Genomic DNA, 144,179 nt, shown 5'->3' on the forward strand with positions numbered 1-144,179 from the left:
TTGGCTTGTATGACCTTATTATACAAGGTCACATGACAAACTAGTTTATGTTATTGTTGTGAGGGTTTTGTGTTTAGTGTTATGGAAATATTGTTTCCAGAAAATATTCAGCATTTTTCTTATGTTGCAGAAGGTGTCAGAGCTCAGCCATCTACCAACATCTCCCCAGCGATCGTATAACTTGACGTCACCTGCCTCTTCAAATGACCTGTGTGAAAGGCCACCCAAGGAACTTAGAGAGTCTGAGCATTCTCACTGTAAATCTGAATCATCACTAGCAGAAGAGTGCGAGGTCCCTCCCCATTCTTCTGACACTTCTCATTCTGATCACATCTTACTTTACAATATCACTGGTATGGCTAATATTTTACTGGATTACATAGGTTATTTGTTTCCTGAGTATCCATGTTGATAAATCATAAAAGCTATGCTGGATAAAATTATGCTGATATACAGGAAGATAATGAGAAAAAGAATAACTATGTTCTTTGTGCTTTTTTTCTGTTTTGATTTTACGCAAAGGACAATCATTGTGTACCATTTTACCTTTACTTATGTAGGATTCATCTTCAGCTTACACACATATGCATTTTACAGCACTCTTGACATTAAACAGGGATTAATGGACACATACAAGGCAGTTTTATTCAATCAGCACAACTCTTGCCCTCCTGAATTTTCAAGCCCTGGTTCCCCAAAGCTTCCTTCATAGCATCCTTCCATCTCTTCCTTGGTCTTCCCCTGTCCCATACTTCCACAACTTGAAACAATGATCCTCTTTGTCAGTATCTCTTCACGTATCCATATGTCCAAACTACTTCAGCACATCCTGATCAACCCTCTTAGCTAGAACTTGCACTCTTACCTCACCTCTTTCTGATTACCATTTCTTATTTACTCGACTTACCTCATGCCTCCTATTAACTTCAAGCATATCATTTCTACCACATCCACTCTCTTTCTTTTGCATTCAAGCTTTAAAACCTCTGCATAAACCTCCCACATCACCCAATCCATGCAAATTATCCATGGTGACATTGTCCATCCTTAAGGAAAACCCACCTTTACTGGGAATGACTCATCCTCTCACTTTCCCATTTGCACAAAAGACTTATTTTCACAAAGGAACTTTTGTATTTAGTAACTTTTCATTTACAGCACTTCATATATACTTATCACCTTCTTTTATGCATCTTTGTCATTCTTGTCATATGCTTTCTTCAGATCCATGAATCACTTATATGTTACTCTTTAACTCCTAGTATTTCATTCCTACATTTTTGAAAACAAACAGCCTCTACCTCTCCTGAAACCATATTACCCCACCCAGTCAGTTGTTCTATGAAAGATGACACCACCCTTTCAATCTTTACTCTTTCATTCATCATGCAAGGTATACTCTTGACATTTTATACCTAAATCACTTTTATCTTGTGCCGTAATAAGGTAGGAACCCCCATTTTTTTCCCCCGCAATTCTTACATTCCAACTTCTCACTCTTTTCTTGAAAGTTAATCTCATTACTCTGGAATCTTTCCTTATCCTCTCAACTGTCAAGTTCTTCAACTACCACAAAACTTGGAGCATTTATGTTGAAAATGTATATGTAATATCCCTGAAAATTGGTACTGATGAAGGAAGGATTATTAAAGAACATTTGCATCAATTAATTAATTAGTATGAGACTTGGGATAATGAGAGCATCTGAGGAACATTACAAAGAAGAGCTGAAATTCAGTTAAGGGATTATGAGAGATTTGAATATATTGTAAATGTTATGAAGAAAATTGTATTTAACCAGCTACTCTGCTTGTGGCATTGTCAGGTGTGACAGGAGCTGGTGTTGTAAGGAAAGGATGTTGATGTATAAACAAGAATTTCTAAATTTGAGAAGTTTTTCATCATTAACAAAACTCACTGCTTGGTAAAATGTACAATAATGCAATAATGCTTCCTTTTTTTTTGCATGATTTGCCTTAGTCTGAATTATATGAATTTTTGGAACTTTGGAAATATATTTTACATTTATTTGATGCCCTTGAAATTTGGTAATTTTAATCTGCTTTTGGTTTTATAACTATAGAAATGCTTTTGCAAGCTTACATGGAAAAGAACTGGTAAGTACTATATCTTAAGCTTGTACAGTGGAGTCGCAATAATTCACACAATTCAAATTTGCATTTACAGATTCATGGGTACCTATATTATACTTTTTTTTTTTATTTTATGGTCAAGCTTTCATGATTTGTGGCTGAGCACTATGTGAATCTATAGGTCAGGGTGCTTCATGGGCAAGTTCTCACTTCTGCCTTGAGAGGACTGTCACAGCATCCTCAGCCCAGGATTTACATTTGGTACTTTCCATTATCAAATTCATGGAAATTTGTCCAAGAAAATTCATAATGAAAATCATGATTTGATGACGATGTATTGTAAGGGCTTAGATATCATAGAAAAAAAATGTTTGGGAAATTCTCTGATGAAATGTATGATAATTCATTGGAAGGGAAGGTGAAGGACAAAATGACCAGTGATTCTGTGTGAGCTGATTTATTTTCACCAGTCATATTGTTAAAGTTGAACGATAATTTGTTTTTCCTCTAATGTTTTTATTTACTGTATTTAATGATGAATTATGTATGATGTAATTGTTTATCAAAGTAGTTTTAGAGCAGTTTATGCATATTTGTTTTGTTCTGGAACCAAACTGATTACTTCCGTTTAATTATGAAACTAGAATTTGCGATTTGATAATTTATGGAGGATTCTGGTACCTAGCTTGAGAATTATGGTGACTCTTCTGTACTATATAAGCATGGAGAGCTATGATTACTTTGATACAGTACATGTAAATATATTGTACTGTCTTCCCCAATTAGACTCTCACCTCAAGAGCAGCGACGTCACTGTAGCTAATTGTAGTGGCAGTGGTTTTGGCAAGAGTAGTCTCAATAGTAGTGGTGGTGGAAGCAGTAGTAACCATCATCGCCTGGTAGTAGCCGAGGTTCACCGCTTTGGGTATCGGCCACTATGTGCAGGTTCTCCTCATGATTTAGCATCATGTCCTGCTGCTACTGCTGCATCAGCCCCATATGAGACTTACCAGGTGAGACATTTTGAGCTTCATCTTTAGTATGGCAAACAAGATCAGCACTGTGCTTACTGCAGAATATTTTGATGAACAACTGTATTGTAGTAAGTTGTTAGTAGCACAAGATGCAAACTGATTGTAACTAACCCCAATCATGTATATATTTGCTAAATAGCATGAGCTTTATGCCCTTATCCCTTCCCTGGAATTCTCTCTCTCTGACTGAGAGTGATCACCATCAGACTGATGTCTGTTTTCTGAGAATAACAACATACTTCTCAGCTGCCATAGTTGGACAATGAAGTCATTGTGGAGTGAAGGTTGTTGATTAGTTAGGGAACAGACCCAGGCTAAGCCTTGTTGTTACTGCCTAGCAGGTGCTTAACTAAAGGTGAGATGCATATACTTGGCCAGGAAGACAGGGTTTTCATGGTTTCTAACCCCTGGAGATTTAATTTCTCATGTATGGTTCTCAGGACACTGCTCCGGAAAGGTGTTTTCATGCTTCAAAACTTGCATTTTGGTCATGGTGAATTGCTTTAAGCTAATGTATTAAGTTTGGTCATGCATTTCAAAACTTTAACTTAGGATATTACAGCACTGCCTATTTGATACTCCTCAGCTATTTTGAAAATGACATATAATTTTTTTCATCTTTTTCAGTCTCACAAGTATGCTCTGGGCAAATCCACAGAATTTTTCAACAGGTGTGATGCTTTAAAGACACTGAATCAAGCATCCTCTGCTCTAGCTCTCACAGAAACATTAATAGGTGAGCTGGTCTCTGAGAGTCTGACATCTACATAACTTTATAATGTAAAGTGAAGTACCTTACATTTTCTCTCTTTCTTGCAGTTATTTGTTTTAGGCACCATTGTCACGTTTCTCAGAGGGATTCTTTATTGCAAGAATAAGTAAGCTGTCACCATCATCATTGTACATTGCCATGTTAAGGCTGAATTGAAAAGTAGGATAATTTGTACAAAAATCATTGTTCTTATCTATTGCCTGCTATTCTGCCATCATTACCATATGTAGGTGATGCTGTTTAACCTGCCATGATAAGTGTTGTATAGGTTGTCATAGGTTGTTTCCTCCAATATTGTCGTATTTCGTTTCACATTTCTTCTTTTCCCTCATTTTGTTAAATGTGTAGTGTGTTAAGATCATTCTTACATGTAACTTTGCCATGATTGTTGTCATCTGTCCATTATTTTGTCCTCTGTCTATCCATCGTCAGCAGTCACACTTTACCCTGCAACTTAACCATAGGCATAGCTTGAAAAGTTTGTCATTTATGGAACTCTATACACTTGTTTCCCAGAATCTAAGTTTTTAATGGCAAAGAACCTCCAGCTCCATTGGATTTTGTTCATAACTTGAAACATCAAACTTGAAATTCTATATGCTTGCTTCCCAGCATCTGAAGACTTGAATAGCATAACACCCATTTGAAAAGTCTACCCTTAAATTTTATGCACTTGTTTCCCAGCATCTAAAGAGCTGAAAGGCATAAAATATCTAACTTTCATTAGGATTTTACCAGAATTAAACCCATTTATATATAGGTTTAATCCGCAACTTAACCTGGCTCATACATTAAGAAAATTCCACTTTTGGCCATAGAATGTTTAGTACAGAATTTTTGGTATTTTCTATGTAATATTTTCACTCTTATATCAGTATGCTGCAATGCAGGTCACACACATGTTCTTGGGAACACCCTTCATTTTTTTCATTTTAACTATTTCATCTTTAAATGTATGCTAACATTCACTCTGAGCTCCATAACCATGATCAGTGTACTGTTTATGACCATTTATATTATTTTTCCATTGAACATCTGTCAGACTTTATACAAATACCTTTGAGTTTGACAAATTGGCCTACTGAAAACAGTGATTTATATCTGGCTATCCATCCCCAAACTCCATTTCCATTTACAACAGGTGGATGGGATGTGTATGAAACCTGACATTTGGTGGCCTGTTGTACTTGCTGCTTGATACTGTTTGGTGTACTTCAGATTGTTGCTAATGACAACTCTCAGGTCCTTTTCTTCATTTGCTTTAGTTGGTTTACAAGGAGTTTGTAGTCATAACATGTATTCTTTACTCCAAAGTGCATGACTACACTTTCTTCATTAAACTTCATTTGCCACCTATCTGACCTCTCTGCTGGTAAGTTAAGATTTCTTTGAATCATTTCGCAGTCCCGCCTGTTTACAGCTCTACCTCTTAGATTAATATCATCAGCAAATTTAAAGATCTTAGATATGAGACAGAGTTCTAGTTCATTAATGTACAATATGAAAATAAGTGGGCCTGGGACCGACCCATGTGGCACACCACTTGTTATGTCAAGCCAGTCTCAGGCCTCGCTGTTTAATACTACACACTGCTTTCTTCTGGTAAGCCAATTTCTGATCCACATACAGAGTTCTTCACCAATTCCGTTTGCTTTGAGTTTATGTAAAAATCTCTTGTGAGATACTTTATGGAAAACCTTTTGGAAGTCTATATATACAACATCAGATGGAACTTTTTGTCCCAATTCTGATAAATAATATAAGAAAATTCGTTCAGATTTGTCTGACAGGCTCTTCTATTGCAGAAACCTTGTTGGTTGTCCGATATGATTTTATGTTCTAGAAACATGACAATTTTGTCTCATATTTTTTTTTTCCATTGTTTTACCTAACGCTGACAAAAGGCTAATTGGTCGGTAATTCAAGACACACTTTTTGTCTCCTTTTTATGTATATAGGAGTAACATTTGCTAGCTTCCAGTCAGTTGGCACCTGACCATCCAATTGAGATTTGTGGAATATTTTTGTTATGGGGTATATCAGCTGTCTCCTGGCCTCTTTTAAAAATCTAAGAGCTAAGTTATCTAGGCCATTGGATTTTATAGGATTTAATTGGTCCGGGCATTTAAGTACTTCAGAGCTCTTTATTTCTCTAATGTTAACTCTTCTTCATCAGATCCTTAAAACATTGGTTGTTTATCTTGTCAATTTTACAACCGACATGAATGAGCTTTAAACTGAAAAGAGCAATAGATAGACATAGTTGGTAGGAACATTAGGCAGGAACATTGGGTAAAAACATTAGATAGAAATAGATGGTAGGAATGTTAGGTGGGAGCACTTGGTTTAAGTAGTAGGTTCTGATATTAAGCAGGAACTTTAGGTAGACACATTTGGTAGAAGTAGTTGGTAGGAACATGAGGTAAGAGCCTCTGGAAACACTGTGCTAGAGTTGCTCTCTGCCAGTGGCCTGTTAAAGGTGAGGCACCAAAGGCTAAGAAGTGGCACTGAAGTTCACTAGTTATGGAGACGCTTTTTTTGTGGCCACCCTCTTGAGGGAGTTCCCAGAGGGAACAGGCATCAGAGATATAGATAGATAGTTAGAAAAAGAAGGCAGTTTTCATGCTTTTATGTGATTTCAGTTTTTCTTATGTAGAATATGTGATGTCTATCTATCTGTGTATCTGTATCTCTAAAGCCTGTTCCCTTCTGGAGCTCCCTCAAGGGGGTGGCCTCGGCAATAGAGATTCCATAACCAGTGAAATCCAGTGCCACTTTTCATCCATTATTGCCTCACCCTTAACAGGCCACTGGCAGAATTCAAGTCTAGTGCAGTGTTTGCAGAGGCTCCTATTGATTGTTTCTACTGTCTACTTTTACCTAATGCTGCTGCCTAATTTTCCTGTCCACTACTTTTACCCAATTTTTTTTACTGAATGTTCCAGCCAACTACTTCTATCTGGTGTTCCTACCATTTGCCAAAAGGCAGGGCTATCACATACCACTCACCACAGGAAAATCAAGTAATGAAAAATGAGCTGTGTGAGTTAAGTGTTGTCAAATGGCATGCATGACAAGGAGAGATTGTTTGTGGCCAGAGTACCAGTATTCCATGTGTGGGTGAGGCAGAAAGCAAAGAGCTACCTGGAATGTGTGGTCTTTGGAAAGCATTATGAGATATTTCCCCTGATTATTTCAAGTATAGAAGCATTTCATTATGTCATATATTGATTTTATAACAAAAAGGGTTTTAAATAAAAGAAATTGCATTGTCAGTATTTCTTTTATTGGCATTTTTTTCATGGATATCAATTTGCTTGAGAATCTCGGTGTAAGGACTATTTTTTGTATTGAATCTGAGTCTGGGGTTGAGGGACTTTAAGATCCGCAAGTATGTGATTAATAGCTACTCTTTTCCAAGCTTCTGCGATAATTCTGTTCATATTATTTGGGTATAAGTCGGGTTGGGGAAGCATTATGAGATATTTTCTGTGATTGCTTTTAGTATAGAAGCATTTCATTACTTCATATTTCAATTTTAAACCAAAATGGTTTTAGGTAAAAACATATCCCTGAACTATTACCTTCATATTTAGGTATTTATGTGTTGAAAATTGATTTGCTTGAATACTTAAGTATAAAGACTATTTTTTCTGGTGAATTCGAGTATGGGGATGAAATTTGCGTTTGGAGACATTAAGACCAGTGAATATGTAATTAACAGTTACTCTTTTTGGGAGATTCTGCTATTATTCTTTTTGTATTTATCTGGAATATGCATAGTAAACAGCGATTAAGTATAATGAATGAATGATAAATCTAGAATGAGTAGTCTTTGGAAAGCATTATGAGATATTTCCTTGTATTTTAACTTTCTGAAAGGGGAAACAGAAGAAGGAGGCACGCGGGGAGTGCTCATATATATATATATATATTTTCTTTTCTTTCTTTCAAACTATTCGCCATTTCCCGCATTAGCAAGGTAGCGTTAAGAACAGAGGACTGGGCCTCTGAGGGAATATCCTCACCTGGCCCCCTTCTCTGTTCCTTCTTTTGGAAAAAAAAAAAAAAAAAAAAAAAAAAAAAAAAAAAAGAGAGGGGAGGATTTCCAGCCCCCCGCTCCCATATATATATATATATATATATATATATATGTCACTTACCCTTACATTTCTTACATGATCAAACCACCTCACACCAATATTGTCCTCAAGCATTTCATGTCCAACACACCCACCCTCCTCCATACAATCTTATCTGTAGCCCATGCCCTGCAACCATTTTACAATGTTGGAACTAATATTCCTTCAGACATACCCATTTTTGCTCTCCAAGATAGCGTTCTTTCTTTCCACACATTCTTCATTGCTCCCAAAACCTTCGCCCCCTCCCTGATCCTGTGACTCACTTCCCCAGTTTCATCTGTTGGTAAGTCCACTCCCAGATATCTGCAACACTTCACATCCTCCAGTTTTTTTCCTTTCAAACTTACATACCAATTAACTTGTCCCTCAACCCTATTGAACCTAATGAATAACCTTGCTGTTATTCACATTTACTCTCGATTTTCTCCTATCACACACTTCTCCAAGCTCAGTCACCAACCTCTGCAGTTTCTCACATGAATCAGCCACAAGAGCTGTATCATTAGTGAACAAGAACTAACTCACTTCCCAGGCCCTCCCATCCCCGACAGACTGCATACTCACTTCTCTCTCCAAAACTCTTGCATTTACCTCCCAAAGCACCCCATCCATAAACAAATTATACAACCATGGGGACATCACACACCCCTTCCGCAGACTGATATTCACTGAGAACCAGTCACTCTCCTCTATTCCTACTCATACATATGCCTTACATCCATTGTAAATACTTTTCACTGCTTCTAGCAACTTATCTCCCACACCATGTACTCTTAAAACCTTCCATAAAGCGTCTCTATCACCCACACCATATACTCTTAAAACCTTCCACAAAGCATCTCTATCAACCCTATCATATGCCTTCTCCAGATCCATAAATGTTACATACAAATTATCTTTTTTCTAAGGATTTCTTACATTCTTTAGAGCAAACACCCGATCCACATCCTCTGCCATTTCTGTAACCACACTGCTCTTCCCCAGTCTGATGCTCTGTAATTGCCTTACCCTCTCAATCAATACTCTCCCATATAATTTCCTAGGAATACTCAACAAACTTATGCCTCTTACACACACACACACACACACACACACACACACACACACACATACACACATATATATTTATAAATGAATAAATAATTCATTTCATATACTCAATCACTGTCTCCCATGTTTGTGAGGTAGCGCAAGGAAACAGACGAAAGAATGGTCCAACTGACCCACATACACATGTATGTACATAAACGCCCACACACGCACTTATATACATACCTGTACATTTCAACGTATACATACATATGTACATATTCCTACTTGCTGCCTTCATTCATTCCCTTGCCACCCCACCATACATGAAATAGCACACACACGCACACACAACCTGTGCGCACACACGAGGCAGCGGTAGGAAAAGACTATATATATATATATATATATATATATATATATATATATATATATATATATATATATATATATATATATATATATTTTTTTTTTAATTTTTCCAAAAGAAGGAACAGAGAAGGGGGTCAGGTGAGGATATTCCCTCTAAGACCCAGTTCTCTGTTCTTAACGCTACCTCGCTAATGCGGGAAATGGCAAATAGTATGAAAAAAAATATATATATATATATATATATATATATATATATATATATATATATATATATATATATATATATATATATATATTTATATATATAGAGTTGATAGAGATGCTCTGTGGAAGGTATTAAGAATATATGGTGTGGGAGGAAAGTTGTTAGAAGCAGTGAAAAGTTTTTATCGAGGATGTAAGGCATGTGTACGTGTAGGAAGAGAGGAAAGTGATTGGTTCTCAGTGAATGTAGGTTTGCGGCAGGGGTGTGTGATGTCTCCATGGTTGTTTAATTTGTTTATGGATGGGGTTGTTAGGGAGGTGAATGGAAGAGTTTTGGAAAGAGGGGCAAGTATGAAGTCTGTTGGGGATGAGAGAGCTTGGGAAGTGAGTCAGTTGTTGTTCGCTGATGATACAGCGCTGGTGGCTGATTCATGTGAGAAACTGCAGAAGCTGGTGACTGAGTTTGGAAAAGTGTGTGGAAGAAGAAAGTTAAGAGTAAATGTGAATAAGAGCAAGGTTATTAGGTACAGTAGGGTTGAGGGTCAAGTCAATTGGGAGGTGAGTTTGAATGGAGAAAAACTGGAGGAAGTGAAGTGTTTTAGATATCTGGGAGTGGATCTGGCAGCGGATGGAACCATGGAAGCGGAAGTGGATCATAGGGTGGGGGAGGGGGCGAAAATCCTGGGAGCCTTGAAGAATGTGTGGAAGTCGAGAACATTATCTCGGAAAGCAAAAATGGGTATGTTTGAAGGAATAGTGGTTCCAACAATGTTGTATGGTTGCGAGGCGTGGGCTATGGATAGAGTTGTGCGCAGGAGGATGGATGTGCTGGAAATGAGATGTTTGAGGACAGTGTGTGGTGTGAGGTGGTTTGATCGAGTGAGTAACGTAAGGGTAAGAGAGATGTGTGGAAATAAAAAGAGCGTGGTTGAGAGAGCAGAAGAGGGTGTTTTGAAGTGGTTTGGGCACATGGAGAGGATGAGTGAGGAAAGATTGACCAAGAGGATATATGTGTCGGAGGTGGAGGGAACGAGGAGAAGAGGGATACCAAATTGGAGGTGGAAAGATGGAGTGAAAAAGATTTTGTGTGATCGGGGCCTGAACATGCAGGAGGGTGAAAGGAGGGCAAGGAATAGAGTGAATTGGAGCGATGTGGTATACCAGGGTTGACGTGCTGTCAGTGGATTGAATCAAGGCATGTGAAGTGTCTGGGGTAAACCATGGAATGCTGTGTAGGTATGTATATTTGCGTGTGTGGACGTATGTATATACATGTGTATGGGGGGGGGTTGGGCCATTTCTTTCGTCTGTTTCCTTGCGCTACCTCGCAAACGCGGGAGACAGCGACAAAGTATAAAAAAAAAATATTTATTTTTTTATTTATTATACTTTGTCGCAGTCTCCCGCGTTTGCGAGGTAGCGCAAGGAAACAGACGAAAGAAATGGCCCAACCCCCCCCCATACACATGTATATACATACGTCCACACACGCAAATATACATACCTACACAGCATTCCATGGTTTACCCCAGACACTTCACATGCCTTGATTCAATCCACTGACAGCACGTCAACCCTGGTATACCACATCGCTCCAATTCACTCTATTCCTTGCCCTCCTTTCACCCTCCTGCATGTTCAGGCCCCGATCACACAAAATCTTTTTCACTCCATCTTTCCACCTCCAATTTGGTATCCCTCTTCTCCTCGTTCCCTCCACCTCCGACACATATATCCTCTTGGTCAATCTTTCCTCACTCATTCTCTCCATGTGCCCAAACCACTTCAAAACACCCTCTTCTGCTCTCTCAACCACGCTCTTTTTATTTCCACACATCTCTCTTACCCTTACGTTACTCACTCGATCAAACCACCTCACACCACACATTGTCCTCAAACATCTCATTTCCAGCACATCCATCCTCCTGCGCACAACTCTATCCATAGCCCACGCCTCGCAACCATACAACATTGTTGGAACCACTATTCCTTCAAACATACCCATTTTTGCTTTCCGAGATAATGTTCTCGACTTCCACACATTCTTCAAGGCCCCCAGAATTTTTGCCCCCTCCCCCACCCTATGATCCACTTCCGATTCCATGGTTCCATCCGCTGCCAGATCCACTCCCAGATATCTAAAACACTTCACTTTCTCCAGTTTTTCTCCATTCAAACTCACCTCCCAATTGACTTGACCCTCAACCCTACTGTACCTAATAACCTTGCTCTTATTCACATTTACTCTTAACTTTCTTCTCTCACACACTTTACCAAACTCAGTCACCAGCTTCTGCAGTTTCTCACATGAATCAGCCACCAGCGCTGTATCATCAGCGAACAACAACTGACTCACTTCCCAAGCTCTCTCATCCCCAACAGACTTCATACTTGCCCCTCTTTCCAAAACTCTTGCATTCACCTCCCTAACAACCCCATCCATAAACAAATTAAACAACCATGGAGACATCACACACCCCTGCCGCAAACCTACATTCACTGAGAACCAATCACTTTCCTCTCTTCCTACCCGTACACATGCCTTACATCCTCGATGAAAACTTTTCACTGCTTCTAACAACTTTCCTCCCACACCATATATTCTTAATACCTTCCACAGAGCATCTCTATCAACTCTATCATATGCCTTCTCCAGATCCATAAATGCTACATACAAATCCATTTGCTTTTCTAAGTATTTCTCACATACATTCTTCAAAGCAAACACCTGATCCACACATCCTCTACCACTTCTGAAACCACACTGCTCTTCCCCAATCTGATGCTCTGTACATGCCTTCACCCTCTCAATCAATACCCTCCCATATAATTTACCAGGAATACTCAACAAACTTATACCTCTGTAATTTGGGCACTCACTCTTATCCCCTTTGCCTTTGTACAATGGCACTATGCACGCATTCCGCCAATCCTCAGGTACCTCACCATGAGTCGTACATACATTAAATAACCTTACCAACCAGTCAACAATACAGTCACCCCCTTTTTTAATAAATTCCACTGCAATACCATCCAAACCTGCTGCCTTGCCGGCTTTCATCTTCCGCAAAGCTTTCACTACCTCTTCTCTGTTTACCAAATCATTTTCCCTAACCCTCTCACTTTGCACACCACCTCGACCAAAACACCCTATATCTGCCACTCTGTCATCAAACACATTCAAACCTTCAAAATACTCACTCCATCTCCTTCTCACATCACCACTACTTGTTATCACCTCCCCATTTGCGCCCTTCACTGAAGTTCCCATTTGCTCCCTTGTCTTACGCACTTTATTTACCTCCTTCCAGAACATCTTTTTATTCTCCCTAAAATTTAATGATACTCTCTCACCCCAACTCTCATTTGCCCTCTTTTTCACCTCTTGCACCTTTCTCTTGACCTCCTGTCTCTTTCTTTTATACATCTCCCACTCAATTGCATTTTTTCCCTGCAAAAATCGTCCAAATGCCTCTCTCTTCTCTTTCACTAATAATCTTATTTCTTCATCCCACCACTCACTACCCTTTCTAATGTAGGTTTGCGGCAGGGGTGTGTGATGTCTCCATGGTTGTTTAATTTGTTTATGGATGGGGTTGTTAGGGAGGTGAATGCAAGAGTTTTGGAAAGAGGGGCAAGTATGAAGTCTGTTGGGGATGAGAGAGCTTGGGAAGTGAGTCAGTTGTTGTTCGCTGATGATACAGTGCTGGTGGCTGATTCATGTGAGAAACTGCAGAAGCTGGTGACTGAGTTTGGTAAAGTGTGTGAAAGAAGAAAGTTAAGAGTAAATGTGAATAAGAGCAAGGTTATTAGGTACAGTAGGGTTGAGGGTCAAGTCAATTGGGAGGTAAGTTTGAATGGAGAAAAACTGGAGGAAGTAAAGTGTTTTAGATATCTGGGAGTGGATCTGGCAGCAGATGGAACCATGGAAGCGGAAGTGAATCATGGGGTGGGGGAGGGGGCGAAAATCCTGGGAGCCTTGAAGAATGTGTGGAAATCGAGAACATTATCTCGGAAAGCAAAAATGGGTATGTTTGAAGGAATAGTGGTTCCAACACTGTTTTATGGTTGCGAGGCGTGGGCTATGGATAGAGTTGTGTGCAGAGGATGGATGTGCTGGAAATGAGATGTTTGAGGACAATATGAGGTGTGAGGTGGTTTGATCGAGTAAGTAATGTAAGGGTAAGAGAGATGTGTGGAAATAAAAAGAGTGTGGTTGAGAGAGCAGAAGAGGGTGTTTTGAAATGGTTTGGGCACATGGAGAGAATGAGTGAGGAAAGATTGACCAAGAGGATATATGTGTCGGAGATGGAGGGAACGAGGAGAAGTGGGAGATCAATTTGGAGGTGGAAAGATGGAGTGAAAAAGATTTTGAGTGATTGGGGCCTGAACATGCAGGAGGGTGAAAGGCGGGCAAGGAATAGAGTGAATTGGATCGATGTGGTATACCGGGGTCGACATGCTGTCAGTGGATTGAATCAGGGCATGTGAAGCGTCTGGGGTAAACCATGGAAAGTTGTGTGGGGCCTGGATGTGGAAAGGGAGCTGTAGTTTCGGGCATTATTGCATGACAGCTAGAGACTGAGTGTGAACCAATGGGGCCTTTGTTGTCTTTTCCTAGCGCTACCTCGCACACATGAGGTGGGAGGGGTATGTTATTCCATGTGTGGCGAGGTGGCGATGGGAATGAATAAAGGCAGACAGTGTGAATTGTGTGCATGTGTATATATGTATATGTCTGTGTGTGTCTATATATATTTGTACATTGAGATGTATGGGTATGTATATTTGTGTGTAGGGACGTGTATGTATATACTTTCCGTGTTTCATTTTACCCATGGGCTCATAGGAATATCTTGATCACGCGCAAAATTGTGATCCTTTCCATACATGTGTATCTGGGTGGGTTGGGCCATTCTTTCATCTGTTTCCTTGTGCTACCTCGCTAACGCGGGAGACAGCAACAAAACAAAATAAAAAAAAGATATTTTTTATTATACTTTGTCGCTGTCTCCCACATTAGTGAGGTAGCACAAGAAAACAGATGTAAGAATGGCCCAACCCACCCACATACACATGTATATACATAAATGCCCACACACGCACATATACATACCTATACATTTCAACGTATACATACACAGACATATTCACATATACACATGTACATATTCATACATGCTGCCTTCATCCAATCCCCAATGCCACCCTGGCACATGAAATGGCACCCCCACCCTTCGCATGTGCATGAGGTAGCACTACAAAAAGACAACAAAGGCCACATTTGTTCACACTCAGTCTCTAGCTGTCATGTGTGATGTACCAAAATCACTGCTCCCTTTCCACATCCAGGCCCCACAAAACTTTCCCCAAAATATGTTATATTTTATTATACTCAATCGCCGTCTCCTGCCTTAGCGAGGAAGCACAAGGAAACCTGAGGAGTGGCCCAACCCACCCACATACACATATATATACATAAATGCCCACACACACACACATATACATACATATACATTTCACTGTATACATACATATACATACACAGACATATACATATATATTTTTTTTTTTTTTTTTTTTTTTTTATACTTTGTCGCTGTCTCCCGCGTTTGCGAGGTAGCGCAAGGAAACAGACGAAAGAAATGGCCCCCCCCCCATACACATGTACATACACACGTCCACACACGCAAATATACATACCTACACAGCTTTCCATGGTTTACCCCAGACGCTTCACATGCCTTGCTTCAATCCACTGACAGCACGTCAACCCCTGTATACCACATGACTCCAATTCACTCTATTTCTTGCCCTCCTTTCACCCTCCTGCATGTTCAGGCCCCGATCACACAAAATCTTTTTCACTCCATCTTTCCACCTCCAATTTGGTCTCCCTCTTCTCCTTGTTCCCTCCACCTCCGACACATATATCCTCTTGGTCAATCTCTCCTCACTCATTCTCTCCATGTGCCCAAACCATTTCAAAACACCCTCTTCTGCTCTCTCAACCACGCTCTTTTTATTTCCACACATCTCTCTTACCCTTACGTTACTTACTCGATCAAACCACCTCACACCACACATTGTCCTCAAACATCTCATTTCCATAGCCCACGCCTCGCAACCATACAGCATTGTTGGAACCACTATTCCCTCAAACATACCCATTTTTGCTTTCCGAGATAATGTTCTCGACTTCCACACATTTTTCAAGGCTCCCAAAATTTTCGCCCCCTCCCCCACCCTATGATCCACTTCCGCTTCCATGGTTCCATCCGCTGACAGATCCACTCCCAGATATCTAAAACACTTCACTTCCTCCAGTTTTTCTCCATTCAAACTCACCTCCCAATTGACTTGACCCTCACCCCTACTGTACCTAATAACCTTGCTCTTATTCACATTTACTCTCAACTTTCTTCTTCCACACACTTTACCAAACTCAGTCACCAGCTTCTGCAGTTTCTCACATGAATCAGCCACCAGCGCTGTATCATCAGCGAACAACAATTGACTCACTTCCCAAGCTCTCTCATACATATATACACATATATACACATATATACAGCATGTATATATCCATACTTGCTGCCTTCATCCATTCCTGTCGCCACCCTGCCTCACAGGAAATGACATTGCTACCCCTGCTTGTAACAGTGATTTTAGATTAAAAAGCAGCTGAACAGCACCCAACCAATATGCTTCTTTAGTCAAACCAACAAGCAGAAGACCAGCAAACTGTCACAACATCAAAACTGAGTCTCAAAAAATATACTCTATGGCCTTTTTTGTCACAGATGATAGCACAGAAGGAGACAAACATGCTGTTTCATGTATGGTGGGGTGGTGACAGGAATGGATGAAGGCAGCAAGTATGGATATGTGCATGTTTATATACGTATATGTCTGTGTATGTATTTGTATGTATACGTTGAGATGTATAGGCATGCATATGTGCGTGTGTGGGCGTTTATGTATATACATGTGTATGTGGGTGGGTTGGGCCATTATTTCTTCTGTTTCCTTGCTCTACCTGGCTGATGTAGAAGAGGGCGATTAAGTATAATGAATGAATTAATATGTTTATAAATATTTATTTTTGATTATGGTGGATATTTACATATTCAGCTTAAGTAAGTTTATTGTATGACTACTTATCCTTATATATAATGAATAGTTATTTATTTTTATATTCTATATATGATTACCCCAGGAGCAACTTCTATGAAAGAGTCATGGTGTTACCCAAGACCTTTTAATGGCACCTGCATCCCAAGGCTCTGCTGCTTCTAGTTGCAGGGAAATATTGACTTCTTTGGAGTGAGGAGTTCTTTGATGAGACTGTACTTTGAAAGATACTGCCTTGCCAAAGGTGACTTTTCACTCGTCGTATAACCTTGAGCTAGTGGAGTCTGGTAACACCAATATAATGAATATGAATAGTTGTATATGCCTTATTATTTGGTTGCAGGAATGTGATAATGTTAGAAATTTGCAATTAAGTGGTTGAGAAGATAAGCTGTTGTTATTACACATTTTCAGCATCTCCCACACAGTTTTTAAAGACTAAACCAGATGTCAATTGTGTTTTCTCACTCTCTTGTAGGTCCACTGAGGATTTCTCCTGTGCCACAAGAAGTCTTAAATGAGGTTGTCTGTAATATGGAGAATAAAACCAAGGTTCCAGTCTCTGTTAACAATGGGACTTCTGAAGACTTTGATAGTCTGACCACAGGAGAAGAAGTGGACACAAGATGTTCCAGTTTCACCATAAGCCCAACCAGCATGGGTTCTGTAAAGAATCCATTATGTACAGTGACTTTTGATGTTAGAGATAAGAATCAAGGTTCTGGGAGAGTGGTAGGTTCTTTGCCATCCATCTTGCATCCAGGAGTTCATCATCTTACATCAAAGGCTGCCTGTACTATATCCAGTAGCAGTGAGAAAATGAACAATGCCCAGGCTGTTAGCAAGTCAGTTAAGGATTTAAGTCTGAACACTGAAGGTATGGTAAAGCAGGAATGTATGAAAACTGTACCAGAGATAAACAAGACTGTCTCGCCACTCAGTAGAGAAGTTGGAGGTAAGAGTCGGGTCATTACAGTTCCAGTAGGTATGAGTGACCATGGCCCAGTTGAAGTGTACAGGGAAGTGCACCAGTACCCAGCCAGTTCTATCACAACTGTTGTCGAAAAATGTTCATACATTGGTCAGATGCAGCCAAATGCACGACCACCTGCAGGAGCATCAAAGTGCAGGAAAAATACACATAAACTAAAGAAACAAGAAAGTAATCATTTGGGCTCCAAATCTTCTATAGCTAGTGCATCATCCACATGTACTTCTGTGGCAAGTGGTAGCACACTTGTATCCCGGAGTAGTTCAGAACTTACACCTATGACTCAAAGTCAGGCCTCTTCATCCAAGACAAGTCTCAATGACACACGCAGTGACTCGGCAGGACCTATATCTAAACCTGTACTATCAGCAGCAATTATGCAGATGCGCCAAGCTCTTGAATCAGTATCAAATGCCTCTGATAACCATTCTGACAAATCAAGTGGTGGCATTGAAGTAGCATCCAATTTCTCTGATACCTCTTCAAATTTATCCACACTCTCTGATCTTAGTGGATATGAAGATGAATATATCAAAATCAAACGCCTAGTGTCAGATGCAGTCATTCCTCCAGAGGATTATAAGAAAATTATCAGCAAAATGAATAATAAACCTCTGTCAAAACCAGTGCCTTCGTTTGATCATGAAAAAGTGATACGTGATCTCCAAGCACAAAAAGAAGATTTGGAAATCCAACTTCATCGATTGTCTATTCAGGTACAGAATGCAGTAAGGGAAAAGGAGCTTTACCAACAGCAGCTGGAATTGATGCAAACTAAAGTTACAGAAACCAATCAGAAACAGTATTTTGAGGTTTTGAAACAAAGAGCTAACTTAGAAGGGCAGTTAGAAATGCTTAAACAAGAGCTAGAAAATACAGTTTATGAGAAAAATCAATTACAGTCAAAATTCACTGACTTTGTGAAAGAATTTGAAGAAAGCAAAAGTTCAGCTGTTTCAGCTAAGGAAGCAGAGTCACAGATAAAAGCAAGATTGTCTAAATATGAGGAAACAAACAAAGAGCTTGAGGAGAAAATAAAAGAGACTGAAGAGAAATTTGAAAGAATTAGTAAAGATTATGAGAAAGCACAAAGAGAGATCAAAGATATTATAGGAAAGAATGAATACTTAGAATTATCATTAGCAGAACTGCGAGATTCTGAAACTCAGCTAATGGAAGAAGTAAAGGGCCTTAGATCACACACATCACAGTTGCAAACTGAATGTCATACTAGGTTTGAGGCACAGGCTGAGGCAGAATCAGCAGCAAACAAAGCTTCCTCTGAACTACAGACTTTGCAGACCTCAAGTGTATGGTACCAAGAGCAATTACAAATAGCCCAAGCTGCTAGATCAAGCTTGCAGCAAGAGCTGTTAGAATCACGATCAGTTCAAGCTAGAGTTACATCAGAGAAGGAAGCATTAGAGACTAAAGTACAAACATTGATCCATGAGGCTGAAGATGGGCAAGCCAGAGCAGTTAGAGAAAAAGCATCATTAGTTGCTCACTTAGAGGCCCTACAAGCAGACATGGCTGAGCGTGAAGCAGTACTGTCTCAGTTAGAACGTGATCGGGGCAGTGAAACCAAGTTAATGGAGGACAGAAGACAGAGATTAGAACAGGATCGACACCGCATACATAAGCTTCGTCTTGAACTTTCCGATACAGAAAGGCAACTAGATTTTTATAGGGATGATGTTAAGCATAAGTGTGCTTTGTTAGCAAAGTATGAAAATGAGCTTAAAGACCTGAAAACATTAGTGGCTGTGAATCAGGAAGTTCTTAGAGAGAGAGACATTCGAATCCAGAATCTTGAACAGACTATAGAAGAAATTAGATTGTCTGTAAAGGGCCACCAGGAAGAAAGAAAAGTAAAAGACTCAGTGATTAACTCACTGAAGGAAGAAAAACTCAAGCTTGAAGTATCTCTTGCTGCAGCAAATAGTGAGAAGAAAGAAGTAGATGATGCCATTATGAAGGTAAGAGAGGATATGACTAAACTCTCTTCAAATTTTTACAGAATGAAGCATGATTTAGCTGCAAAAGATCGCCAGATTGAAGTGCTCATGAGAGAAGCAAAGGACGACATGCAGATAAAATTGTCCTTAGAAAAGAAGGTTGAGGCATTAGAAAAGAGGGCAAGAGAAGATGATGAGAAAAAAGAACTTATTCAAGAGGTTGAAAGGCTCCAGTTATCCCTCAGAAAAGTCAGTGCAGCTAAGGAGAAATTTGAAGAGGAACTAACTGAGATAAGGAGAACATCAAAAACATTAGAGATTGAGAAAAAAGGGTTAAATGAAGCTGTACACTTAAGAGAAGAACAGATCCAAAATATGCAGTGCAGTCTTGAAAGCTATCGTGAAGCAATATTAAAAAAGGATGAGGAAATTTACGTTGCCCATGAACAGACCTCAACAGTGGAAAAGACCTACATGGAGTTGAGAAGAAACTGGGAGACACTAAAAGAGGAGAATTTAGCTCTGAGGCATGATGCTGAGGCATATACAGAACATGAGAAAGTCCAAAAGAGAGAGAAGTCAGATCTGAAGGACAGCATACAGAAAGAACGCAAACTGAAGCAAAATCTTGAGAGGAAGATTGATTGCTTGGTACAGACGCATGAAGAAGATAAATTAAGGATTTTGAAAGAAAAGGAAAACTTAAATGAACTAGTTAATGAGCTTACCCAAAAACTCCAAGGACTCAAGGATGAAAAGACAAAAACTCATGAAGATAAGGTTTGCTCAGAGAAAAAGTACAGTGAATTATGCAAAGAGATTCAAGTTGTAAAAGAGGAAAGAGACAAACTAGAAAGCAGGGTTAAAGAAGCTGTTGCAGAGGTTGACAATTACAAAACTGACCTCAGCAGTAAGTGCGAAGTTGTTAAGTCATTAGAAGTCAAAGTTAGCTGTTTTTCTAGAGAAAATTGTGATATGAAAGAGAAGCTAACAGCATTGCATAATGAGAAAGAAAAACAAGTGATGGAGCTGGAAGCCTTATTAAAGGTTAGGACTGATGAAATGACAAAACTTCAGAAAAAGCATAATGACACTGAGTCTTTACTGACGGAACTGACACAAGAGAAGAATATGCTTTCAAGTCACATTAATACTCTTCTTGCTGAGAATAGTCACTTAAAGAAGACAGCAATTTCCCATGAAGCTCTAGTGAAAGAAAGTAAAACCCTATGTGAAACTAGTAATACAAATACAAAGAAATCAGCCAAGAACACTGAAAGTTTACACAAGGAAATTGGTGTTTTACATAAAAAATTATCTGAGTATGAAAATAAGATGAAAGAGGCAGTTAAACAGAAAGAAAACATCCAGTCAACAATTCGAAATACCAAGAAGGAAAATATGTTAATGAGGGCAAAACTTAAAGAATTAGATGTACTGAAAAAAAGGTGTAAAGAGTTTGAATCAGGTAAAGATTCTAAAGAGCTTGAGTCTTTCAAAATCAAATTTAAAGAGCTTGAGTCAAAGCTGGATGCTAAACATAATGAATTGTCATCACTTACTGTGTCTTTGAATGAGAAAACAAGTCATATCCAGATATTGAAAGAAAGAGAACAAGAACTTTGTGCTCAGGCTAGAGCTTTACATGCAGATAAAAGGGAGATGCAGGAGAAAGTATTAAGTCTTGAGGGAATTCACCAGAGGGTACATCAGGAAATCTCAGATTATCAGCAACAACTTAAGATTGCTGAGAATGAGAGAGATGAGTGGATGGCCAAGTATGAAAGCCTTAGAGATTTTATTCCAGAGCGAGACACAAGCACTCAGCCAGCGGTACAGTTAGAACCATCCAGTCACCAATCATTCTCTAATGGTGAAGAATCTGCAGTAGTGTCAGGTACAAGTGACAGCACAGGAAGCTTAGGAGGAAAGTCTGTGAATAGTCTCTGCTATCTGAATGAGGATACCCAAACGTCAGTGACAAATGGTACTCAGTTTGACAAGACAATGGCAGATTTGCAGGCACAAGTGAGCCTAACCTCAGAAGCTTTGCAAAGTAAGGAACAGCAAATTCATGATCTCCAAGAGAAGTTAAGATCTCTCATGCAGGAAAGGACAGAAATTGGAACTAATCCCAAGGCATCAGAGTCATGTCCATGTGAAGAGGTTGTTGATTCCATGCATAGGATACAAATTGATGGACATCTAGAAAGAAGAGAGCAGCTCAAGATACCTTCCAGTATATGTCATGATTGTAAGATGCAAAAAGAAATGCATCCTAGGGGAGATCACTCTGAAATTCAGTCACTGTTAGATAAGATCAAAAGATTAGAGTCTGATTTTAATGGGAAGGAGGTTGAATTACAGGAAACCCAAATGAGAATGACAGTTGCAGCGAACGAATTTCGTGAGAAGCAGCGAAGGTACGAATCAAACGTCCGACTGCTGACTAGAAAATTAAAGGAACATATGAAGGGACGTAAGTCAGCAGAAAAAGAAATGCAAGCACAGGCTGAGGATCATCAGCGATTGTTGAATGAAGAACAGCAGAGGTATGCTGTGCTAAGATGCAGGTGAGAATAGCATTGGTTCTTTTCTGTATGAATGTTGTATGTTGTCTGATGGAGATTAAGGCTTTAGGAGAGTATTTCCATTGGCTTTAATGCCAAGAATACCAGAGTTTCATCAAGTGGACTTTGTCTCCCTTAAACACCTTTCTGTTGAAAAGAAGCTGAAATTGCCTTTCTATTTATATTTCAAATTGTATGTTTGCACCATAATGGCTATCAGACATTTGTGGCATCTTTCTGTAATTTATTGCTGATTAATGTAATTGATGGGGATTTGCATATGTTAATTAACACTTTGAAAGGGATAATGCATATTACAAGGTAATTCACACAATACAGAAAACACTTTATACTGCACTGTATAGTAAGAGAAAATCTACTTACAAGTTTTGTATCTGTCATTTTGTACCCTGGCTTGTTAGCTATCTATCAGTTAATACCTCAGAAGCCATCTCCCTCTTCAGAGTATGATGGTTTGCATAGAATTTCTCAATACACCTTGATGCTAGTGCAGGTATTCTTCATTTCTTTAGATTCCTGTTGTGAGTCAGTCCATGCTCATGCACTCCTTGGTCTTTTTTTCCATCTTTTACATGATTTTTTGTCTTAATTTTTTGTCTTTTTACCTCAATAATAGATTTGTTTGAGAATATGTGTAGGTAATATTTTTCATGGTGAATAACATTGTGAGGTCAAACCATTTTTTAGGACTAATAAATACCGAAATTAATCTCTGAAATAATTATGCTATTATACATATTGTGATAATTTGCACTTTATCATTCGCTATCTGTCGTCTCTAGAAAACATTAAAGAAAATGATAGGATATTTTGGTAAGAATCATTATATTATGCTATATTCCAGTTTTAGAACAAAATAATTTTGGCTTAAAGAGTAATACCTGTAATTTTAGTTGTTTAAAAAAAGAACTTCAGAACCTTATACGTTACATGCTGAATAAGATTCGAAGGTCAAAATATTGTGTTAGGAATGTTATATCTTGAAGTCGAACTTTGAACTATTACATTTATCATAATCTGCTTCATGTTATTTGCCTTTTGTCAGGCCAAGGAAGCATTATAGAAAATTTTGGGTAAGGAAACCTTTTATTAAGTAATATTCCTGTTTTAACAAAAATTTGTGCTTGAAAAATATTATGATGTGTAACCTGCAGCTTGTCATTTTTCATCCAAAACACACACACACACACACACACACACACACACACACACACACACACACACACACTTTCATGGTGTATTTGTTAGCATTACTGATCACGAGTCTGCACATGGTTCAAATCATTGGTGTTCATCCTCCCTGTAGGACTGGTTTATACATGGATACCTGGCTTAGGCTGGGATGTGTTTGCTTTATACATTTTTTTTTTTTTATACTTTGTCGCTGTCTCCCGCGTTTGCGAGGTAGCGCAAGGAAACAGACGAAAGAAATGGCCCAACCCCCCCCCATACACATGTATATACATACGTCCACACACGCAAATATACATACCTACACAGCTTTCCATGGTTTACCCCAGACGCTTCACATGCCCTGCTTCAATCCACTGACAGCATGTCAACCCCGGTATACCACATCGCTCCAATTCACTCTATTCCTTGCCCTCCTTTCACCCTCCTGCATGTTCAGGCCCCGATCACACAAAATCTTTTTCACTCCATCTTTCCACCTCCAATTTGGTCTCCCTCTTCTCCTTGTTCCCTCCACCTCCGACACATATATCCTCTTGGTCAATCTTTCCTCACTCATCCTCTCCATGTGCCCAAACCACTTCAAAACACCCTCTTCTGCTCTCTCAACCATGCTCTTTTTATTTCCACACATCTCTCTTACCCTTACGTTACTCACTCGATCAAACCACCTCACACCACACATTGTCCTCAAACATCTCATTTCCAGCACATCCATCCTCCTGCGCACCACTCTATCCATAGCCCACGCCTTGCAACCATACAACATTGTTGGAACCACTATTCCTTCAAACATACCCATTTTTGCTTTCCGAGATAATGTTCTCGACTTCCACACATTCTTCAAGGCTCCCAGGATTTTCGCCCCCTCCCCCACCCTATGATCCACTTCCGCTTCCATGGTTCCATCCGCTGCCAGATCCACTCCCAGATATCTAAAACACTTCACTTCCTCCAGTTTTTCTCCATTCAAACTCACCTCCCAATTGACTTGACCCTCAACCCTACTGTACCTAATAACCTTGCTCTTATTCACATTTACTCTTAACTTTCTTCTTCCACACACTTTTCCAAACTCAGTCACCAGCTTCTGCAGTTTCTCACATGAATCAGCCACCAGCGCTGTATCATCAGCGAACAACAACTGACTCACTTCCCAAGCTCTCTCATCCCCAACAGACTTCATACTTGCCCCTCTTTCCAAAACTCTTGCATTCACCTCCCTAACAACCCCATCCATAAACAAATTAAACAACCATGGAGACATCACACACCCCTGCCGCAAACCTACATTCACTGAGAACCAATCACTTTCCTCTCTTCCTACACGTACACATGCCTTACATCCTCGATAAAAACTTTTCACTGCTTCTAACAACTTGCCTCCCACACCATATATTCTTAATACCTTCCACAGAGCATCTCTATCAACTCTATCGTATGCCTTCTCCAGATCCATAAATGCTACATACAAATCCATTTGCTTTTCTAAGTATTTCTCACATACATTCTTCAAAGCAAACACCTGATCCACACATCCTCTACCACTTCTGAAACCACACTGCTCTTCCCCAATCTGATGCTCTGTACATGCCTTCACCCTCTCAATCAATACTCTCCCATATGATTTACCAGGAATACTCAACAAACTTATACCTCTGTAATTTGAGCACTCACTCTTATCCCCTTTGCCTTTGTACAATGGCACTACGCACGCATTCCGCCAATCCTCAGGCACCTCACCATGAGTCATACATACATTAAATAACCTTACCAACCAGTCAACAATACAGTCACCCCCTTTTTTAATAAATTCCACTGCAATACCATCCAAACCTGCTGCCTTGCCGGCTTTCATCTTCCGCAAAGCTTTCACTACCTCTTCTCTGTTTACCAAATCATTTTCCCTAACCCTCTCACTTTGCACACCACCTCGACCAAAACACCCTATATCTGCCACTCTATCATCAAACACATTCAACAAACCTTCAAAATACTCACTCCATCTCCTTCTCACATCACCACTACTTGTTATCACCTCCCCACTTGCGCCCTTCACCGAAGTTCCCATTTGCTCCCTTGTCTTACGCACTTTATTTACCTCCTTCCAGAACATCTTTTTATTCTCCCTAAAATTTAATGATACTCTCTCACCCCAACTCTCATTTGCCCTTTTTTTCACCTCTTGCACCTTTCTCTTGACCTCTGTCTCTTTCTTTTATACATCTCCCACTCAATTGCATTTTTTCCCTGCAAAAATCGTCCAAATGCCTCTCTCTTCTCTTTCACTAATACTCTTACTTCTTCATCCCACCACTCACTACCCTTTCTAATCAACCCACCTCCCACTCTTCTCATGCCACAAGCATCTTTTGCGCAATCCATCACTGACTCCCTAAATACATCCCATTCCTCCCCCACTCCCCTTATTTCCATTGTTCTCACCTTTTTCCATTCTGTACTCAGTCTCTCCTGGTACTTCCTCACACAGGTCTCCTTCTCAAGCTCACTTACTCTCACCACCCTCTTCACCCCAACATTCATTCTTCTTTTCTGAAAACCCATACAAATCTTCACCTTAGCCTCCACAAGATAATGATCAGACATCCCTCCAGTTGCACCTCTCAGCACATTAACATCCAAAAGTCTCTCTTTCGCACGCCTGTCAATTAACACGTAATCCAATAACGCTCTCTGGCCATCTCTCCTACTTACATAAGTATACTTATGTATATCTCGCTTTTTAAACCAGGTATTCCCAATCATCAGTCCTTTTTCAGCACATAAATCTACAAGCTCTTCACCATTTCCATTTACAACACTGAACACCCCATGTATACCAATTATTCCCTCAACTGCCACATTACTCACCTTTGCATTCAAATCACCCATCACTATGACCCGGTCTCGTGCATCAAAACCACTAACACACTCATTCAGCTGCCCCCAAAACACTTGCCTCTCTTGATCTTTCTTCTCATGCCCAGGTGCATATGCACCAATAATCACCCACCTCTCTCCATCAACTTTCAGTTTTACCCATATTAATCGAGAATTTACTTTCTTACACTCTATCACATACTCCCACAACTCCTGTTTCAGGAGTATTGCTACTCCTTCCCTTGCTCTTGTCCTCTCACTAACCCCTGACTTTACTCCCCAGACATTCCCAAACCACTCTTCCCCTTTACCCTTGAGCTTCGTTTCACTCAGAGCCAAAACATCCAGGTTCCTTTCCTCAAACATACTACCTATCTCTCCTTTTTTCACATCTTGGTTACATCCACACACATTTAGGCACCCCACTCTGAGCCTTCGAGGAGGATGAGCACTCCCCGCATGACTCCTTTTTCTGTTTCCCATTTTAGAAAGTTAATACAAGGAGGGGAGGATTTCTGGCCCCCCGCTCCCGTCCCCTCTAGTCGCTTTCTACGACACGCGAGGAATACGTGGGAAGTATTCTTTCACCCCTATCCCCAGGGATAATATACATATATATATACATATACACATACACACACATACACATACATACACACATATACACACACACACACATACATATATATACATATGAGAAATGTAAGAAACAATTTAGAAAACTGAAACTTCTAGCTTGAAATGAATGAAAAAAAAGAATGTCACATAATGGTTCAACCTCTGGCTATGGAAAAAAGGAAATGTATAATTTATTTACACAAACGTCAATAGCTTTATACATACATAAGAGTAAAGGCATGGTTCATACATGGTTAAGAATCAAGGCAATGCAAGTGTAAAACTCTCTCCCCTTGATTTACTAATCGTTATCACAAATTGTAGTCATGCTGTTTGTCCTGACTACTATTTACCAGTTGTCGGAAATCTGTTCATTCATTATATACAGTTGGATAAGTTGTTACACTGAAAGATATCATATGCTTAATATTAGTTTCTTATGATGTACACGTTTAGACATTACGGTTCATATGCATGTTTGATTATAACTGACATGAACTGCTCTCTTTTATCTTATACACACATGCTGATATATCTACATGCACACATCCATTCACAAACACTTAAACCTACTGTTAGTAAACAAAGCAGCTTTTATATGAAGCTTTAGACTCAAAACTACAGAGACTCAGAGTCTGTACACTTCCAGATCTGTTTCTGTAGATTATAGTCCGTGATTGTACCAGAATTTGACCATAAAAAGAATCCCATAGTCTCCTGTACAAACAATTCATCCACTTTACCCTAACTGTGCATCACCTACCTAGTTCACCTTTTCAAAAACAATCATAGAAAAGCTGCAGACCACACAAAACAGAGGACTCAGAACAATCACTGACTGCTTGCAGCCATTGTGCATCACCTACCTAGTTCACCTTTTCAAAAACAATCATAGAAAAGCTGCAGACCACACAAAACAGAGGACTCAGAGCAATCACTGACTGCTTGCAGCCATGAACATGCACCACATACATAACAAAACAAAAATGATCACAACACATTCCTACCTCATTATGCTTGGTACTCAGTTCTTTGCAATAGAACTAGACCCTTCCCATCCATACCATTTCAAGTATAAAGATAAAGCTTACCTTTCCTTCACACTTCATCCACTGATGCTCACAGATCCTTTCAACCCAACAAACACAACCTGACAAAACATATACACACTGTTGTGAACCATCAGTCACTAAACGGTTGCCTTCCCAACTATTTCAGGCTTGAACACTGCGCTACTAGTGTGGAGCCACACTTCCTAGACATACACAAGTTACACTTTCTCATCTGTATTCTGGACATTGTATATTCCTATTATGCCACAAACACTGATTCAGCATATCTCATGACCTTTCATGCCACAATGCTTCTACTGCAATGAAGACACTGAACACCTACTATTTAATTGTCCTGCATTCACCCAACAGACATACACACAGCACTACTACCCTTTATGACCTGTGGTCCTGTCCAGTGGACATGGACACTTCTTGAGCATTGTGAGGGTCTTTTAGAAGATGGAAGGAGCTCCTAGAGTAATGCCATCATTCCCCTGCTTATGTGTAGAATGTAGCCTTAAAGCTCCAGAAACTCCATGAAAAGGGTCTTAGGGTTTTATTGTAATGTTAGTGAATTTCTTAAAATTCATAATTAAAAGGTTTGAAATTCTGAGTGTCCACTTGCTGAAAGTTGTTGTGTGATCATTTCAGCTACTCAGTGTTTGAATTATTCTTCTGTAAAGGATAAATTTTCCATATTTATAGTATGTTGCCCAAAACAATCTTCTCATGATAACAGATATGTTCTTTTAGGTAGCCCAGTATTTTTGGGATCCACTATATTTTGGTTAACCCTGAAAACATATAAGTATATAATCTAGATAGTTATTTCAATATACTTTATAGACTGGTTTATGACAAGGCAACAACTCACAGGTGTATGGAGTTGGAAGGCTTGAGAGAAACTTTAGATGGTCAGGTAACTGGCTTGGAGAGTGAAGTAGAGGAGGTGCGTGGGGCTTTGGGACGTGCTCGCCAGGAAGCTTACGACCACCATAACAACACACTTCAGTTACAGAAAGAAATTGGACGACTGCGAGGTAAGTTGGTGCTTGATTACTTCTTTGATAGTGGTCTTATTGTATATATAATTCTTTTTGTATACCACAGTGCTGTCTCAATTTTATTTGGTGTTGTTACTGGAAACAACGGAATTAAATTTAACCTTGTAATAACAAAGATTCTGTATCATATCTTGGAAGAGGCATCCCAACACATCTTCAGACCTGTTGCAACATATTGTATAGGTTTTTCCAATATCATGATAACCTCAGGACCCTTGTAGGTTGAAGGCTGTGTTACAATCAGTAGCAGGGAAAGGATGAACTCCAAAGCTTTGGAGTGACAAGTTCTTCAATGATATTGTATTCCTTTTTGTGCATCAAAGATGCCAGATCCTTACTGAGGGTAACTTTTTGATTACAGTGTAACTAACAATTAATGGCAGAGACCAGTAACATTTGACAGTTGAATCACATAAATACTTTTGTTCCTTGATATATCAGGTTTGGTAGCTCGGCTGTATTAGTGTTAGTAATAGTGTATTTATATGTGTACATTGAGATGTATGGGTATGTATATTTGCGTGTGGGGACATGTATGTATATACATGTGTATGGGGGTGGGTTGGGCCTTTTCTTTCATCTGTTTCCTTGCGCTACCTCGCAAACGCGGGAGACAGTGACAAAGCAAAATATATAATGTATAATAGAATCCAAGAAGCAACTCAAAAGATTGTTGCTCAGACTCACTCATTGGCTACCTTAGATTGATCTAAACTGATAAACACCATTTTCAGCCTTAGATTAGAGATTAGCAGTTGCCCACCCCATTCACAGTGTAATATCATCTTCATTTTCCTTGTTCATTAGTTTACCATTGATTTTTATGTATTTTTCCATCTTGAGTTCTTATTAGCCCACCATTTGTGGCTTTATGGCAGAGTGAACAAAGAATGCCCATATGGTCACAGTTGGTTCTCATTAGAATATCTTGTCAAGTTTACCCTTGAATTAGTGTTAAAAATGAAGCTTTATGTTATAATTTTTCATTGTATCTGTATTCTGTGAATTTATGTGAAAATGTCAATATTGCATGAACACCCTATGCAAATGCGTATCAATCTTAAGATTCTTTTGGCTTTTAGTTATGCTGTCTCCCTTTAGATTATCTTCAGTAAATAAAAGGAATTATCTCAAGTACACATGAGCATACTTTGTTTTACAGAACTCTGCAAAACAGCTGATAATTTGCGATTAGAAGCGGCTAACCTGAAGGAGAGCATCAGACAGAGAGAAAATCAATTGAAAGAGTTGGAAAAAGAGTTAAAAGTAAACCAGGAGGAACTGAGACAAGCACAAGAATCCTCTGCCTCACTTACTTCCACAGTTCAGCAGATGAAAAGCCAGAAAGAGCATATTCAGCATGAGGTTAGTGTCAGCTAGTCATGGTAGCAGGAGTTTGGCCTTAGTATTGGCATAGTTTGTGTTTGAATACAGTTTTTGTGACTTTGACTTAGAATCAAATAATTCTTACCCTCCTGAACTTTGACTCAGAAACTGCACTGCAGTTTCAGTAATGTGCGGTATGTTACATACTTTTTTGTAATTTTCATGTGTCCCCTGTTACTTTGTAATTCATTATTGATCTTTATGGATGGAATTGGGAGTATATTGTTCTAAGTCTAGTGTTTTTTGGTTATACTTAATTCCTTGGAAGATTAAACCAGGGGCTATGAAGGAAGTGCAGGTTATGAAAATGTTGTTGAGGAAAAATTCATTCTCATTTTTTAATTTATTGTTTTAGGGGACATGCTTACGCTATGATCATTTATATGAAAGAATGGTTTTGTTTCAGTATGATGCTGCACTTCTTAGTCTCAGACTTTTGAGACAAGAGCTAGAGGCTAAGCAGGAGGAATGCTCAAAAGTTCAACAAAGTGTGAGCCAACTGCAGAGCATAAATGCTGATTTAAGAAAGAGTTTGAATGATGCTAATATGAAAGGTGAACAACTGACTTCCAGCATGAAGCGACTCAGGGAGGAAAAACAAATAGTAATTGAAGAACATCAGACTATTGGAGTGCAACTGCAGGAGTCCTCTGCCAGAAATGCTGCATTGGAGAATCATATTAAAGTTTGTATATTTATCACTTAGACTGATTTTTAAGTAATACATGCTTTTATATTTCCAAATTTAACTTAGAGGGGTTGGACTGTGGTGACCTTGTAGCTATGATATTTGTGTTTCATTTCAAATTAACCTTTTACGAAATGTTGATAAATTGTTGTTGAGGGCACTGTGTCACCGCTACCCCACTGCCTTGTCTTCGCTTTAGCCCCTTGCTTTCATTTTTTTGATACTGACCTTATATTGTACATTCTGACTTTCTTGTATTCTCATGGTATTTCTTACTTCGTAAATCATTTGTCCGTGTTTCTGTACTTTACTGGAGTTGTCATAATTTGTGTTTATCTTTGGAAACTTGTAGCTCTATAACCAACTGCAGCTGAATTTTCAATTTTTCAAGGGTTTCAAGCTCTGATATAAATGCAGACTTACATTGTGATTGTCTGTGAGTATACCTTTAGTGATAATGCTGAAGAAAGTAAGTTTCAGGGTATGCAGTGTGTATTTTGGAAAAGATAAGACAATTTTGCATTGTACAAAAATATTTACGGACCAGCATAAAGTTAAAGAATTCATTGACTTTCAAAGATAGAGATGAACCAAAAATATATATATATATATATATATATATATATATATATATATATATATATATATTTTTTTTTTGCTTTGTCGCTGTCTCCCACGTTTGCGAGGTAGTGCAAGGAAACAGACGAAAAAAATGGCCCAACCCACCCCCATACACATGTATATACATACGTCCACACACGCAAATATACACACCTACACAGCTTTCCATGGTTTACCCCAGACGCTTCACATGCCCTGATTCAATCCACTGACAGCACGTCAACCCCGGTATACCACATCGATCCAGTTCACTCTATTCCTTGCCCTTCTTTCACCCTCCTGCATGTTCAGGCCCCGATCACACAAAATCTTTTTCACTCCATCTTTCCACCTCCAATTTGGTCTCCCACTTCTCCTCGTTCCCTCCACCTCCGACACATATATCCTCTTGGTCAATCTTTCCTCACTCATTCTCTCCATGTGCCCAAACCATTTCAAAACACCCTCTTCTGCTGCTCTCAACCACGCTCTTTTTATTTCCACACATCTCTCTTACCCTTACGTTACTTACTCGATCAAACCACCTCACACCACACATTGTCCTCAAACATCTCATTTCCAGCACATCCATCCTCCTGCGCACAACTCTATCCATAGCCCACGCCTCGCAACCATACAACATTGTTGGAACCACTATTCCTTCAAACATACCCATTTTTGCTTTCCGAGATAATGTTCTCGACTTCCACACATTCTTCAAGGCTCCCAGGATTTTCGCCCCCTCCCCCACCCTATGATCCACTTCCGCTTCCATGGTTCCATCCGCTGCCAGATCCACTCCCAGATATCTAAAACACTTTACTTCCTCCAGTTTTTCTCCATTCAAACTTACCTCCCAATTGACTTGACCCTCAACCTTACTGTACCTAATTACCTTGCTCTTATTCACATTAACTCTTAACTTTCTTCTTTCACACACTTTACCAAACTCAGTCACCAGCTTCTGCAGTTTCTCACATATACTTCAAGTATAAAACATATACTTCAAGTACTACTGCCTTGCTAAGTCAGTGATTATATCTTAAAAACTATAAGCAAAACTTGAGATGAATGAATTAGCAGTGTTAGCATGGTTTACATGTTTTGGTGACGTGGAAGAAAAATTAAAGATGGACCCCATACATCCATCCTACTCTGTACCCAAATCACTTGGTGATGTAATTTGAAATTCTGATTAGTTTTCTAAAATCAGTAGTTGGATGTAGTATTATATTGTTGCAAAAACTATGAAGTATCCAGGGATCACAAAATTTCCAACTTTTTAGTATAATCTCAAATTTCCATTTTTTCATATCAGTGGAAACCAGGATCTGTTGTTCATGGGTGAGTTTTCGGATGACATTAGTTTAACAGTTAAGGTGATCAAACCCTGCTTTAAAATATGTTCAGGTATTGAAGCTAGTCTTTTTTTCATTGCCCTTTTTGACTGATTTTAAGAACTTAGATTTTCTCTAAAATCCTATTGTAGCTTTTATTCTTGCTGAAATAAGCTCTGGGGACAAAATGAGGTATTTTGGTAAGTTGAAATTCCATTTTGACTGTTTACCAAATAGAAAACACTTGATATACCCCCCCACACCATCAACATCAATGGAAAGACCAAAAACAAACCAATCTCAGAATACTTCCTAGTACCAGATTTTGACTGGATAGAGACTTCTCTGGTATCTTCTCAAGACAGTGCAACCCAATTTGCCTAGTCATCAACCCTGTCAAAGGCAAATGTAACAGTGCAACTCATCCAAGTGGTATTAGGTTCCACTTGCATCCAATGAGAATTAGAAATGTTTAAAAAGAATTAGTAGATTCCCTTTTTGGGTATTCACAGATGGAGAAAGTAGAGGTAAGAAAGTATGGAGTGCCAGAGGTAAGTGGAAGGAAAGGGGATGTACTGGAAGAAAATAGATTTGAAAGGATTGTGTGATAAGAGAATTTCCTACAGGCCTACTTATAAATTGGAGCAGAAGAAAAGAATCTTGACATGATAAATGAAATTTTTTTCCAATGTTTGGGTAATTCTCATCACTGAAGTAAAGTAACTATCACATACAAGTTTATTTCATTTGAAAATATGTAAATTTTTGAAGTAAGCAGAATTATATAATTTGAAATGATGTAGATTTTTGAAATTAGTGTAATATAGTCTCTAATCATAGATGAATTGTCATTAGGTAATTGAGGGTGAAGTAAAGGTTGGTAAAGAGGAAGTGAATCAAGTTAAGGAGCAGCTGATCGCAAAGGACAGTAGCCATCAGATCAAAGTGGCCCAGTTAGAGCAGAGTGTGACCAGGGCAAGACAAGAGGTAGTTGCTCTTACCTCACAACTAGACCAGGTACAGCAGGAGAGAGTCAGTTACCAAACTCAAGCCACAGAGCTCCGCACTGCCTTACACTCAACTTTGAGGCAGCTCAAGGTCAGTACATAAACAATCTAAGGAAGTACTAAGTATAATGGTAGGTGTGTATAGAGTTGTAGAGTTGTGCTTTTTGTTGTACTGTACCTTATTGCACTTGAATTTTTATGTAACATCTGCATAGTTAACCTGTATGCATGGTGTTAACTTCCTTTGTCTTTATAGTTAGAGTTCAAGTATCCTGCAACTTGCAGTTGTAGGTCAACTGCTTGCTTGCTGACTATATTGGAGTTTTAAAATAATATACATCTGTTGTTATGAGTGAAATGGAGAAAGAATCCCAGATTTTCATATGGTATCCATGCTTGCTGATGATAGCCATTCTTACATAGTTCGGCCTCATTAAACTGAGTGCCTGGTATTGAAACCTGTGCAGAAGTATTATGTCTATAATGTTTTCACAATTTGCTTATTTAGTTATTATTGATACTACGTTTTTACATTATCTGAATTCCACTAATGATTATAGAATGGTCCCATTGTCCTTTTTATGCTTAACACTTTCATTGCTTATCCATGGTTATAGGGGAGAAAGAATACAGCCCATGTATTCCCTGCATGTCGTAGAAGGTCACTAAGAGTAATTCTCAGTCATCTGTTCTTGACACTACCTCACTCAGGTGGGAAATGGCAAGCATGCATGAAAAAAATCAGTGCTGTGGACATCAGTCTTCTGTTGCATATTAGAATATTATGAGTGTCAGTCTCCAGACTTTATTTCTTGACTAAGATTAAATTTTGCACACCTTTTAAGCTCTACTGGCAGGCTATGGATGGCAGTCCAAAAAATGAATCGTTGAAGCTGTCTCGGGGCAGTTTCACACCACATATGCTTAGAATAGATCATTGAGGGTAATAGATTTATTTAAAAACCTCAGCATAAGAAGTTTTTCATGCTGAATTTGAATATAGGGTTGAAATGTATGTTATGTACATTGAGGCCTGTAAGTAATTAATTACCACTATTTAACAACTTTTGTTCCTGGGTAGTAAGTGTTATTTCCTAATAGCTTATGTGTAAAAAGTAGAGAAAAGTGATATTATTTCTATCAAACTTTGCTTTTGTGATATTGTGACGGTGATATTTTGAGATTTACTTATTTCCAACCGGAGAACGGGCAAATTTTCATATTTCTATTCACATAAAGTCAGAAAAACAATATTGTATGAATCAAAATTAACATTTATTTACACCAGTGTGGAACAGAAGTGATCACAAAAGATTTAGAAGTGAGTAGTTTTTCAAGATTTACGACTGTATTCTAAATCCTTTTCATGAATCAGACCCCAAATACAATCTTCCATCGTGTTCTCATTGTATGTTCCTTAGTAGTGGCATTCAAAGTTCAGTATATCCTGGTGGAAACATTTGCCTTGCTTCTTCATGTACGCTTTCATGTTCTCTCTGAATATATCAAGATGAGCATCAGGGTATGGACTTTCAGGGATATCCTGCAGCCCATTTTCCCTTAGTTCTTCACTGTAGTCTCAACCAGTTCCACAGTTTTTGGCCTTGTGATTGCTCAGGAAGACCCATACCAGTGTGATAAAGCTGTACCAAGCTGCTTTCTCAACCTAGTGAGCTTCTTGGGGAATTCCTTGCACTCCAGGATCTTCTTTACCTGTGGTCTGAGGAAGACACTGTCTTTGACCCTTGCCTCATACAGCTTAGGGAAGAAGTCCTGAAGGTACTTGAAGGTTGCAGACTCCTTATCTAGAGCTTTGACAAATTGTTTCTAAAGGCCAAATTTTATGTGCAGTGGTGGCACCAACACTTTCAGGGGTCCACCAGTGGCTCCCACTTGATGTTGTTCATCCCCACATAGAATTAGGTCTGCTGTGGTTAGTCCTGCCTGTGGTAATGCACTGCAGTGTCCCTGCTGTCCCAAAGTCAGCAGAGAAACTTGGTAAACCTGCCTTGGAGACCCATCAGGAATGCCACCATTTTAAAGTCCCAGCTATACTCATCATACTTCAAGGCATCTAGCAAGGTCATGACACTGTTGTATTCTTTGAGGTTCACTGAGTGAGCCACGGAAAGAGTCGGGTACTTGTTCCCATCATGGAGCAACATGGCTTTGTGGCTCCTTGATGAGCTGTCTAAAAGAGGTGCCACTTTTTCGGGTTACTGGCGATTCCAATTGCCTTGAACAGACTGGTTACATTGTGGCAGAAACAGAGCCCATCTTCATGGATGAAGAAGCTGGAAAAACTAGGTGATGCTTCCTCTGATCTGTGATTTGCACACTTTCATCCAACAAGTAGTTGATATAGAATTTTCTAGAAATTTTCAGAAATATAAATAGTAGTCAGAGGGGGAGGAAGACATTGTAGATCCAGATTACAATATCAAAGATGCAGCTGAGAAGAGAAACCTATATTACCCCAATCAAAAAGACCTCAATGACTGCTTGATCCTAGATGTCAAAAGCTTCCTCAGTAAACTCAGTCTTGGACAGGATATCATTGGGGTAAACAAATCTAGTTAAGTTTAATGCCTCCAAGGCCTAGTTTCTACCCTTGTCTCAGTAGAAAACTCCCAACAACTCTAATCTCTCCTTTGTTGGTTCTGTAATTCCACCTCTTGACTCAATGAACATACTTGATATTACTGTAACATTCTCTTTTGGAAACCCCAAAACTCTCTTAGGAAAATAGGAGTCCTGTTTAGATGTCAAAATTTCTTTTCTTCTGAACAGTTGCTCTGTTTATACAAAGGGCTGATTTGTTCTTCTGTAGATTACAGCTCTCACATCTGGGGTGGTTCTAGCTCTGCATCCTTACTTAACAGAGTTGAGTTATAAGCAGTCCAACTTATAAACTCTCCCAGGCTAACTTCAAAACTTGACCCTCTTGCCCTATGCTAGTTAACCTTCCTTCCTCTTCAGGAATTACTTTGGGTTTTGCTCTATGGAGCTGGCTGCTTGTGAACCCCCTCCACTAGCTAGACTATGCAAGACTTAGCAAGCTGCTGCATCACGTGATTACTGTGTGCCCATTGGCAACTCATGGGTGGGTCATTTAGATAACTTTTTCTTTTCCAATAACTGTGACTAGGCGCATTTTGAAAGACAAATTTTTCACTTCCTCCAAAATTTGTAACTACTTTCCCTTGTCTCTTCTTTTTCCCTCTCATAATCCTTTCTATATTTCAGTTAAAGCCTGGCCATGATGTAGACTTTAGTCCCTGATTTCCCGTGATTTGAGCCTCAAATAGAAAAAATCACAACTTTTTCAATAGAAAGGAGGTTAGGTCCTTTATTCATAGGAAGAAATAATGGATTTGGTAGTAGTTATGCTCCTAACAGGAAGTAACTTTTTTTTAACCCCCCTACGCACACACACATACACACACATACATACTTAGAATGAATAAGTGTTATCTTTAAGAGAAAAAAATTGGTTTTTGTATTCTTATGCACCTTTTCATAAATAAAAAAAAGTGTTGATTTGAAGAGAAAAAAAAGAAAAAAACCTGGAGAATGGAAAACTCATATGTGCACTAGAAGGGTAAACTGAATTTAGAGAACTTTCATGTTCCTCCAAGTGTTTACTCTGAAAGCTAGAGGGGTTCCTTTGCTTTTTCATCATGGAAGTAACCATTTCTTTTTTCATTCCCTGAAAGGAAGGGTATCTTGAAATTTTTGGTACCTGAAACAAGTCTTCTTTTCATAGGTGTTGAAGGATGAGGTAGTGCAGTAGTAGTTGCAGTTTAGTAATTATTAAAAAAGGTGTAAACTTTATGACCAAGTTATTTCAAACAAAGTTTGTAAATTTTCTAGGCATACAAAGCAGAAGAAGAAGCCAGAGCTGCTGAGGCTTCAACCATTAAGTCGGAAGTAGGTATTATCCCCTCTCCTTCTCCACTGGACTTGACTGCCTTATCTGAGCTGATGGAGAGATCTGCCCGCCCGTTGCGGCCAACATTACCGCTAACCAACTTGGAATCTTGCCTATCATCCCTTAAGGCAGAAGTCAACATGCTTCAGACTCAGCTACAGAGCAAAACTGAGGAGTTGACAGAAGGGTAAGCTTTTTGTTATATTTACATTCCCATTTACAAATCCCTCTGATGCATGAATTAGATTATGGCTTGAGCTTTTACTCAGAATTAACTTTTAACAAGTTTCAAGTTAGTTGATATTGAGGAGTTCTTTGAAATAGGGAGGAATCAGTCAGATAACACTAAAAGAAAGAAAGCATGAGGCAGAAAAAATATAAAGAAATACTTCTCTAGTGATGAATGAATTAATTAAAGGAACAAACTAAGTTGAAATAGTGAATGTGAAAAGCATCAGACAATTGAAGAAACTATATGAAAAAAAGACAATACAGCCATGGGTGTTAGTGCTCTCATGAAGGTCTTGCTTTTTGAAAGATGAATTGTAAGTACCTCTTCCTGAGATGGTATACCTAGTTAATAAAGAAATACAGCTTTTATGAATGAGGAAAAACATAGTTTGAGTGTTCTACAGTCTACTTTTGGAGAACTTACACTTGGTATGAGTATGTCTGAGTTGCCAAAATTCATAAAAAATTTCTTAAGATATAGTAGTTTATTGGATGCTGTATTTTCAAGCCAGGGAGTGATGTGCAAGCAGACAACTCTCAAGAACAGATGTATTCATGTATGCCATGATTCATCTCGTTTTCTCTCTCTTATTTTCAGTTAGTGATACTGAATTGTTACCATGTGTTTGGTTAAATGTGTAGTAGGTAATTTAGTTTAAGTGTACTCTTATGATGAACTGGTAATACATAATTTTTATATGAAAACAGCAGTTCAGTGTTTTTAATTTGCAGATTGAATCATGAAGCTGTGGCTGTGTTAAAAGAAAAGTTACCAATTCCTGAAACAACTGAAAGCTGTACAAGGAATGCAGACACTTTAGATATGGAAGGTAACCAATGAAACTAAATCATGTACACTGTAACCTGACTCTGATTCCATAAGTTTGTGGGCTTCTTCACCTTTTAGGTGAAAATCATGCAAATGTGTTTTGTGATGAGTTCTATCCATGCCTAAACCTCAAAAACACTAGTTGTGTACCTTTTCATCATAAGATAAAATACTACAGTTTAGAGGAATTTGTCATTAAATGACAGTATTGTTTTTGAGCCACATTATTCCATTTACCAGTTATCATATAACTGAAGTGAACTTTTGACCCACTGATTTATTACAACTGTGCTGTGCAGAAATGGGTTGTATGTGGTGAAGCTCCTTAGATATTTAAGATAGTGAGAAGCTAGAAGTAATTTTAAAGTATCCCTTCCTTAAGCTGTTTTAATTTTACAAAGTGACTTCTTTTAATGTATATTTTTCTAATCCTAATAGATATAATTATATTTCATGACCTTTAGTTACATGTAAATGGTCATGTCTGCAGTCCAATGCCTTATGCATGCTTAGAAGTAAGCTTTCTTTCAACTATTTGGATCATCAGTCATCATCATTACATTATGATAGGAGAAATGGGAAGAGGAGTGCAAGTGTGGTTACTTAATGCAGACATTTATCAGCAGAAAGCATTAAGCAAGTTTTTGTGTAGAAAACCTTGCCATATGCAGGAGTCATTGGTAACATATAAAGTTGTTTATCAAACTGATGCATGAATGGAATGATACAGTGTATGTATGTACATTAACGTTGATTTCTTCATTGAAAATACAATGGTTACTGAGTATGTGCATTGGTATTTGCAACAAGTCATATGTTCCTGTGCATGTTTGTGTTTATACACACTCATTTATATACTGTCTTTCGCAGTTCTATGTGTTTATGTTGTTATGTGCAGTTATATGAATGTGAATTTAGTCATTAACTTTACATGCCTTTCCATTTAATATTGTAAATTCTAGCATGTATAGAAATCAAAGGGGAAGTGTGATTTGAAGTATGAAGGCGTGCTATATATATTTTCCTGAATAAGTCTTTTTTTATTTACATGACTAAAATGGTGTAGTGATTAGATTTCTTTTAAAGGTTTTGTTTGGGTATTTATTTTTCAAAATATTGTCGTTCTTGACATTTTTTTTGAACAAAGGTTATAGTCATTAACTCACAGTGCATATATATATATTTATATACATGTGTATATTTATATATATGTGTATAATTTTTTTTTATACATATTCGCCATATATATATAAAGTAATCTGGCCAAACTGTCTTATGCTCAATAACATAAATGCTTTTGTGTGATGAGAAGTGACATAGGTTGCTAAAATTATTCAGCCTGTTTATATATGTAATGCAATTGACTTAACCTTTATTTTTGTATTTCCTGTATATGGAATATGTTGAGTTGAAATGCATCACTTTCAAGACATATTTGTATATATTACTTGCTTTTGATGGTTACTTTCTTCTTTCCTCAAAATGTTTATATTTTTTATAGTTGATAGGGTGTGTACTTCTGTAGTTTTATTTTAGTGATATTGGTAGCTTTTGAATTATTTTTGATATTTTAATTTGATTTAATTAAGCAGTTTATATATTAATTAGACTTGTTGAGAAAAGTTTTTAAATTTATTCTTATGATAAAATGAATTTCTTCTACATACTTAGAAGGCCATGTGCTTGTTCTGTTGTCTTCCTAGGTTAGTACCTGCAGGAAATAATAACCATGGTGTCTTCCCAAACTTTGAAATGTCATACACTTATTACATGTTATTTCATAGTATCAGTAGCTATTTAAATGGTTGATTTTGACTGAGGCTATACCAGCCACGTATATATATATTTTTTTTTCATACATGCTCGCCATTTCCCATGAGCGAGGTAGAGTCAAGAACAGATTACAAAGCCTTAGAGGGAAAATTACATATTTGACTCCTTGCTTTGTTCCTTTTTTTGGAAAGTGATACAGGAAGGGAGGATTTCCAGCCTGCTCCATCCCCACTCAGTCACCTTCTGTGACGAGCAGGGAATACATGACACACAGGGCAGTAATCCCAGCTTGTCATAGAAGGCAACTAAAATGGGTGGGAGTTGGCAGCTGGAAATGTTCCCCCTCCTGTTTTACTTAAACAGAAGATGGAACAGAGACAAAGGTCAAGTGAGGAGTTTTCCTCTGAGGCTCAGTCATCTGTTCTTGATGCTACCTCACTAATGCAGGGAAACATCACACACCCCTACCGCAAACCGACATTCACGGAAACCAATCACTTTCCTCTCTTCCTACTCGTGCACATGCTTTACATCCTTGATAAAAACGTTTCGCTGCTTCCAGCACCTTGCCTCCCACATCATATACTCTTAATACCTTCCACAGAGCATCTCTATCAACTCTATCATATGCCTTCTCCAGATCCATAAATGCTACATACAGATCCATTTGTTTTTCTAAGTATTTCTCACATACATTCTTCAAAGCAAACACCTGATCCACACATCTGCCAATTCTGAAACCACAGTGCTCTTCCCCAATCTGATGCTCTGTACATGCCTTCACCCTCTCAATCAATACCCTCCCATATAATTTCCTAGGAATACTCAACAAACCTATACCTCTGTAATTTGAACACTCACCTTTATCCTCTTTGCCTTTGTACAATGGGACTATGCATGCATTCCACCAATCCTCAGGCACTTCACCATGAACCATACATACTTTGAATATCCTCACCAACCAGTCAACAACACAGTTACCCCCTTTTTTAATAAATTCCACTGCAATACCATCGAAACCCGCTGCCTTACCAGCTTTCATCTTCCTCAAAGCTTTCACTGCCTCTTCTCTGTTTAGTAAATCATTCTCCCAGACCCTTTCACACCACCTCGACCAAAACACCCTATATCTGTCACTCTATCACCAAACACACTCAACAGACCTTCAAAATACCCATTCCATCTCCTTCTCTCATCACCACTGCTTGTTTTTACCTCTCCATTTGCCCCTTCATCGATGTTCCCATTTGTTCTCTTGTCTTATGCACTTATTTACCTCCTTCCAAAACATTTTTTTATTCTCCCAAAAATTTAATGATTCTCTCTCACCCTAACTCTCATTTGCCCTCTTTTTCACCTCTTGCACCTTTCTCTTGACCTCCTGCCTCTTTCTTTTATATATCTCCCTGTCATTTGCACTATTTCCCTGCAAAAATTGTCCAGATGCCTCTCTCTTCTCTTTCACTAACAATCTTACTTCTTGATCCCACCACTCACTACCCTTTCTGATCTGCCCACCTCTCACCTTTCTCATACCTCAGGCATCTTTTAGGGAAGCCATCACTGCTTCCCTAAATACATCCCATTCCTCCCCCACTCCCCTCTCTCAACGGCTGTCATCAGAAGAATCTTAAGTTATTGTGTGGGATTCATCCCACCAGGGATTATAGCTATGTGTCTTATACCCCCAGCAGCAAAGCAGGGAAAAATGAGGCATTTTCTTTGCACTGCAGATATCTGTCATAAATAAAAGCTGTTATTTTGGAATAGTATGTGAAGTATAAATTAGTGTCTGATATTTATGGCTATATCAAAGATAATATTATGTCATTCAGAAAGGTATCTGCAAAAATCAAATTATTTCTTTATTTAATGTTCACTGGTTGAAGAAAATTATTTTTCTTGGAAATGCAGACAAGGTTTAGAGCAGTCTTTCAGTATACTAACACAAATATATTTAGTGTACACAGAGTATGTGGATGACAATGGTGTTTATGTGTGTTTTTAAAATTATTTTTTAGTTTGTTGGTATTCTATAAATGTTTAAGATTAAACTTTATTTGTATTGACTTGTTGATTGCTTACAGAATATTTTGAAGATTCACTTCATTCTCTTTGATCCTGTTTGCTTTAATCTTTTAGATAGTAAAGTAATTTATAGTGTATAGTTATATACATAATTGAACATATTTTTGTTATTAAAGGGTGTGTAACTGAGTGGAGAATAATTTAGAGTTTGGGATAATAATTAAACTAGTGGAAGAGTATTAATACATATGAGTCCAGGATTGTAAATATATAGTATGTATAACAAAGAATGTAGGATATTTATAATTGCAAAGGTGTTTATAGGGAGTCTATATATATAAGGAAGGAAACTTTTATGCAAATTGGAAGGATGTTTGCTGTGAGTTTAAAGATAATTTTTGGAGAAAAAAACCTCTGATATAGTATACAGCATAAATATTCATTAATAATAGTGTAAAAGTCCACTGAATGAAAACTGCATGAATAGATAGAACCATGGTATTGTGTGAGAGCACTTAAGGTAACTTAAGAAAAAGATGTTTTACATATACTGTATGTCTCACTTTATTATATTCAACCTCAGACTTTATATATATTTTGAGGGTTTGTTGAATGTGTTAGATGATACATACATGCCCATTCATGCACATATACATACCTATACATTTCAAATGTATACATACAGACATATACATATATACACATGTACACGTTCATACTTGCTGCCATCATCCATTCCTGTCGCCACCCCGCCACGCATGAAATAGCACCCCCCCTCCCCCTGCGTGCACATGAGGTAGCGCTAGGAAAAGACAACAAAGGCGACATTCGTTCACACTCAGTCTCTAGCTGTCATGTGTAATGCACCGAAACCACAGCTCCCTTTCCACATCCAGGCCCCACAAAACTTTCCATGCTTTACCCCAGATGCTTCACATACCCTGGTTCAATTCATTGACAGAGCGTCGACCCCAGTATACCACATTGTTCCATTTTACTCTATTCTTTGCACGCCTTTCACCCTCCTGTATGTTCAGGCTCCGATCACTCAAAATCTTTTTCACTCCATCCTTCCACCTCCAATCTGGTCTCCCACTTCTTGTTCCCTTTACCTCTGACACATATATCCTCTTTGTCAATCTTTCCTTTCTCATTCTCTCCATATGACCAAACCATTTTAATACACCCTCTTCTGCTCTCTCAACCACACTCTTTTTATTACCACACATCTCTTACTCTTTCATTACTTACTCGATCAAACCACCTCACACCACATACTGTCCTCAAACATTTCATTTCCAAGACATCCACCCTCCTCCAAACAACCCTATCTATAGCTCATGCCTCATAACCATATAACATTGTTGGAACCACTATTCCTTCAGACATACCCATTTTTGCTCTCCAAGTAATGTTCTTGCCTTCCACACATTTTCAATGCTCCCAGAACCTTTGCCTTCTCCCCCACCCTGTGACTCACTTCCACATCCATGGTTCCATCTGCTGCTAAATCCACTCCCAGATATTTAAAACACTTCACTTCCTCCAGTTTTTCTCCTTTCAAACTTACCTCCCAATTACCTTGTCCTTCAACCCTACTGAACCTAATAACCTTGCTTGTATTCACATTTACTGATGATATGTGATGTAAAATAACCTTAGTCACTTTGTCCTCCTACTAGTCACTGCTGTCTCTAGCCAACACTACAACTCTGGTAGTGTTCTGAATATTTTTCTACAAATACTTATATCTCTGAAATTTTTTTTAAAAGAATGTCATTCTCGGGATCAAGTAAATTTGTCTTCAGTGAACCATACTAAACTGCAAACTCCTTTGCTTCTTTTTATGTTTATCCACTATTGTATTGCAGGTTTTTTCTCTATAATGTAAGCTATATTTCCTATTTCTTTTTAAAGCTAGGCTGTAACATTGTGATTGTCCAACCATTACGGTATTTGGCTTTCGACTCAAGCCTTGAGGATGACAAGATTGAGATGTGTTGATTTTTTCTTTTACATGTATTGGTAATGATAATCAGATTACTGAATTATCATAGAATTACAAAATTAATTGCATTATACTTTAGTGTGAAAAAGTGAAAGTAAATGGATATTTCATTTGTAGTTATGTTTGCACAAATTAGGAAAAAAGTTCCAATAGAATTAATGTTAGCTATAAGTGAAAAACATTATGTTGTTCCAAAATAGTGTTCCTTTGTTTCCTGTTACTGTTGAATGAATGTGACAAGTAACTGGACATCATTGTTACAAGGAGAAATATGCTTTGTTCTACCAAAATTTCTTGCATAGGTACCCCTATTAAATTAAGATGCATATGAAAAGAATTAACTTTCAGGATAATGAACTTATGAACCTAATTTCTAACAAGAAAAATTCATTTATGTTTGGTATCAACCAAACATAAGAGATTGTTAGATAGGCTAGTTTTTGCTTATACTTTATTTTTTCACCAGTTATGGAGACTATTGCCGTGAGGGAGTTCCGGAGGGAATGGGCATCAGAGATATAGATAGATATTTTCTCTGAGGATATATTTTCCTTTATTCCCTTACTGTTTAATAATTTTGGAAATGGATGTCAGTACTATGCACAAAACATTGAAAATTAAGCTTGCAAAAAATGTCATCTGGGTACATGGTGGTGGTAGTCTGTCATCGGCTTATATACTTGGGTTGCTCACCATGTTTTAGGGGATTGTAGATGAAATGAGTTTTGCCTTGATGCAACTTGTTTGCAGAGAGACTTTGGCTGATTGGATGTTGATGAACTCTTGAACAAGAAAAAGGTGATGTTCCTCTGCTGTCCCTTGGTCTTGCACTTTATCAGCAGATATGCACATCTTTGCAGGGCTCAGTTGGGGTTAAGGGAGAACTAGGTGTGTCTCTCTCTCAAGGTTTGAATCATTGTTGTGTGGTACCTGTATAGCTTGTTAGATATGATATTTGATTCTCAAAAGTGCCTGAATAATGTAATTTTGCATATTTTTTCTAAGTATCAAATGCTTAACTAACATGTATTTCACAAAAAGACACCATTGATAATCCAGCAAAACCCTTTCTTTACACAACTAGTTATGTAAAGCAGTTATTCCAGTTGAGTAAATGAGGACTGATATTAGGACAGTACATGAATGACATGCAGGCTTTGCCATCTATCATCACATGGGAAATTTGAATGTGATTACTGATTTATGTTGCTTTTTTGTTGATTTACATAAAAGGATACATTAAAACCTCGCTAACTTATGAATCACTAAATACCGGTGGATGCCTGTAGTGTGTTCTCCCCCAATCCAACAAGCTGGATTTGTAGTTTTCAAAGCTGAGGATGCTTTATGGTTGTAGTAATGATGAGACTTATTAAGCATAAAAGTTTCATAAGTTGGGCTAAGCCAAACTACTTGAAACCAGAGGTTGGAGATAAAATTAGTAGATTAGTGTATCTTATAATCTGTTCAGTAATTTAAGCTTGTAATGGAGGTATTGATTAGATATTAGATATTATTCTGCATTAGAAATATAAAAATCATTGATCCTACCCTTAGGATATGCAAAATATGGTATATTCATTTAAAAACTTGAATACTTGATATCCCTAAGTAACAACATAAAAATGACACAGAATGGTAAAGTATGATTACTTGCTGATGAATAGTAATGCACAAAGCTGTTTTGTACATTATAAGGAACTTTGGTCCTTGAAACATGTAATTATTGCTCATCCCTCTGTACCACATTTGTCCCAAAACCTTACAGTCTTGTACATAACTTCTCATATGGCCAACCATTAGTCTTAGATGAAAGAGGAGTTGAAGTATAGATGCTAGTGTACACTTTTAATGTCTTCCTGGATGGCTCAGATGAATTTTGAAATAAGTATGACATATGATGTCTTGGTTGGATTGGTAAGCAAGAATTTCCTCGAGATGAATTTCCTACTAATTTTGGCAGCCCCACTTTATAGTTATTTCCATCAAAATATAAAATTGGTTTAACTTTTATTATGGTAAATTATAGGAATGTCACTTGTACTTGATATATTACAATGTCATGAAAAAAGGGCTACCAATGTGAGGCCTATCAATGGACATATCTCAAAATTCTGTTTGTGTCAAATTGTTTTACACAAAAAAAAGGGTAAGATACTAATTTTTAATCATGTGTACATTATATGATTTCTCCCTTATAAGGGTTACAACCAGACATAGCTGACAGTGCAGAGCCTAGATTGATTGGTGTTGTGCGGCAGGAACCAAGTATGATGTTGAAATTTAAATAACTGTTGAGTACTGGCACCTGATGAGATGGATTGTTTCCATGAAACATGTCATGCCACATATATAGAAAAATTACGTTAAAGGAAATTGTATGAACTACTGAAATTGAAATGCGATTTAACCTTCATATCTATATATCCCCTGGGGATTGGGGAGAAAGAATACTTCCCACGTATTCCCTGCGTGTCGTAGAAGGCGACTAAAAGGGGAGGGAGCGGGGGGCTGGAAATCCTCCCCTCTTTTTTTTTTTTTTTTTAATTTTCCAAAAGAAGGAAGAGAGAAAGGGGCCAGGTGAGGATTTTCCCTCAGAGGCCCAGTCCTCTGTTCTTAACGCTACCTTGCTAACGCGGGAAATGGCGAATAGTTTGAAAAAAACAAAAAAACATTATATGATACATACTCAGAAATTTTTTGGCCTAGGATCTCATTTTGTAGATGCTATCAGTTGCTGATTAATCCCTTTTGGCACTGGAGATGGATCATCGTGGTTCGTAATTACTACTTTTTGCCATATCATTTAGTGCTTGTTTCAAGTAAGAACACAGTATGCAAAGTTAGGAGTTCAATTTTGGTTGTATAAATTAGTCCTTAGTTCCTGTGTTTTTGTTGTGATATTAAGACAAATCAACTGTCACATATTAACAAATAATGCTTTTGTATTCTATCTTTCTTTAGTGTAAAAAGGATGAATTTATATTTTTCAGTAGTGACCTGGGCAATGCCTTAATATTGTCATCAAAGGCTCTGTCAACAGATGAATTTCATTGTTAATTACTTGTGTTAATGTGCAATAGATAATTTTTAAATGTCAATATTGAGTGATGATAAGCATATGCAAGGTTTTCAGGAGTTTCCAGGTTTTTCATGTAATATGAAGCTGTAAAATGTCAAAATCTTCGTGAGTTAGTACTGGAAAGTCCTTTTTCCTCCTGTGAAACTTTAAAATTTGTAAGATTATTATGTTTTAATCCAAAGGTGCTTTAAGGCTGTTTATCCATTTTAGTATATACATGTGTGGGTTGGGCCATTCTTTTGTTTGTTTCCTTGTGCTACCTCACTAACGCGGGAGACAGCGATCAAGTATAATAAATGAGGAAAGAGGAAAGTGATTGGTTCTCAGTGAATGTAGGTTTGCGGCAGGGGTGTGTGATGTCTCCATGGTTGTTTAATTTGTTTATGGATGGGGGTTGTTAAGGGAGATACATGCAAGAGTTTTGGAAAGAGGGGCAAGTATGCAGTCTGTTGGGGATGAGAGAGCTTGGGAAGTGTGTCAGTTGTTGTTCGCTGATGATACAGCGCTGGTGGCTGATTCATGTGAGAAACTGCAGAAGCTGGTGACTGAGTTTGGTAAAGTGTGTGAAAGAAGAAAGTTAAGAGTAAATGTGAATAAGAGCAAGGTTATTAGGTACGGTAGGGTTGAGGGTCAAGTCAATTGGGAGGTAAGTTTGAATGGAGAAAAACTGGAGGAAGTAAAGTGTTTTAGATATCTGGGAGTGGATCTGGCAGCGGATGGAACCATGGAAGCGGAAGTGGATCATAGGGTGAGGGAGGGGGTGAAAATCCTGGGAGCCTTGAAGAATGTGTGGAAGTCGAGAACATTATCTTGGAAAGCAAAAATGGGTATGTTTGAAGGAATAGTGGTTCCAACAATGTTGTATGGTTGCGAGGCGTGGGCTATGGATAGAGATGTGCGCAGGAGGATGGATGTGCTGGAAATGAGATGTTTGAGAACAATGTGTGGTGTGAGGTGGTTTGATCGAGTGAGTAACGTAAGGGTAAGAGAGATGTGTGGAAATAAAAAGAGCGTGGTTGAGAGAGCAGAAGAGGGTGTTTTGAAGTGGTTTGGGCACATGGAGAGGATGAGTGAGGAAAGATTGACCAAGAGGATATATGTGTCGGAGGTGGAGGGAGCAAGGAGAAGAGGGAGACCAAATTGGAGGTGGAAAGATGGAGTGAAAAAGATTTTGTGTGATCAGGGCCTGAACATGCAGGAGGGTGAAAGGAGGGCAAGGAATAGAGTGAATTGGAGCGATGTGGTATACCGGGGTTGATGTGCTGTCAGTGGATTGAATCAAGGCATGTGAAGCGTCTGGGGTAAACCATGGAAAGCTGTGTAGGTATGTATATTTGCGTGTGTGGACGTATGTATATACATGTGTATGGGGGGGGTTGGGCCATTTCTTTCGTCTGTTTCCTTGCGCTACCTCGCAAACACGGGAGACAGCGACAAAGTACAAAAAAAAAATATATATATATATATATATATATATATATATATATATATATATATATATAAGTAGGAGAGATGGCCAGAGAGCGTTATTGGATTACGTGTTAATTGACAGAGGCGCGAAAGAGAGACTTTTGGATGTTAATGTGCTGAGAGGTGCAACTGGAGGGATGTCTGATCATTATCTTGTGGAGGCTAAGGTGAAGATTTGTATGGGTTTTCAGAAAAGAAGAGTGAATGTTGGGGTGAAGAGGGTGGTGAGAGTAAGTGAGCTTGGGAAGGAGACTTGTGTGAGGAAGTACCAGGAGAGACTGAGTACAGAATGGAAAAAGGTGAGAAAAATGGAAGTAAGGGGAGTGGGGGAGGAATGGGATGTATTTAGGGAATCAGTGATGGACTGCGCAAAAGATGCTTGTGGCATGAGAAGAGTGGGAGGTGGGTTGATTAGAAAGGGTAGTGAGTGGTGGGATGAAGAAGTAAGAGTATTAGTGAAAGAGAAGAGAGAGGCATTTGGACGATTTTTGCAGGGAAAAAATGCAATCGAGTGGGAGATATATAAAAGAAAGAGACAGGAGGTCAAGAGAAAGGTGCAATAGGTGAAAAAAAGGGCAAATGAGAGTTGGGGTGAGAGAGTATCATTAAATTTTAGGGAGAATAAAAAGATGTTCTGGAAGGAGGTAAATAAAGTGCGTAAGACAAGGGAGCAAATGGGAACTTCAGTGAAGGGCGCAAATGGGGAGGTGATAACAAGTAGTGGTGATGTGAGAAGGAGATGGAGTGAGTATTTTGAAGGTTTGTTGAATGTGTTTGATGATAGAGTGGCAGATATATGGTGTTTTGGTCGAGGTGGTGTGCAAAGTGAGAGGGTTAGGGAAAATTATTTGGTAAACAGAGAAGAGGTAGTAAAAGCTTTGCGGAAGATGAAAGCCGGCAAGGCAGCAGGTTTGGATGGTATTGCAGTGGAATTTATTAAAAAAGGGGGTGACTGTATTGTTGACTGGTTGGTAAGGTTATTTAATGTATGTATGACTCATGGTGAGGTGCCTGAGGATTGGCGGAATGCGTGCATAGTGCCATTGTACAATGGCAAAGGGGATAAGAGTGAGTGCTCAAATTACAGAGGTATAAGTTTGTTGAGTTTTCCTGGTAAATTATATGGGAGGATATTGATTGAGAGGGTGAAGGCATGTAAAGAGCATCAGATTGGGGAAGAGCAGTGTGGTTTCAGAAGTGGTAGAGGATGTGTGGATCAGGTGTTTGCTTTGAAGAATGTATGTGAGAAATACTTAGAAAAGCAAATGGATTTGTATGTAGCATTTATGGATCTGGAGAAGGCATATGATAGAATTGATAGAGATGCTCTGTGGAAGGTATTAAGAATATATGGTGTGGGAGGCAAGTTGTTAGAAGCAGTGAAAAGTTGTTATCGAGGATGTAAGGCATGTGTAAGTGTAGGAAGAGAGGAAAGTGATTGGTTCTCAGTGAATGTAGGTTTGCGGCAGGGGTGTGTGATGTCTCCATGGTTGTTTAATTTGTTTATGGATGGGGTTGTTAGGGAGGTGAATGCAAGAGTTTTGGAAAGAGGGGCAAGTATGAAGTCTGTTGGGGATGAGAGAGCTTGGGAAGTGAGTCAGTTGTTGTTCGCTGATGATACAGCACTGGTGGCTGATTCATGTGAGAAACTGCAGAAGCTGGTGACTGAGTTTGGTAAAGTGTGTGAAAGAAGAAAGTTAAGAGTAAATGTGAATAAGAGCAAGGTTATTAGGTACAGTAGGGTTGAGGGTCAAGTCAATTGGGAGGTGAGTTTGAATGGAGAAAAACTGGAGGAAGTGAAGTGTTTTAGATATCTGGGAGTGGATCTGGCAGCGGATGGAACCATGGAAGCGGAAGTGGATCATAGGGTGGGGGAGGGGGCGAAAATTCTGGGAGCCTTGAAGAATGTGTGGAAGTCGAGAACATTATCTCGGAAAGCAAAAATGGGTATGTTTGAAGGAATAGTGGTTCCAACAATGTTGTATGGTTGCGAGGCGTGGGCTATGGATAGAGTTGTGCGCAGGAGGATGGATGTGCTGGAAATGAGATGTTTGAGGACAATGCGTGGTGTGAGGTGGTTTGATTAAGTAACGTAAGGGTAAGAGAGATGTGTGGAAATAAAAAGAGCGTGTTTGAGAGAGCAGAAGAGGGTGTTTTGAAATGGTTTGGGCACATGGAGAGAATGAGTGAGGAAAGATTGACCAAGAGGATATATGTGTCAGAGGTGGAGGGAACGAGGAGAAGAGGGAGACCAAATTGGAGGTGGAAAGATGGAGTGAAAAAGATTTTGTGTGATCGGGGCCTGAACATGCAGGAGGGTGAAAGGAGGGCAAGGGGTAGAGTGAATTGGATCGATGTGGTATACCGAGGTTGACGTGCTGTCAGTGGAGTGAATCAAGGCATGTGAAGCGTCTGGGGTAAACCATGGAAAGCTGTGTAGGTATGTATATTTGTGTGTGGGGACGTATGTATATACATGTGTATGGGGTTGGGTTGGGCCATTGCTTTCGTCTGTTTCCTTGCGCTACCTCGCAAACGCAGGAGACAGCGGCAAAAAAAAATATATATATATTACAGAGGTATAAGTTTGTTGAGTATTCCTGGTAAATTATATGGGAGGGTATTGATTGAGAGGGTGAAGGCATGTACAGAGCATCAGATTGGGGAAGAGCAGTGCGGTTTCAGAAGTGGTAGAGGATGTGTGGATCAGGTGTTTGCTTTGAAGAATGTATGTGAGAAATACTTAGAAAAGCAAATGGATTTGTATGTAGCATTTATGGATCTGGAGAAGGCATATGATAGAGTTGATAGAGATGCTCTGTGGAAGGTATTAAGAATATATGGTGTGGGAGGCAAGTTGTTAGAAGCAGTGAAAAGTTTTTATCGAGGATGTAAGGCATGTGTACGTGTAGGAAGAGAGGAAAGTGATTGGTTCTCAGTGATTGTAGGTTTGCGGCAGGGGTGTGTGATGTCTCCATGGTTGTTTAATTTGTTTATGGATGGGGTTGTTAGGGAGGTAAATGCAAGAGTCCTGGAAAGAGGGGCAAGTATGAAGTCTGTTGGGGATGAGAGAGCTTGGGAAGTGAGTCAGTTGTTGTTCGCTGATGATACAGCGCTGGTGGCTGATTCATGTGAGAAACTGCAGAAGCTGGTGACTGAGTTTGGTAAAGTGTGTGGAAGAAGAAAGTTAAGAGTAAATGTGAATAAGAGCAAGGTTATTAGGTACAGTAGGGTTGAGGGTCAAGTCAATTGGGAGGTGAGTTTGAATGGAGAAAAACTGGAGGAAGTGAAGTGTTTTAGATATCTGGGAGTGGATCTGTCAGCGGATGGAACCATGGAAGCGGAAGTGGATCATAGGGTGGGGGAGGGGGCGAAAATTTTGGGAGCCTTGAAAAATGTGTGGAAGTCGAGAACATTATCTCGGAAAGCAAAAATGGGTATGTTTGAAGGAATAGTGGTTCCAACAATGTTGTATGGTTGCGAGGCGTGGGTTATGGATAGAGTTGTGCGCAGGAGGATGGACGTGCTGGAAATGAGATGTTTGAGGAAAATGTGTGGTGTGAGGTGGTTTGATCGAGTAAGTAACGTAAGGGTAAGAGAGATGTGTGGAAATAAAAAGAGCGTGGTTGAGAGAGCAGAAGAGGGTGTTTTGAAATGGTTTGGGCACATGGAGAGAATGAGTGAGGAAAGATTGACCAAGAGGATATATGTGTCGGAGGTGGAGGGAACGAGGAGAAGAGGGAGACCAAATTGGAGGTGGAAAGATGGAGTGAAAAAGATTTTGTGTGATCAGGGCCTGAACATGCAGGAGGGTGAAAGGAGGGCAAGGAATAGAGTGAATTGGAGCGATGTGGTGTACAGGGGTTGACATGCTGTCAGTGGATTGAGTCGGGGCATGTGAAGCGTCTGGGGTAAACCATGGAAAGCTGTGTAGGTATGCATATTTGCGTGTGTGGACGTGTGTATGTACATGTGTATGGGGGGGGGTTGGGCCATTTCTTTCGTCTGTTTCCTTGCGCTACCTCGCAAACGCGGGAGACAGCGACAAAGTATAAAAAAAAAAAAAAAAAATATATATATATATATATATATATATATATAAGGTGAAATTGCACTTCAGTAGGAATTCAGTCATTCAGGTTTATTTAACATGCAGTTTTTGTTTTTGTGGAGACAGTCCACCTCATCAGGTGCCAAAATTATATAAATCCCAACATCACACTTGAGTCCTGCCTTGCAGCACCAACCACTACAGACCAACCACTGTCTGCTTCTTATGGCAGTAATCGTTGTAAGGGAGAGTGATTAAGGGGGAGGTCACATGGCATGGGTTGACCTGGGTAGCTGGGTGTGTCTTGAACATTTTTTGTTTTCGTGTTCTGTCAATTCTCTCAATGATTTGACTAATGCTAGGAGACAAATGACAAAACATGAAAAAAAAAAAAGTTGTTCAAAACACATCCAGCTACCCAGGTCAATCCCTACCATGTGACCCACCCATAATCACTCACCCTTACAACAGTTACTGCTAGACAAAGCAGACAGTGGTTGGTTTAGAGATTGGTGCTGGATGGCAGGACTCAAGTGTGATGTTGGGATTTGAATAACTTTTTTAATTACTGACACCTGATGAGGTGGATTGTCTCCATGAAACATGTCGTGCCACATGTACAGAAAAATTACATTAAATAAAATTGTATGAACTCCTACTGAGGTGCAATTTCACCTTCATACTATCATGGACTAGTGTAATCATCATATATATATATATATATATATATATATATATATATATATATATATATATATATATATATATATATATATATGTATATATTTTTTTTGCTTTGTCGCTGTCTCCTGCGTTTGCGAGGTAGTGCAAGGAAACAGACGAAAGAAATGGCCCAACCCACCCCCATACACATGTATATACATACGTCCACACACGCAAATATACATACCTACACAGCTTTCCATGGTTTACCCCAGACGCTTCACATGCCCTGATTCAATCCACTGACAGCACGTCAACCCCAGTATACCACATCGATCCAATTCACTCTATTCCTTGCCCTCCTTTCACCCTCCTGCATGTTCAGGCCCCTATCACAAAATCTTTTTCACTCCATCTTTCCACCTCCAATATATATATATATATATATTTATTTATTTTAGTTACGCAAGGTTGTCTTTCAGTAGGCATTCACCATCTTTTCTGAATAACACTTATGCAGGTCTTGTTTTGAACATAAATAAATGTATTCATCTTCACAGAAGCCTTGATTGCATTAGGTTGGTTTATATTGGACATAACACTCATCAGTCTTTAATAAGGTATGTAACTTAAATGAATTTTTCATGTTTTACACTAAATTATTTCATATTATCAATAGTGGTCTCTGTATAGAAAATGGCTAAATTGCTTTAGCACTCATGGGCCTTCGAGCTCAGCAAATGAAAATGTCTCCTTGTCTTTTGAAGTATATTATGATGGGAAGCAGCATCATTACCGCCACCATCTTTTTCAAAAGAAAAGTTGCAAAACAAAGCCATCTGTAGTGTTTTAACAGGCTTGGGAGTGGAAAGATTAGGTTGCAGGCTACACAATGACTCCTACATTATCATTCCTATTTAATCAAGCTGAAAAAAGATTTTTCTTCCAACCAAAATTCTTTATGATACAAACTTTTAGTATTTCTAGTCTATTATGATATTTTGAGTTTTGTTCTATTTTCATAGTATGTAAATTTGATTACATGAAGTATATGAAATAAAATACAGCTTTAATACTTTTTATCCTTTCTCTGTGTTTTTTTCATTAAACCTAAAACTATGATTACACACAGTCATGCCATAAGGGTGAACAGATGTAATGTGACAATTTCTGTCTCAGCATTTCTACATATTACAGCAGCCAGACCTTTGAAAATACTTTCTTGAATGTGGGGCATAATTATCAACATTCTTATAGATTTTGGGAAAGTTCTGAATGCAAGGAAATGCTCTGTAAATATAATGTACATTTATAAAATCAGTTTAATTTGAACTATAATTAACCGAGTTGCATAAGGCCTTAAGACACCCTATTTATGTGCTGAAGCAGAAAAATCAGTAAAGCAGCTTTTTAAACCACACTGTAACTGAAGTGTCTGAGGAACAGTCTCTCTACTTATATAAGTAGGCTAATTGAATGCATGTAGCTATGAATAAAAAGTACTAATTGAATGCATGTAGCTATGAATGAATTACTAAACATAATAATGTGCTAATGAGGCAGCCATTCATTTATACCTGATGCAACCTCACAAAGGCAGGAGAAGCACTTTGGTATTAAGCTAGAGATGCCATCAATTATGAGCAGATGCAATAAGTCTCCCTCCAACTCAGCATCTTGCTCATTACTGAGAAAGACAAGTAAACATATTCATTGCTTTAGATAATTCCAAATTATACTGTCATCTTCATTATCCCTTAAGGTCATTGTCAAAGTCCATCTTCACTATGAACTTAAAAGTCAGCCCAAAGGGCATCTCCAATTTAACCTCATCTTTACTTTAACATTATCACCAATGGCCTCTGACCTGAGTGAAATGTATGTGGCACTTATGAATCTAGAGAAATTTAAGGATAGGAGTGATGGAGAAACCTTGAGTACAAACAAGAAGGGAGGAGGGCAATTGGTTACCAATAAGGTGGGTCTACATTATGCTGGGGGTGGGGCATGAGTGATGAATCAGCTGCTGTTCAAAGATGACATATTTCTGGTGTCAGAGTCAAGACAGAAACTCCAGAAGCTGGTCACAATGTTTGAGACTAAGAGAAAAAAGAAAATTGAGAATAAATATGAACAAAAGTACGGTAATATGGTGCAGCAACAAGATAAGACAAGATGGAATGAGTAAGTTTGAATGGGGAGGATGTGCAGTGCATAAGATACCTATGAAGCAATAAGGAGTGTGTGAATGAAGAAATCAGTCTATATTTTTTTTTTTTTTTTTTGCTGCTGCCTCCCGCATTTGCGAGGTAGCGCAAGGAAACAGACGAAAGAAATGGCCCAACCCACCCCCATACACATGTACATACATACGTCCACACACGCAAATATACATACCAACACAGCTTTCCATGGTTTACCCCAGACGCTTCACATGCCCTGGTTCGATCCAATGACAGCACGTCGACCCCGGTATACCACATCGTTCCAATTCACTCTTATTCCTTGCACGCCTTTCACCCTCCTGCATCTTCAGGCCCCGATCACTCAAAATCTTTTTCACCCCATCTTTCCACCTCCAATTTGGTCTCCCACTTCTCCTCGTTCCCTCCACCTCTGACACATATATCCTTTGTCAATCTCTCCTCACTCATTCTCTCCATGTGACCAAACCATTTCAAAACACCCTCTTCTGCTCTCTCAACCAAACTCTTTTTATTATCACACATCTCTCTTACCCTATTATTACTTACTCGATCAAACCACCTCACACCACATATTGTCCTCAAACATCTCATTTCCAGCACATCCACCCTCCTGCACACAACTCTATCCATAGCCCACGCCTCGCAACCATACAACATTGTTGGAACCACTATTCCTTCAAACATACCCATTTTTGCTTTCCGAGATAAAGTTCTCGACTTCCAAACATTCTTCAATTCTCCCAGAATTTTTGCCCCCACCCCCACCCTATGACTCACTTCTGCTTCCATGGTTCCATCTGCTGCCAAATCCACTCCCAGATAGATATCTAAAACACTTTACTTCCTCCAGTTTTTCTCCATTCAAACGTACCTCCCAATTGACTTGACCCTCAACCCTACTGTGCCTAATAACTTTGCTCTTATTCACATTTACTGTCAACTTTCTTCTTTCACACACTTTACCAAACTCAGTCACCAGCTTCTGCAGTTTCTCACATGAATCAGCCACCAGCGCTGTATAATCAGCGAACAACAACTGACTCACTATCCAAGCTCTCTCATCCAAAACAGACTTCATACTTGCCCCCCTTTCCAAAACTCTTGCATTCACCTCCCTAACAACCCCATCCATATACAAATTAAAGAACCATGGAGACATCACACACCCCTGCCGCAAACCTACATTCACTGAGAACCAATCACTTTCCTCTCTTCCTACACGTACACATGCCTTACATCCTCGATAAAAACTTTTCACTGCTTCTAACAACTTGCCTCCCACACCGTATATTCTTAATACCTTCCACAGAGCATCTCTATCAACTCTATCATATGCCTATATATACACATATATATATATGTCTATTCTTTCATACTATTCGCCATTTCCCGCATTAGCGAGGTAGCGTTGAGAACAGAGGACTGGGCCTTTGAGGGAATATCCTCACTGGCCCCCTTCTCTGTTCCCTCTTTTGGAAAATTAAAAAAAAAAAAAGGGAGAGGGGAGGAGGATAGACATATATTTATTATTTTTTTTATTATACTTTGTCGCTGTCTCCCGCGTTTGCGAGGTAGCGCAAGGAAACAGATGAAAGAAATGGCCCAACCCACCCCCATACACATGTATATACATACGTCCACACACGCAAATATACATACCTACACAGCTTTCCATGGTTTACCCCAGACGCTTCACATGCCTTGATTCAATCCACTGACAGCACGTCAACCCCGGTATACCACATCGCTCCAATTCACTCTATTCCTTGCCCTCCTTTCACCCTCCTGCATGTTCAGGCCCCGATCACACAAAATCTTTTTCACTCCATCTTTCCACCTCCAATTTGGTCTCCCTCTTCTCCTCGTTCCCTCCACCTCCGACACATATATCCTCTTGGTCAATCTTTCCTCACTCATTCTCTCCATGTGCCCAAACCACTTCAAAACACCCTCTTCTGCTCTCTCAACCACGCTCTTTTTATTTCCACACATCTCTCTTACCCTTACGTTACTCACTCGATCAAACCACCTCACACCACACATTGTCCTCAAACATCTCATTTCCAGCACATCCATCCTCCTGCGCACAACTCTATCCATAGCCCACGCCTCGCAACCATACAACATTGTTGGAACCACTATTCCTTCAAACATACCCATTTTTGCTTTCCGAGATAATGTTCTCAACTTCCACACATTCTTCAAGGCCCCCAGAATATATATGTCTATATATATGTGTATATGTCTATACATATGTGTATATATGTATATGTGCATGTATGGGCATTTATGCATATATGTATGTGTATATGAGTGGATGGGCTATTCTTCGTCTGTTTCCTGGCACTACCTTGCTGACGCGGGAAACAGTGATTAAGTATAATAATAAAAATAATAAAAATGAGTATGTCTGAAAGTACTGTAGTCCCAATACTGTTGCACAGACGTAAATGTTTGGCCATGAATGTAAAAGAAGCAAAGATGGACAAGTTGGAAATGAAACGTTGCTAAGCAAGTTGACAATGTAAGCAAAGACAGTGTAAGAGAGAAAAAAGGAAGTATGCTTGGTCTGACTGAGGCGACCAGGATGTACTGAAATAATATGGCTATGGAAAGGAAGGGCAAAGAAATGACTAAAAGGATTTATATGGGGTAGAGAGAGAGAGGGGAGGGGGGGATTTTTTTTTTTACCAAGTAGATGGACAGATGGAGTAAAGGAGACTTCAGGGTATTGAGGCCTGGACATTCAGGAGGGTATGAGCCAGAATGCACTTGAACAGTGTGGTATAAGGATGGATGAAATGCTGCCAATGGGTTAAACCAGAGATTATAATGGGGTCAAGGTAAACCAGTCTGCATGACAGTTGTAGGTAAAAGGCTTTGGATCTGGCACATTATTTATAATATGGAGAGTGGAAATGCAGACAGTATTTCACTAAGCAGGAGAAGCAACACAGGAAAAAAAAAATATAGTAAATGAGTAAGAGTATGAATATAAGTCAAAAGAGGTGCTGAAGAAGAGTTTCAAGTAAATATGTAGTTGAAGAACTGTTTTACATTAGTGTACATAGATGCATGAAAACCTTAATATGGTCTAAGGAGTTCTAGTTTTATGTGACATAAACAAATAAATTCTATGAAAATTTTCTCAATTATAAAATTATCTAAACTTCAGAAGCTAATCATCACTGGATTCTTTGAAAATTTTCGTAGCAAGAATCTGAGGTGGAGTGAGAATACCTTCCACATTTAGATGTTTTGAAACATCAAAAAGCTGTGCAGAAGCCTCTTGGGTCTCAGTAGCATTGCCCTGTATGAAAAAGAGTTTCTCTTTTGCCTCTTCGATGGTGCTCATTTGGGAATCACTCAAGGTACCATTAAGGACCTTTTGCTGTTCTTTTAAGACTGAATCGATGTCATGTAGCTCTTCTTTAATTCTGGCCTGCATGTATTTCTCCTGTAAAATATTGTTTTTGTACAGTTACATGAGCACATAAATGAAATGGGGTAAGAAATCTGGAATAAGAAAATATTTCAAACTGAAGAGCATGAATTTCTCAGGAATTATTAGGTATAGGATAATCATTAAAACATGCACAGGGCACATGGAAATGGACAATATGGAAATGGACACATGGAAATGGACAACTGATATGGTTGCATAAACAAACCCATATCTAAGCATACACTTTAGGAACTAGTTACAAGAAAAAGACTACTGTACAAAATAATGAAGTACAATTTGAAACATACATTAGTTCACGGGTGGTATGCATGTACTGAGCTCACATATGAGTATTCTGTCATGTGCAACCAGTGATTATCCTGAAATAGTCTTTGTCTCTTGCCAGGATAGTATTTAGGTAGCATCTCACTGGAGATATATTTCTTTTCTTTCAAACTATTCGCCATTTCCCGCATTAGCGAGGTAGCGTTAAGAACAGAGGACTGGGCCTTTGAGGTAATACCCTCACCTGGCCCAATTCTCTGTTCTTTCTTTTGAAAAAAAAAACGAGAGGGGAGGATTTCCAGCCCCCCACTCCCTTCCCTTTTAGTCGCCTTCTACGACACGCAGGGAATACGTGGGAAGTATTCTTAATCCCCTATCCCCAGAAAATATATATATGTATTTATTTATTTATCTATTATACTTTGCCGCTGTCTCCTGCGTTAAGGAGGTAGCACAAGGAAACAGATGAAAGAATGGCCCAACCCATCCACATACACATCCACACACACACATATACATACCTATACATTTCAACGTGGTTTCAGAAGTGGTATAGGATGTGTGGATCAGGTGTTTGCTTTGAAGAATGTATGTGAGAAATACTTAGAAAAGCAAATGGATTTGTATGTAGCATTTATGGATCTGGAGAAGGCATATGATAGAGTTGATAGAGATGCTCTGTGGAAGGTATTAAGAATATATGGTGTGGGAGGCAAGTTGTTAGAAGCAGTGAAAAGTTTTTATCGAGGATGTAAGGCATGTGTACGTGTAGGAAGAGAGGAAAGTGATTGGTTCTCAGTGAATGTAGGTTTGCGGCAGGGGTGTGTGATGTCTCCATGGTTGTTTAATTTGTTTATGGATGGGGTTGTTAGGGAGGTGAATGCAAGAGTTTTGGAAAGAGGGGCAAGTATGCAGTCTGTTGGGGATGAGAGAGCTTAGGAAGTGAGTCAGTTGTTGTTCGCTGATGATAGAGTGCTGGTGGCTGATTCATGTGAGAAACTGCAGAAGCTGGTGACTGAGTTTGGTAAAGTGTGTGAAAGAAGAAAGTTAAGAGTAAATGTGAATAAGAGCAAGGTTATTAGGTACAGTAGGGTTGAGGGTCAAGTCAATTGGGAGGTAAGTTTGAATGGAGAAAAACTGGAGGAAGTAAAGTGTTTTAGATATCTGGGAGTGGATCTGGCAGCGGATGGAACCATGGAAGCGGAAGTGAGTCATAGGGTGGGGGAGGGGGCAAAAATCCTGGGAGCCTTGAAGAATGTGTGGAAGTCGAGAACATTATCTCGGAAAGCAAAAATGGGTATGTTTGAAGGAATAGTGGTTCCAACAATGTTGTATGGTTGCGAGGCGTGGGCTATGGATAGAGTTGTGCGCAGGAGGATGGATGTGCTGGAAATGAGATGTTTGAGGACAATGTGTGGTGTGAGGTGGTTTGATTGAGTAAGTAACGTAAGGGTAAGAGAGATGTGTGGAAATAAAAAGAGCGTGGTTGAGAGAGCAGAAGAGGGTGTTTTGAAATGGTTTGGGCACATGGAGAGAATGAGTGAGGAAAGATTGACCAAGAGGATATATGTGTCGGAGGTGGAGGGAACGAGGAGAAGTGGCAGACCAAATTGGAGGTGGAAAGATGGAGTGAAAAAGATGTTGTGTGATCGGGGCCTGAACATGCAGGAGGGTGAAAGGAGGGCAAGGAATAGAGTGAATTGGAGCGATGTGGTATACCGGGGTTGACGTGCTGTCAGTGGATTGAATCAGGGCATGTGAAGCGTCTGGGGTAAACCATGGAAAGCTGTGTAGGTATGTATATTTGCGTGTGTGGACGTATGTATATACATGTGTATGGGGGTGGGTTGGGCCATTTCTTTGGTCTGTTTCCTTGTGCTACCTCACAAACGCAGGGAGACAGCGGCAAAAAAAAAAAAAAAAAAAAAAAAAAAATTCAATGTATATATATATATATAGAGTGAATTGGAGCGATGTGGTATACCGGGGTTGACGTGCTGTCAGTGGATTGAATCAAGGCATGTGTATGGGGGTGGGTTGGGCCATTTCTTTCGTCTGTTTCCTTGCGCTACCTCGCAAACGCGGGAGACAGCAAAAAAAAAAAAAAAAAAAAAAAAATATATATATATATATATATATATATATATATATATATATATATATATATATATATATATATATATATATATAAGTTTCAGTTTTCAGTAGAAGTTTCAGTTTTCTAAATTGTTTCTTACATTTTTCATATGTATATATATGTATGTGTGTGTGTGTGTATATGTGCGTATGTATGTGTATGTGTGTGTATGTGTATATGTATATATATATGTATATTATCCCTGGGGATAGGGGTGAAAGAATACTTCCCACGTATTCCTCGCGTGTCGTAGAAAGCGACTAGAGGGAACGGGAGCGGGGGGCCAGAAATCCTCCCCTCCTTGTATTTACTTTCTAAAATGGGAAACAGAAGGAGTCACGCGGGGAGTGCTCATCCTCCTCGAAGGCTCAGAGTGGGGTGCCTAAATGTGTGTGGATGTAACCAAGATGTGAAAAAAGGAGAGATAGGTAGTATGTTTGAGGAAAGGAACCTGGATGTTTTGGCTCTGAGTGAAACGAAGCTCAAGGGTAAAGGGGAAGAGTGGTTTGGGAATGTCTGGGGAGTAAAGTCATGGGTTAGTGAGAGGATAAGAGCAAGGGAAGGAGTAGCAATACTCTTGAAACAGGAGTTGTGGGAGTATGTGATAGAGTGTAAGAAAGTAAATTCTCGATTAATATGGGTAAAACTGAAAGTTGATGGAGAGAGGTGGGTGATTATTGGTGCATATGCACCTGGGCATGAGAAGAAAGATCAAGAGAGGCAAGTGTTTTGGAAGCAGCTGAATGAGTGTGTTAGTGGTTTTGATGCACGAGACCGGGTTATAGTGATGGGTGATTTGAATGCAAAGGTGAGTAATGTGGCAGTTGAGGGAATAATTGGTATACATGGGGTGTTCAGTGTTGTAAATGGAAATGGTGAAGAGCTTGTAGATTTATGTGCTGAAAAAGGACTGATGATTGGGAATACCTGGTTTAAAAAGCGAGATATACATAAGTATACTTATGTAAGTAGGAGAGATGGCCAGAGAGCGTTATTGGATTACGTGTTAATTGACAGGCGTGCGAAAGAGAGACTTTTGGATGTTAATGTGCTGAGAGGTGCAACTGGAGGGATGTCTGATCATTATCTTGTGGAGGCTAAGGTGAAGATTTGTATGGGTTTTCAGAAAAGAAGAGTGAATGTTGGGGTGAAGAGTGTGGCGAGAGTAAGTGAGCTTGAGAAGGAGACCTGTGTGAGGAAGTACCAGGAGAGACTGAGTACAGAATGGAAAAAGGTGAGAACAATGGAAGCAAGGGGAGTGGGGGAGGAATGGGATGTATTTAGGGAATCAGTGATGGATTGCGCAAAAGATGCTTGTGGCATGAGAAGAGTGGGAGGTGGGTTGATTAGAAAGGGTAGTGAGTGGTGGGATGAAGAAGTAAGAGTATTAGTGAAAGAGAAGAGAGAGGCATTTGGACGATTTTTGCAGGGAAAAAATGCAATTGAGTGGGAGATGTATAAAAGAAAGAGACAGGAGGTCAAGAGAAAGGTGCAAGAGGTGAAAAAAAGGGCAAATGAGAGTTGGGGTGAGAGAGTATCATTAAATTTTAGGGAGAATAAAAAGATGTTCTGGAAGGAGGTAAATAAAGTGCGGAAGACAAGGGAGCAAATGGGAACTTCAGTGAAGGGCGCAAATGGGGAGGTGATAACAAGTAGTGGTGATGTGAGAAGGAGATGGAGTGAGTATTTTGAAGGTTTGTTGAATGTGTTTGATGATAGAGTGGCAGATATAGGGTGTTTTGGTCGAGGTGGTGTGCAAAGTGAGAGGGTTAGGGAAAATGATTTGGTAAACAAAGAAGAGGTAGTGAAAGCTTTGCGGAAGATGAAAGCCGGCAAGGCAGCAGGTTTGGATGGTATTGCAGTGGAATTTATTAAAAAAGGGGGTGACTGTATTGTTGACTGGTTGGTAAGGTTATTTAATGTATGTATGACTCATGGTGAGGTGCCTGAGGATTGGCGGAATGCGTGCATAGTGCCATTGTACAAAGGCAAAGGGGATAAGAGTGAGTGCTCAAATTACAGAGGTATAAGTTTGTTGAGTATTCCTGGTAAATTATATGGGAGGGTATTGATTGAGAGGGTGAAGGCATGTACAGAGCATCAGATTGGGGAAGAGCAGTGTGGTTTCAGAAGTGGTAGAGGATGTGTGGATCAGGTGTTTGCTTTGAAGAATGTATGTGAGAAATACTTAGAAAAGCAAATGGATTTGTATGTAGCATTTATGGATCTGGAGAAGGCATATGATAGAGTTGATAGAGATGCTCTGTGGAAGGTATTAAGAATATATGGTGTGGGAGGAAAGTTGTTAGAAGCAGTGAAAAGTTTTTATCGAGGATGTAAGGCATGTGTACGTGTAGGAAGAGAGGAAAGTGATTGGTTCTCAGTGAATGTAGGTTTGCGGCAGGGGTGTGTGATGTCTCCATGGTTGTTTAATTTGTTTATGGATGGGGTTGTTAGGGAGGTAAATGCAAGAGTTTTGGAAAGAGGGGCAAGTATGAAGTCTGTTGGGGATGAGAGAGCTTGGGAAGTGAGTCAGTTGTTGTTCGCTGATGATACAGCGCTGGTGGCTGATTCATGTGAGAAACTGCAGAAGCTGGTGACTGAGTTTGGTAAAGTGTGTGGAAGAAGAAAGTTAAGAGTAAATGTGAATAAGAGCAAGGTTATTAGGTACAGTAGGGTTGAGGGTCAAGTCAATTGGGAGGTGAGTTTGAATGGAGAAAAACTGGAGGAAGTGAAGTGTTTTAGATATCTGGGAGTGGATCTGGCAGCGGATGGAACCATGGAAGCGGAAGTGGATCACAGGGTGGGGGAGGGGGCGAAAATTCTGGGGGCCTTGAAGAATGTGTGGAAGTCGAGAACATTATCTCGGAAAGCAAAAATGGGTATGTTTGAAGGAATAGTGGTTCCAACAATGTTGTATGGTTGCGAGGCGTGGGCTATGGATAGAGTTGTGCGCAGGAGGATGGATGTGCTGGAAATGAGATGTTTGAGGACAATGTGTGGTGTGAGGTGGTTTGATCGAGTGAGTAACGTAAGGGTAAGAGAGATGTGTGGAAATAAAAAGAGCGTGGTTGAGAGAGCAGAAGAGGGTGTTTTGAAGTGGTTTGGGCACATGGAGAGAATGAGTGAGGAAAGATTGACCAAGAGGATATATGTGTCGGAGGTGGAGGGAACGAGGAGAAGAGGGAGACCAAATTGGAGGTGGAAAGATGGAGTGAAAAAGATTTTGTGTGATCGGGGCCTGAACATGCAGGAGGGTGAAAGGAGGGCAAGGAATAGAGTGAATTGGAGCGATGTGGTATACCGGGGTTGACGTGCTGTCAGTGGATTGAATCAAGGCATGTGAAGCGTCTGGGGTAAACCATGGAAAGCTGTGTAGGTATGTATATTTGCGAGTGTGGACGTATGTATATACATGTGTATGGGGGGGGGGGGGCCATTTCTTTCGTCTGTTTCCTTGCGCTACCTCGCAAATGCGGGAGACAGCGACAAAGTATAAAAAAAAAAAAAAATATATATATATATATATATATATATATATATATATATATATATATATATATACAAAGACATATACATATATGTACATATACATAATTCATACTTGCTGCCTTTATTCATTCCCATCGCCACCCCGCCAGACATGAAATGACACCCCCCTCCCCATGCACGTGTATGAGGTAGCGCTTGGAAAAGACAACAAAGGAGTCATTCGTTCACACTCAGTCTCTAGCTGTCATGTATAATGCACCAAAACCACAGCTCCCTTTCCACATTCAGGCCCCACAAAACTTTCCATGCTTTACCCCATACCCTTCACATGCCCTGGTTCAATATATTGACTGCACGTCGACCCCAGTATACCACATCGTTCCAATTCACTCTATTCCTTGCATGCCTTTAACCCTCCTGCATGTTCAGGCCCTGATCGCTCAAAATCTTTCTCTCTCCATCCTTCCACCTCCAATTTGGTCTCCCACTTCTCCTTGTTCCCTTCATCTCTGACACATATATCCTCTTTGTCAATCTTTCCTCACTTATTCTCTCCATGTGACCAAACCATTTCAATACACCCTCTTCTGCTCTCTCAAACACACTCTTTCATTACCACACATCTCTCTTACCCTTTCATTACTTACTCGATTAAACCACCTCACACCACATATTGTCTTCAAGCATCTCATTTCCAACACATCCACCCTCCTCTGCACAACCCTATCTACAGCCCACACCTCACAACCATATAACATTGTTGGAACCACTATTCCTTCAAGCATACCCATTTTTGCTTCTGAGATAATGTTCTCGCCTTCCACACATTCTTCAACGCTCCCAGAACCTTTGCCCCTTCCCCCATCCTGTGACCATGGTTCCATCTGCTGCCAAATCCATTCCCAGATATCTGAAACACTTCACTTCCTCCAGTTTTTCTCCATCAAACTTACCTCCCAATTGACTTGACCCTCAACCCTATGGTACCTAATAACCTTGCTCTTATTCACATTTACTCTCAGCTTTCTTCTGACGCACACTTTACCAAACTCAGTCACCAGCTTCTGCAGTTTCTCAACTGAATCAGCCACCAGCGTTGTATCATCAGCTGTATTACCCCTGGGGATAGGGGAGAAAGAATACTTCCCATGTATTCCCTGCGTGTTGTAGAAGGCAACTAAAGTGGGAGGGAGCGGGGGGGGGGGGGGGGGGGGGGGGGGGGGGGGGGGGGGGGGGGGGGGGGGGCTGGAAATCCTCCCCTCTCGTTTTTTAACTTTCCAAAAGAAGAACAGAGAAGGGGCCAAAAGAGGATATTCCCTCAAAGGCTCAGTCCTCTGTTCTTAACGCTACCTCACTAACGCGGGAAGTGGTGAATAATATGGAAAAAAATTTTATGTATGTGCATGTGGGTGGGTTGGGCCATTCTTTCATCTGTTTCCTTGCGCTACCTTGCTAACGCGGGAGACAGCAACTAAGTATAATAAATATATAAAATATATATCTATTTTTATTCATCATGCTTATTCATTATACTTTGCGCTACCTTGCCAACACAGGAAACAGCAATTTATTTTTATATTTTTTTTATTTTGCTTTGTCACTGTCTCCCGCGTTTGCAAGGTAGCGCAAGGAAACAGATTAAAGAAATGGCCCAACCCACCCCCATACACATGTATATACATGCACGTCCACACACGCAAATATACATACCTATACATCTCAATGTACACATATATATACACACACAGACACATACATGTAACCCATGCACACAATTCACATTGTCTGCCTTTATTCATTCCCATCGCCACCTCGCCACACATGGAATACCAATCCCCTCCCCCCCTCATGTGTGCGAGGTAGCACTAGGAAAAGACAACAAAGGCCCCATTCGTTCACACTCAGTCTCTAGCTGTCATGCAATAATGCCCGAAACCACAGCTCCCTTTCCACATCCAGGCCCCACATAACTTTCCATGGTTTACCCCAGACACTTCACATGCCCTGATTCAATCCACTGACAGCACGTCAACCCCGGTAAACCACATAGATCCAATTCACTCTATTCCTTGCCCGCCTTTCACCCTCCTGCATACTCAGGCCCCGATCACTCAAAATCTTTTTCACTCCATCTTTCCACCTCCAATTTGGTCTCCCACTTCTCCTCGTTCCCTCCTCCTCCGACACATATATCCTCTTGGTCAATCTTTCCTCACTCATTCTCTCCATGTGCCCAAACATTTCAAAACACCCTCTTCTGCTCTCTCAACCACGCTCTTTTCATTTCCACACATCTCTCTTACCCTTACATTACTTACTCGATCAAACCATCTCACACCACACATTGTCCTCAAACATCTCATTTCCAGCAAATCCACCCTCCTGCGCACAACTCTATCCATAGCCCACGCCTCGCAACCATACAACATTGTTGGAACCACTATTCCTTCAAACATACCCATTTTTGCTTTCTGAGATAATGTTCTCGACTTCCAAACATTCTTCAAGGCTCCCAGAATTTTCGCCCCCTCCCCCACCCTATGATTCACTTCCGCTTCCATGGTTCCATCCGCTGCCAGATACACTCCCAGATATCTAAAACACTTTACTTCCTCCAGTTTTCTCCATTCAAACTTACCTCCCAATTGACTTGACCCTCAACCCTACTGTACCTAATAACCTTGCTCTTATTCACATTTACTCTTAACTTTCTTCTTTCACACACTTTACCAAACTCAATTTACCAAACAGCAATTAAGTATAATAAAGAAAATATTATACTTAATCGCTGTTTCCTGTGTCAGTGAGGTAGCTTAAGGAAACAGATGAGGAATGGCCCATCCACTCGTATACACACACACACACATATATATATATATATATATATATATATATATATATATATATATATATATATATATACATAAACGCCCATATACATATTCATACTTGCTTGCCTTCATCTATCCCTGTCACCACCCTGCCACACAGGAAACAGTATTTAGTAGCAGGAAAATAATGGACTCTGAGTAAAAGATTTCCTTAAAACTGTATGGCTTTTCATTCTGATATGATTAAGCAATCTCACAGAGGGTTACTTTTCACTCACAGTGTAACCACATGCAGGCTGAGCTCAGTAATACTCTCTTTCTAAGTACATGTCACCATCTCACTTATCATCCATCCTACCTGTGTCCCCAGCTTTTCCATTATATAGAAGCAATACTGTTCTCATCTTTGATGTAATGACCTTCTCTCCCTCAAACCTACCCTCAATCTTTTGACCTCTGATTCTTAGGTACTAAACCAATATTTGTGTCTGTTCCATATTTCAAGATTCCCAATAAATTCTTTAAACTCTAAATACTGGTAGTCGCTGCATGATGACTTCTGTTGCATTCACCAGAGTCATCATATATGACACACTTTGTTTTCTTCCATTGTACTGAGTCACTTTTGTGGCTGGACATAATAGTGTGTGCCAAGCCATAATAGTGGCGCTAAACTTTTTGCACAATCATATGAAATCCCACAGATGGTATGATTCTACTACGTCTTATACTTTTTTGGGGGGGTGGGGGGGGGGGGGGGGGGGGGGGGGGGGTTGGGGGGGGGGGGGGGGGGGGGGGGGGTGTGTGTTTTTGTGGTGTGTGTGGGGGGGGGGGGGGGGGGGGGGGGGGGGGGGGGGGGGGGGGGGGGGGGGGGGGGGTGGGGGGGGTGTGGGGGGTGGGGGGGGGGGGGGGGGGGGGGGGGGGGGGGGGGGGGGGGGGGGGGGGGGGGGGGGGGGGGGGGGGGGGGGGGGGGGGGGGGGGGGGGGGGGGGGGGGGGGGGGGGGGGGGGGGGGGGGGGGGGGGGGGGGGGGGGGGGGGGGGGGGGGGGAGGGGGGGGGGGGGGGGGGGGGGGGGGGGGGGGGGGGGGGGGGGGGGGGGGGGGGGGGGGGGGGGGGGGGGGGGGGGGTGGGGGGGGGGGGGGGGGGGGGGGGGGGGGGGGGGGGGGGGGGGGGGGGGGGGGGGGGGGGGGGGGGGGGGGGGGGGGGGGGGGGGGGGGGGGGGGGGGGGGGGGGGGGGGGGGGGGGGGGGGGGGGGGGGGGGGGGGGGGGGGGGGGGGGGGGGGGGGGGGGGGGGGGGGGGGGGGGGGGGGGGGGGGGGGGGGGGGGGGGGGGGGGGGGGGGGGGGGGGGGGGGGGGGGGGGGGGGGGGGGGGGGGGGGGGGGGGGGGGGGGGGGGGGGGGGGGGGGGGGGGGGGGGGGGGGGGGGGGGGGGGGGGGGGGGGGGGGGGGGGGGGGGGGGGGGGGGGGGGGGGGGGGGGGGGGGGGGGGGTGGGGGGGGGGGGGGGGGGGGGGGGGGGGGGGTTGGTGTTGGTTTTGTTGTGGGTGGGGGTTGGGGGGGGGGGGGGGGGGGGGGGGGGGGTGGGGGGGTGGGGGGGGGTGGGGGGGGGGGGGGGGGGGGGGGGGGGGGGGGGGGGGGGGGGGGGGGGGGGGGGGGGGGGGGGGGGGGGGGGGGGGGGGGGGGGGGGGGGGGGGGGGGGGGGGGGGGGGTGTGGGGGGGGGGGGGGGGGGGGGGGGGGGGGGGGGGGGGGGGGGGGGGGGGGGGGGGGGGGGGGGGGGGGGGGGGGGGGGGGGGGGGGGGGGGGGGGGGGGGGGGGGGGGGGGGGGGGGGGGGGGGTGGTGTTGTGTGTTGTGTTTTGGGGGGGGTGGGGTGTTGGGTGGGGTGGGGGGGGGGGGGGGGGGGGGGGGGGGGGGGGGGGGGGGGGGGGGGGGGGTTGGGGTGTTGTGGGGGGGGGGTTGGGGGGGGGGGGGGGGGTGGGGTGGGGGGTGTGTGTTTGGGGGGGGGGGGTGTGGGTTTTTCTTGTTGGGGGGGGGGGGGGGGGGGGGGGGGGGGGGGGGGGGGGGGGGGGGGGGGGGGGGGTTGTGGGGTGGGGGGGGGGGGGGGGTTGGGGTTGTGTGTGGGGGGGGGGGGGGGAGGGGGTGGGGGTGGGGGGGGGGGGGGGGGGTGTGTTTGGGGTTTTTGTTTGTGGGGGTGGGGTGTGGTGGGTGTTGGGGTGTTGTGTTTTTTTTTTGGTTTTTGGGGTTGTTGTTGTGTGGGTGTGTGGTTGTGGGGTGGTGGGGTGTGGGTTGTGGTGGTGGTTTGGGGGGTGTTGGGGGTGGTTTGGTTGTTTTTGTGGTGGGGGGGGGGGGGGTGGTGGGGGGGGTTTTTTGTGGGGGGTGTGTGTTGTTTTTGGGGTTGGGTGTGGTGTGTTGTTGGTGGGGGGTTTGTCATTAAATATACCCCAAAACACTTTCAAACATTCCTGTAGCTTTAAGCTGTTACAATCAGAGCAGAAAAGATTGATTCCAATGAAAAGCTCTAGATGAGATATGTACTCAGATGATACAAACCTACCAAAGGTATTTATCACTCACAGTGTAACCATAACGCACTTGAGTCAACAATGCCCATTATATCAAAGAAGTTCACCAGGCAACCTCATAACACAACTGGAAATAATGTCACAACACCATCAACCTCAAATTGCAACTGTTACTTTTACTACCATCACCAATAGACCGGAACATTAGTAAAACAAAAATTAGGTAGGATCCTTCTAAACCGTGCACTGGAGTTGCCTCTGTCAGAAGCCTGTTAAGGGTGAGGGACTAAAGGCTGAGATGTGACACTGGAGTTGTACCATTATGGAGACGAGACTCTTTTAGCCATGGATACCTCCTGTGAAGGAGTTCTTGGAGGGAATGGTATCAGAGTTATGGATAGAAAAGAGATAGAACTGTTCAAACATTTCTGTTAGTTGAATTGCTGTCAACATCAATCAAAAACATTAACGGTAAATGATTATTCAGCGAGTACTTTTTTGAGTTCTCATTTTTTTTTTTTTTTTTTGCCCGTCTCCCGCGTTTCGAGGTAGCGCAAGGAAACAAAAACAAAAGAATGGGCCCCCCCCCAAACCCCAAATAATATTATAATACATACTCCACACACGCAAATATACATACCACACAGCTTTCCATGGTTACCCCAGAGCACATCCCCCCGATTAAATCCACTGACAGCACTCAACCCCCGTATACCACATCGCTCCAATTCCACTCTTTTCCCTTCCCACCATTCACCCTCCTGCAATTCAGGGGCCCCCGATAAAAACCACAAAAATCTTTTTCACCCCAAAATTTTTTCTTTTTTTCCCTCCAATTGTCTCCCTTTCTCCTCGTTCCCCCACCTCCGACACATATCCTCTGGCAATTTTTTCCCACTCATTCTCCCCCCCCCATTTTTTGCCCAAAACCCCCATTTCAAAACACCCCCTTTTCGCTCCCTAAACCACGCTCTTTTATTCCCACAACTCTCTTACCCTTACAAAAATTTTACCATCAAACCCCTCACACCCCCACATTGCCCCTGAAACATCCCCTTTTTCCAGCAAACCATCCTCCTGCGCACAACTCATCCAAGCCCACCGCCTCGAAACCCAAATAAAAACCCATTGTTGGAACCATATTCCTTCAAAAAACCCCATTATTTGCATACCGAGATAATGTTCTCATTTCCACAATTCTTCAAGGCCCCCAGAATTTCGCCCCCCTCCCCCACCCTATGATCCACGAGCTTCCAGGGACCCTCCGCTGCCAATCCACTCCCCGATAAATAAAACACTTACTTCCCCAGTTTTTCTCAATTTCAAACTCACCCCCCCAATTACTTGACCCTCAACCCTACTTACCTAATAACCTTGCTCTTATTCCCAATTACTCTTAACCTTTTTTCTTTCACACACTTTACCAAACCAAATCACCAGCTTCTGCAGTTTCTCACATGATTCAGCAACAGCGCTGTATTCATACGAACAAAACGACTCACTTTTCCCCAAACTCTCTCATCCCCAACAGACCTTCATCTTGCCCCTCCTTTTTTCCCAAAAATCCTCATTTTCCCCCTAACAACCCCCTCCATAAACAAATTAAACAACCATGGAGAAAAATCACACCCCCTGCCGCAAACCCAATTCAAATGAGAACAAAAACACTTTTCCCCCCCTACAAATACACATGCCCTTTCATCCTCGAAAAAAACTTTTCACACATCTAACAACTTTTTTCCTCCCCAAACCCTATATTCTTAATACACCCAAGCACCTATCACTCATCAATGCCTTCTCCCCCCCCATAAATGCACATAAAACCATTGCTTTTCTAATATTTTACATACATTCCCTTCAAAGCAAACACCTGATCCCACATCCTCTAACCGTTCTAAAACCCCACAGCTCTTTCCCCAAAAGATGCTCTGTACAAGCCTTCACCCTCTCAATCAATACCCTCTATAAATTCCGGAATACCAACAAATTTTCCTCTGTAATGAGCCCCTCACTCTACCCTTTTTCCTTTGTACATGGGACTATGCACGCATTCCGCCAATCCTCAGGCCCCCACCTGAGTCAAACATACATTAATTTCCCCTTTCCAACCATCAATACAGTCACCCCCTTTTTAAAAATTCCACTGCAAACCATCCAAACCTGCCCTGCCGCTTCAATCCCCCTTTTTGCAAAGCTTTTTTCTACCTCTTTCGTTTTCCAAATCATTTCCTTTAAACCCCCCACTTTGCCACCACTCGACCAAACACCCATAACTGCCACTATCATCAACCCCTCAACAAACCCTTTAAATACTCACTCAAAACCCTTTTACATCACCACACTTTTTACAAACCCCCCCATTTGCCGCCGGGGGAAAATTGGGGCCCCAAAAAGATGCTGTGGCTTGAGAAGGTGGGAGGGGGGGTATTAGAAAAGGTATTGAGTGGGGGGTTTAAGAATAAAAAATTATTATAAAAGAGAAGAGAGAGGATTGGAACGTTTTTTTGCAGGGAAAAATAAAATGAGGGGAGATGTATAAAAGAAAGGGGCAGGAGGTCAAGAAAAAGGGTCAAGAGGTGAAAAGGCAAATAGAGTTGGGGTGAGAGAGTATCATTAAAATTTGGGAGAATAAAAAGATGTTTTGGGAAAGGGGGTAAAAAAAGTGGTAAAACCCAAAGGGCAAATGGGAATTCAGTAAGGGGCGAATGGGGGGGTGATAACATAGTGGTGATGTGAAGAAAGGAGTTAGTATTTTGAAGGTTTGTGAATTGTTGGTTTAAGAGTGGCAAATATAGGGTGTTTTTTTGGGGAGGTGGTGTGCAAAGTGAGAAAGGGTTTGGGAAAAGATTTGTAAACAAAAGAGGAGGAAAAACCCTTGCGAAGAGAAAGCCGGCAAGGCAGCAGGTTTGGATGGTATGCGGGAATATAAAAAAAAGGGGGGACTGTTTTTTTAAATGTTGGTAAAAGGTTTTTAAAAGTAGTAAGATCTGGGAGTGCCTTAAGATGGCAAAAGCGCATAAATGCATTGTACAAAGGCAAAGGGGATAAGAGGGTGCTCAAATTACGAGGTATAGTTTTTTGAGTATTCCCCGTATTATATGGGAGGTATTTATTGGAGGGTGAAGGGATTTTAAAGGGGCATCGATGGGGAAAAAGCAGTGGTTTCAGAAGTGTTTGAGGATGGTGATCGGTGTTTGCTTTGAGATGTAAAGTGAGAAATACTTAGAGAAGCAAGGATTTGAAATTTTTGAATTTTATGGATCTGGAGAAGGAAATGATAAGTTTGGATAGGATGTCTGTGGGAAGGAGGAAATGATTGGTTCTCAGTAAAGAAAGGTTTTTGGGGGGGGGTGTGTTTATGTCTCCATGGTTGTTTATTTTGTTTTATGGAGGGTTTAATGGAAAGGAGGTTTGGAAAGGGGGCAAGTAAAAAGTCTGTGGGGATGAGAGACTTGGGATTTAGTCAGTTATTCAGGTCGAAAATGAACTGCAGAAACTGGTGACTGAAATTTTTGGGAAAGTGTGTGAAAAAAAAAGAAAATTAAGAGTAAATTTGAATAAGAGCAAGGTTAAATTTGGTCCCGTAGGGTTGAGGGTTTAAGTTTAAAAGGGAGGTAAATTTGAATGGAGAAAAAAAAGGAGGAAGTAAATGTTTTGTATCTGGGGGGATTTGGGAGCGGTGGACCAGGAAGCGAAAGGGGTCAAAAGGGGGGGGGGGGGCAAAAACTGGGGGGCCTTAAAAATGGGTTTGGAAGTCGAAAACTTATCTCGGAAAGCAAAAAAGGGTAGTTTGAAAGGGAAAAGGGTTCCAACAATTTGTATGGTTGCGAGGCGGGGCTATGGATAGAGTTGTGCGCGGGGGGTGGGTGTGCTGGAAATGGATTTTGAGGACAATTGTGGTGTGAGGGGGGTTTGAGAGTAAATAAGTAAGGGTAGAGAGATGTGGGAAATAAAAAAAGGGGTGGTTGAGAGAGCAGAAAAAGGGGGGTTTTGAAAAGGTTTTGGGACATGGAGAGAATAAGGGGAAAGATTTACCAAGAGGATATATGTGTCCGAGGTGGAGGGAAAGGAGAAGGGGAGACCAAATTGGGGGGTGAAAGAGGAGTGAAAAAGATTTTGGTGTTGGGGGGCCAACTGCAGGGGGGTGAAAGGGGCAAGGGGTGGTGAATTTGGGCGATGTGGATACCGGGGTTGACGTGCTGTCTGGATTGAACAGGGGGAGGAAGCGGGGGTAAACCATGGGAAATCAGTTTTCTAAATTGTTTCTTAAATTTTTATGGAAATTTATATGTATGTGTTTTGTGTGATATGTGGTATGTTGGTATTGTGTGTATTTATTGTTATAAAATTTGTTTTTTTCCCCGGGGGATAGGGGTGAAAAATATTTCCCCAGTATCCCGGGCGTGTCGTAAAAAAGCGAAGAGGGGAGGGGAGGGGGGGGCCAGAAATCCTCCCCCCTTGATTAAACTTTCAAAAAGGGGAAACAGAAGGAGTCACGGGGGGTTGCCATCCTCCTCGAAGGCTCAGAGTGGGTGCCAAAAAGGGTTTTGGATGAAACCAAAAGATGTGAAAAAAGAGAGATGGAAATATTTTTTGAGGAAAGGAAACCCCGGGATTTTTTTGGTCTGAGTGAAAAAGCTAAAGGGTAAAGGGAAAGTGGTTTGGGAATGTCGGGGGAAAAAGTGGGGGGTTAGTGAGGGGAAAGGCAAAAAAATAGAAATCCCCTTGAAACGGGAGTTGTGGGAGTAGTAAAAGATGAAAAAAAGTAAATTTCGTTAATTGGGAAAACTGAAAGTTGATGGAGAGAGGTGGTGTTATTGGCATATGCACCTGGGCTAAAGAAAATCAAGAGAGGCAAATGTTTTGGGGGCAGTGAAAGTGTGTTAGTGGTTTTTGATGCACGAACCGGGGATAGGATGGTGGATTTGAATCAAAAGGGGATAATGTGGCAGTTTTAGGGAAAATTGGTAACATGGGGTTTCAGTGTTGTAAAGGAAAGGTGAAGACTTGTAGATTTTTGTGCTGAAAAAAAGGTTGAAAGATTGGGAAAAACGGTTTAAAAAACGGATTAATAAAAAATGGAAAAAAGAGAGCGTTATTGGATTACGTGTTAATTGACGGCGGCGAAAGAGAGACTTTTGGAGTTAAGTGCTGGGGGTCAACTGGAGGGGATGCTTCATTATCTGTGGAGGCAAGGTAAGATTTTGTATGGGTTTTTCAAAAAAGAAGAGTGAAGTTGGGGTGAAGAGGGTGGGAGAGTAAGTGACTTGGAAGGAGACCTTTAGGAAGACCAGGGGAGACTGAGACAAAAAATGGAAAAAGGGAGAACAATGGAATAAAAGGGGGGGGGGGAGGAATGGGATGTATTTAGGGATCAGTGATGGATTTCCAAAAGTGCTTGGGCATGAGAAGATGGGGGTGGGTTTATTAGAAGGGAGTAGTGGTGGGATGAGAAAAAAGAGTATTGTGAAAAGAGAAGAGAGAGGTTTTGGCATTTTTCAGGGAAAAAAGCAATTGAGTGGGGGGAAAGTATAAAAAAAGAGACAGGAGGTCAAGAGAAAGGTGCAAGAGGTGAAAAAAAGGGCAATGAGGTTGGGGTGAGAGAGTATTTAAATTTTAGGGAAAAAAAGATTTTTCTGGAAGGGGGTAAATAAAATGCGAAGACAAAGGGGGGCAAATTGGGGAAATTTAGTGAGGGGGCAAATGGGGAGGTAAAAAAAATAGTGGTGATGTGAGAAAGGAGATGGATGATATTTTTAAAGGGTTTGTTGAATTTTGTTTTTATGATAGGTGGCAGATATGGGTTTTGGTCAGGTGTTGCAAGTGAGAGGGGTTTGGAAAATGATTTGGTAAAAAAAGAAGGGTAGTGAAAGCTTTTCGGAAGATGAAAGCCGGGAAAACAGAGGTTTTGGGTGGTATTGCATGGAATTTATTTAAAAAAGGGGGTGAGTATTGTTACTGGTGAAGGGTTATTAATGTATGTATGACTCATGGGGGGTGCCGAGGGTTGGGGAATGCGGAATGCCATTGTCAAAGGCAAAGGGATAAGATGAGGTCAATAACAGAGGTATAAGTTTTTTAGTATTCCTGGAAATTATAGGGGGGGTATTTATTGAGAGGGTGAAGGCATGTACAGACACAAAATGGGGAAGAGCAGGTGGGTTTTTAAATGGGAGAGGAGGGTTTGGACGGTGTTTTTCTTTAAGAATGTATGTGAGAAAACTTAGAAAGCAAAGGTTTGATGTAGCTTATGGTCTGGAGAAGGCATATGAAGAGTTTTATAGAGATGCTTTGGAAGGTTTAAAAAATTTAAAAATATGGGGTGGGAGGAAAATTTTAAAGCAGTGAAAAGTTTTTATCGAGGATGTAAGGCATGTTACGTGTAGGAAAGGGAAATGATGGTTCTCAGTGAATGTAGGTTGCGGCGGGGGTTGTGTGATGTCTCCAGGTTTTTAATTTGTTTATGGATGGGGTTGTTAGGGAGGTAAAATGCAAGAGTTTTGGGGGGGGGCAAGTATAAGTTGTTGGGGTGAGAGAGCTTTGGGAAAAGGAGTCAGTTGTTGTTCGCTGATGATACAGCGCGGGGGCTGATTCATTGAGAACTGCAAACTGGTGACTGATTTGGAAAGTGTGGGGAAGAAGAAAAATTAAAGTAAATGTAAAAGACAAGGTTATTAGGGAATAGGGTTGAGGGGAAGTCAATTGGGAGGTGATTTGAAGGAGAAAAACTGGGGGGTGAGGTTTTAGATATCTGGGAGTGGATCTGGCAGCGGATGAACCATGGAAGCAAATGGATCAAGGGTGGGGGGGGGGCGAAAATTCTGGGGGGCCTTGAAGAAAGTGTGGAAGTCGAGAAATTACTCGGAAAGCAAAAATGGGGAGTTTGAAGGAATAGTGGGTTTCCCAAAAAGTTGTATGGTTGCGAGGCGGGGTTTATGGAAAAAGTTGTGCGCGGGGGATGGGTGCGGGGAAAGAGTGTTTAGGACAATGTGTGGGGTGAGGGGGTTTGATCGATGAGTAACCTAAAGGGGAAGAGAGAGGGGGGTGGAAATAAAAAGACGTGGTTAAGAGCAGAAGAGGGGGTTTTTTTTAGGGTTTGGGCACATGGGGGAAAAATGAGTGAGGAAAATTGACCAAAGGGAAATGGTCGGAGGTGGAGGGAACAGGGGAAAAAGGGAGACCAAATTGGAGGGGGAAAGATGGGGTGAAAAAAAATTTTTTTGTGATGGGGCCCGAACATGAGGAGGGGGTTTAAAGGAGGGCAAGAAAAGTAATTGGACGATGTGGTTACCGGGGGTTGACGTGCGTCGTGGATTGAAACAGGCATGTGAAGCGTTGGGGGAAACCATGGAAAGCTGTTAGGTAGTTTTTGCGGTTGGAGTATGTATATACATGTTATGGGGGGGGGGGGCCTTTCTTTCGTCTGTTTCCTTGCCTACCTCCAAAAGCGGGAGACAGCGACAAGTAAAAAAAAAAAAAAAAAAAAAAATATATTATATATAAAAATATATATATTATCACTCTCACACACCACATATTGACTCAAGCATCCATTTCCAACACATCACCCTAGCCTCTGCACAACCCTATCTACAGCCCACACCTCACAACCATAAACATTGTTGGAACCACTATTCCTTCTAGCATACCCATTGTTGCTTCTGAGAAATGTTTCTCGCCTTCACAACATTCGTCCAACGCTCCAGAAACTTTGCCCCTTCCCCGCCTTCCTGTTGACCATGGTTCCATCTGCTGCCAAATCCATTCCAGATATCGAAACACTTCCTCTTCTCCATATTTTCTCCATCAAACTTTCCATCCCAATTTGACTTGAGACCCTCACCCTATGGTACCTAATAACCTTGCTCTTATTCACTTACTCTCAGCTTTCTTCTGACGCACACTTTTACCAACTCAGTCATCCAGCTTTCAGCAGGTTTCTCAACTGTATCAGCCACCACGTTGTATCATCAGCTGTATTACCCCTGGATAAGGGAGAAAGAATACGTCCATTATTTCCCTGCGTGTTGAGAAGGCAACAATGTGGGAGGGAGCGGGGGGGGGGGGGGGGGGGGGGGGGGGGGGGGGGGGGGGGGGGGGGGGGGGGGGGGGGGGGGGGGGGGGGGGGGGGGGGGGGAGGGGGGGGGGGGGGGGGGGCTTGGAAATCCTCCCCTCTCGTATTTTTAACTTTCCAAAAGAAGAACAAAAGGGCCAAAAGAGGATATTCCCTCAAAGGCGCAGTCCTCTGTTCTTACGCTACCTCCACTAACGCGGGTAGTGGTTAATAATATGGTAAAAAAATTTTATGTAGTGCATGTGGGTGGGGTTGGCATTCTTCATCTTGTTTCCTGCCGCTACCTTCGCTAACGCGGGAGACAGCAACTAAGTATAATAAATATATAAAATATAATAACTATTTTTTATATTCATCATGCTTATTCATATACTTTGCGCTACTGCCAACACAGAAACACAATTTTGTTTATATTTTTTTTTATTTTGCTTTGTCACTGTCTCCCGCGTTTGCAAGTAGCGCAAGGAAACAATTAAAGAAATGGGCCCAACCCACCCACATACTCATTGTAATAGACAGTGCACGTCCACACCGCAAATATACCATACTATAACATTCATGTTCAATAATATACACTCACAGACACATACATGTAATCCCATGCACACAATTCACATTGTCTGCTTATAGTCCATTCCCATCGCCACCTCTCGCCACTCATGGAATACCAATCCCCTCCCCCCTCTGTGTGCGAGGTAGCACTAGAAAAGACAACAAACGGCCCCATTCGGTCACACTCATCTGCTAAGCTGTCATGCAATAATTGCCCGAAACCACACCACCCTTTCCAACATCCAGGCCCCACATAACTTTTTCATGGTTTTACCCCAAGACACTTCAAATGCCCTGGATTCATCCTCGTGACAGCAACGCAACCCCGGTAAACCACATAGATCCAATTCACTATTCCCTTGCCCGCCTTTTCACCCTCCTGCTTACACAGGTCTCTCGATCACTAATAGCTTTTTCACTCCATCTATCCACCTCAATTTGTCTCCCACTTCTACTCCTCGTTCCCTCCTCCTCCGACAAATATATCCTCTTTGGTCAATTCTTCCTCACTCATTCCTCCATGTGCACAAACATTTCAAAACACCCTCTTCTGCTCTCATCAACCACGCGCTTTTCAATTTCCACACATCTCGCTTAACCCTTAACATTACTTACATCGAGTCAAACTTCTCACACACACATTGTCCCAAACATCTCATTTCCAGCAAATCCACCCTCCTGCGCACAACTCTATCCATAGCCCAAGCCCTCGCACCATACAACATTGTGAACCACTATTCCTTCAACATACCCATTTTTGCTTTCTGAAAATTTCCGGACTTCCAAACAGTCTTCAAGGCTCCCCAGAAATTTTCGCCCCCTCCCCCACCCTATGAGTCACTTCCGCTTCCATGTTCCATCCGCTGCCAGATACACTCCCAGATATCTTAACCTTTACTGCCTCCAGTTTCTCCATTCAAACTTAACCTCCCAATTGACTTGACCCTCAACCCTACCTGTAACCTAAATAACCTTGCTCTATCACATTACTCCTTAACTTTCTTCAGTTCACAACACTTTACCAAACCATTACCAAACTGCAATTAATATAATCTAAGAAAAGAATTATACGTAACGTCTGTTTCCTGTGTCAGTGAGGTAGCTTAAGGTAACAGATGAGAATGGCCCATCCACTCGTATGACACACACACACACATATATAATATATATAAGTATTTATATATATAAATACATAAACGCCCCATATACATATTCAACTTGCTTGCCGTCATCTATTCCCCGTCGAACCAATCCTGCCACACAGGAAACATAGTTAGTAGCAGGAAAATATTGGAACTCTGAGTAAAAAGATTTCCTTAAAACTGTAGGCTTTCATTCGATATGATTAAGCAAATCTCACAGAGGTTAATTTTCACTCACAGTGTAACCACAATGCAGGATGAGCTCAGTAAAACCTCTTTCTAAGTACATGTCACCATCTCACTTTATCATCCATCCTACTTGTGTCCCCAGCTTTTCATTATAATAGAACCCCCCCGCAATACTGTTTCTCAAAATCTTTGATGTATTGACCTTCTCAAATCCTCAACACCCTACCCTCAATCGTTGACCTCAGATCTTAGGTACTAACCAATTTTTGTGTCTGTTCCATTTTCAAGATTCCCAATAAATTTCTGTAAACTCTAAATACTGGTAGTATCGCTGCATGATGACTTCTGTTGCATCACCAGAGTCATCATATATGATATGACTACACTTGTTTTCTTCAATTGTACTCGAGTCACTTTTGTGGCTGGACATAATAGTGTGTGGCCAGCCATAATATGGCTCTAAAACTTTTGCACAATCATATGAAATTCCAGCAGATGTTTATTTCCTTACGTGTCTTATCATTAAATATACCCCAAGACTCTTTTCTAGACATTCCTGTAGCTTAAGGCTGTTACGAATCAAGCAGGAAAAAGATTGATTCCAGAGTGAAAGAAGCGTCTTTGATGAGAGTGTACTTCTGATAACAACCTACAAGGTGATTTTTCACATCAACAGTGTAACCATTAGCAGAGTGATCTAGCAATGCCCATTGTATCCAAAGATGTCACCCGCAACCGCATAACACAACTGAAATAATGTCACAACAAAATCATCCACATTTTGTCAACTGTTACTCCTCATCCATTAGACAGGAACATTAGTAAAGACAAATGAGGTGGGATCCGCTAATCAGTGCACCTGGAGTTGCCCACTGTCAAAGCCTGTTAAGGGTGAGGGACATAGGGCTGAGATGTGTCACTGGAGTTTACAGTTATGAGACGAGACTCTTTTGCCATGATAACCCTCCCCCCCCCCCCCCCTGGGGGGGGGGGGGGGGGGGGGGGCGGGGGGGGGGGTCCCCCCCCAAGGGGGGGGGGGGGGACACACACACACAACACCCACCACAAAAGGGGGGGGGGGGGGGGGGGGGTGGGGGGTGGGGGGGGGGGGGGGGGGTGGGGGGGGGTGGGCCCCCTCCTTGAAGGAGTTCTTGAAGGGAATGGTTATCTAAGTTATGTAAGAGAGTTCGAACTGGTTAATACTGTTCTGTTAGATTTGAATTGCTGCATCATCAGTCTAAATACATTAACGGTAAAATGATTATTCTGCGATACGTTTTTTTGAGTTCTCAGAATGTCTTCCACAACCCTTACAAACTGTTTGTACTTATACAAGAATATCTATTCTTTCTTGTACCATAATACTTTTTGTTTTTTTTTTTTTTTTGTGTCGCTGTCTCCCGCGTTTGCGAGGTAGCGCAGGTAACAGACGAAAGAAATGGCCCATCCCAACCCATTACTTTGTATATACATACATCCACACACGCTCATATACATACCTACCACACAGCTTCCCATGGTTTTACCCAGATCTTCAAATGCCACCGATTCAATCCCACTGAAAGCACGTCAAAACCCCGGTATACCACTATCGCTCCAATTCACTCTATTCCTTGCCCACCTTTCACCCTCACTGTGCATGTTCAGGCCCGTTCACACAAAATCTTTTTCACTCCATCTTTCCACCTCCAATTTGGTCTCCCTCTCTCCTCGTTCCAGTCCAACCTCCCGACACATATATCCTTGTACCTTGTCAAATCTTCCTCACCTCATTCTCTCCATGTGCCCAAACCATTCAAAACACCCTCTTCTGCTCTCTCAACCACGCTCTTTTTATTTCACACATCTCTCTATCCTACATTATAATACGCGATCAAACCACCTCACACCACACATTGTTCCTGAAACATCTCATTTCCAGCACATCCATCACCTGCGCACAAACTCTATCCATAGCCCACAGCCGTTCGCGACTCCATAGAACATTGTGGATTACACTATTCCGTCAACATACCCAGTTTTGCTTTCCGAGATAATGTTCTCTGACTCCACACATGCTTCAAGGCGTCCCAGAATTTTCGCCCCCATACCCCCCCTATGAATCCTCTCCGCTTCCATGGTTCATCCGCTGCAGATCCACTCACGAGATATCGAAACACTTCACGTCCTCCAGTTTTTTCCTCATTCAAACGTCACCTCCCAATTGTCTTGACCTCATCCCTATCTGTACTAATTACTTGCTCCTTATTCTCATTACTCTAAATTTCTCATTATCACACACTACCAAACTCAGTCAGCCAGCTTCTGCAGTTTCTCACCATGAATCAGCCTCCAGCGCTGTAGCATCACTCGATCAACATCTGACTCACTTCTTCCCAAGCTCTCTCTTACCCCAACAGGACTTTCATACTTGCCCCTATTTCCGCAAATCTCTTGCATTACCTCCCTAACACCCCATACCATAAACAATTAACAACCATGAAACATCACACACCCCCTGCCGAAAACCTACATTCACTGAGAACCAATCACTTTCCTCCCTTCCTACACGTACACATGCCTTACATTCCTCGTTAAAACTTTTTCACTACTGCTAACAACTTTCCCGCCTCCCACAACCAGATATCTTATTACCTTCCACAGAGCATCTCTAATCAACACTATCATAATGCATCTCCCCGATCCATAAATGCGTACATACAAATACATTTGCTTTTCTAAGTAATTTCTCTCATACATTCTCAAAGCAAACACCTGATCCACACGGGCGACGAAATCCTCTACCACTTCTGAAACCACACTGCTCTATCCCCAATCTGAAGCTCTGACATGCATTCACCCTCTCTATCATACCCGCTCATATAATTTACCAGGAATACGCAACAAATCTTTTACCTCTGTAATCTGAGCACGCACTCTTACCCCTTTGCCTTTGTACAATGGCACTATGCACGCATTCCGCCAATCCACAGCACCTCACCAAGTGAGTCATACATACATTTAATTAACCTTACAACCACTCCAACAGTAACAGTCACCCCTTTTTTTAATATAGTCCACTGCTATACCATCCAAACCTGCTGCCTTGCCCGGCTTTCATCCTTCCGCAAAGCTTTTTTACACTCTTCTCTGTTTACCAAATCATTTTTCCTTAGACCCGCTCACTTTGCCCCACCTCGACCAACAACCTATATCTGCACTATCATAAACACATTCAACAAACCTCAAAATACTCCTCATCTCCTCCTCTACAGCACCACTACTTGTTATCACCTCCCCATTTGCGCCCTAATGAAGGACAATCGCACGAAGTTTCCCTTTGCTCCCTTGTCTGTCGCACAATTTAATTTACCATCCTTTCCAGAAAATCATTTTTTATTCTCCCTAAAATTTAATGATACTTCTCCCTCACGGCCAACTCTCATTGCCCTGTTTTTTCACATCTTGCACTTTCTCTTGACCTCCTGTCTCTTTCTTTTATACTCTCCCACTCAACTGCATTTTTGCCCTGCAAAAATCGTCCAAATGCCTCTCTCTTCTCTTTCACTAGATACTCTTACTTCTTCATGCCCACCACTCACTACCCGTTTCTAATCAACTACCTCCCACTCTTCTCATGCCACAAGCATCTTTTGCGCAATCCATCACAGATTCCCAAATACATCCCATATCCTCCCACACATCCCCTACATCCATTGTTCTCACCTTTTCCCATTCTGTACTCATATACATAATACTTACATTCTTAATTGCACTTGTAATTGTTTCAATATATGTGTTCAGTACTTTAGGTTCTATGGCAGAAGACTGTGTTGTTTGTTCTACATCTGTTGGAAGAGAAATTGAAGGCACCTTCATCACATTCTGGCAGGAAATGTGACTGAAAGAATATATAAACAATAAGATAGGGTATCAAATTTATCCACAGATTCATTCATTGTAACTCTTTCCATTGAAAGCCTGCTGGAAGCACCAATTTAGTTTGTAACAACTTTATAATATAATTGAATTTGTGAACATTTATGGAAAACTTTATCTTGTGCAAACCAACAACAAATAAAGGAGACCTGTGTGAGGAAGTACCAGGAGAGACTGAGTACAGAATGGAAAAAGGTGAGAACAATGGAAGCAAGGGGAGTGGGGGAGGAATGGGATGTATTTAGGGAATCAGTGATGGATTGCGCAAAAGATGCTTGTGGCATGAGAAGAGTGGGAGGTGGGTTGATTAGAAAGGGTAGTGAGTGGTGGGATGAAGAAGTAAGAGTATTAGTGAAAGAGAAGAGAGAGGCATTTGGACGATTTTTGCAGGGAAAAAATGCAATTGAGTGGGAGATGTATAAAAGAAAGAGACAGGAGGTCAAGAGAAAGGTGCAAGAGGTGAAAAAAAGGGCAAATGAGAGTTGGGGTGAGAGAGTATCATTAAATTTTAGGGAGAATAAAAAGATGTTCTGGAAGGAGGTAAATAAAGTGCGGAAGACAAGGGAGCAAATGGGAACTTCAGTGAAGGGCGCAAATGGGGAGGTGATAACAAGTAGTGGTGATGTGAGAAGGAGATGGAGTGAGTATTTTGAAGGTTTGTTGAATGTGTTTGATGATAGAGTGGCAGATATATGGTGTTTTGGTCGAGGTGTGTGTGCAAAGTGAGAGGGTTAGGGAAAATGATTTGGTAAACAAAGAAGAGGTAGTGAAAGCTTTGCGGAAGATGAAAGCCGGCAAGGCAGCAGGTTTGGATGGTATTGCAGTGGAATTTATTAAAAAAGGGGGTGACTGTATTGTTGACTGGTTGGTAAGGTTATTTAATGTATGTATGACTCATGGTGAGGTGCCTGAGGATTGGCGGAATGCGTGCATAGTGCCATTGTACAAAGGCAAAGGGGATAAGAGTGAGTGCTCAAATTACAGAGGTATAAGTTTGTTGAGTATTCCTGGTAAATTATATGGGAGGGTATTGATTGAGAGGGTGAAGGCATGTACAGAGCATCAGATTGGGGAAGAGCAGTGTGGTTTTCAGAAGTGGTAGAGGATGTGTGGATCAGGTGTTTGCTTTGAAGAATGTATGTGAGAAATACTTAGAAAAGCAAATGGATTTGTATGTAGCATTTATGGATCTGGAGAAGGCATATGATAGAGTTGATAGAGATGCTCTGTGGAAGGTATTAAGAATATATGGTGTGGGAGGAAAGTTGTTAGAAGCAGTGAAAAGTTTTTATCGAGGATGTAAGGCATGTGTACGTGTAGGAAGAGAGGAAAGTGATTGGTTCTCAGTGAATGTAGGTTTGCGGCAGGGGTGTGTGATGTCTCCATGGTTGTTTAATTTGTTTATGGATGGGGTTGTTAGGGAGGTAAATGCAAGAGTTTTGGAAAGAGGGGCAAGTATGAAGTCTGTTGGGGATGAGAGAGCTTGGGAAGTGAGTCAGTTGTTGTTCGCTGATGATACAGCGCTGGTGGCTGATTCATGTGAGAAACTGCAGAAGCTGGTGACTGAGTTTGGTAAAGTGTGTGGAAGAAGAAAGTTAAGAGTAAATGTGAATAAGAGCAAGGTTATTAGGTACAGTAGGGTTGAGGGTCAAGTCAATTGGGAGGTGAGTTTGAATGGAGAAAAACTGGAGGAAGTGAAGTGTTTTAGATATCTGGGAGTGGATCTGGCAGCGGATGGAACCATGGAAGCGGAAGTGGATCACAGGGTGGGGGAGGGGGCGAAAATTCTGGGGGCCTTGAAGAATGTGTGGAAGTCGAGAACATTATCTCGGAAAGCAAAAATGGGTATGTTTGAAGGAATAGTGGTTCCAACAATGTTGTATGGTTGCGAGGCGTGGGCTATGGATAGAGTTGTGCGCAGGAGGATGGATGTGCTGGAAATGAGATGTTTGAGGACAATGTGTGGTGTGAGGTGGTTTGATCGAGTGAGTAACGTAAGGGTAAGAGAGATGTGTGGAAATAAAAAGAGCGTGGTTGAGAGAGCAGAAGAGGGTGTTTTGAAGTGGTTTGGGCACATGGAGAGAATGAGTGAGGAAAGATTGACCAAGAGGATATATGTGTCGGAGGTGGAGGGAACGAGGAGAAGAGGGAGACCAAATTGGAGGTGGAAAGATGGAGTGAAAAAGATTTTGTGTGATCGGGGCCTGAACATGCAGGAGGGTGAAAGGAGGGCAAGGAATAGAGTGAATTGGAGCGATGTGGTATACCGGGGTTGACGTGCTGTCAGTGGATTGAATCAAGGCATGTGAAGCGTCTGGGGTAAACCATGGAAAGCTGTGTAGGTATGTATATTTGCGAGTGTGGACGTATGTATATACATGTGTATGGGGGGGGGGGCCATTTCTTTCGTCTGTTTCCTTGCGCTACCTCGCAAATGCGGGAGACAGCGACAAAGTATAAAAAAAAAAAAAAAAATATATATATATATATATATATATATATATATATATATATATATATATATATATATACAAAGACATATACATATATGTACATATACATAATTCATACTTGCTGCCTTTATTCATTCCCATCGCCACCCCGCCAGACATGAAATGACACCCCCCTCCCCATGCACGTGTATGAGGTAGCGCTTGGAAAAGACAACAAAGGAGTCATTCGTTCACACTCAGTCTCTAGCTGTCATGTATAATGCACCAAAACCACAGCTCCCTTTCCACATTCAGGCCCCACAAAACTTTCCATGCTTTACCCCATACCCTTCACATGCCCTGGTTCAATATATTGACTGCACGTCGACCCCAGTATACCACATCGTTCCAATTCACTCTATTCTTGCATGCCTTTAACCCTCCTGCATGTTCAGGCCCTGATCGCTCAAAATCTTTCTCTCTCCATCCTTCCACCTCCAATTTGGTCTCCCACTTCTCCTTGTTCCCTTCATCTCTGACACATATATCCTCTTTGTCAATCTTTCCTCACTTATTCTCTCCATGTGACCAAACCATTTCAATACACCCTCTTCTGCTCTCTCAAACACACTCTTTCATTACCACACATCTCTCTTACCCTTTCATTACTTACTCGATTAAACCACCTCACACCACATATTGTCTTCAAGCATCTCATTCCAACACATCCACCCTCCTCTGCACAACCCTATCTACAGCCCACACCTCACAACCATATAACATTGTTGGAACCACTATTCCTTCAAGCATACCCATTTTTGCTTCTGAGATAATGTTCTCGCCTTCCACACATTCTTCAACGCTCCCAGAACCTTTGCCCCTTCCCCCATCCTGTGACCATGGTTCCATCTGCTGCCAAATCCATTCCCAGATATCTGAAACACTTCACTTCCTCCAGTTTTTCTCCATCAAACTTACCTCCCAATTGACTTGACCCTCAACCCTATGGTACCTAATAACCTTGCTCTTATTCACATTTACTCTCAGCTTTCTTCTGACGCACACTTTACCAAACTCAGTCACCAGCTTCTGCAGTTTCTCAACTGAATCAGCCACCAGCGTTGTATCATCAGCTGTATTACCCCTGGGGATAGGGGAGAAAGAATACTTCCCATGTATTCCCTGCGTGTTGTAGAAGGCAACTAAAGTGGGAGGGAGCGGGGGGGGGGGGGGGGGGGGGGGGGGGGGGGGGGGGGCTGGAAATCCTCCCCTCTCGTTTTTTAACTTTCCAAAAGAAGAACAGAGAAGGGGCCAAAGAGGATATTCCCTCAAAGGCTCAGTCCTCTGTTCTTAACGCTACCTCACTAACGCGGGAAGTGGTGAATAATATGGAAAAAAATTTTATGTATGTGCATGTGGGTGGGTTGGGCCATTCTTTCATCTGTTTCCTTGCGCTACCTTGCTAACGCGGGAGACAGCAACTAAGTATAATAAATATATAAAATATATATCTATTTTTATTCATCATGCTTATTCATTATACTTTGCGCTACCTTGCCAACACAGGAAACAGCAATTTATTTTTATATTTTTTTTATTTTGCTTTGTCACTGTCTCCCGCGTTTGCAAGGTAGCGCAAGGAAACAGATTAAAGAAATGGCCCAACCCACCCCCATACACATGTATATACATGCACGTCCACACACGCAAATATACATACCTATACATCTCAATGTACACATATATATACACACACAGACACATACATGTAACCCATGCACACAATTCACATTGTCTGCCTTTATTCATTCCCATCGCCACCTCGCCACACATGGAATACCAATCCCCTCCCCCCCCTCATGTGTGCGAGGTAGCACTAGGAAAAGACAACAAAGGCCCCATTCGTTCACACTCAGTCTCTAGCTGTCATGCAATAATGCCCGAAACCACAGCTCCCTTTCCACATCCAGGCCCCACATAACTTTCCATGGTTTACCCCAGACACTTCACATGCCCTGATTCAATCCACTGACAGCACGTCAACCCCGGTAAACCACATAGATCCAATTCACTCTATTCCTTGCCCGCCTTTCACCCTCCTGCATACTCAGGCCCCGATCACTCAAAATCTTTTTCACTCCATCTTTCCACCTCCAATTTGGTCTCCCACTTCTCCTCGTTCCCTCCTCCTCCGACACATATATCCTCTTGGTCAATCTTTCCTCACTCATTCTCTCCATGTGCCCAAACATTTCAAAACACCCTCTTCTGCTCTCTCAACCACGCTCTTTTCATTTCCACACATCTCTCTTACCCTTACATTACTTACTCGATCAAACCATCTCACACCACACATTGTCCTCAAACATCTCATTTCCAGCAAATCCACCCTCCTGCGCACAACTCTATCCATAGCCCACGCCTCGCAACCATACAACATTGTTGGAACCACTATTCCTTCAAACATACCCATTTTTGCTTTCTGAGATAATGTTCTCGACTTCCAAACATTCTTCAAGGCTCCCAGAATTTTCGCCCCCTCCCCCACCCTATGATTCACTTCCGCTTCCATGGTTCCATCCGCTGCCAGATACACTCCCAGATATCTAAAACACTTTACTTCCTCCAGTTTTCTCCATTCAAACTTACCTCCCAATTGACTTGACCCTCAACCCTACTGTACCTAATAACCTTGCTCTTATTCACATTTACTCTTAACTTTCTTCTTTCACACACTTTACCAAACTCAATTTACCAAACAGCAATTAAGTATAATAAAGAAAATATTATACTTAATCGCTGTTTCCTGTGTCAGTGAGGTAGCTTAAGGAAACAGATGAGGAATGGCCCATCCACTCGTATACACACACACACACATATATATATATATATATATATATATATATATATACATAAACGCCCATATACATATTCATACTTGCTTGCCTTCATCTATCCCTGTCACCACCCTGCCACACAGGAAACAGTATTTAGTAGCAGGAAAATAATGGACTCTGAGTAAAAGATTTCCTTAAAACTGTATGGCTTTTCATTCTGATATGATTAAGCAATCTCACAGAGGGTTACTTTTCACTCACAGTGTAACCACATGCAGGCTGAGCTCAGTAATACTCTCTTTCTAAGTACATGTCACCATCTCACTTATCATCCATCCTACCTGTGTCCCCAGCTTTTCCATTATATAGAAGCAATACTGTTCTCATCTTTGATGTAATGACCTTCTCTCCCTCAAACCTACCCTCAATCTTTTGACCTCTGATTCTTAGGTACTAAACCAATATTTGTGTCTGTTCCATATTTCAAGATTCCCAATAAATTCTTTAAACTCTAAATACTGGTAGTCGCTGCATGATGACTTCTGTTGCATTCACCAGAGTCATCATATATGACACACTTTGTTTTCTTCCATTGTACTGAGTCACTTTTGTGGCTGGACATAATAGTGTGTGCCAAGCCATAATAGTGGCTCTAAACTTTTGCACAATCATATGAATTCCCAGCAGATGTATGATTCTACGTCTTATCATTAAATATACCCCAAGGACTACTTTTCTAGACATTCCTGTAGCTTTAAGGCTGTTACAATCAGAGCAGGAAAAGGATTGATTCCAGAGTGAAGAAGCTCTTTGATGAGATTGTACTCTGATGATACAACCTACCAAAGGTGATTTTTCACTCACAGTGTAACCATAAGCAGAGTGAGTCTAGCAATGCCCATTTTATCCAAAGAAGTCACCAGCAACCTCATAACACAACTGGAAATAATGTCACAACACAATCATCCACAAATTGTCAACTGTTACTCCATCACCATTAGACAGGAACATTAGTAAAACAAATTAGGTGGGATCCTCTAAACAGTGCACTGGAGTTGCCCTCTGTCAGAAGCCTGTTAAGGGTGAGGGACTAAAGGCTGAGATGTGACACTGGAGTTTACCAGTTATGGAGACGAGACTCTTTTGCCATGATAACCTCCTTGAAGGAGTTCTTGGAGGGAATGGGTATCAGAGTTATGGATAGATAGAGATAGAACTGTTCATCTTTTCTGTTAGTTGAATTGCTGTCATCATCATTCTAAATACATTAACGGTAAATGATTATTCAGCGATACTTTTTTGAGTTCTCATGAATGTCTTCCACAACCTTACAAACAGTTTGTACTTATACAATAATCTCTAGTTCTTTCTTGTACCATAATACTTTTTTTTTTTTTTTTTTTTTTTTGTCGCTGTCTCCCGCGTTTGCGAGGTAGCGCAAGGAAACAGACGAAAGAAATGGCCCAACCCAACCCCATACATATGTATATACATACATCCACACACGCAAATATACATACCTACACAGCTTTCCATGGTTTACCCCAGATGCTTCACATGCCCCGATTCAATCCACTGACAGCACGTCAACCCCGGTATACCACATCGCTCCAATTCACTCTATTCCTTGCCCACCTTTCACCCTCCTGCATGTTCAGGCCCCGATCACACAAAATCTTTTTCACTCCATCTTTCCACCTCCAATTTGGTCTCCCTCTTCTCCTCGTTCCCTCCACCTCCGACACATATATCCTCTTGGTCAATCTTTCCTCACTCATTCTCTCCATGTGCCCAAACCATTTCAAAACACCCTCTTCTGCTCTCTCAACCACGCTCTTTTTATTTCCACACATCTCTCTTACCCTTACATTACTTACTCGATCAAACCACCTCACACCACACATTGTCCTGAAACATCTCATTTCCAGCACATCCATCCTCCTGCGCACAACTCTATCCATAGCCCACGCCTCGCAACCATACAACATTGTTGGAACCACTATTCCTTCAAACATACCCATTTTTGCTTTCCGAGATAATGTTCTCGACTTCCACACATTCTTCAAGGCTCCCAGAATTTTCGCCCCCTCCCCCACCCTATGATCCACTTCCGCTTCCATGGTTCCATCCGCTGCCAGATCCACTCCCAGATATCTAAAACACTTCACTTCCTCCAGTTTTTCTCAATTCAAACTCACCTCCCAATTGACTTGACCCTCAACCCTACTGTACCTAATAACCTTGCTCTTATTCACATTTACTCTTAACTTTCTTCTTTCACACACTTTACCAAACTCAGTCACCAGCTTCTGCAGTTTCTCACATGAATCAGCCACCAGCGCTGTATCATCAGCGAACAACAACTGACTCACTTCCCAAGCTCTCTCATCCCCAACAGACTTCATACTTGCCCCTCTTTCCAAAACTCTTGCATTTACCTCCCTAACAACCCCATCCATAAACAAATTAAACAACCATGGAGACATCACACACCCCTGCCGCAAACCTACATTCACTGAGAACCAATCACTTTCCTCTCTTCCTACACGTACACATGCCTTACATCCTCGATAAAAACTTTTCACTACTTCTAACAACTTTCCTCCCACACCATATATTCTTAATACCTTCCACAGAGCATCTCTATCAACTCTATCATATGCCTTCTCCAGATCCATAAATGCTACATACAAATCCATTTGCTTTTCTAAGTATTTCTCACATACATTCTTCAAAGCAAACACCTGATCCACACATCCTCTACCACTTCTGAAACCACACTGCTCTTCCCCAATCTGATGCTCTGTACATGCCTTCACCCTCTCAATCAATACCCTCTCATATAATTTACCAGGAATACTCAACAAACTTATACCTCTGTAATCTGAGCACTCACTCTTATCCCCTTTGCCTTTGTACAATGGCACTATGCACGCATTCCGCCAATCCTCAGGCACCTCACCGTGAGTCATACATACATTAATTAACCTTACCAACCAGTCAACAGTACAGTCACCCCCTTTTTTAATAAATTCCACTGCAATACCATCCAAACCTGCTGCCTTGCCGGCTTTCATCTTCCGCAAAGCTTTTACTACCTCTTCTCTGTTTACCAAATCATTTTCCTTAACCCTCTCACTTTGCACACCACCTCGACCAAAACACCCTATATCTGCCACTATCATCAAACACATTCAACAAACCTTCAAAATACTCACTCCATCTCCTTCTCACATCACCACTACTTGTTATCACCTCCCCATTTGCGCCCTTCACTGAAGTTCCCATTTGCTCCCTTGTCTTACGCACTTTATTTACCTCCTTCCAGAACATCTTTTTATTCTCCCTAAAATTTAATGATACTCTCTCACCCCAACTCTCATTTGCCCTTTTTTTCACCTCTTGCACCTTTCTCTTGACCTCCTGTCTCTTTCTTTTATACGTCTCCCACTCAACTGCATTTTTTCCCTGCAAAAATCGTCCAAATGCCTCTCTCTTCTCTTTCACTAATACTCTTACTTCTTCATCCCACCACTCACTACCCTTTCTAATCAACCTACCTCCCACTCTTCTCATGCCACAAGCATCTTTTGCGCAATCCATCACTGATTCCCTAAATACATCCCATTCCTCCCCCACTCCCCTTACTTCCATTGTTCTCACCTTTTTCCATTCTGTACTCATAAACATAATACTTACATTCTTTAATTGCACTTGTAATGTTTCAATATCTGAGTTCAGTACGTTTAGTTCTATGGCAGAAGACTGTGTTGTTTGTTCTACATCTGTTGGAAGAAGAACATGTGAAGGCACCTTCATCACATTCTGCAGGACATGTGACTGAAAGAATTATAAAACAATAAATATATCATAATATCCACATTTTCATTACATTGTACTCTTTCCATTGAAAGCCTGCTGGAAGCACCAATTTTAGTTTGTAACAACTTTATAAAATAATGAATTTGTGAACATTAATGGAAAACTTTATCTTGTGCAATCAAAACAAATAAAGCTGACAACTGTACAAAGAAAGAGCAAACTGGTAACAATCATCATGCTTCAATGAGCTTCTAACCTTAAATTCTTGTGAATCACTAAAATACACCTTTCCCCTGCATTCTATGTGCCTATGAATGTTTTATTTTTTACAAACATTTCAAGAAACTTGGTGGTGGGTTTCACTCATGCAGCAAGTGCCTATAGAAATAAGCAAGTGATATGACAGCATTCAAGGTAAGTACAAGACATGACCCTCTTAGTCAGCCCTATCGAGATATCTTAGGTTCTAGAGCTACTTTTAAAGCTGGGCCCTTAAATTATCACCCTCCTTTAACCTCTCCCTCAATACCCAATATTTTCTTAATCTAGATATTGCAATGAATTGTCTTTTTTTTTCACATTTTGACTGACCTTTGAGTTTTGCCTAGTTTCTGCTATTCTGCCAAGGCCTACAACAATATAGTGAAAACACCTGACTTCAAGGAGACTTGTGAGAGGAAGTACCAGGAGAGACTGAGTACAGAATGGAAAAAGGTGAGAACAAAGGACATAAGGGGAGTGGGGGAGGAATGGGATGTATTTAGGGAAGCAGTGATGGCTTGCACAAAAGATGCTTGTGGCATGAGAAGCGTGGGAGGTGGGTTGATGAGAAAGGGTAGTGAGTGGTGGGATGAAGAACTAAGATTATTAGTAAAAGAGAAGAGAGAGGCATTTGGACGATTTTTGCAGGGAAAAGATGCAAATGAGTGGGAGATGTATAAAAGAAAGAGGCAGGAGGTCAAGAGAAAGGTGCAAGAGGTGAAGAAGAGAGCAAATGAGAGTTGGGGTGAGAGAGTATCATTAAATTTTAGGGAGAATAAAAAGATGTTTTGGAAGGAGGTAAATAAAGTGAGTAAGACAAGGTAGCAAATGGGAACTTCAGTGAAGGGGGCTAATGGGGAGGTGATAACAAGTAGTGGTGATGTGAAGAAATGGAGTGAGTATTTTGAAGGTTTGTTGAATGTGTTCGATGATAGAGTGGCAAATATAGGGTGTTTTGGTTGAGGTGGTGTGCAAAGTGAGAGGGTTAGGGAAAATGATTTGATAAACAGAGAAGAGGTGGTAAAAGCTTTGCGGAAGACGAAAGCCGGCAAGGCAGCAGGTTTGGATGGTATTGCAGTGGAATTCATTAAAAAAGGGGGTGACTGTATTGTTGACTGGTTGGTAAGGTTATTTAATGTATGTATGATTCATGGTGAGGTGCCTAAGGATTGGCAGAATGCTTGCATAGTGCCATTGTACAAAGGCAAAGGGGATAAGAGTGAGTGCTCAAATTACAGAGGTATAAGTTTGTTGAGTATTCCTCGTAAATTATATGGGAGGGTATTGATTGAGAGGGTGAAGGCATGTATAGAGCATCAGATTGGGGAAGAGCAGTGTGGTTTCAGAAGTGGTACAGGATGAGTGGATCAGGTGTTTGCTTTGAAGAATGTATGTGAGAAATACTTAGAGAAGCAAATGGATTTGTATGTTGCATTTATGGATCTGGAGAAGGCATATGATAGAGTTGATAGAGATGCTCTGTGGAGGAAGAGAGGAAAGTGATTGGCTCTCAGTCAATGTAGGTTTGCGGCAGGGGTGTGTGATGTCTCCATGGTTGTTTAATTTGTTTATGGATGGTGTTGTTAGGGAGGTGAATGCAAGAGTTTTGGAAAGAGGGGCAAGTATACAGTCTGTTGGGGATGAGAGAGCTTGGGAAGTGAGTCAGTTGATTCATGTGAGAAACTGCAGAAGCTGGTGACTGAATTTGGTAAAGTGTGTGAAAGAAGAAAGTTAAGAGTAAATGTGAATAAGAGCAAGGTTATTAGGTACAGTAGGGTTGAGGGTCAAGTCAATTGGGAGGTAAGTTTGAATGGAGAAAAACTGGAGGAAGTAAAGTGTTTTAGATATCTGGGAGTGGATCTGGCAGCGGATGGAACCACGGAAGCGGAAGTGAATCATAGGGTGGGGGAGGGGGCGAAAATTCTGGGAGCCTTGAAGAATGTTTGGAAGTCGACAACATTATCTCAGAAAGCAAAAATGGGTATGTTTGAAGGAATCGTGGTTCCAACAATATTGTATGGTTGCGAGGCGTGGGCTATGGATAGAGTTGTGCGCAGGAGGGTGGATGTGCTGGAAATGAGATGTTTGAGGACAATATGTGGTGTGAGGTGGTTTGATCGAGTAAGTAATGTAAGGGTAAGAGAGATGTGTGGAAATAAAAACAGCGTGGTTGAGAGAGCAGAAGAGGGTGTTTTGAAATGGTTTGGTTACATGGAGAGAATAAGTGAGGAAAGATTGACCAAGAGGATATATGTGTCAGAGGTGGAGGGAACGAGGAGAAGTGGGAGACCAAATTGGAGGTGGAAAGATGGAGTGAAAAAGATTTTGAGTGATTGGGGCCTGAACATGCAGGAGGGTGAAAGGCGTGCAAGGGATAGCGTGAATTGGAACGATGTGGTATACCGGGGTCGACGTGCTGTCAATGGATTGAACCAGGGCATGTGAAGCGTCTGGGGTAAACCATGGAAAGTTTTGTGGGGTCTGGATGTGGAAAGGGAGCTGTGGTTTCGGTGCATTATTACATGACAGCTAGAGACTGAGTGTGAACGAATGGGGCCTTTATTGTCTTTTCCTAGCGCTACCTCGCAAACATAAGGGGGGAGGGGGTTGTTATTCCATGTGTGGCGAGGTGGCGATGGGAATAAATAAAGGCAGACAGTATGAATTATGTACATGTGTATATATGTATATGTCTGGGTGTGTATATATATATATGTGTACATTGAGATGTATAGGTATGTATATTTGCGTGTGTGGACGTGTATGTATATACATGTGTATGTGGGTGGGTTGGGCCATTCTTTCGTCTGTTTCCTTGCGCTACCTGGCTAACGTGGGAGACAGCGACAAAGCAAAATAAATAAATAAATAACCTGACTTCAAGATATCTTTTCATCAAATGAAAATGGTCACAATCAGGGAAATAGTTAATAAAGCAAAGGTAAATTAAAGCAAGACAAAAAATATATTTATTTATTTTGCTTTGTCGCTGTCTCCTACATTAGCGAGGTAGCGCAAGGAAACAGATGAAAGAATGGCCCAACCCACCCACATACACATGTATATACATACACATCCACACACGCACATATACATACCTATAGATCTCAGCGTATACATATATATACACACACAGCCATATACATATATACACAATTACATAATTCATACTGTCTGCCTTTATTCATTCCCATCGCCAACTCGCCACACATGAAATAACAACACCCTCCCCCCTCATGTGCGCGAGGTAGCACTAGGAAAAGACAACAAAGGCCACATTCGTTCACACTCAGTCTCTAGGTGTCATGTAATAATGCACTGAAACCACAGCTCCCTTTCTACATCCAGACCCCACAGAACTTTCCATGGTTTACCCAAGACGCTTCACATGCCCTGGTTCAATCCATTGACAGCACGTCGACCCCAGTATACCACATTGTTCCAATTCACTCTATTCCTTGCATACCTTTCACCCTCCTGCATGTTCAGGCCCCAGTCACTCAAAATCTTTTTCACTCCATCTTTCCACCTCCAATTTGGTCTCCCACTTCTCCTCGTTCCCTCCACATCTGACACATATATCCTCTTGGTCAATCTTTCCTCACTCATTCTCTCCATGTGACCAAACCATATCAAAACACCCTCTTCTGCTCTCTCAACCACACTCTTTTTATTACCACACATCTCTCTTACCCTATTATTACTTACTCGATCAAACCACCTCACACCACATACTGTCCTCAAACATCTCATTTCTAGCACATCCACTCTCCTGCGCACAACTCTATCTATAGCCCATGCCTCGCAACCATATAACATTGTTGGAACCACTATTCCTTCAAACATACCCATTTTTGCTTTTCGAGATAATGTTCTCAACTTCCACACATTCTTCAACGCTCCCAGAACTTTCGCCCCCTCCCCCAACACTCCCAGAACTTTCGCCCCCTCCCCCACCCTATGATTCACTTCCGTTTCCATGGTTCCATCCGCTGCTAAATCCATGCCCAGATATCTAAAACACTTCACTTCCTCCAGTTTTTCTCCATTCAAACTTACCTCCCTAATGAAATGCAGCAGTGTATGAACAATTTTCTGAAATGCTTTTTTCATACTGACAGCAGTTTCCCTCATTAGTGAAGTACCACCAGGAAACAAAGAAAGATATATCCACTCATATACACATATGTATACATAGATGCAATTTGGTCTCCCCCATCTAGTTCCTTCTACTTCTGACACAGATCCTACTTGCCCACTTCTCCTTACTTATCCTCTCCACATGTTCATACAATTTCACCTCACCCTGTTCAGCTCTCCCAACCAAACTCCTGTTTTTTTCACACCTCTCTCTTACTCTATAGTTACTTACTCGATCAACCCTCCCCACCCCTCACATTGCCCTCAAACATTTCATTTCCAACACATATACCCTCTTCCGTATGATCTCACCTATAGCCCATGCTATAGGTGATATTTTGTACTGAGTATAAAATATCAGAATTTAATATCTTCCAAACACAGAGGAGTAACTCTAATGAGTGTACCTATTAAGTTGTACTGGGGAGGTTCTGGGTGAGAGGGTGATGGCATGCACAGAGATCAGACTGGGGAGAAAATGTGGTTTCAAAGTGGAAGAGGTTATGCGGATCAGGTGTTTGCTTTGAAGAATTTGTGTGTGAAACAGAGCAACATTTATGGTTTCAGAGAAAGTATATGATAAGGATGATAGAGGTGCCTGGTGAAAAATGTCAGAATATATGTTGTCCAAGAAAAGGTCTTATAAACAGTGAAGAGTTTTTATCCAGAGTAAGGCATGTGTGCAAATAGGAAGAGAGGGTGAATTGTTCCATGGCTGTTTAACCTATATATGGATGGAGTGGTGAAGGAGGTGAATGCAAGGATCTTGGAGAGGGACAGTTTGGCAGTCTGTTGGGGGTGCGGGGACCTGGAGAGCGAGTCAGTTGCTATTTGCTGATGACAATGCTCTGGTGGCAGATTCAAGAGAGAAATTTACAGAAGCTGGTTTCTGAGTCTGGGAGTGTGAAAGTTGTGAGTTACTGTGCATAAAAAGTAAGGTCATTAGGTTTGGCACTAGAGAGGGACAGGTTTATTGGAGTGAATCATGTAGTATTTGTTCCTCACAAAATACATCACAATATTTATACAATGAAGCATACAATGTCTTAATTAACAGGCATCTGGATGTAATCAAAATGTAAGAAAATGAAAATCACCTCAAATTTCTGAAATGTTTTAGCAAAATTTTTATCTGTTTGTTCACGAAGCATTCTGATACCCTGCTCCATTTCATCTGGAGGAAGAATATCTTGGGGCACCTGTGAAAAACAAATCACTTTGTAGTAAGCTGTACATGACATACATGTACTTAATCTATTTTAAACCATAGACATCAACTGTGTGTCATAAATTCACCAAGATATGACCAAAACTCACAGGCAAAAAGTCTGGATCTGTATCAAACAGGTATTGGAATAAACAAATGGATGTCAAAAATTACAGACAAATGTGCAAACTTGTACAGCATATATCATATAACAAACATAGGAGGAAAGGTCAAGCACTGGGGTTGTTATGTATGCCCTGGATTTAACTGGTGGCATTGAATGCACATGATGTATTAGGTTTTTCATGGCTGTAGCTGCTTGAGTCTCATAAAATTTATTTTCTTATATTTAAAATTTTGCTAATTTCATCTATACTGGTGAGAAACCATTTTTTACCCTGGCCAGCATAAAAAGGTTTTAAGGGAGGTCCAAGAAATGGGTCTTAATAAGCATTACAAGACAAGAAAAAATAAGTTTTATTTTCAGTGACTTACCTGAGACAGATGATTTTCAAGCTGATTCATTGTCTCAAACAGACGATCAAAGATGAGCTCCTTTACTGGAAAACGAAAATCAGTATTAAGCAATGAAATACCCGGTGTTAGCATGCAAATGCATCTAATGTACTTACTATTTTGGTAATTTCAATTCTCAATAAAATAAAAATCGTGCTACTGATAACAAAAAGAAATTACAATAAATTCTTTTAACAGTACCTGCAATAGTTGGATGGTGCCAGGAATAGACAAACAATGGTATCATTTGTTCAAATCCACTCTCTGGCTGTATACAATGTTCTGAAATCATAGGCCAACATCCATGGACTATTCCATGGTTTCCTGATTGCTTCACATACCCTGATTCAGAACACTGTTTCAATGGTCTCTCTCTCTCTCTCTCTCTCTCTCTCTCTCTCTCTCTCTCTCTCTCTCTCTCTCTCTCTCTCTCTCTCTCTCAATACTATTATTCTCCATTTCACAATATCATACACACCTTTCACCCTCTTGAATGTTCTGGCCATAGCACTCCAAAGCTTCTTTCACTCCATCTTTCCAGAGAGTAAAAGAAGCTTTGGAATGATGTGGTTCAAGCATTCAGGAGGGCAAGAGTTGTTCACAGGACAGAGTGAACTGGAGGGATATAATATATAGGAGGAGGGAGGGGATGTGCTGTCAATGAGGTGGATAAAGGCACATGAAGTATTCTTGTTTTCATGCAATAAATAAGACAGCTAAAGGGTTAATGTACGCAAATGTGCCGCTGCTTGTTTGCATCTGGTGCTTCCTTCCTACAGCAGAAAATGATGAAGTAATATGAATACATATTGTAACTGCTTTTTGTTATCAGTTGCATGATTGTTATTATTGATAAATGTAGTGTAACATTTACAAATTCGATGAACAAAGGCAGGACTCAGTGTGAATATGTGGGGTTAAATGACTGAAAATTAACAAAATTTTATGTCAACAAACTCCTGAACGGATGCACCAGATTCCAGATCAATCTCTCTCTCTCTCTCTCTCTCTCTCTCTCTCTCTATATATATATATATATATATATTTTTTTCTATTTTCCTTTGTTGCTGTCTCCCGTGTTTGAAAGGTAGCGCAAGGAAAAAGACGAAAGTAATGGCCCAACCCACCCCCATACACATGTATATAATAAACGTCCACCCACGCAAATATACATACCCATATATCTCAATGTACACATATATATACACACACAGACACATACATATATACACATGCACACAATTCATACTGTCTGCCTTTATTCATTCCCATCGCCACCTCGCCACACATGGAATAACATCACCCTCCCCCCTTATGTGTGCGAGGTAGCGCTAGGAAAAGACAACAAAGGCCCCATTCGTTCACACTCAGTCTCTAGCTGTCATGCAATAATGCCCGAAACCACAGCTCCCTTTCCACATCCAGGCCCCACACAACTTTCCATGGTTTACCCCAGACGCTTAACATGCCCTGATTCAATCCATTGACAGCATGTCGACCCTGGTATACGACATTGATCCAATTCACTCTATTCCTTGCCCGCCTTTCACCCTCCTGCATGTTCAGGCCCTGATCACACAAAATCTTTTTCACTCCACCTTTCCACCTCCAATTTGGTCTCCCACTTCTCATTCCCTCCACCTCCGATACATATATACTCTTGGTCAATCTTTCCTCACTCATTCTCTCCATGTGCCCAAACCATTTCAAAACACCCTCCTCTGCTCTCTCAACCACGCTCTTTTTATTTCCACACATCTCTCTTACCCTTACATTACTTACTCGATCAAACCACCTCACACCACATATTGTCCTCAAACATCTCATTTCCAGCACATCCACCCTCCTGCGCACAACTCTATCCATAGCCCACGCCTCGCAACCATACAACATTTTTGGAACCACTATACCTTCAAACATAGCCATTTTTGCTTTCCAAGATAATGTTCTCGACTTCCACACGTTCTTCAAGGCTCCCAGGATTTTTGCCCCCTCCCCCACCCTATGATTCACTTCCGCTTCCATGGTTCTATCCGCTGCCAGATCCACTCCCAGATATCTAAAACACTTTACTTCCTCCAATTTTTCTCCATTCAAACTCACCTCTAAATTGACTTGACCCTCAACCCTACTGTACCTAATAACCTTGCTCTTATTCACATTTACTTTTAACTTTCTTCTTTCACACACTTTACCAAACTCAGTCACCAGCTTCTGCAGTTTCTCACATGAATCAGCCACCAGCGCTCTATCATCAGCGAACAACAACTGACTCACTTCCCAAGCTCTCTCATCCCCAACAGACTGCATACTTGCCCCTCTTTCCAAAACTCTTGCATTCACCTCCCTAACAACCCCATCCATAAACAAATTAAACAACCATGGAGACATCACACACCCCTGCTGCAAACCTACATTCACTGAGAACCAATCACTTTCCTCTCTTCCTACACGTACACATGCCTTACATCCTCGATAAAAACTTTTCACTGCTTCTAACAACTTGCCTCCCACACCATATATTCTTAGTACCTTCCACAGAGCATCTCTATCAACTCTATCATATGCCTTCTCCAGATCCATAAATGCTACATACAAATCCATTTGTTTTTCTAAGTATTTCTCACATACACTCTTCAAAGCAAACACCTGATCCACACATCCTGTACCAATTCTGAAACCACACTGCTCTTCCCCAATCTGATGCTCTGTACATGCCTTCACCCTCTCAATCAATACTCTCCCATATAATTTACCAGGAATACTCAACAAACTTATACCTCTGTAATTTGAGCACTCACTCTTATCCCCTTTGCCTTTGTACAATGGCACTATGCATGCATTCTGCCAATCCTCAGGACCTCACCATGAATCATGCATACATTAAATAACCTTACCAACCAGTCAACAATACAGTCACCCCCTTTTTTAATAAATTCCACTGCAATACCATCCAAACCTGCTGCCTTGCCGGCTTTCATCTTCCGCAAAGCTTTTACTACCTCTTCTCTGTTTACCAAATAATTTTCCCTAACCCTCTCACTTTGCACACCACCTCGACCAAAACTCCATATATCTGCCACTCTATCATCAAAAACATTCAACAAACCTTCAAAATACTCACTCCATCTCATTCTCACATCACCACTACTTGTTATCACCTCCCCATTAGCCCCCTTCACTGAAGTTCCCACTTGCTCCCTTGTCTCACGCACTTTATTTACCTCCTTCCAGGACATCTTTTTATTCTCCCTAAAATTTAATGATACTCTCTCATCCCCAACTCTCATTTGCCCTCTTTTTCACCTCTTGCACCTTTCTCTTGACCTCCTGTCTCTTTATATATATGTTCAGGCCCCGATCACACAAAATCTTTTTCACCCCATCTTTCCACCTCTAATTTGGTCCGCCACTTCTCCTCGTTCCCTCCACCTCCGACACATATATCCTCTTGGTCAATCTTTCCTCACTCATTCTCTCCATGTGCCCAAACCACTTCAAAACACCCTCTTCTGCTCTCTGAACCATGCTCTTTTTATTTCCACACATCTCTCTTACCCTTACGTTACTTACTCGATCAAACCACCTCACACCACACATTGTCCTCAAACATCTCATTTCCAGCACATCCACCCTCCTGCGCACAACTCTATCCATAGCCCACGCCTCGCAACCATACAACATTGTTGGAACCACTACTCCTTCAAACATACCCATTTTTGCTTTCCGAGATAATGTTCTCGACTTCCACATATTCTTCAAGGCTCCCAGGATTTTCGCCCCCTCCCCCACCCTATGATCCACTTCCGCTTCCATGGTTCCATCCGCTGCCAGATCCACTCCCAGATATCTAAAACACTTTACTTCCTCCAGTTTTGCTCCATTCAAACTTACCTCACAATTGACTTGACCCTCAACCCTACTGTACCTAATAACCTTGCTCTTATTCACATTTACTCTTAACTTTCTTCTTTCACACACTTTACCAAACTCAGTCACCAGCTTCTACAGTTTCTCACATGAATCAGCCACCAGCGCTCTATCATCAGTGAACAACAACTGACTCACTTCCCAAGCTCTCTCATCCACAACAGACTTCATACTTGCCCCTCTTTCCAAAACTCTTGCATTCACCTCCCTGACAACCCCATCCATAAACAAATTAAACAACCATGGAGACATCACACACCCCTGCCGCAAACCTACATTCACTGAGAACCAATCACTTTCCTCTCTTCCTACACATACACATGCCATACATCCTCGATAAAAACTTTTCACTGCTTCTAACAACTTGCCTCCCACACCATATATTCTTAGTACCTTCCACAGAGCATCTCTATCAACTCTATCATATGCCTTCTCCAGATCCATAAATGCTACATACAAATCCATTTGCTTTTCTAAGTATTTCTCACATACATTATTCAAAGCAAACACCTGATCCACACATCCTCTACCACTTCTGAAACCACACTGCTCTTCCCCAATCTGATGCTCTGTACATGCCCTCACCCTCTCAATCAATACCATCCCATATAATTTACCAGGAATACTCAACAAACTTTTACCTCTGTAATTTGAGCACTCACTCTTATCCCCTTTGCCGTTGTACAATGGCACTATGCACGCATTCCGCCAATCCTCAGGCACCTCACCATGAGTCATACATCCATTAAATAACCTTACCAACCAGTCAACAATACAGTCACCCCCTATTTTAATAAATTCCACTGCAATACCATCCAAACCTGCTGCCTTGCCGGCTTTCATCTTCCGCAAAGCTTTTACTACCTCTTTTCTGTTTACCAAATCATTTTCCCTAACCCTCTCACTTTGCACACCACCTCAACCAAAACCCCCTATATCTGCCACTCTATCATCGAACACATTCAACAAACCTTCAAAATACTCACTCCATTTCCTGACATCACCACTACTTGTTATCACCTCCCCATTTGCGCCCTTCACTGAAGTTCCCATTTGCTCCCTTGTCTTACGCACTTTATTTACCTCCTTCCAGAACATCTTTTTATTCTTCCTAAAATTTAATGATACTCTCTCACCCCAACTCTCATTTGCCCTCTTTTTCACCTCTTGCACCTTTCTCTTGACCTCCTGTCTCTTTCTTTTATACATCTCCCACTCAATTGCATTTTTTCCCTGCAAAAATCGTCCAAATGCCTCTCTCTTCTCTTTCACTAATAATCTTACTTCTTCATCCCACCACCCACTACCCTTTCTAATCAACCCACCTCCCACTCTTCTCATGCCACAAGCATCTTTTGCGCAATCCATCACTGATTCCCTAAATACATCCCATTCCTCCCCCACTCCCCTTACTTCCATTGTTCTCACCTTTTTCCATTCTGTACTCAGTCTCTCCTGGTACTTCCTCACACAAGTCTCCTTCCCAAGCTCACTTACTCTCACCACCCTCTTCACCCCAACATTCACTCTTCCTTTCTGAAAACCCATACAAATCTTCACCTTAGCCTCCACAAGATAATGATCAGACATCCCTCCAGTTGCACCTCTCAGCACATTAACATTCAAAAGTCTCTCTTTCGTGCGCCTGTCAATTAACACGTAATCCAATAACACTCTCTGGCCATCTCTCCTACTTACACACCTATACTTATGTATATCTCGCTTTTTAAACCAGGTATTCCCAATCACCAGTCCTTTTTCAGCACATAAATCTACAAGCTCTTCACCATTTCCATTTACAACACTGAACACCCCATGTATACCAATTATTCCCTCAACTGCCACATTACTCACCTTTGCATTCAAATCACCCATCACTATAACCCGGTCTCGTGCATCAAAACCACTAACACACTCATTCAGCTGCTCCCAAAACACTTGCCTCTCATGATCTTTCTTCTCATGCCCAGGTGCATATGCACCAATAATCACCCATCTCTCTCCATCAACTTTCAGTTTTACCCATATTAATCGAGAATTTACTTTCTTACATTCTATCACATACTCCCACAACTCCTGTTTCAGGAGTAGTGCTACTCCTTCCCTTGCTCTTGTCCTCTCACTAACCCCTGACTTTATTCCCAAGACATTCCCAAACCACTCTTCCCCTTTACCCTTGAGCTTCGTTTCACTCAGAGCCAAAACATCCAGGTTCCTTTCCTCAAACATACTACCTATCTCTCCTCTTTTCACATCTTGGTTACATCCACACACATTTAGACACCCCAGTCTGAGCCTTCGAGGAGGATGAGCACTCCCCGCGTGACTCCTTCTGTTTCCCATTTTAGAAAGTTAAAAAAATACAAGGAGAGGAGGATTTCTGGACCCCCCGCTCCCGTCCCCTCTTTCTTTCATACTATTCGCCATTTCCCGCATTAGCAAGGTAGCGTTAAGAACAGAGGACTGGGCCTTTGAGGGAATATCCTCACCTGGCCTCGTTCTCTGTTCCTTCTTTTGGAAAATTAAAAAAAAACGAGAGGGGAGGATTTCCAGCCCCCCGCTCCCTCCCCTTTTAGTCGCCTTCTACGACATGCAGGGAATACGTGGGAAGTATTCTTTCCCCCCTATCGCTAGGGATATATATATATATATATATATATATATATATATATATATATATATATATATATATATATATATATATATTTGAGGACAATGTGTAGTGTGAGGTGGTTTGATCGAGTAAGTAACGTAAGGGTAAGAGAGATGTGTGGGTGTGGAAATGAAAAGAGCGTGGTTGAGAGAGCAGAAGAGGGTGTTTTGAAGTGGTTTGGGCACATGGAGAGAATGAGTGAGGAAAGATTGACCAAGAGGATATATGTGTCGGAGGTGGAGGGAACGAGGAGAAGAGGGAGACCAAATTGGAGGTGGAAAGATGGAGTGAAAAAGATTTTGTGTGATCAGGGCCTGAACATGCAGGAGGGTGAAAGGAGGGCAAGGAATAGAGTGAATTGGAGCGATGTGGTATACCGGGTTTGACGTGCTGTCAGTGGATTGAATCAGGGCATGTGAAGTGTCTGGGGTAAACCATGGAAAGCTGTGTAGGTATGTATATTTGCATGTATGGACGTATGTATATACATGTGTATGGGGGTGGGTTGGGCCATTTCTTTCGTCTGTTTCCTTGCGCTACCTCGCAAACGCGGGAGACAGCGACAAAAAAAAAAAAAAAATATATATATATATATATATATATATATATATATATATATATATATATATATATATACGCTACCTCGCAAACGCGGGAGACAGTGACAAAGCAAAAAAAAATATATATATATATATATATATATATATATATATATATATATATATATATATATATTTTTTTTCAAACTATTCGCCATTTCCCACGTTACCGAGGTAGCATTAAGAACAGAAGACTGGGCCTTTGAGGGAATATCCTCACCTGGCCCCCTTCTCTGTTCCTTCTTTTGAAAAAAAAAAAAAAAAAAAAAAAAAAAAAAAAAACGAGATGGGAGGATTTCCAGCCCCCCGCTCCCTCTCCTTTTAGTCACCTTCTACGACACGCAGGGAATACATGGGAAGTATTCTTTCTCCACTATCCCCAGGGATATATATATATATATATATATACATATATATATATATATATGTATATAAATATATATATATATATATATATATATGGGAGATGTATAAAAGAAAGAGACAGGAGGTCAAGAGAAAGGTGGAAGAGGTGAAAAAAAGGGCAAATGAGAGTTGGGGTGAGAGAGTATCATTAAATTTTAGGGAGAATAAAAAGATGTTCTGGAAGGAGGTAAATAAAGTGCGTAAGACAAGGGAGCAAATGGGAACTTCAGTGAAGGGCGCAATTAGGGAGGTGATAACAAGTAGTGGTGATGTGAGAAGGAGATGGAGTGAGTATTTTGAAGGTTTGTTGAATGTGTTTGATGATAGAGTGGCAGATATAGGGTGTTTTGGTCGAGGTGGTGTGCAAAGTGAGAGGGTTAGGGAAAATGATTTGGTAAACAGAGAAGAGGTAGTGAAAGCTTTGCGGAAGATGAAAGCCGGCAAGGCAGCAGGTTTGGATGGTATTGCAGTGGAATTTATTAAAAAAGGGGGTGACTGTATTGTTGACTGGTTGGTAAGGTTATTCAATGTATGTATGACTCATGGTGAGGTGCCTGAGGATTGGCGGAATGCGTGCATAGTGCCATTGTACAAAGGCAAAGGGGATAAGAGTGAGTGCTCAAATTACAGAGGTATAAGTTTGTTGAGTATTCCTGGTAAATTATATGGGAGGGTATTGATTGAGAGGGTGAAGGCATGTAAAGAGCATCAGATTGGGGAAGAGCAGTGTGGTTTCAGAAGTGGTAGAGGATGTGTGGATCAGGTGTTTGCTTTGAAGAATGTATGTGAGAAATACTTAGAAAAGCAAATGGATTTGTATGTAGCATTTATGGATCTGGAGAAGGCATATGATAGAGTTGATAGAGATGCTCTGTGGAAGGTATTAAGAATATATGGTGTGGGAGGAAAGTTGTTAGAGGCAGTGAAAAGTTTTTATCGAGGATGTAAGGCATGTGTACGTGTAGGAAGAGAGGAAAGTGATTGGTTCTCAGTGAATGTAGGTTTGCGGCAGGGGTGTGTGATGTCTCCATGGTTGTTTAATTTGTTTATGGATGGGGTTGTTAGGGAGGTAAATGCAAGAGTTTTGGAAAGAGGGGCAAGTATGAAGTCTGTTGGGGATGAGAGAGCTTGGGAAGTGAGTCAGTTGTTGTTCGCTGATGATACAGCGCTGGTGGCTGATTCATGTGAGAAACTGCAGAAGCTGGTGACTGAGTTTGGTAAAGTGTGAGGAAGAAGAAAGTTAAGAGTAAATGTGAATAAGAGCAAGGTTATTAGGTACAGTAGGGTTGAGGGTCAAGTCAATTGGGAGGTGAGTTTGAATGGAGAAAAACTGGAGGAAGTGAAGTGTTTTAGATATCTGGGAGTGGATCTGGCAGCGGATGGAACCATGGAAGCGGAAGTGGATCATAGGGTGGGGGAGGGGGCGAAAATTCTGGGGGCCTTGAAGAATGTGTGGAAGTTGAGAACATTATCTCGGAAAGCAAAAATGGGTATGTTTGAAGGAATAGTGGTTCCAACAATGTTGTATGGTTGCGAGGCATGGGCTATCGATAGAGTTGTGCGCAGGAGGATGGATGTGCTGGAAATGAGATGTTTGAGGACAATGTGTGGTGTGAGGTGGTTTGATCGAGTGAGTAACGTAAGGGTAAGAGAGATGTGTGGAAATAAAAAGAGCGTGGTTGAGAGAGCAGAAGAGGGTGTTTTGAAGTGGTTTGGGCACATGGAGAGGATGAGTGAGGAAAGATTGACCAAGAGGATATATGTGTCAGAGGTGGAGGGAGCAAGGAGAAGAGGGAGACCAAATTGGAGGTGGAAAGATGGAGTGAAAAAGATTTTGTGTGATCGGGGCCTGAACATGCAGGAGGGTGAAAGGAGGGCAAGGAATAGAGTGAATTGGAGCGATGTGGTATACCGGGGTTGATGTGCTGTCAGTGGATTGAATCAAGGCATGTGAAGCGTCTGGGGTAAACCATGGAAAGCTGTGTAGGTATGTATATTTGCGTGTGTGGACGTATGTATATACATGTGTATGGGGGGGGGTTGGGCCATTTTTTTCGTCTGTTTCCTTGCGCTACCTCGCAAACGCGGGAGACAGCGACAAAGTATAAAAAAAAAAAAAAAAAAAATATATATATATATATATATATATATATATATATATATATATATATATATATATATATATATATATCTTTTCTTTTCTTTCTTTTAAACTATTCGCCATTTCCCTCGTTAGCGAGGTAGCGTTAAGAACAGAGGACTGGGACTTTGTGGAATATCCTCACCTGGCCCCCCTCTGTTCCTTCTTTTGGAAAATTAAAAAAAAAACGAGAGGGGAGGATTTCCAGCCTCCTGCTCCCTCCCCTTTTAGTCGCCTTCTACGACACGCAGGGAATACGTGAGAAGTATTCTTAATCCCTATCCCCAGGGATAATATGGAAATGTCTGGGGAGTGAAGTCAGGGGTTAGTGAGAGGACAAGAGCAAGGGAAGGAGTAGCAATACTCCTGAAACAGGAGTTGTGGGAGTATGTGATAGAATGTAAGAAAGTAAATTCTCGATTAATATGGGTAAAATTGAAAGTTGATGGAGAGAGGTGGGTGATTATTGGTGCATATGCACCTGGGCATGAGAAGAAAGATCATGAGAGGCAAGTGTTTTGGGAGCAGCTAAATGAGTGTGTTAGCGGTTTTGATGCACGAGACCGGGTTATAGTGATGGGTGATTTGAATGCAAAGGTGAGTAATGTGGCAGTTGAGGGAATAATTGGTATGCATGGGGTGTTCAGTGTTGTAAATGGAAATGGTGAAGAGCTTGTAGATTTATGTGCTGAAAAAGGACTGATGATTGGGAATACCTGGTTTAAAAAGCGAGATATACATAAGTATACTTATGTAAGTAGGAGAGATGGCCAGAGAGCGTTATTGGATTACGTGTTAATTGACAGGCGTGTGAAAGAGAGACTTTTGGATGTCAATGTGCTGAGAGGTGCAACTGGAGGGATGTCTGATCATTATCTTGTTGAGGCTAAGGTGAAGATTAGTATGGGTTTTCAGAAAAGAAGAGTGAATGTTGGGGTGAAGAAGGTGGTGAGAGTAAATGAGCTTGGGAAGGAGACCTGTGTGAAGAAGTATCAGGAGAGACTGTGTACAAAATGGAAAAAGGTGAGAACAATGGAAGTAAGGGGAGTGGGGGAGGAATGGGATGTATTTAGGGAATCAGTGATGGATTGCGCAAAAGATGCTTGTGGCATGAGAAGAGTGGGAGGTGGGCTGTTTAGAAAGGGTAGTGAGTGGTGGGATGAAGAAGTAAGAGTATTAGTGAAAGAGAAGAGAGAGGCATTTGGACGATTTTTGCAGGGAAAAAATGCAATTGAGTGGGAGAAGTATAAAAGAAAGAGACAGGAGGTCAAGAGAAAGGTGCAAGAGGTGAAAAAAAGGGCAAATGAGAGTTGGGGTGAGAGACTATCAGTAAATTTTAGGGAGAATAAAAAGATGTTCTGGAAGGAGGTAAATAGGGTGCGTAAGACAAGGGAGCAAATGGGAACTTCAGTGAAGGGCGTAAATGGGGAGGTGATAACAAGTAGTGGTGATGTGAGAAGGAGATGGAATGAGTATTTTGAAGGTTTGTTGAATGTGTCTGATGACAGAGTGGCAGATATAGGGTGTTTGGGTCGAGGTGGTGTGCAAAGTGAGAGGGTTAGGGAAAATGATTTGGTAAACAGAGAAGAGGTAGTAAAAGCTTTGCGGAAGATGAAAGCCGGCAAGGCAGCAGGTTTGGATGGTATTGCAGTGGAATTTATTAAAAAAGGGGGTGACTGTATTGTTGACTGGTTGGTAAGGTTATTTAATGTATGTATGACTCATGGCGAGGTGCCTGAGGATTGGCGGAATGCGTGCATAGTGCCATTGTACAAAGGCAAAGGGGATAAGAGTGAGTGCTCAAATTACAGAGGTATAAGTTTGTTGAGTATTCCTGGTAAATTATATGGGAGGGTATTGATTGAGAGGGTGAAGGCATGTACAGAGCATCAGATTGGGGAAGAGCAGTGTGGTTTCAGAAGTGGTAGAGGATGTGTGGATCAGGTGTTTGCTTTGAAGAATGTATGTGAGAAATACTTAGAAAAGCAAATGGATTTGTATGTAGCATTTATGGATCTGGAGAAGGCATATGATAGAGTTGATAGAGATGCTCTGTGGAAGGTATTAAGAATATATGGTGTGGGAGGAAAGTTGTTAGAAGCAGTGAAAAGTTTTTATCGAGGATGTAAGGCATGTGTACGTGTAGGAAGAGAGGAAAGTGATTGGTTCTCAGTGAATGTAGGTTTGCGGCAGGGGTGTGTGATGTCTCCATGGTTGTTTAATTTGTTTATGGATGGGGTTGTTAGGGAGGTAAATGCAAGAGTCTTGGAAAGAGGGGCAAGTATGAAGTCTGTTGGGGATGAGAGAGCTTGGGAAGTGAGTCAGTTGTTGTTCGCTGATGATACAGCGCTGGTGGCGGATTCATGTGAGAAACTGCAGAAGCTGGTGACGGAGTTTGGTAAAGTGTGTTGAAGAAGAAAGTTAAGAGTAAATGTGAATAAGAGCAAGGTTATTAGGTACAGTAGGGTTGAGGGTCAAGTCAATTGGGAGGTGAGTTTGAATGGAGAAAAACTGGAGGAAGTGAAGTGTTTTAGATATCTGGGAGTGGATCTGTCAGCGGATGGAACCATGGAAGCGGAAGTGGATCATAGGGTGGGGGAGGGGGCGAAAATTTTGGGAGCCTTGAAAAATGTGTGGAAGTCGAGAACATTATCCCGGAAAGCAAAAATGGGTATGTTTGAAGGAATAGTAGTTCCAACAATGTTGTATGGTTGCGAGGCGTGGGCTATGGATAGAGTTGTGCGCAGGAGGATGGATGTGCTGGAAATGAGATGTTTGAGGACAATGTGTGGTGTGAGGTGGTTTGATCGAGTAAGTAACGTAAGGGTAAGAGAGATGTGTGGAAATAAAAAGAGCGTGGTTGAGAGAGCAGAAGAGGGTGTTTTGAAATGGTTTGGGCACATGGAGAGAATGAGTGAGGAAAGATTGACCAAGAGGATATATGTGTCGGAGGTGGAGGGAACGAGGAGAAGAGGGAGACCAAATTGGAGGTGGAAAGATGGAGTGAAAAGGATTTTGTGTGATCGGGGCCTGAACATGCAGGAGGGTGAAAGGAGGGCAAGGAATAGAGTGAATTGGAGCGATGTGGTATACAGGGGTTGACGTGTTGTCAGTGGATTGAATCAAGGCATGTGAAGCGTCCGGGGTAAACCAAGGAAAGCTGTGTAGGTATGTATATTTGCGTGTGTGGACGTGTGTATGTACATGTGTATGGGGGGGGGGGCTGGGCCATTTCTTTCGTCTGTTTCCTTGCGCTACCTCGCAAACGCGGGAGACAGCGACAAAGTATAAAAAAAAAATATATATATATATATATATATATATATATATATATATATATATATATATATATATACTTGTTCACTGTTTCCTATGTTAGCGAGGTAGTGCCAGTAACAAACAAACAATGGCCTTATTTGCTCCCATCCAGTCTCCAGCTGTCATGTATAATGCATCAAAACCAGGACACCCCATCCTCAACCAGGCCCCAAAAACCTTTCCGTAAGTTACCCTGATTGCTTCATTTGCCCTGGTTTAGCCCAGCAACATGTTGTAATCTGTATAACACACTAAATATATATAGTATATATATAAAGTATATATATAAAGTATTGAGTGGGAGATGTATAAAAGAAAGAGACAGGAGGTCAAGAGAAAGGTGCAAGAGGTGAAAAAGAGGGCAAATGAGAGTTGGGGTGAGAGAGTATCATTAAATTTTAGGGAGAATAAAAAGATGTTCTGGAAGGAGGTAAATAAAGTGCGTAAGACAAGGGAGCAAATGGGAACTTCAGTGAAGGGCGCAAATGGGGAGGTGATAACAAGTAGTGGTGATGTGAGAAGGAGATGGAGTGAGTATTTTGAAGTTTTGTTGAATGTGTTTGATGATAGAGTGGCAGATATAGGGGGTTTTGGTCGAGGTGGTGTGCAAAGTGAGAGGGTTAGGGAAAATGATTCGGTAAACAGAGAAGAGGTAGTAAAAGCTTTGCGGAAGATGAAAGCCGGCAAGGCAGCAGGTTTGGATGGTATTGCAGTGGAATTTATTAAAAAAGGGGGTGACTGTATTACTGACTGGTTGGTAAGGTTATTTAATGTATGTATGACTCATGGTGAGGTGCCTGAGGATTGGCAGAATGCGTGCATAGTGCCATTGTACAAAGGCAATGGGGATAAGAGTGAGTGCTCAAATTACAGAGGTATAAGTTTGTTGAGTATTCCTGGTAAATTATATGGGAGGGTATTGATTGAGAGGGTGAAGGCATGTAAAGAGCATCAGATTGGGGAAGAGCAGTGTGGTTTCAGAAGTGGTATAGGATGTGTGGATCAGGTGTTTGCTTTGAAGAATGTATGTGAGAAATACTTAGAAAAGCAAATGGATTTGTATGTAGCATTTATGGATCTGGAGAAGGCATATGATAGAGTTGATAGAGATGCTCTGTGGAAGGTATTAAGAATATATGGTGTGGGAGGAAAGTTGTTAGAAGCAGTGAAAAGTTTTTATCGAGGATGTAAGGCATGTGTACGTGTAGGAAGAGAGGAAAGTGATTGGTTCTCAGTGAATGTAGGTTTGCGGCAGGGGTGTGTGATGTCTCCATGGTTGTTTAATTTGTTTATGGATGTGGTTGTTAGGGAGGTGAATGCAAGAGTTTTGGAAAGAGGGGCAAGTATGAAGTCTGTTGGGGATGAGAGAGCTTGGGAAGTGAGTCAGTTGTTGTTCGCTGATGATAGAGCACTGGTGGCTGATTCATGTGAGAAACTGCAGAAGCTGGTGACTGAGTTTCGTAAAGTGTGTGAAAGAAGAAAGTTAAGAGTAAATGTGAATAAGAGCAAGGTTATTAGGTACATTAGGGTTGAGGGTCAAGTCAGTTGGGAGGTAAGTTTGAATGGAGAAAAACTGGAGGAAGTAAAGTGTTTTAGATATCTGGGAGTGGATCTGGCAGCGGATGGAACCATGGAAGCGGAAGTGGATCATAGGGTGGGGGAGGGGGCGAAAATCCTGGGAGCCTTGAAGAATGTGTGGAAGTCGAGAACATTATCTCGGAAAGCAAAAATGGGTATGTTTGAAGGAATAGTGGTTCCAACAATGTTGTATGGTTGCGAGGCGTGGGCTATGGATAGAGTTGTGCGCAGGAGGATGGATGTGCTGGAAATGAGATGTTTGAGGACAATGTGTGGTGTGAGGTGGTTTGATCGAGTAAGTAACGTAAGGGTAAGAGAGATGTGTGGAAATAAAAAGAGCATGGTTGAGAGAGCAGAAGAAGGTGTTTTGAAATGGTTTGGGAACATGGAGAGAATGAGTGAGGAAAGATTGACCAAGAGGATATATGTGTCGGAGGTGGAGGGAACGAGGAGAAATGGGAGACCAAATTGGAGGTGGAAAGATGGAGTGAAAAAGATTTTGTGTGATCGGGGCCTGAACATGCAGGAGGGTGAAAGGAGGGCAAGGAATAGAGTGAATTGGATCGATGTGGTATACCGGGGTTGATGTGCTGTCAGTGGATTGAATCAGGGCATGTGAAGGGTTTGGGGTAAACCATGGAAAGCTGTGTAGGTATGTATATTTGCGTGTGTGGACGTATGTATATACATGTGTATGGGGGTGGGTTGGGCCATTTCTTTCGTCTGTTTCCTTGCGCTACCTCGCAAACGTGGGAGACAACGACAAAAAAACAAAAAAAAAATTCTTTTTCTTTCATACTATTCGCCATTTCCCGCGTCAGCGAGGTAGCGTTAAGAACAGAGGACTGGGCCTCTGAGGAAACATCCTCATCCAGCCCCCTTCTCTGTGCCTTCCTTTGGGAAAAAAAAAAAGAGAGGGGAGGATTTCCAGCCCCCCACTCCCTTCCCTTTTAGTCACCTTCTACGACACGCAGGGAATACGTGGAAAGTATTCTTTCTCCCCTATCCCCAGGGATAATATATACATATATATATATATATATATATATATATATATATATATATATATATATTTAATGATACTCTCTCACCCCAACTCTCATTCGCCCTTTTTTTCACCTCTTGCACCTTTCTCTTGACCTCCTGTCTCTTTCTTTTATACATCTCCCACTCAATTGCATTTTTTCCCTGCAAAAATCGTCCAAATGCCTCTCTCTTCTCTTTCACTAATACTCTTACTTCTTCATCCCACCACTCACTACCCTTTCTAATCAACCCACCTCCCACTCTTCTCATGCCACAAGCATCTTTTGCGCAATCCATCACTGATTCCCTAAATACATCCCATTCCTCCCCCACTCCCCTTACTTCCATTGTTCTCACCTTTTTCCATTCTGTACTCAGTCTCTCCTGGTACTTCCTCACACAAGTCTCCTTCCCAAGCTTACTTACTCTCACCACCCTCTTCACCCCAACATTCACTCTTCTTTTCTGAAAACCCATACAAATCTTCACCTTAGCCTCCACAAGATAATGATCAGACATCCCTCCAGTTGCACCTCTCAGCACATTAACATCCAAAAGTCTCTCTTTCGCGCGCCTGTCAATTAACACGTAATCCAATAACACTCTCTGGCCATCTCTCCTACTTACATAAGTATACTTATGTATATCTCACTTTTTAAACCAGGTATTCCCAATCATCAGTCATTTTAGGGAGAATAAAAAGATGTTCTGGAAGGAGGTAAATAAAGTGCGTAAGACAAGGGAGCAAATGGGAACTTCAGTGAAGGGCGCAAATGGGGAGGTGATAACAAGTAGTGGTGATGTGAGAAGGAGATGGAGTGAGTATTTTGAAGGTTTGTTGAATGTGTTTGATGATAGAGTGGCAGATATAGGGTGTTTTGGTCGAGGTGGTGTGCAAAGTGAGAGGGTTAAGGAAAATGATTTGGTAAACAGAGAAGAGGTAGTAAAAGCTTTGCGGAAGATGAAAGCCGGCAAGGCAGCAGGTTTGGATGGTATTGCAGTGGAATTTATTAAAAAAGGGGGTGACTGTATTGTTGACTGGTTGGTAAGGTTATTTAATGTATGTATGACTCATGGTGAGGTGCCTGAGGATTGGCAGAATGCGTGCATAGTGCCATTGTACAAAGGCAAAGGGGATAAGAGTGAGTGCTCAAATTACAGAGGTATAAGTTTGTTGAGGATTCCTGGTAAATTATATGGGAGGATATTGATTGAGAGGGTGAAGGCATGTACAGAGCATCAGATTGGGGAAGAGCAGTGTGGTTTCAGAAGTGGTAGAGGATGTGTGGATCAGGTGTTTGCTTTGAAGAATGTATGTGAGAAATACTTAGAAAAGCAAATGGATTTGTATGTAGCATTTATGGATCTGGAGAGGGCATATGATAGAGTTGATAGAGATGCTCTGTGGAAGGTATTAAGAATATATGGTGTGGGAGGCAAGTTGTTAGAAGCAGTGAAAAGTTTTTATCGAGGATGTAAGGCATGTGTACGTGTAGGAAGAGAGGAAAGTGATTGGTTCTCAGTGAATGTAGGTTTGCGGCAGGGGTGTGTGATGTCTCCATGGTTGTTTAATTTGTTTATGGATGGGGTTGTTAGGGAGGTAAATGCAAGAGTTTTGGAAAGAGGGGCAAGTATGAAGTCTGTTGGGGATGAGAGAGCTTGGGAAGTGAGTCAGTTGTTGTTCGCTGATGATACAGCGCTGGTGGCTGATTCATGTGAGAAACTGCAGAAGCTGGTGACTGAGTTTGGTAAAGTGTGTGGAAGAAGAAAGTTAAGAGTAAATGTGAATAAGAGCAAGGTTATTAGGTACAGTAGGGTTGAGGGTCAAGTCAATTGGGAGGTGAGTTTGAATGGAGAAAAACTGGAGGAAGTGAAGTGTTTTAGATATCTGGGAGTGGATCTGGCAGCGGATGGAACCATGGAAGCGGAAGTGGATCATAGGGTGGGGGAGGGGGTGAAAATTCTGGGGGCCTTGAAGAATGTGTGGAAGTCGAGAACATTATCTCGGAAAGCAAAAATGGGTATGTTTGAAGGAATAGTGGTTCCAACAATGTTGTATGGTTGCGAGGCGTGGGCTATGGATAGAGTTGTGCGCAGGAGGGTGAATGTGCTGGAAATGAGATGTTTGAGGACAATATGTGGTGTGAGGTGGTTTGATCGAGTAAGTAATGTAAGGGTAAGAGAGATGTGTGGAAATAAAAAGAGTGTGGTTGAGAGAGCAGAGGAGGGTGTTTTGAAATGGTTTGGGCACATGGAGAGAATGAGTGAGGAATGATTGACAAAGAGGATATATGTGTCGGAGGTGGCGGGAACGAGGAGAACTGGGAGACCAAATTGGAGGTGGAAAGATGGAGTGAAAAAGATTTTGAGTGATTGGGGCCTGAGCATGCAGGAGGGTGAAAGGCGGGCAAGGAATAGAGTGAATTGGATCGATGTGGTATACCAGGGTCGACGTGCTGTCAATGGATTGAATCAGGGCATGTGAAGCGTCTGGTGTAAACCATGGAAAGTTCTGTGGGGCCTGGATGTAGAAAGGGAGCTGTGGTTTCGGGCATTATTACATGACAACTAGAGACTGAGTGAACGAATGGGGCCTTTATTGTCTTTTCCTAGCGCTACCTTGCACACTCGAGGGGGGAGGGGGATGTTATTCCATGTGTGGCGAGGTGGCGATGGGAATAAATAAAGGCAGACAGTATGAATTATGTAAATGTGTATATATGTATATGTCTGTGTGTGTATATATATGTGTACATTGAGAAGTATAGGTATGTATATTTGCGTGTGTGGATGTGTATGTATATACATGTGTATGGGGTTGGGTTGGGCCATTTCTTTCGTCTGTTTCCTTGCGCTACCTCACAAACGCGGGAGACAGCGACAAAGTATAAGAAAAAAAAAAAAAAAAAAAAATATATATATATATATATATATATATATATATATATATATATATATATATATATATATATATCGCTACCTCGCAAACACGGGAGACAGCGACAAAGCAAAATAAATAAATAAATAAAATATATGTATATGTCTGTGTGTGTGTATATATATATATGTATATGTTGAGATGTATAGGTATGCATATTTGTGTGTGTGGACGTATATTATATACATGTGTATGTGGGTGGGTGGGTTGGGCCATTCTTTCGTCTGTTTCCTTGCGCTACCTCGCTAATACGGGAGACAGCGACAAAGCAAAATAAATAAATAATAAATATATCAATGAAATGTTTTTGAAAATTTTGTTAAATCTGAGCTACAAGAGGTAATCAAATGAGGGTTTTACAAGTTCATTTGATTTTCATACATTTGTCACCCCATACTTTCCCTAATGGTCGTATCCCTCCCTACTACTGCCTTTACTATTACTATATAATACAAAAATGATCCAAATCAAGCTCCATATTATTATATTCTCTAAGCAATGGCTAGACTATCATAATACAAACAAACTCTGGGATATCATATAATCATTTCCAAAGAGCACCTTATCAGGAATTCTACTTCAGATATACATAGCCTCTGAAATAACTTGTACATCCTCGTTCCATACCAGTATGGTGAATACGGTACACTTGAAAATAGTTTACCATCGTGAAACTATCAGATTACGATTCTAAGGAACAACCAACTCCCTATTTCTGTAACCTCAGGAAATGGTAGAGCCGAGTTCTCATGAACCTCAACAGGTTATATGATTATGTTCGGTTTTAGGTTTACCTAAAAAAAATCTTTAGGACATTGGAAAAAAAATTCTCAACCAACTCCTCCCATCAAATTACAGAAAGAATTACTGAACAAAATTGCAAGGTTTAATGTGAACTCAGCTCCCTTCCCGAGCCTGCACAATTTGAGAACCAGTTCAAGAGATACTCCCTGACGTGAACTGTAGATTTCTATCTTACAGCACTTAACAACTTGACCTTACACTGGTTTAGCGACATTATAACCTCATGAATATCAAACACCATGTCAACACCCTTTATGTACGCCAAGGCTTTATAAGCCAGGGAATCCTTTCCTTATATTTTACTACAACTTCATAAAAATTAGTCAGAAAAGTAACATATACCTCCTGCCACAAAAATGGATGGTGAAAATCCAAAAAACTGAGTCTCATATTGCTCATCAGGCACTTCTGATGACGAAGCCATGGTGATGGAAACCAGGATAGTTTCTTGTCGTCGTTTGTAAATATTTTTTTTCTAGTTATATTTGATTCAATTCTTCGGGCTTATGCACATGTACTTCACTCGTTGCAATATTTCATTAGAATTAGCCCATAAGATGGTGCAGTGTCACGATGAGTGGCAGTCTGGCGCCCGAGATAGTAAGCCCTCAGAGGCTTTTTATATGTTCAGCTGAGAGGTTTTCACTCTTACTTCACATTCTCCTTTCTTTGTTGTGAATATTCACTTGCTTTTGTAATATTCCCGTCTTTTCTTGTGACTGGCACGACCCTTGCATTCACGTCACTCTGTTCAAAATCTATAAACAAATCTATGGTTACCAAGATGCGAAGCCCTTCAAGGCCATCGCCTAATATAATGAAATGAAAGTTTGGATTCTAACCCCTAGATGGCAGCAGTAGTAAGAATTTTTGCATTATGCCGTGCCACTACCCCATTATTACATTTTGAGTAATCAATTAACTCAAATTCAGGTTTATATGATGAGTGTGCACACTATTTCTTTTCGAAAATCATGTATGATAATTTGAGGTTACAATGTACGGCATATCGAATTCCCCATTCCAAACACAAGCTTGCTTTAGACTTTCCTGAGATAGATTTCAGTCGCAGTATATATCATTTAACATCTATATCCTGTAATGATTTTCATAAATACTTTTCGTTCTACAGAAACCGGCGTTTTAATTTGCACTCATGATCAATCAACTGGTGAATATAGATTAGAAAACAAAAATAAGTATTCAGAAACGCATCCACATACTTGTCATCCATTTCTCAATTATCATACCATTCCCTGTCCAACCTTCCTCCCACAAATAGAAAAAAAAAATCACAAGAGAGCCAGGAATGGACCAGTGATTTGCTAATACATTAAATGATCAGTAGACTATTATAAGGAGGAACATAAGGATAACCTTGTTTATGGTTGCAGGTTTTATTGTGAAACAAAATTTAAAATTCCAACGTTATCATGAACCGACCATGATGAAGTTCTAAGCCTCCATTTGTGGTGTATATTTGGAGCTTTCTAACGTGGTGGTAATTTTCCTCCATCCGGACCCATGACGAGATGAGCTGCTTTTCTCTAGACCTTTGCAAGCTGTCTTTGTCCATCTTTGGTCCTCAGAACCAAGTCGCTCAGGATAGAAATAAACAATGTAAATTATTGTTCACCGTAGTTACAGCAAGCAAATATGAATAAGTACATGTGTATATATATGTATGTATCTGTGTATGTATATGCGTATATGTACGTGTAAGGGCATATATATATATATATATATATATATATATATATATATATATATATATATATATATATATATATATATATATATATATATATCTTATGTTTATTTTGCTTTGTCGCTGTCTCCCGCATCAGCGAGGTAGCGCAAGGAAACAGACGAAAGAATGGCCCAACCCGCCCACATACACATGTATATACATACATGTCCACACACGCAAATATACATACCTATACATCTCAATGTACACATATATATATACACACACAGACATATACATATATACACATGTACATAATTCATACTGTCTGCCTTTATTTGTTCCCATCGCCACCTCGCCACACATGGAATAACAACCCCCTCCCCCCTCATGTGTGCGAGGTAGCGCTAGGAAAAACACCAAAGGCCCCATTCGTTCACACTCAGTCTCTAGCTGTCATGTAATAATGCACCGAAACCACAGCTCCCTTTCCACATCCAGGCCCTACACACTTTGCATGGTTTATCCCAGACGCTTCACATGCCCTGGTTCAATCCATTGACAGCACGTCGACCCCGGTATACCACATCGTTCCAATTCACTCTATTCCTTGCACGTCTTTCACCCTCCTGCATGTTCAGACCCCGATCACTCAAAATCTTTTTCACTCCATCTTTCCACCTCCAATTTGGTCTCCCACTTCTCCTCGTTCCCTCCACCTCTGACACATATATCCTCTTGGTCAATCTTTCCCCACTCATTCTCTCCATGTGACCAAACCATTTCAAAACACCCTCTTCTGCTCTCTCAACCACACTCTTTTTATTTCCACACATCTCTCTCACCCTTACGTTACTTACTCGATCAAACCACCTCACACCACATATTGTCCTCAAACATCTCATTTCCAGCACATCCACCTTCCTGCGCACAACTCTATCCATAGCCCACGCCTCACAACCATACAACATTGTTGGAACCACTATTCCTTCAAACATACCCATTTTTGCTTTCCAAGATAATGTTCTCGACTTCCAAACATTCTTCAAGGCTCCCAGAATTTTCGCCCCCTCCCCCACCCTATGATTCACTTCCACTTCCATGGTTCCATCCGTTGCCAGATCCACTCCCAGATATCTATATGAGATAGTTGAAATTCAACCACAGCAAATATAAAGTAATGTGAGGATAAGTTTCAGGGTTTTGTGTATGAGTAGGACATGGGGGTAGACATCCATAACCTGACACCAGAGTCCCATATTAGAATAGTTAAGGAGACACTCTGTCAGCTTGCAAATATCAGAAAAGCTTTCAAATATATGGATAAGGAAATATTTAGCAAGTTATTCATATCCAACACAAGGCCAAAACTAGAATAAGCTCTTCAGGTTTGGTCACCACACCTAGAGAAGCACAAAGTGCTCACAAAGAAGGTCCAAAAGGAGGGCAACAGCTATTCATATCCTTCACAAGACCAAACTAGAATATGCTCTTCAGTTTTGGTCACCACACCTAGAGAGGCACAAAGAGCTCACAAGAAGGTTCAGAGGAGGGCAACAGTGATATTACCAGACTTAAGAGCATTATGCTCCAGAGAAAGGCTGCAAGATTTAGATTTAACCACTTTTTAAGACAGAAGACTCGGGGGTGGATGACATGTCCACAACCTTCAAGTTTGTAAAAGAGACTGATGAAGTGGACAGTTTGAAAGATGTAGGGAGAGAACAACCAGAAGACATAAAAAGAAATTAAATAAGAAACTTGTAAATGAGGCTGTAAGGTAATACTTTTATAGTATGATAGCGGATGAATGAACAGACTGACTTAGGACATGGTTGATATATTATTTACAGAGAATTGGACCTATTTATAAAGAATGCTAAGTAATTCTTTGTTTAGTCCAAAGTTGAAGCCAATCAATGTCGTTAGGGCATCTAGTTTGCTGGTTGCTTTCATTTCAGTGTTTATGGTGCTGGGGTATGAATGTAATATGTGTTGTGTGTTGCCCAGGAGAGTTGGCGTTTTATTGAGGGTGATTGACAGAAGGGTGCAAGTTGGATTTGTGTCCATCTGGGGTCAAAGGGTGACTGAAGACTGGTGGTGATGAAGGCATTGTTTTCCAGGGAGCCATTACTCCAACTATTTAATGTAGCTTGCTTGTTTGCTGTTGCTTCTGTGTTATTTGGATGCTGTGACCATGTCTATATATTTATCTATATCTCAGTTGCCTGTTCCATGCAGGAACTCCCTTAAGAGGGTAACAATGGCAAAAGTCTCCATAAATGGTAAACTCGAGTGCAATCTTTTAGCATTTAATGCCTTACCCTCAACATGCCAATGGCAGAGGGCAACGCTAGCAGTGTTCTCAGAAGCTCTTACCCAATGTTCTTACTGCCTACTTCTAACAAATAATGTATATACTTACCAACTTATTACTTCTACCTAATGTTCCTACCAACTACTTCTATCTATTGTTCCCACCTACTGCTGTTGTTCCTCCCATTCTGCCAAAAGGCACAGCTAAGGTATAGTGCTCACCACAAGAAAAACCTGGTTATGAAGAACGGGATGCTTGAGTTACGTGTAGTCAAATGTTATGGGTGACAAGAAGAGGGTACATTTGTGGACAGACTGTCAACAGTCCATGTGTGGGCGAGTCAGAAAGAAAAGACAGCTTCCTGAGTCAGAGGAGTGCAACTTGCAAACTTGCTGACTTATTATATGGCTGTCATTAACCCTCACAATACCCAGGCGGGTTGTACCAGTAATATACCTCCCTGGTTGGTGGCTGCCTACCAACTACTACCTAATTGTGACTGTAAGGTTGTCTTCATATGAGAAGACCATACTGTGGTCTGTGGGACGTAATGTAGAAATAGACTGAAGAAGTATGAAGCTGGTTAACCAATTTTATCATTGTTATGGATGGTCATGTTAAGTATATTTTGTGAGGATGTAATAGCAGATAGCATCAAATGCTTCGTTGATTTGTGATGCTACCAAAATTTTGTGAAAGGGTGATTTGATTAGTTGAAGCCATCTTGAACATGTTGAGAGGTCTATGTGTTGTAATTGGGTTTAAAACCATGTTATGTAGGTGAGAGTGGGATATTTTGCTTGATTCTGTAATGGATCAGCTTTCTGAGTTAAATGCTGATGACAGAAGTCATTTAGGGAAGTAGTAGGCAGAAGAGTTGGATGGTTTGAAGGGTATTAATTTAGCGCTGGTTTATTTTATTATTTGGAGTTCTATGTTGTGTAGGTGTTGAATGTTTGTGGTTGCTTGGTAGCCATTGATTGTTGCAAGTGCTCTATTCTGTGTGGTTTCTGGCTTTGGTATATTTGCACAGTTTAAGGTGGAGGCTTAGTTTGATTTAAGGTGGAGTGGATGAATTTTTTGTAGAGAATATTAAGGGTTCTTTGTTCTTTGACAGAATGTGGTACCAGTTAGTGTTCTGAGGGCATTTAATTTGTATGTTACTGTTGTGTTGGTGTTTCCAGTGTGGGGGAGTGAATGTCATGTTTTGTTGTAAGTGATGCCCTAAATAGCTGGTGTTTTGTTGAGTGGGAGTGATTGTCCATTCAAGATGACTGGTTGGTGTTTGGTGGATTTATGTTTGTCTGGGTCTAATAGGTTGATTGATGATTTTGTGGAGGCAGACATTCTGTTCTGGGCGAGCCTTTGTTCCAAGTGTATATGGGGGTAAGGCTGTATCATCATCGACTGATGAAACAAAGCACATTCTTTGAAGGAGTCCATTCTGTCCCTGCTAAAGACTTGCACAGCCTTGAAGCTGCAAGCCCCTGGATAAGAGATTATATACCCCTTCATAAAACAGGTCTTGGTGATTTACCATATAGTATTTACATTATGGGATGATAATGGACTCTTCCTACACAAAGTTATACTGAAAAAATTTACCTTCACCAAGGGTGTATCATTGTCATTGGACTAAGAGGAGCAGTTTCATCAAGGAACTTCTAAATCCAAAAGAGTCCATCATTTCTCCACACAATTTGTAGCACAACCTTGAAGCTGCTGGAGCCCCACAAAAGTGGGTCTGAGATTGAAAAATCAAATCAAATTATGCATTATGATGCTCCCAGGTTTCATCTGCAAGTGGTAATACCACGAGCTTGAAGTTATCTCGAAGCTGTATCATTATCACTGGATGGAAAGAACAGCATAGGCAAGGGCTTTACTCTGATCCTACATAGAACACAGCCTCAAAGATGCAAGAGATCAATTAAAAGGTCTTGGGTTTACATTACTAATGGACTAAATACAAACATTACCAGGAATGACATGCAAAGTGAACTGATGCACTAGTTAAGCATAACTAGGCTGTGATATTGTATCTCCACAAAATGATATTGGGGATGATTGTGGTATAGATACATGTCTCCTGCAGAGCAGGGAGAGAAGTTCCTACATTTAAGTACTGAGTTATCACAATTTGTCTGTCTTTATATGGTTACATATACAAAGTTTGATGACGTGGACAGTGAATGATTCTTTGACAGTTGTAGGATAAAGCAACTTGAGAAAATAATATAAAACTTAAGATAATTTTTAAGAAAATAAAGAGCAATTATGTATGAAAATGGTGGGTGAATGGAACAGAATGATTGAGGTCATGGGTACTGCAGAAAAAATACAAAAAGTTAAGGAGTTGAATGATAGCAAAGAATTTTCAATATATGGGACCTCATGAGTGTAAGACTCTCTCCCTGTACAGTACAAACAAGTAATCAAAAGAGACAACTACATATGTCTGTATGTCAGAGTGCACATTATTACTGATCTGGCCATCAGAAATTTCATAATGAGAATAAAACAAAATTTTACTGAAATATTTCATAATTAATCAATACAATTTATCAGATAATTTTAGGGGTATTCTTATTAATAAATACAGAGGCAGTACATTTCATTACTGACATCAAACAAGTACAATATATACAAAAATAGATTGCACTAAGCCAAGTATATGCAGTCTATGCATAACATTTCATATGTACAAAAGAACTCTACCTTACTTCTAAAAGTGTTATGCTACTATTCAGTTTTGGTCTCATTAAGGAAGCACCTGTTGTTTGAAATGCTCTGAAGATGAAGAAAGCAATGTTTGGAAAATGTGTGTGAAACAACTGTGAATATGCAGACAATGGGACTCTGAATGGGAATTCCTTTACGTTTCTTTAAACATACATGAACATGCAGCAATTTCTTTAAACACATGAACATGAAGATTGTTTTCACTAAATGGAAATGAGAAGCAAACTTCAGAATGATGGTTTTAAATAATTATCCTTTTAGTTGATATATTTTGTTTGAATAGCTTGAATGACTATTCACAAAACTGTCAGGTTTAGATCATAAGAAAGCAATAATATGGTATAAAATAAACATGACTAAACATGTTTACTGAAACCTAGCCAGTGATGTAATATATAATCTACTACAAGTATCAAACAAATTTAGAAGAGAATGTGGGAAAATCATGGTAAAAAAAATGCATGAAAGATTTGGCTTTGCAAAGCTTAACGGAAAATATTATTGTAACATAACTTATTTCTTGGCTCTTCAATTAGTGAAAATTAAGTTTCTGCAAGTTGAACATAGCTGTAGGAAGTTCTGGGCTACAGAGTTACAAAAATGAGGACGTACATACAAAGAGTCTTAACACATACACACAAAAGCATATACAAATAATCAAAATCATAAATTTTTGCCACAAAGTCTGCTAATAATGGATTTACCAAACATAAAGCTAAATTGATTCTTAGTTCCTCACAATGCTAGACTTTATATCAGGAGCACTCCTGTATATAAGCTCATTACTACTATATTGAGTAAACTGCATAAGCCAGCCAGTCCTATGAGACTGAAACATATGTGGGAAGTCTAAGTATGGAAAACTTACGTGGATGTTAGGTATTTAACATGGGAATCATGACTGCATTGGGAGTAGAATTTTTGGGTAAACAACGTTTAGAACTGCCACATATCAATTTGATGCTGAGAATGTACTTCTAGAATCTGGCACTTAAAAGTATCACATATTAATGCATGTATGCCCAGGGTACATTATCTGATCTGGAATTCAGGTTCAGATTTGGGCCACTCATTATGTGGAATGAATTATGAATCCAATCTTTAGGCTATGGAAAAGGGTATATCTTTTGAAAATGTCAAAGATCAAGCTTTATATATACAAATGTACTAAATACAAATATTAAAACAGATTTAGTGCTGTGGCCTTTCTTATATTACAACTATCTATTTACGTAAAAGCTTTGTGGAAGATGAAAGCCGGCAAGGCAGCAGGTTTGGATGGTATTGCAGTGGAGTTTATTAAAAAAGGGGGTGACTGTATTATTGACTGGTTGGTAAGGTTATTTAATGTATGTATGACTCATGGTGAGGTGCCTGAGGATTGGCGGAATGCTTGCATAGTGCCATTATACAAAGGTAAAGGGGATAAGAGTGAGTGCTCAAATTACAGAGGTATAAGTTTGTTGAGCATTCCTGGTAAATTATATGGGAGGGTATTGATTGAGAGGGTGAAGGCATTGAGAGGGTGAAGGCATGTACAGAGCATCAGATTGGGGAAGAGCAGTGTGGTTTCAGAAGTGGTAGAGGATGTGTGGATCAGGTGTTTGCTTTGAAGAATGTATGTGAGAAATACTTAGAAAAGCCAATGGATTTGTATGCAGCATTAGAAAAGCAAATGGATTTGTATGTAGCATTTATGGATCTGGAGAAGGCATATGATAGAGTTGATAGAGATGCTCTGTGGAAGGTATTAAGAATATATGGTGTGGGAGGCAAGTTGTTAGAAGCAGTGAGAAGTTTTTATCGAAGATGTAAGGCATGTGTACGTGTAGGAAGAGAGGAAAGTGATTGGTTCTCAGTGAATGTAGGATTGCGGCAAGGGTGTGTGATGTCTCCATGGTTGTTTAATTTGTTTATGGATAGGGTTGTTAGGGAGGTGAATGCAAGAGTTTTGGAAAGAGGGGCAAGTATGAAGTCTGTTGGGGATGAGAGAGCTTGGGAAGTGAGTCAGTTGTTGTTCGCTGATGATACAGCGCTGGTGGCTGATTCATGTGAGAAACTGCAGAAGCTGGTGACTGAGTTTGGTAAAGTGTGTGAAAGAAGAAAGTTAAGAGTAAATGTGAATAAGAGCAAGATTATTAGGTACAGTAGGGTTGAGGGTCAAGTCAATTGGGAGGTAAGTTTGAATGGAGAAAAACTGGAGGAAGTAAAGTGTTTTAGATATCTGGTAGTGGATCTGGCAGCGGATGGAACCATGGAAGTGGAAGTGGATCATAGGGTGGGGGAGGGGGCGAAAATCCTGGGAGCCTTGAAGAATGTGTGGAAGTCGAGAACATTATCTTGGAAAGCAAAAATGGGTATGTTTGAAGGAATAGTGGTTCCAACAATGTTGTATGGTTGCGAGGCGTGGGCTATGGATAGAGTTGTGCGCAGGAGGATGGATGTGCTGCAAATGAGATGTTTGAGGACAATGTGTGGTGTGAGGTGGTTGATCGAGTAAGTAACGTAAGGGTAAGAGAGATGTGTGGAAATAAAAAGAGCATGGTTGAGAGAGCATAAGAGGGTGTTTTGAAATGGTTTGGGCACATGGAGAGAATGAGTGAGGAAAGACTGACCAAGAGGATGTATGTGTCGGAGGTGGAGGGAACGAGGAGAAGTGGGAGACCAAATTGGAGGTGGAAAGATGGAGTGAAAAAGATTTTGTGTGATCGGGGCCTGAACATGCAGGAGGGTGAAAGGAGGGCAAGGAATAGCATGAATTGGATCGATGTGGTATACCAGGGTTGATGTGCTGTCAGTGGATTGAATCAGGGCATGTGAAGCGTTTGGGGTAAACCATGGAAAGCTGTGTAGGTATGTATATTTGCGTGTGTGGACGTATGTATATACATGTGTATGGAGGTGGGTTGGGCCATTTCTTTTGTCTGTTTCCTTGCGCTACCTCGCAAACGCGGGAGACAAAGAAAAAAAAAAATCTATTTACGTATATATTTATTATTATCTATTTATTTTGCTTTGTCGCTGTCTCCCGCGTTAGCGAGGTAGCACAAGGAAACAGACGAAGAATGGCCCAACCCACCCACATACACATGTATATACATACACGTCCACACACGCACATATACATACCCATACATCTCAATGTATACATATATATACACACAGACAAATACATATATACACATGTACATAATTCATACTGTCTGCCTTTATTTATTCCTATCGCCACCCCGCCTTACATGAAATAACCCCCTCCGCCCGCATGTGCGCAAGGTAGCGCTAGGAAAAGACAACAAAGGCCACATTCGTTCACACTCAGTCTCTAGCTGTCATGTAATAATGCACTGAAACCTCAGCTCCCTTTCTACATCCTGGCCCCACAGAACTTTCCATGGTTTACCCCCGACACTTCACATGCCCTGGTTCAATCCATTGACAGCATGTTGACCCCGGTATACCACATTGTTCCAATTCACTCCATTCCTTGCACGCCTTTTACTTAATCGCTGTTTCCCACGTCAGCGAGGTAACACCAGGAAACAGATGAAGAAAAGAATGGCCCATCCACTCATATACAAACACATTTTTTTTTTTTGCCGCTGTCTCCCGCGTTTGCGAGGTAGCGCAAGGAAACAGACGAAAGAAATGGCCCAACCCACCCCCATACACATGCCTTGATTCAATCCACTGACAGCACGTCAACCCCGGTATACCACATCGCTCCAATTCACTCTATTCTTTGCCCTCCTTTCACCCTCCTGCATGTTCAGGCCCCGATCACACAAAATCTTTTTCACTCCATCTTTCCACCTCCAATTTGGTCTCCCTCTTCTCCTCGTTCCCTCCACCTCCGACACATATATCCTCTTGGTCAATCTTTCCTCACTCATTCTGTCCATGTGACCAAACCATTTCAAAACATCTGCTCTCTCAACCACGCTCTTTTTATTTCCACACATCTCTCTTACCCTTACGTTACTTACTCGATCAAACCACCTCACACCACACATTGTCCTCAAACATCTCATTTCCAGCACATCCATCCTCCTGCGCACAACTCTATCCATAGTCCACGCCTTGCAACCATACAACATTGTTGGAACCACTATTCCTTCAAACATACCCATTTTTGCTTTCCGAGATAATGTTCTCGACTTCCACACATTCTTCAAGGCTCCCAGAATTTTCGCCCCCTCCCCCACCCTATGATCCACTTCCGCTTCCATGGTTCCATCCGCTGCCAGATCCACTCCCAGATATCTAAAACACTTCACTTCCTCCAGTTTTTCTCCATTCAAACTCACCTCCCAATTGAATTGACCCTCAACCCTACTGTACCTAATAACCTTGCTCTTATTCACATTTACTCTTAACTTTCTTCTTTCACACACTTTACCAAACTCAGTCACCAGCTTCTGCAGTTTCTCACATGAATCAGCCACCAGCGCTGTATCATCAGCGAACAACAACTGACTCACTTCCCAAGCTCTCTCATCCCCAACAGACTTCATACTAGTATATATTATTTATTGTTATTATAGTTATTCGCTGTTTCCCACGTCAGCAAGGTAGCGTAAGGAAACAGACAAAGAATGACCCAACCACTCATATACATATATATTTTTTTTCATACCATTTGCCATCTCCCGCATTAGCGAGGTAGTGTTAAGAACACAGTACTGAGCCTTTGAGGGAATATCTTCACGTGGCCCCCTTCTCTGTTCCTCTTTTGGAAAATTAAAAAATGAGAGGGGAGGATTTCCAGCCTCCCACTCCCTCCTTCACACTTGCTGCCTTCATCCATTCCCGTCGCTACCCAGCCACACAGGAAACAACATTCCCCCCCTCAGTGAGGTTGTGCCAGGAAAAAACAAAAAAGGCCACATCTGTTCACACTCAGTCTCTAGCTGTCATGTGTAATGCATCGAAAACCACAGCACCCTTTCCACATCCAGGCCCCACAGACCTTTCCATGGTTTACCCCAGATGCATTATGTGCTCTGGTTCAATCCACTGAGAGCACATCAACCCCAGTATACCACATCATTCCAATTCACTCTATTCCTTGCATACCTTTCACCCTCCTGCATGTTCAGGCCCCGATCGCTCAAAATCTTTTTCACTCCATCCTTCCACCTCCAATTTGGTCTCTCGCTTATATCCTTTTTGTCAATCTTTCCTCACTCATTCTCTCCATGTGTCCAAACAACTTCAACACACCCTCCTCTGCTCTCTCAACCACACTCTTTTTACTACCACACATCCCTCTCACCCTTTCATTACTTACTCGATCAAACCACCTCACACCACAAACACACACACATATTTTTTTTTTTTTTTTTACATCAACATATACACATATACATACACATACACAGACATATACATATATACACATGTAGATATTCATACTTGCTTGCCCTCATCCATTCCCGGCGCTACCCCGCCCCTCAGGAAACAGCATCACTACACACTGACAGTGCCAGGAAAACAGACAAAAGAAACTACATTAGTTCACACTCAGTCTCAAGCTGGTTGTAAAATCAGAGCATGCTTCACATATACTTCTCTTTCTTGCTTATTTCTTATAGTGACATATTAGTAAAAGTAAGGAATAAGGCAAGGGAATCAGGCTTGAGGAGATGAAATAACAAGTGCCACGTTGTGCTGTGACTATAAACTTGCAGATTCCTTATCAGTGAAATTTTCACCTAAAATCATTCCAAATGAATAAATTTTGAGTTCAGATTTAGCATGTATGATTACATGAAGCTTGTACTTTGACATCTGACATAATTTTGATACAAAACTTTATCAAAACTTTTTTGTATCAAAACAACTGCTATATGTACCTATGTAAACAACAGACAAAAAAGCATGCACTAACTGCTGTAAAGTGTGAAGTACTGTAAACACTTTTATGTACTCTGAAAACAAGAATACAAAATCTATGCATCAATAGCAAATACAGAAACAGATTCCCAACTGAATCAAAACCTAACTGAAAAGTTTTTTTTTTGCAAATTATCCAACATATGTAAACGTTATTTTCCTATCAAATATATTTACAAAGAACCCTGGTCAATAATCTTGAGTTATCATACTATCACATCAAAGAGCTTATCTGTACTATATATGTATATATATATATATATATATATATATATATATATATATATATATATATATATATATATACATATAAAGTCCTGAATGTTGCTCAAACAACCACTCCAACAGATAAGAATATAAAACATTAAAACAATAAACAGCAATGTATGCTTCACTTCCATATGCACTAAAATTTCACTAAATGGGACATTTTTTTATTCATCATTCAATGCTAAAACTACTGATAATATAAAAAATAAAAAAGAACTCTGTAATGATCGCTGGCTACAAAAAGTGATCACAGTGGAAGTTAGCTTGGTCTTCAATTTAGTCTTCACTATGCCAAGTGTTCAATAACTGTCCAAAATGGACCATCTTATTTCTCCTACAGCAGCACAAATCATGAACTTGCTACATCTCTGGTGCTTCCTACTCAAGTTCCTACTACTTTTACTCAAGGCTGGTACTACAATTCTCCTTTAACAAATCAGAAAGACAGTTTATAAAGTGAGGACAGCATTCTGATATCACATATTTCATATCACAATCTGTCATTATCATTCCCAATATTGATATCAAGTAATCCCCTGAACACCTCAAAACCACATAGTTCTATGGAATTTTGAATGGTAGCAACTGGCAAATAATTTTACATCTTGACACTTGTTTTTGAAAACATCCTTACATCTTTTCATCAAGTAGAATTTTGGAGTTATCCATAATAAAATCAAAGGTTTTAACACTGTGAAGGTCAGATGGAATAAACTCAAGATGTAGGACCTGATTTATTAACAAAAGGTATTCTGTAAGTAGCAGAGGTCATGTAATGGTATTTGTGGTCAGTTCTCCATTTTCTTTAGTGAGGCATATAACAAGATGCCTCGTGGAAGGTCTTAAGTATATATGGTGTGGGAGGAAAGACACTAGAAGTAGTAAGAAGTTTCTATGAAGGGTGTAAGCATGTGCATGAGTAGGAAGAGAGGAATGTGAATGGCTCTACATGAAGGATGGTCTGCAGCAGAAGTGTGTGATGTCACCATGGTTGTTCAATTTGTTTATGAATGGTGTGGTGAGGGGGATGAATGCAAGTCTTGAAGAAAGGGGCGAATATGCAGTCTTTGGGGGAAGAGAGGGCCTAGGAAGTGATTCAATTGTTGTTTGCCGATGATACAGTGTTAGCGATGGATTTGAGTGGGAAAGTGCAAAAGTTGGCGACTGAGTTTCGAAGTGTGTGAAAAGAGAAAATTGAGAGTAAATTTGAAAAAAGCAAGGTTATTAGCTTTAGTAGGGTTGAGGGACAGGTTAGTTGGGGTGTGAGTTTGAATGGAGAAAATTTGGATGAAGTGAGGTGTTTTAGATACCTGGCAGCAAATGGAATCATGGAAGCGGAAGTGAGTCATAGGGTGGGGGAGGGGTTCTGAGAGCAATGAAGAATGTGTGCAAAGAGACCATTATCTGGGAGGGCAAAAATGGGTATGTTTGAAGGAAATGTAGTCCCAGCAATATTATACTGGTGTGAAGTATAGGCTGCAGATAAGGATGTGCAGAGAAGAGTGGATGTGTTGAAGATGAAATGTTTGAGGACAGTATGTTGTATGAAGTAGTTTGATAAAGTAGGTAATGAAAGGGTAATAAAAAGAGTGTGGTTGAGAGAGCTGAAGAGCATGTGTTGAAATGGTTTGGAAATATGGAGAGAATGAATGAGGTAAGGTTGACAAAGAGGATATACGTGTGAGAAGAGGAGGAAACATGGAGAACAGAGAGATTAAATTGAAGATGGAAGAAGGGGGTGAAAAGGATTTTTGAGTGAGTAGGGCCTGAACATGCAGAAGGAAGAAAGATGTACACAGGATAGAGTGAACTGGAATAATGTGGTAAACTGAGGCTGACATGCTGTCAATGGACTGAAACATGCATCAGGGATAAGGATGTCATATATGTCACGTATTCCTCGCGTGTCGTAGAAAGCGACTAGAGGGGACGGGAGCGGGGGGCCGGAAATCCTCCCCTCCTTGTATTAACTTTCTAAAATGGGAAACAGAAGAAGGAGTCACGCGGGGAGTGATCATCCTCCTCGAAGGCTCAGAGTGGGGTGCCTAAATGTGTGTGGATGTAACCAAGATGTGAAAAAAGGAGAGATAGGTAGTATGTTTGAGGAAAGGAACCTGGATGTTTTGGCTCTGAGTGAAACGAAGCTCAAGGGTAAAGGGGAAGAGTGGTTTGGAAATGTCTGGGGAGTGAAGTCAGGGGTTAGTGAGAGGACAAGAGCAAGGGAAGGAGTAGCAATACTCCTGAAACAGGAGTTGTGGGAGTATGTGATAGAATGTAAGAAAGTAAATTCTCGATTAATATGGGTAAAATTGAAAGTTGATGGAGAGAGGTGGGTGATTATTGGTGCATATGCACCTGGGCATGAGAAGAAAGATCATGAGAGGCAAGTGTTTTGGGAGCAGCTAAATGAGTGTGTTAGCGGTTTTGATGCACGAGACCGGGTTATAGTGATGGGTGATTTGAATGCAAAGGTGAGTAATGTGGCAGTTGAGGGAATAATTGGTATGCATGGGGTGTTCAGTGTTGTAAATGGAAATGGTGAAGAGCTTGTAGATTTATGTGCTGAAAAAGGACTGATGATTGGGAATACCTGGTTTAAAAAGCGAGATATACATAAGTATACTTATGTAAGTAGGAGAGATGGCCAGAGAGCGTTATTGGATTACGTGTTAATTGACAGGCGTGCGAAAGAGAGACTTTTGGATGTTAATGTGCTGAGAGGTGCAACTGGAGGGATGTCTGATCATTATCTTGTGGAGGCTAAGGTGAAGATTAGTATGGGTTTTCAGAAAAGAGGAGTGAATGTTGGGGTGAAGAAGGTGGTGAGAGTAAGTGAGCTTGGGAAGGAGACCTGTGTGGGGAAGTACCAGGAGAGACTGTGTACAGAATGGAAAAAGGTGAGAACAATGGAAGTAAGGGGAGTCGGGGAGGAATGGGATGTATTTAGGGAATCAGTGATGGATTGCGCAAAAGATGCTTGTGGCATGAGAAGAGTGGGAGGTGGGCTGTTTAGAAAGGGTAGTGTGTGGTGGGATGAAGAAGTAAGAGTATTAGTGAAAGAGAAGAGAGAGGCATTTGGACGATTTTTGCAGGGAAAAAATGCAATTGAGTGGGAGAAGTATAAAAGAAAGAGACAGGAGGTCAAGAGAAAGGTGCAAGAGGTGAAAAAAAGGGCAAATGAGAGTTGGGGTGAGAGACTATCAGTAAATTTTAGGGAGAATAAAAAGATGTTCTGGAAGGAGGTAAATAGGGTGCGTAAGACAAGGGAGCAAATGGGAACTTCAGTGAAGGGCGTAAATGGGGAGGTGATAACAAGTAGCGGTGATGTGAGAAGGAGATGGAATGAGTATTTTGAAGGTTTGTTGAATGTGTCTGATGACAGAGTGGCAGATATAGGGTGTTTTGGTCGAGGTGGTGTGCAAAGTGAGAGAGTTAGGGAAAATGATTTGGTAAACAGAGAAGAGGTAGTAAAAGCTTTGCGGAAGATGAAAGCCGGCAAGGCAGCAGGTTTGGATGGTATTGCAGTGGAATTTATTAAGAAAGGGGGTGACTGTATTGTTGACTGGTTGGTAAGGTTATTTAATGTATGTATGACTCATGGTGAGGTGCCTGAGGATTGGCGGAATGCGTGCATAGTGCCATTGTACAAAGGCAAAGGGGATAAGAGTGAGTGCTCAAATTACAGAGGTATAAGTTTGTTGAGTATTCCTGGTAAATTATATGGGAGGGTATTGATTGAGAGGGTGAAGGCATGTACAGAGCATCAGATTGGGGAAGAGCAGTGCGGTTTCAGAAGTGGTAGAGGATGTGTGGATCAGGTGTTTGCTTTGAAGAATGTATGTGAGAAATACTTAGAAAAGCAAATGGATTTGTATGTAGCATTTATGGATCTGGAGAAGGCATATGATAGAGTTGATAGAGATGCTCTGTGGAAGGTATTAAGAATATATGGTGTGGGAGGCAAGTTGTTAGAAGCAGTGAAAAGTTTTTATCGAGGATGTAAGGCATGTGTACGTGTAGGAAGAGAGGAAAGTGATTGGTTCTCAGTGAATGTAGGTTTGCGGCAGGGGTGTGTGATGTCTCCATGGTTGTTTAATTTGTTTATGGATGGGGTTGTAAAGGAGGTAAATGCAAGAGTCCTGGAAAGAGGGGCAAGTATGAAGTCTGTTGGGGATGAGAGAGCTTGGGAAGTGAGTCAATTGTTGTTCGCTGATGATACAGCGCTGGTGGCTGATTCATGTGAGAAACTGCAGAAGCTGGTGACTGAGTTTGGTAAAGTGTGTGGAAGAAGAAAGTTGAGAGTAAATGTGAATAAGAGCAAGGTTATTAGGTACAGTAGGGGTGAGGGTCAAGTCAATTGGGAGGTGAGTTTGAATGGAGAAAAACTGGAGGAAGTGAAGTGTTTTAGATATCTGGGAGTGGATCTGTCAGCGGATGGAACCATGGAAGCGGAAGTGGATCATAGGGTGGGGGAGGGGGCGAAAATTTTGGGAGCCTTGAAAAATGTGTGGAAGTCGAGAACATTATCTCGGAAAGCAAAAATGGGTATGTTTGAGGGAATAGTGGTTCCAACAATGCTGTATGGTTGCGAGGCGTGGGCTATGGATAGAGATGTGCGCAGGAAGATGGATGTGCTGGAAATGAGATGTTTGAGGACAATGTGTGGTGTGAGGTGGTTTGAGCGAGTAAGTAACGTAAGGGTAAGAGAGATGTGTGGAAATAAAAAGAGCGTGGTTGAGAGAGCAGAAGAGGGTGTTTTGAAATGGTTTGGGCACATGGAGAGAATGAGTGAGGAGAGATTGACCAAGAGGATATATGTGTCGGAGGTGGAGGGAACGAGGAGAAGAGGGAGACCAAATTGGAGGTGGAAAGATGGAGTGAAAAAGATTTTGTGTGATCGGGGCCTGAACATGCAGGAGGGTGAAAGGAGGGCAAGAAATAGAGTGAATTGGAGTCATGTGGTATACAGGGGTTGACGTGCTGTCAGTGGATTGAAGCAAGGCATGTGAAGCGTCTGGGGTAAACCATGGAAAGCTGTGTAGGTATGTATATTTGCGTGTGTGGACGTGTGTATGTACATGTGTATGGGGGGGGGGGGTTGGGCCATTTCTTTCGTCTGTTTCCTTGCGCTACCTCGCAAACGCGGGAGACAGCGACAAAGTATAAAAAAAAAAAAAAAAAAAAAAAAAAAATAAAGATGGACACACGATGTCAGCTCTACTTTACGGGATCTGCTGAGTTATATATGGGAAGGTAGTTCAAGAAAAAGGTTTATAAGTCACTCAGCTTTCTTTAAATTCTGAGCTTAGTGAAGATGTCATTTGTAATGAAGTGAGTGGTCACCCATGGTCATGCCTAAGAATTATACTAATCAAAAAGTTATCATAGCATATGTGTGACATGAAGGACAACATGAAACACATGTGTTCTATGTGAGATCCTCTAAAGCCAGACATAAGTTAAACCTTGAGGAAAAAAATGAGCCAATCTAAAAATAAAAATAAAATATCCAAAACTTTATGCACCACTTACTGAATATAACTTCCAAAGGATTCATGTACATATGCCTTTAGCTTCTAACATTTTCCAACTGTAATGATTTACAATGCCTAACAAAATTAAGAATATTGAATAGAAATAAGAATTACAAGCAAATGAAGATGTAAAATTATGCTAAGAAAAAGTCTTGGATGTCACATGATCTTAACAATCAATAATTTTTTGCCTACAATATTTCAACAACTTTAGTTCAGAGAAGTAACATTCATGATCCTCACGCCATTTTATATAACACTAACAATATGATTGTTTTAATGATTCATATTACATATCTAAAGGAATCCTATATGTGAACAATCACCTGCTATCACCTTAAAAATAATGGAGTAACTCATCATTAATAATAGTGTGGCAATTATACACTGCTAATACATTGTAAACCTTAGAAAAAATAAATTATGCATCAGAAATGCATTATAATTATACAGTAAGAGACTGATGATTTTGATGAGTCAAACACTGGATAGTACAGATGATGAAACATTATACAGTACAAGGAATAGGGTAACGCTAGTACATTTCAAGCCATATTTTAACTCAAAATGCAACAGGAACTATCAGTTCCACAACTAAGTGTTGTGTTCAGATATTTTTGAGATCTATACATTCAGAAACTGCATAAGAATTAATTCATCAGTCTTTTCAGGAGTAAGCTGATATCTGATACCAGGAAAGATGTGAAGTAACTTATATGTAACAACTTTTACTACATCCATGATGCTGAAAATGATTATTACTGGTTCCTAAATGATGATCACAGATAAGTTGGATAAACTGTCAAGCACCTCCAGGTTGGAAACAATAAACTGGGGAGGTTAGAGTTTGGGGATGGGTGAAATGTTTCCAATCTCCAACAAAGAACCTCCTCAAAGCTATCCCTAATCTTATAAACCATTGCTATCAATGACTGTTGCAACAACAACCAATTCTAAAGAACTCTTTTGTGAACTGGTATTTCTCGCTTTGTTCAGAACCTCCTGAATACTCTTCATTTGTACATCCTTTATTTTCTAGAGGCATTTAATTACTGAGGGTAAATTTTCTTGTGTTACACCCCTACACAGATTACACACTATAGAAGAGAACTCAATTGGAGTGTTGATTAAAAAATGAATCAGTTCTTTAGTCCTTGGAATGATGCCATACATGGCATGTCAAAGTTTTGAGTTTCAACAACACATCCAGTAGGAATAAACCTAGGGTTGAAAACCCTAGAAGACTAGGCTACTGCTGAAAGGGGAGAGTCTATTGAGGCCAGGATTACACTGGACTCTGATCTTGAAGATGAAAACTTTTGCCATTGTGCTCAAAAATAGACAGTGAGGTTAGGCGTGTCAGAGGTTGATGACTGAGGCATGGGGGTCACACTCACTTCTGGGTCCAACTCCGTCTGGAAAAAATAATGTCATGACCACAAAAGACAATCTTTAAAATTCTATGAAATTCATATCATAATCACATATCTCATATACCTACTACAAGAAGGAACTACTTCTGAGATAAAAGTACATTATCATAAAGGGAAGGGATGTGTGAATAACAACATATGAGAAAGCAGAAACCCATCATTCATGGATGCCCTATGAGGTATTCAGATATCATGACAGTATGTAATACAAAAAATCAAATTAAATCAATGCAGTGCTAATGAACATCCCTTTGGAATTTATTATTTATCATACTTAATTGCCGTCTCCTGCACTAGCAAGGTAGCATAAGGAAACAGGCGAAAAAATGGCCCAACCCATCTACATACACATGTATATACATAAACGCCCACACATGCACATATACATACCTATACATTTCAATGTATACATACATATACATACAGACATATACACATATTCTGTACATATTCATACTTGCTGCCTTCATCCATTCCCGTCGCCATCCCGCCACACATGAAATAGCGAGATAGTGCTAGGAAAACACACAAAAGGCCACATTTGTTCACACTCAGTCTCTAGCTGTCATGTGTAATGCACCGAAACCAGAGCTACCTTTCCACATCCATGCCCCACAAAACGTTCCATGGTTTACCCCAGATGCTTCACATGCCCTGGTTCAATCCATTGACAGCATGTTGACCCCAGTATACCACATAGTTCCAATTCACTCTATTCCTTGCATGCCTTTCACCCTCCACTATGTTCAGACCCCGATAGCTCAAAATCTTTTTCACTCCATCCTTCCACCTCCAATTTGGTCTCCCGCTTCTCCTAGTTCCCTGCTACCTCTGACATATATCCTCTTTGTCAATCTTTCCTCACTCATTCTCTCTTTGGAATTTGTTCATCATTATAAGTGTAAGGTGCAAGAAATCTGTTACAAATGAGGAAGTTCATGCTTTACTGCAAACACCATCCATTAACTGATTTTTCTGTACATTTTCTCTTCAACTCCTGCTATTAAAGAGGTTTTTAAGACATATCTACTGAAGCACTAAGACTCGTAGGAAATACATCTGGAAATTAACTCTGCACCTAAAGAGTTACAACCAGAGTCAGGTTACCAGACATTCATAAATACAAGTTTTATGGATGAAAAAATGTCTTAATATCCACTGATATTTTTCTTCTATAGATAAATTTACATTAAAGTTTCACTTGGGAGAACATAAGCTTCAAATTCTCAAACTCAGGCTATCATTTGAGGATTAGTTTCCCTTTCACAAGATACTTTCTCAATTTTTACCTTTTCCACACTTTCTATTTCAACTTCACTTCTTTGTCTAACTTCTAAGGCAATCCTTACAGTTTTCACGCACAACTGTGTTTTATTATGTGCAAGCAGACAGCAGTTCCACTCATATATGTAATAAATAAACCTGACTGCAACATTCTTTTCATAAATATTCTGAGCAATGCTGTTGGATCTTTGACAATTAAATGTTTGAATACTGTGAGTAACAAAAACACTTTTGGAGGATTCAACTTAAATTTTTGTGTAAAAGCTGGAAATAGTATTTAAGATATGCATGAAATAGAATTTGAGCTAATAAACTCCCTTTATAATCATGCCAATCTACTCACCTTATTACTTAGTTCATCTTCCCAAGATAACTTCTTCACTCTCTTAGGTATTGATCCATGAGGCCAGGAAATCTTTGATGTCAATGGACCAGAAGAACCCGAGTGAGTCCCGGGAGAGGATGCAGGGTCAGGATAAGGAGTGTTCGCTGGGGTGGGTGGTGTTGGAGCAGGGCTAACTCTGTTCTTGACTGGAAGACCACCTACAGCCCTAGCTGATCCAGCTGGTGAGGAGCTGGGTAATGCCCAAAGAAAAATGAATATTAAATAAATAATATATACAGTACCAGGGAACAGACAAAGAAGAGCCCATCCACTCATATACACATATATACATAAATGCCCATACATGCACATATGCATACATATCAACATATACATATATACATGCATATACATACACATATATACACATGTACATATTCATAATGGATTTGTATGTAGCATTTATGGATCTGGAGAAGGCATATGATAGAGTTGATAGAGATGCTCTGTGGAAGGTATTAAGAATATATGGTGTGGGAGGCAAGTTGTTAGAAGCAGTGAAAAGTTTTTATCGAGGATGTAAGGCATGTGTACGTGTAGGAAGAGAGGAAAGTGATTGGTTCTCAGTGAATGTAGGTTTGCGGCAGGGGTGTGTGATGTCTCCATGGTTGTTTAATTTGTTTATGGATGGGGTTGTTAGGGAGGTAAATGCAAGAGTTTTGGAAAGAGGGGCAAGTATGAAGTCTGTTGGGGATGAGAGAGCTTGGGAAGTGAGTCAGTTGTTGTTCGCTGATGATACAGCGCTGGTGGCGGATTCATGTGAGAAACTGCAGAAGCTGGTGACGGAGTTTGGTAAAGTGTGTGGAAGAAGAAAGTTAAGAGTAAATGTCAATAAGAGCAAGGTTATTAGGTACAGTAGGGTTGAGGGTCAAGTCAATTGGGAGGTGAGTTTGAATGGTGAGAGGCTGGAGGAAGTGAAGTGTTTTAGATATCTGGGAGTGGATCTGTCAGCGGATGGAACCATGGAAGCGGAAGTGGATCATAGGGTGGGGGAGGGGGCGAAAATTTTGGGAGCCTTGAAAAATGTGTGGAAGTCGAGAACATTATCCCGGAAAGCAAAAATGGGTATGTTTGAAGGAATAGTAGTTCCAACAATGTTGTACGGTTGCGAGGCGTGGGCTATGGATAGAGTTGTGCGCAGGAGGATGGATGTGCCGGAAATGAGATGTTTGAGGACAATGTGTGGTGTGAGGTGGTTTGATCGAGTAAGTAACGTAAGGGTAAGAGAGATGTGTGGAAATAAAAAGAGCGTGGTTGAGAGAGCAGAAGAGGGTGTTTTGAAATGGTTTGGGCACATGGAGAGAATGAGTGAGGAAAGATTGACCAAGAGGATATATGTGTCGGAGGTGGAGGGAACGAGGAGAAGAGGGAGACCAAATTGGAGGTGGAAAGATGGAGTGAAAAGGATTTTGTGTGATCGGGGCCTGAACATGCAGGAGGGTGAAAGGAGGGCAAGGAATAGAGTGAATTGGAGCGATGTGGTATACAGGGGTTGACGTGCTGTCAGTGGATTGAATCAAGGCATGTGAAGTGTCTGGGGTAAACCATGGAAAGCTGTGTAGGTATGTATATTTGCGTGTGTGGACGTGTGTATGTACATGTGTATGGGGGGGGTTGGGCCATTTCTTTCGTCTGTTTCCTTGCGCTACCTCGCAAACGCGGGAGACAGCGACAAAGTATAAAAAAAAAAAAAAAAAAAAAAATTCATACTTGCTTGCCTTCATCCATTCCTGGTGCTACCCTGCCACACAGGAAACAGCATTGCTACCTCCTACTTCAGCAAGGTAGCGCCAGGAAAACAGACAAAAACGGCCACATTCGTTCACATTCACTTTCTATGGTTAGCCCCAGACGTTTCACATGCCCTGTTCAGTCCACTGACAGCATGTCGATCTCAGTATACCACATCATTTCAATTCACTATTCCTTGCACCCCTTTCACCCTCCTGCATGCTCAGGCCCCTACTGCTCAAAATCTTTTTCACTCAATCCTTCTTCCACCTCCAATTTGGTCTCCCACTCCTTGTTCCATCCGCTCTGACACATATGTCCTCTTTGTCAATCTTTCCTCACTCATTCTCTCCATATGTCTAAACCATTTCAACACACCCTCTTCTGCTCTCTCACCCACAATTTTTATTTCTGCACATCTCTCTTATTCTTTCACCACTTACATGATCAAATCACCTCACACCACATACTGTCTTCAACCATTTCATTTCCATCACATCCACCCTCCTCCGCACAACCCTATCTATAGTCTATGCCTTGCAACCATATAATATTGCTGGAGTTCCCTTTCCTTCAAACATACCAATTATATAATATGTATATGGATGAAGGCAGCAAGTATGAATATGTACAGGTGTATATGTCTGTGTACGTATATGTTGGGGATGAGAGAGCTTGGGAAGTGAGTCAGTTGTTGTTCGCTGATGATAGAGCGCTGGTGGCTGATTCATGTGAGAAACTGCAGAAGCTGGTGACTGAGTTTGGTAAAGTGTGTGAAAGAAGAAAGTTAAGAGTAAATGTGAATAAGAGCAGGTAATTAGGTACAGTAGGGTTGAGGGTCAAGTCAATTGGGAGGTAAGTTTGAATGGAGAAAAACTGGAGGAAGTAAAGTGTTTTAGATATCTGGGAGTGGATCTGGCAGCGGATGAAACCATGGAAGTGGAAGTGGATCATAGGGTGAGGGAGGGGGCGAAAATCCTGGGAGCCTTGAAGAATGTGTGGAAGTCGAGAACATTATCTCGGAAAGCAAAAATGGGTATGTTTGAAGGAATAGTGGTTCCAACAATGTTGTATGGTTGCGAGGCGTGGGCTATGGATAGAGTTGTGCGCAGGAGGATGGATGTGCTGGAAATGAGATGTTTGAGGACAATGTGTGGTGTGAGGTGGTTTGATCGAGTAAGTAACGTAAGGGTAAGAGAGATGTGTGGAAATAAAAAGAGCGTGGTTGAGAGAGCAGAAGAGGGTGTTTTGAAATGGTTTGGGCACATGGAGAGAATGAGTGAGGAAAGATTGA

At 41.1% G+C, this 144,179-nt stretch overlaps 3 protein-coding genes across 7 annotated transcripts in view; 1 reads left to right on the forward strand and 2 right to left on the reverse strand.

The window, feature by feature from the left end:
* Nucleotides 1-221: 221 nt before the first annotated feature.
* LOC139752167 (uncharacterized) lies at nt 222-51,719 on the forward strand. Of its 2 annotated transcripts, XM_071668111.1 has the most exons (11): nt 227-353; nt 2,880-3,106; nt 3,755-3,863; nt 16,866-17,024; nt 17,259-22,302; nt 28,941-29,104; nt 30,291-30,493; nt 30,921-31,199; nt 33,995-34,237; nt 38,020-38,264; nt 39,041-51,719. In XM_071668111.1, the coding sequence occupies exons 4-11, from the start codon at nt 16,988-16,990 to the stop codon at nt 39,147-39,149; spliced, it is 6,324 nt and encodes a 2,107-aa protein (XP_071524212.1). In that variant the 5' UTR covers nt 227-353; nt 2,880-3,106; nt 3,755-3,863; nt 16,866-16,987; the 3' UTR covers nt 39,150-51,719. The 2 variants fall into 2 exon arrangements, with proteins under 2 accessions (XP_071524213.1, XP_071524212.1); XM_071668112.1 differs by lacking the exon at nt 2,880-3,106 and having other exon boundaries at nt 222-353.
* A 4,760-nt stretch (nt 51,720-56,479) lies between these two features.
* On the reverse strand, nt 56,480-120,369 carry LOC139752168 (protein MIS12 homolog). Its single transcript, XM_071668113.1, has 5 exons — nt 119,950-120,369; nt 100,196-100,260; nt 99,591-99,692; nt 93,970-94,110; nt 56,480-59,876 (listed from the first exon to the last, which is right to left on the reverse strand). The coding sequence occupies exons 1-5, from the start codon at nt 120,029-120,031 to the stop codon at nt 59,598-59,600; spliced, it is 669 nt and encodes a 222-aa protein (XP_071524214.1). The 5' UTR covers nt 120,032-120,369; the 3' UTR covers nt 56,480-59,597.
* A 17,346-nt stretch (nt 120,370-137,715) lies between these two features.
* Cad96Cb (protocadherin Fat 4-like Cad96Ca) overlaps nt 137,716-144,179 on the reverse strand; it is a 229,257-nt gene continuing 222,793 nt past the window's right edge. For all 4 annotated transcript variants that reach the window (XM_071668117.1, XM_071668114.1, XM_071668115.1 and 1 more), the window contains 2 exons: nt 141,113-141,344; nt 137,716-139,467 (listed from right to left, as the gene is read on the reverse strand). In XM_071668117.1, coding sequence (XP_071524218.1) covers nt 139,384-139,467; nt 141,113-141,344 — 316 coding nt within the window. In that variant the 3' untranslated portion in view covers nt 137,716-139,383. The remainder of the gene's footprint in view (nt 139,468-141,112; nt 141,345-144,179) is intronic.

The sequence above is a fragment of the Panulirus ornatus genome, chromosome 12 (genome assembly GCF_036320965.1).
Source record: "Panulirus ornatus isolate Po-2019 chromosome 12, ASM3632096v1, whole genome shotgun sequence".
Lineage (NCBI taxonomy): Eukaryota > Metazoa > Arthropoda > Malacostraca > Decapoda > Palinuridae > Panulirus > Panulirus ornatus.

Excerpts from the sequence above, each read along its gene's own strand:
- LOC139752167 (XM_071668112.1), top strand. The coding sequence starts at position 16,988 with ATGAGACTGTACTTTGAAAGATACTGCCTTGCCAAAG. Across the intron at positions 29,105-30,290 it reads AGAAATTGGACGACTGCGAG|AACTCTGCAAAACAGCTGAT; the intron begins GTAAGTTGGTGC and ends TTTGTTTTACAG. Across the intron at positions 30,494-30,920 it reads AAGAGCATATTCAGCATGAG|TATGATGCTGCACTTCTTAG; the intron begins GTTAGTGTCAGC and ends GTTTTGTTTCAG.
- LOC139752168 (XM_071668113.1), bottom strand. The coding sequence starts at position 120,031 with ATGGCTTCGTCATCAGAAGTGCCTGATGAGCAATATGAGACTCAGTTT. Across the intron at positions 99,693-100,195 it reads TTGAAAATCATCTGTCTCAG|GTGCCCCAAGATATTCTTCC; the intron begins GTAAGTCACTGA and ends TGTTTTTCACAG. Across the intron at positions 94,111-99,590 it reads AAACATTTCAGAAATTTGAG|TCACATGTCCTGCAGAATGT; the intron begins GTGATTTTCATT and ends TAATTCTTTCAG.